Source organism: Cnephaeus nilssonii, assembly GCF_951640355.1.
Source record: "Cnephaeus nilssonii genome assembly, chromosome: 19".
Taxonomy (NCBI): Eukaryota; Metazoa; Chordata; class Mammalia; order Chiroptera; family Vespertilionidae; genus Cnephaeus; species Cnephaeus nilssonii.
In genome coordinates, this window is record NC_137090.1 from 11,954,149 (window position 1) to 12,072,388 (window position 118,240).

The following is a 118,240-nucleotide window of genomic DNA, read 5'->3' on the forward strand; positions in this document are numbered from 1 at the left end:
CCTTTCATCTGTACAGTTTTCAGAGTACTTACACAACTTCTTTTTCCTTCTTGCATTGATCCTGGGAAGTCGAAGGCGGAGGTCTTGAGGCCATTCTGTAAGGGAAGTAGATGAGATTGGGGGTGGGGGGAGTACGGTGCCTGGGTTACAAAGATAGATGGAGACTAGGGACCGGGGCTTTTAATTCAGCATCTTCCCACCTCATCCCTACCACCCCCAGTTCTCACTGGTGGAACGGGGAAATTCCTCAGGTACCCCCACAATCCAGAGGAAGCAGCTTCCAAGGTAAGCCAGCTCCCTTGGCCCTGATTCTGCCCTAGGAGGCAGCCTTCTCCTGACCAGGACAAGGAGGGAGGGACACAGGCAGAGAGCCTTCCTTTTCATGGAGAGCCTTGGCCCAGACCCCAGGACTCAGCATCTATCCATCTCGGCGTGACCTCAACAGCAGCCCAGGCAGATGGTCCCAGGGCCTGTCCTGAAACTCCTGTAACAGGAGGACACTCTGATTCTTTTTTCTTTTTCTTTTTTAAATATATTTTTATTGATTCCAGAAGGGAGAGGGAGAGAGAGTTAGAAACATCAATGATGAGAAAGAATTATTGATTGACTTCCTCCTGCACGCCCTATACTGGAGCCAGAGCCCAAAACCCAGGCATGTGCCCTGACTGGAAATCGAACTGTGACTTCCTGGTTCATAGGTCAATGCTCAACCACTGAGCCACGCTGGCTGGGCATGATTCTTAGAAAAGTCATACAGCAAACTTCCCAGGTGATTCATAGTTTTGCCCTTGGGTGCTGCACAAAAGGAGCCAGGCTCTCTCCCTGCCCCCCAGATATTGGAAGGCAGCTCCATGAGTCCATTGACACTGCCAGGCCTCTCTCCATCCCACCCATTATTAATGATCCATGTGTACCAGCCACTGTTCCAGGAACTGGGGTATGGCTGTGAGGCTGACAGGCAAGGCCCCTGCTCCCCCAGAACTTTTGCATTCGTGGGGGAAAGACCATATAGGAATCCTATCTAATAAAAGAGTAATATGCAAATTGACTGTCACTCCAACACACAAGATGGCTGCCCCCATGTGGTCAAAGATGGCTGCTCCCATGTGGACACAAAATGGCCGCCACAAGATGGCCAGCAGGGGAGGGCAGTTGGGAGGGACCAGGCCTGCAAGGGAGGGCAGTTGTGGGCGATCAGGCCAGTAGGGGAGGGCAGTTGGGAGGAAAGAGGCCTGCAAGGGAGGGCAATTGGGGGCGATCAAGCCTGCAGGAGAGGGCAGTTAGGGGTGACCAGGCCTGCACGGGAGGGCAGTTAGGGGCAATCAGGCTAGCAGGGGAGCAGTTAGGCATCAATCAGGCTGGCAGGCAGAAGCAGTTAGGGGCAATCAGGAAGGCAGGCAGGCAAGCCATTGGGAGCCAGCAGTCCTGGATTGTGAGAGGGATGTCCAACTGCCCATTTAGGCCTGATTGGGCCTAAATGGGCAGTTGGACATCCCTCGAGGGGTCCCAGATTGGAGAGGGTGCAGGCTGGGCTGAGGGACACCTCCCATCCCCCCTGCACAAATTTCATGCACCGGGCCTCTAGTATGGGATAAAGATGCTAAGCATAGCAAAGCAGGACAAAACAGATGGTAGAGGGTGATGGCAACTCTGTGAGATTTGCACGGTCCCAAGTCTAAGGACAGGGAGATGGCCTAGGGAGCAGCAATGCTGAGATGCAAACCCACATTTCGCACCAAAGCCCCCTTGCTCCTGACCCCTACCCTCTGTGGCCCCCAGGAGGGAATGAGAGCAATTTCATCCCTGAGGCTGAAATCATGTCTTCCTGGAAACAGTGTCCAGCAGTGGCCGGACTCCAGGGCCAAGAAGAATGAAGATTCCTGCTCCCTGTAAGCTGAGCAAGTGTCTGGTAAAGAGGGTAATGGTGTGATGGGTTGTTTAACAGGGATAGTGGCCCAGCAGGTATGGCTCAGTGGTTGATCCTCAACCTATGAACTAGGAGGTCGCGGTTTGATTCCCAGTCAGGGCACATGCTGGGGTTGTGGGCTCGATCCCCAGTGGGGAGCATGCAGGAGGCAGCCGATGGATGATCCTCTCTCATCCTTGATGTTTCTCTCTCCCTCTCCCTTCCTCTCTGAAATCAATAGGAATTTATATATAAAAAGGGCCTCTCTTCCATGGTAGCCCCTGGGCTGGCAACAGTCCCTCTAAACCCACGCCCACTCCCGCCTACGGTCCCCTCAAGGCGGTGCTCCAGTCCTCACTCCTGCGCACCTCGCACCTTGGCACCTACAAGCCTCCCACACACGCCCCGCCCCCCACTCCCCCACCAACTCCTTGACCCCGAGCATCTTTGTGCAGCACCGTCCTCTGGGAGGCAGCGCCCTCTTGACCCAGCCGGTGGGGGGGGTGGGAGGGCGTGGGGGTGGGGGGGCTTCAGGACACTGAAGCAAGCCTGAAGGGCTCGCACGTGGCGTAGGTTGTGTCCGGGCCTGGTCCCGGGTCCGCAGACTAGTCTCCGCGGGAGGGAAATTCACAACATATTCTTCATTTTCATCTTTTGGGTGCAAGGTCAATGGGACAGTAAAACACACGTCGTTTTGCTGCCTTACCGGTGTTGTTTGAAATCGAGAGAAGAGATTGAAATTAATGGCTGAAACGAGATAGTTTTTGTCTTCACTTCCTGGTAACATATCGCACAGAATCTAAAATGGTCAGGACTACCAAATTCAAATCCAGAGTTGTGGTTTAAGCTCCTCTGCTTTGCACATTGTGTAAAGTCAGAATGAGCTATCTAATGATCTGACACACAGTACCCACAGTGTGCTAAGTTCAAAGATTATTTTAATAAAAGGAATAAAAATAGGAAAAAAAAACACAAAAAAACAGGGATGGTGGCTGAATTGAGGGGAATGACCCGGATGTGGAGAGTGAGCCAAGTGTGTGTGGGGGGATGGGGGTGGCCAGGTGCAGGGTGTGGGATGCAGACGATAGGGGAGAGGGCCAGGTGTGCACGTGGCGGAGAGGCAGAAGTGACAGGGTGAGCTGGAGGAGGGAGACAGGTGTGAAGGGGATGAGCTGGCTGTGAGGGGTTTGAGAACAGGCCCCCGCCCCCCCCCCCCCCAGCCTGGGGCTTTAGAGGGTGTCTGTCCCTGGAGAGGGATGATGCAGGAAACACTCGGGGCTCCAAGGAGGTTGCTCCCTGTTGCCAAGCTGGGAGGAGGCGGCTAAAGCTGTGGTGGCTGAAGGATGCTTCCCCCTCCCCGGAACCTGAACTGGTGTCTTCTCCCCTCTGGGCCTTGGTTCCTGCTGCGTCCTCACCTGGAATGCCTGCCACCCTACCTGCCTGCTGAACTGTTCAGTGGCTCCCCTCAAATGCTCCTCCTCTAAGAAGGCTCCCCTATTACCCATTCTGCCTTTCCCAAGTTGTGATTAATCACGAGGCCCCGAGCACACACATTAGAGTCATCTCTGGGTTGAACTTTGGGTTGGGGTGGCAGCACGGGACAGGCTTCCCTGCTCGTACGGAGCTCACCTTCTCAGAGCAAGCGTGACCACAGGCCATCACATACACAAAGTAATTCCAGAAGGCGTTAAGGTTCCGGGGGAAAAACGAATTGGGTGCAATCATAAAGTTGAGATAACAGAGGGGCTGTTTTAAATCGGAGGTCAAGAACTGGAACCAGCAGTATGTGAAGGCCCCTACGCTGGGGGGGGGGGGGGGGGGGCGGGGGGCGGGGCGAGGGGACGCTGGCTGGTTTGGGAAGCGGTGGGAGGCCAGAGTGGCTGCAGCGAGAGCGGGCGGAGGGAGGGCACCAGGTGAAAACCCAAGGGGAGCCCTCCCTGGGTTTCGGAACCGGCGAAAGGAATGATCCGGTCCTGGTTGTGCAGGGGCAGAGCGAAGGCGGAATCGGGGCAGTTGGGGAAGGGGCTGGCAGCCACAACACCCAGATGGGCGGGGCGGGTCACGCAGCCCCTACCCGCCAGCTCCCCCAGCTCCCCCAGCTCCCCCAGCTCCCCCAGCTCCCGGGGCCTCGCCCCACTCCGCCCCACCTGGCTGGTGATGTCAGGACGCCACTTGTGACGTCACGGTCGGGCCCCGAGGGGTTCCACGCCCGGGTCCGCGCTGAGGAGGAGCGGCCTTTGGCGGCACGTGAAGCTGATCCGATGAAACCGGTAGCCTCCAAGCCGTCTCCGCCCAAGCTGTTCGGTGCGTGCGCGCCCCCGCGCGGGGCGCTGGTTGCTATGGACGCGGCGGCGGCCGCTGGGCCGGAGCGCAGGGTCGCGGGGTCGCGGGGTCGCGGGGTCGCGGGGACTGCTGCTCGGCCACCTTATCCAGGGTTCCCGCGGGGTAGGACCAAGCTCTCAGGCCGGCGGACACTATGAAGTCTCTAAAGAAGGAATCCCGCCTCAGGATCACTCCAAACAAATTCTTGGAGGCTGCAGAGAGCTTGAAAGGTTGGCGCTGGCTGCCTTGGGCGCTCAGGAGACCGCGGCAGGGGCAGGGGTGCTTGGATGGGATTGGAGGATGGGGGTGACACCAGGATGGAGGTAAAGATCTCTGGGGAATGGGGTATGGGGCAAAGGTGTACCCCGTACCTGAAGAGATGGTAAACAAGGCGGAGAACCCCTCCCGCCCCCAAGGGAGGGGGCACAGGGCACTGGGGCTTTGGGATGGGGACATAGGAAGTGGGGGGACTGGCTGAGGCCTCAGGGATCAGTTGTTGGGGAGGTGGCCCTGGGCAGGAAGGCATAGGAGACCCCTACCTGGAACCATATCTTAGGATGGGACGCAGAAGGGAGAATCTGGGTGGGGGGACGGGGGAGAGGAAAGCCAGGAAAGTTTAAGACGAGGAGAGACAGGACATTGGGGTCCTTGGGGGAAGAAATGCTGGGAGGAATGCAAGACACATGTTGAGGTGGGCAACCAACCAACCTCAGTGGGATTTTTGGGGGGTGTCACCTAAAAGTCCTGCTGGAAAACAACCAAGAAATGCTAACTTGGCTACTTCTATTTCTGGCTACCTTTTCCCACCACCTACGTGCCTTTTTCGGCTGGGTGACACCTGTCCCGCTTGTAGAACCTGGAGACAGTCACTAGACATGACAGCTTCCTGGCCTCTGCAGCTCCCCCCTGGGAGCCGGTGGGACAGCCCCAGGGTGCCTGACGGCAGGCGGATCCCCAAGGACACGTTCCCGTTTGCAACTCACCCTCCCTTCCATCTTTTTTTGTGGTTTCCATTTATTTATTTTATAATTCTCTATTGATTTCAGAGAGGAAGGGAGCAGGAGAGAGAGACAGAAACATCAATGATGAGAGAGAATCATTGATCGGCTGCCTCCTGCACGCCCCCCACTGGGGACCGAGCCCGCAACCCAGGCAGGCGCCCCTGGCAGGAATCGAACCTGGGACCCTTCAGTCCACAGGCCGATGCTCTATCCACTGAGCCAAGCCGGCCAGGGCGCGGTTTCCATTTATGGAGGGCCTGATGTGTGTGGGCACTGTGCTGGGCAACAAAGGTACTGGTATTAACGACGTGGCCCCAGCCCTCAAGAAATTAATTCCAGTGAACTCCCGGAGGAGTAACCAGACACTGTAAATGCTGCAATACAAGCACCTGTAGGCACTGAGGGGGCTCAGAGCACCTGACCCAGTCCTCGGATGGTAGACTGAGGAGGGAAGGTTTTTTGAAGAAGGTGACACATTTCTGGCCAACCAAAAACAAAATAAAAAGGAGCACTTTACTTCTCCAGGTCTAGGGAGCAGCGTGAGCTGAGGCGTGGAATTGTGAACTTGTATGACCTTGGTGGCCAGGGCAGAGGTGGCCAGTGTGGAGGAGAGGGAAGGGAGCCAGAGGGGCTTGCACAGATAGGTCAGACCATGAAAGGGTCAGACCGCGAAAGCCAGCTGTGAGGAGAGGGGTCGGCCGGCTTGGAGTCAAACTAACAGGAGCTTAGCTGATTTTCAGCATGGCTTTCTTTAATGCTGCTTTTATAGTATGAAAGCCCGATGTACACTACATTGAGATGCTGTTTCACGATACGATATTTGGCTGTTGTGTTCATCCTCACCTGAGGATATTTTTCCATTGATTTTCAAAGAGAGTGGGGAGAGACAGAGAGAGAGAAACATCGATGTGAGAGAGACACATCAATTGCTTGCCTCCTGCAGGCGGCCCTGGCAGGAGCCCCAACCAGGGCCGGGGTGGAGCCTGCAACCGAGGCACTTGCCCGCCCTTGACCGGAATCGAACCCAAGACCCTTCAGTCCGAGGGCCAACACTCTATCCACTGAGCCAAACTGGCTAAGGCATGATGCACTGTTTAACAGTTAGGAGAGGAAGAGAGAAGAATAACTGATCTCCTTTCCCAAGGGCAGTCAAGGGCTTCCCTAGCTACTACTTACCTAGTCTCTGGAGAGCTTATCAGATTTGAATAAACCAAGGCAAGATTTTTCACTGCATATTTTTAATAAGGGGAAATTGAGTTTATTAACTAGCCCTTGAGTTAATAACATGCACCAGGATGAGGAGGGGAAAAACCCCAAAGTATTCAGTTCCTCTAAATATCTCAGGGGAAGCCTCTAACTACGGCCCCCTCCCCACATTAGAATACAGCTAACTGAGTGTAATCTTGTAATCTTGTGCTAGGTTATTCCAAGGTCTCTGAATTATAAGCCAAAAGCAAGCAAATATTGTGACTGTAAACACTTTCAGGTCTTGTTGCTAAGGCACAGGGGACTCTCCCAGGTCCCCCTCTCCCATCAAGTAAAGCTCTGCTCCGGTAGGGACAGCGCCTCCCTGGGTTCCCCAGCACAACCCCGAGGTCAGAATTCCCTGAAGACTGTAATGAACACACACACAAAATAATAACATTTAGATAAAACAAGAAGCAGAAAAATTGAGACCCGGTTTCTCCTCCCTCTGCAGCTATCCTCTCTCCTGCCCACTCCTTCCCTACCCCACCTGAACACCTTGCTTCCGGCTGCCCGGTCTAGCCCCAGCAGAGGTATCACCTGACTGCCCCACTCAAGGGGCTGACGTCAGGATCAGCTGTGTGACTCAGCAGGAGCCCCACTCCGCTTGGGTTTCCAGACCAGAGAAAAGGAAACAGCTAGACCTCTAGTCTACACAGTCAGTAGTGAGACACCCTGGGACCCTGCAGCATCTCCCTGCAGGTCCTAAAGTGACCGTAGTCCCCCTGGCTTACCCTCACCGGATGAATCACTCTGAAATGTGCTTTCATTTCATTCTCCTGGACCAAACCTCCTTGCTGCTGACAGAGGATGAGCAGCTGCTTCCGCTTTGCTTTACAAAAGTCACCATGCCCTGGTGTCCCCGGTCTCACTCCCACCTCCTCCACAAGCCTCTGTGTCACCACGCCTCACAAATGCCGTACTCCGCCCCGCCTCCACCTTTGCTCTAACTCTGACCCCACCTGGAACACCTCTGTCTGCTGCTCCACCTGCAAAGCCTTCCTGCCCTTCAAGGCCGAACTTGGCCTGTGAAGCTCCCTCTGACCCCTGCAGCTGCTCTCCCGAACCTCTGGCTAGAGCCCTACACTGCATGAGCCACATCCATCTGTTCCTGCTTTGACATGGAACCAAACCTGTTATCATCTGTGCCAGTAATGTTAGGCCCTTACGCTATGATTCGTGTGGGCGCGTGTCTGGTGTCTTTTTCAGTTCCTCAGCAGAAGGAGCCATATTTTAACCTTTTTTTTTTTTTTTTACCATCTTCTCCATAATGTATAGTACCTAGAAGGTACTTGGTAAATATTTTCCAGGGTGAGTGAAAGTTTAAAATGTATGTGTGATTTGGAATATTTTGTATAACTAGAACACACCATTCCCTGGCTGTATGTTAAGAGAACCTTCTCAGATAAACCTCAGGCCAGAGTTCCACTATTTCAGAAATCTGTTTTTTTGGTTTTTTTTTAATTCTTTATTGTTAAAAGTATTACATAAGTCTCCTTTTTTCCCCCATTGACCTCTCCCCGGCTGCTCCCACCCTTCATATTTCAGAAATCTTCAACAGTGGTGAAGTTTTATACATTCGAACACGATCATCAGACACCCACCAGTAAAAAGCACAGAGCTGGAGATGTTTAATCCCCTTGGGAAGGCATAGAACCAGCCACGGTGGTGGACAGAGGAAGCAGATGTCCTGGAAAAGAGAAATAACACCATCACATTTATAAAAGCAGACCTCCCGTTGGTACCAGTTCTCTCTCGGGCTGCACCTCCACGCGTGGCAGCGGGTGGGACCAGGGCCGTGGGGTTTAGCTGACGATGCTCCCGAGTTTCCGCCGACCCCAGGGCCGAGGAGATGGACTCTGGCCCGGAGGCAGAACTTAAGAGTTATGTTTAGAATGATTCTGGTTGGGTTTTCTTGTATGTGTGCTTCTTTGTCACCAATTATGTGGGCATTTCCTAAAAAAAAGAGAGAATCTGACTTTGGTAACCAAAACACCAGCTTTGATGTGTTAGCGAGATTGCCTTTTAAAAAAAGGCGAGTGCTTTGGTTCCATGTCAAAGCAGGACACAACCCGGTTCTGTTTTCATGTCCCTGAGGTCGGGACTCGGGTTTTCTTTTGATTATATTCCGTAGGCCTTACATCAAACCATTCTAAACCAGAGGGCAGCCGACAGGAGGCTCCAGCCAGAGAAACGAGATGCATGTGAAATGTTAGCCACCCCTGTGGGAGGAAGGCAGGGAGGGCGTCCTCTTTGCAGAATGACTGGCTTCGGACATGAGTTCTCCTGCCGGGCTCCGGCCTGGCCCGTGAGAGGAAGAGGCTCAGAGCTCTCCAGCTCCACCAGCCGCTGGCGTCATCAGCCGCTTCGTGCGTGACTGCCGTAGACCCCTAAATAATCTCGTCCTCGGTTTTGCACCCCCTAGCCCATTCCTTGCTACGTCATGGCCCCCAGGGTGAAGTCCTTTGCACGGCTCACTAAGCTCTTCGTGATACGGCTCCTATGTCCCTCTCCAGGCACGCCTTCCTCCCTCCCCCCTCGCTACCCTCCAGCGATTTTAAAAACATGCTTTGCGTTCCGGGGGGCGCTCCATTCTCTCTCGCCTCCAGGCCTCTTTCTGCTCATCCCTTTAGACTGCCTGGTCCCCAAACCCTCCCCCTGGTCTATGTTCTCTTCATCCTCCATTTAAACATCACCTCATTAGGAAGCCCGCCTTGACTACCCCCAGAATTGGGCGGGGACCCCCCTGGCTGCTCCCATAGTTCAGCCTGACAGCCTTGTCTTCGTGGGTGTGTACTCTTTGAAGCCTTATGTTCCCAGAGCCTGGCACATAGAAAATACTTAAACAGTATGTATTAAATGGTCAGCCATGGGTGTTCTGTTCCCCCCCAGAGCATCGGTATTTTAACCAATGTCTTAAGAAAGCTGATGCTGCCCTTGCTGGTTTGGCTCAGTGGATAGCGTGTCGGCCTGTGGACTGAAGGGTCCTGGATTTGATTCCGGTCAAGGGCACATACCTCGGTTGCAGGCTCCTCCCGGCCCAGGTCCTGGTCGGGGCTTGTGTAGGAGGCAACTAATCGATGTGTTTCTTTTGCATCAGTATTTCTGTCTTTCCCTCTCTCTCCCGCTCTCTCTCTAAAAATCAATGGAAAAAATATCCTGGGGTGAGAATTAAAAAAAGAAAGCTGATGCCTTCACCCATGAGAATGGAGCAGTGCTAGCAATGGAGGAGCCCAGGTGTCCCAGACCACGGTGCATCCGAACCACCTGCCGAGTTTTATAGAACCAGCTCCCCGGGCCCTGGCTCCACGCAGGAGCCAGGAAGCTGTAGTTGTAAAACTCTCCTGAAGATTGAGAGGAAGACACTGGACTGATATTTGGGAACCACTGATTTAGTCCAGCTTCCTCTTTTTACAGACAGGAAGACTCGAGGCCAAGAGAGGTTAAGTGATGTACCCAAGGTTGTCTAGCTTATAAGTAGCACAGCCTGGGCGGGGGCGGGGGGGAGGGGGGTTGGCATCTTTCCATGTCAATTCCAGCTAAGAAGCCTCAGTCAGTGAGGCAGGCCAAGGGCCACGGGCAGGGGAGTCTTCAAGAAAAACTCCCGCTGCCCCAGGCAAGTGTAGCCCAGTCTCCCTGGCAGCCTCTGCTGCCTGTGGCCAGCTCTGCCTCCCCGCTCTGGGGCCTGATATATATATCTATCTAGAAGCATTTGTCACCTTCTGTTTCTCTTCAGAAAAGAAGCGGGCAAAGATCCCTGAACAGTCCACACCCCCCATTCAGGAGGAACCCGAGCCTGTGAGCAATGTCCTGCAAGGAGATGACATTCTGGCCTTGGCCATTAAGAAGGAAAACTTGAAGAAGGTAAGGGTGAAATCCAGGGACCCCTTCCTGCCGAGCTTTTCTCTCCCAGCCTGTGTGTTCTAGAACATCAACCATGCCCACCCTCTCTGCTGCCTCCTTCCTCACTGGGCGTGTCTGATTCCATGGAAAAACCCATTGGGCGCAAATTCTTTTCACTTCTGCAGCTAAAGGAATGTACTGTGTTTGTTTGAGCATTCCTGAGAGGCATATAGAACCACAGGGGAACGAGAGAACGAGGTGTCTTGCTCCCCAGGGAGCCAAGAGCCATCATCCCCATTTCACAGACGGGAAAATGAGTTTAAGAGTCAAAGTCACCAATGCCCATAAACCTGCTACTCCCTAACCCCAGGCTTTACCTGAAAGAATCAGGCACTTCTCACCTGAACTGTCTGGAGGCACAAAATGTTTTTGTTGTTTTTTTAAAATCCTAACCAGAGGATTTGTTTATTGATTTATTTTTATTTTTTTAGAGAGAGAAGAAGGGAGAGAGAGAAACATCGATTGGTTGCTTCTCCTACATGTCCCGATGGGGATCGAACCTGAAACCTGGGTATGTGCCCTGACCTGGAATCGAACCCACAACCTTTAGGTGTACGGGGACAACGCTCAACCAACTGAGCCACCCAGTCAGAGCATAAAATGGTATTTTTCCCCCTCAAAGACATTATTAAGTCTCTCGTCTGTTGCAGAGGCGTTTTCCTCGACAGAGCATATGGACAGAGCTGGAGAAACAGATTTGCCAGCCTTCAGGAATTCCACAAAGACTTCGGACAGAGGCGACGGGGGTGTGTCTCCTCCTCCAGATCTCAAGTGGAATTCTCCTCTGTTTTGTTTCTTTATAGCAACACATTCCTCGCTTTATTGAAACAGCAGATAAATCTGACATCACCCAGAAATTTCTCATCCGTAAAGTCAAACCCAAGGATCCTGGGAGGAAGGTCTGCCACTTGGTAGCACATCCTGCCACCCCAGATGCCACCATGAGGCCCCTGGACTACTCCGGTATGTCCGGCCCCGGCCCCGGCCCCGCCGGCCTCAGAATTCACGGGCCAGCCTGGAAAGAAAGCGGGGTCTCCATCAGAAAGGAGCCCCCGGGCATCATTGACATTCACCTCTTGCTGCAGCTTGTCTTCCCCACCCCTCTCCCCAGGTCCCCGTGACAGTTTCTATAGCGGTGACCAGATCCTGCCCCACCACATCTTGGGGAGTCTCCACGACTTCAGGAGAATTGCAGTTGCTCAAGGGAACATCGAGGTTCGTTTGCACAGAGCTGCCTGGACGGGGCCAGTCACCAAAGTCCTTCCAGTCTCACACCGGCAGAGCCAGGCAGGCTGGGGTTACAAAGACAGTCTAGTCTCTGGGCCCCGGAGTCTGAAGTGACACGTGACCCTCCCCCCGAAACAGTGACGCCCGCTTCAGCGAGCTTCAGCCCAAGTCAGGAAGTCACTCTAAGGACGCAGAGGTGCCTCGGGGAACGCAAAGGCAATAGCGTGTCTGGCTGGGTTAGACTGAACCCACAAAGGCATCAGGGTTCCGGGCCTGTGCCCCCCTAATCGCCTTCTGCTCCTCTGTGCACCGGCTCCGTTTTCCCTTCTCCAAAAACCGGCCTGCTCTCCTCGGTCCACAGCTCCAGGGCCACACAGAGGGCCTGCGTGTCCCCGACTTTCCCACCGTGCAGTGCTGCTCTCTGTCTCGGTTCCTTCGCTTCCCTGGCTCCAGACTAAGAATCTCACTGGTCAGGGGCTAGCCTGGGGTCATCTAAAAATGACCCCGTCACCCTGCAGGGGAAGGTGTCCGTGAACATCAGTCGGCGGACAGACACAGGGAAGGATCTGGAACACAGCCTCAGCACAGAGGTCCCCGTTCTGGGGGAGAGGAGACTGGTGGCGGTTTCCACGGCCCCCTGGTTCTGGGACCTGTTTTCGGTCAATCACAACCTCCGGGTCCTGAAGAGGAGGGATCCCCACCAGAGTGGGCGCACAGCAGGGATTTAGGCCTAGAGAAGTCTCAGCTCGGCCCCAGCTTAGCGCCTCTCACCACCCCCCACACACACCTTGTGCTTTTCAGCTGGCTGAGCTGATCCACACCCCACCCTGCCTGATGACCCTCGCCCCAGCTGCTGACGAGCCGAAGCAGGAAGCCCCCAAGGAAGAGAAGCCACCTCCCTGGGCCCCACCTCCTCAGAACAACTTTATGAAAAACTGGCAGCGCAACCTAGCCCTGTGGAAGAGGCAGCAGGAGGCCCTCAGCAGTGAGCAGAGAGGATGGGCGCCCGCCTGGCGCCCCCCACCCTGCCCCCAGCACCCGGCCCTGCTGCTGGGCGTGCTCTCTCCCTGCGCCTGTCCTGTGAGGGACTCGGGCTGAGCGCGTGGTGCCGTTCACTCGCTCCCCGGTGTTTCTCCCTCGGCGGGTCCTGAGATCAGTCCAGGGACGGGGCTGGCCGGTGCTGAGTGCTGGGCCCCCGTTGGCTCCGATTCGGTGGAGGGGCTGCATTCTCGGCTCTTCTCCCCAGAACGCCTGAAGAAACCTGTCGGCGAGCTGCTGATGCACATCGGGGAGACCTACAGACAGATCCAGGAGGAACGGGCGGTCATTGACCGAATCTTGCCCACGCAGCATGATGGGAAGGTAAGGACAGCGTTCCCACGTGCCCTGTGAGGAGGAGGTCTGGACACAGGGACGGCTGCCTGCCTCGGTGTGCACAGCGGGGGACATGACAAATCTGTCCACTGCAAAGCAGTGTTAAGCCCTCAAGGCCTTCATTAAAAGGACATTATTGGTCCTATTATTGGGCGTTCAGGGACTGGTCAGTTACGTAATTCAGCCTGTGGTGGTCAGTGGTGGTGAATGTGAGGAGAAAGACAGCCCGGGTCCTGAGTTCCTAGAACAGTCCTAGTGTTCCCTCTTAAAGGCCGAGGCCCCAGCTTTTGGGCGACCCAGGGTACCCTGTTGTGTCTGGTGTGTGAGTGCAGTGTCCGCGCCACCCACACTGTCTGGGGCCAGGGAAAGGCTATCGGAGGGCGTCCTGAGAACGAGAGCGTGCTTGCTTCTCTCCTGCGAATCCCCAGAGCGAGCGTCTGTTGTCCACGGTGCTCTTGTCTCCCAGCGCCCCAACCCCCAGCCCCTCTCCAAGGTGTCCAGGTGATCTGACTTGTCTGCCCTTCCTTGCCAGTGCTCTGAGGAGTCCAGTGGGTTCTGGAGTCGACTGGAATACTTGGGAGACGAAATGACGGGTCTGGTCATAACGAAGACAAAAAGTCAGCGTGGCCTCCTGGAGCCAGTCACTCGCATCAGGAAGCCGTACTCCATCCAGGAGGAGATGGGTGAGGAGCGGGGTCCCGGGGGGCGGGGGCCAGGCAGTGTGGCCCTGGTACGGGACCGACCGGGGATCAAGTCCCCTAACCCTCCGGAGGTCCAGTCCCCAGTTCAGTTAGACAGTGATAGATGGAAGAGGGGGCGGAAGGGCGTGAGAGGGAGGCCCTAGGGCCGTGCGGCGGCGCGGCGGCCATGAACCACTGTGGCCACGGAACACCTGGAATGTGTGGCTGGGCTGGGCTGACTGAGATGTAAGTGTAAACTATGCACTGATTCGTACGCGAAATTTCTTATTAATAATTTTTATACTGATTACATGTTGAAATGGTAATATTTTTGATGCATTGGGTTCAACTAAAACGAATTCCCCCTGTTTCCTTTTGACCTTTTCCAACCATCTGGGCAGTTTTAAATGACGTGCCTCACAGTTGTGGTTTGCGTGCTGTTTCTATTGGGTAGCGCAGCTTTCACGGCTGCCGGGCCCCTGTGGTCAGAGCAAGTTAGTTGGCCTCTCTGGCCCCCTGTGTCCACATCTGTGAACCCCGACGGGTTGTGAGAGGGTGAAAGGAAGCGTGGTGTGTATTAAAGAGGTTCTGGCCCCCTGCTAAACACCCAGGAAAGGTGGCTGCTGTTGTTTTTACGCATTATCATCCGAAGATGCGGTGGTTTGGAAGCTAATTTTGCGGGAGTCCTGTGTGGGGTGGCCAAGGCGCAGGAATGGGCAGGAGGACTGGAGCCCAGCTGCACAGGGAAGCCGTATTCCCCACCCCCCCCAACCCCCTTTCCCAGAAATGGTGCTGGCATGGGTGTGTTCAGAGCTCTTGAGAGTGAGGGGAAGGTCCAGCGGCCCGTACTGAGGGCCCTCGGACCCTGCGGTAGGATTGCTGGCCCGGAAGGATGCGCGGTACCGCTACACCTGGGACCGGAGTCTGTTTCTGATCTACCGGCGCAAGGAGCTGCAGCACATCATGGCGAAGCTGGGTTTCAGCCAGCAGGTTGGTCATGTCTCCGTGCCCCGTCCGAAGCCCCTTAGGGTGGCACCTGCCCTCAGTCGGCTCATCTTTCCTTTCTTGGTCTCTCGGAGGACATTGATGGCCTGGAGGTGGTGGGCAGAGGGCAGCCTTTCTCAACGGTTACAGTGAAAGACTTTTTAGTGTTTGAAAAGAGCCAGAAAAGTTCCTCTGGAGACATAATAGCCGTGTGAGTCGGCCTGGGCCCTAGGGAGAGAGGCTGGGGAGTGGGGCTCCCCCGCCCCCCGCCGCCCCCGATGCTGCCGCCCCCTCCTCTAGCCCATTCCAGCACCTGTGCTCGCTTCCCCATGGCCATCTGCTCCCTCCTAGCAACCAGCTCCTAACGGGGATTTCCCAGACATCCCTTCGCTGGGAAGGGGGCGCTCCAGGCAGCACTGTGTGTGTCCGAGAACCTCCCGCCTACGGGAAGGGAGCCGGACCAGGCCGAGCTCCAGGGGAGCTGACGATGCTCCGTGGGAGGGCAGAGCTGGCAGCCACTGCTGGGGGCTCCGTGTGGCCAGGCGATGGCAGCCTCCGGGGAAAGACGCCATTGGTTTCCCTTACAGCGATTTATTGACCGACTACTCTGAGGCGGCCCCCATGCCCATTCTTGGCCCTTCTCTGCTGTTCTGTGGGAAGCCGGCCTGCTGGATCCGAGGCTGTAACCCCCATGACAAGGTACGCCTGCCTTCGGCCTCACCCTCACCCATCTGCTGGGTGGGCCTCCCTTGAGTGCTGTCTCAAGGTGACTGCCCGTCACAAGGAGCCTGCCGCTCCCCGCCTGCATTTTTACCTGGCCTTGCATTCAGCATGTCTGAAAATGGTAACAGCAAGGCTAGCGCGACCCAGAATAAAGTCACAAGGCCGAAAGGGGAGAGTCACAAGCCGCCCCGTTTGTACCCAGTCCCCAAGAATGCGTGTAAGCAAACTTCTCCCACTGGGCGTGGCTCTAAGGAGGTTCTACAATATTCTTTGGATGCTAAGGAGCAAAAATGTTCATCCGGTATAAAATCTGTTTTGTTTTCTCTTCTTCCTGTGGACGGCACCTCAGGGACAGCCGCTATCGGGGTATGACACCCCTCTGTCTGAGAGCAGCCAGGCCCTGGAGGCCCCGGACCAGGGGACATTCCGTGCCAAATCCAGAAAAGTCCCTGGCAAACTGGGATGAGTTGATTCTCCCAGGCCAGGGCCTCCCTCCAAGACACGTCTCACGCCGCCTCCTCCCGCAGAAGCAGATTGGCATCGCCGTCCGCCTGACCTTTGAAACCGTAGAACGGCAGAAGACATCTTCGGAGCTGACCGTGGTCAACAACGGCACCGTGGCCATTTGGTATGACTGGCGGCGGCAGTTCCAGCCGGACGCTTTCCAAGACCTGAAGAGAAACAGGACACAGCAGTTCTACTTTAACAACCGGGAAGGTACCTAGGAGGCGCGGCCGGCCCTGCGCACCTTCATGTCCAGACGCTGACGTCGAGCGAGTGCCCAGCTCCTGAAAGTTCAGGCCCCTCTTCCCTGCCTCCTCCCCTCTATTTCCTCCGTGACGCGTGTTATCTCCTAACTGTTCATGTCTGCTGGGGGCAGGGAGGTGAGCCCCGGGGGAGCAGGAGCATTCTAGGGGTTCAGTTACATTGCACAGACCCGAGGCCGGGATGATCAGCTATGCCTGTTTCCGGGGGCTTTCCCATTTCAGCACCGACAGTCCCCCAACCCAGGAAAGCCCTCCTTCCCGGGCAAACCAGGACGCGGGTGGGGGGGGTGGGGGGGGGGTCACCCTGCCTGGGGCTCGGTTAAATGTATCCCCAGAGGCTTAGGACTCGGCTACCTGCGGACATGCAGGCGTGGGGCTCCCTCCGTGAGCTCCTTCTCGGTGCAAACCTCTGTCTCTGCCCCCTCAGGTGTGATTCTGCCTGGAGAAACGAAAACCTTCACCTTCTTCTTCAAGTCTGTGAATGCTGGGATCTTCAGGGAATTCTGGGAGTTTGGAACTCACCCCACCCTGTTAGGGGGTGCCGTCCTGCAGGTCAATCTCCACGCAGTCTCCCTGGCCCAGGACATTTACAGGGATGAGAGGAACTTACTGGAGGTAAGGAAGGGAGCCGGGGCCTCGGCCCCGTGTGGACGTCAGATAGGTGCAGTGTCCTTCCTAGCCCTGCCTGCAGGGCTCTTGTTCCTCTCGGCTAGTCTTGCTCAGCAAACCACCTCCCAGGACTTTGTGAGGTAAAAGGTGGGTGGCAGGCCAGAGCGGGGCAGTTTTGAGCCCCACCCTGCCTGGCTCCCACCGCCGGGAAGAGATGAGGCTGGGCCTCTGGGTGCAGACTGCGTGGAAGTACTTGAGCACAAACCCAAGGAACGACCCTGCACCCGGGTACTGTATCTGTTCACTGCTGTTTGGTACCCTCCAGTGGCGTTGCCTTTAACTGGCAAGACTTCAAAACCACAGAGAGCAATTTAACCAGGGGGGCCGGCACCCGGGAGCGAGTGTGAGGTGGGGACTGGGCGTCTGCTGGGCCCCCACCGCGTCCACCGCCTGGCCGCCTGGCGTTGCCCTTTGTGGGATTCCGTGGAAAGCTGTGCTTTTCTGTCCACCGTGGTCCCCAAACACGAAGCAGCTGCTGCGGCTGAGGCTCAGCCTGCGGCGATCAGAGGTGACTTTGACACGTGCAATGTCTGTTTCATTTGCTAGTCTAGGACTGGCCTTTCTCTCGGGATGACCCCGTTTCTGTGATACTGACTGTGTGGCCAAGTCACATGCTCGGCAAGGCCAGGGGCTGGGGGCTGCACTGGTTCCTCCTCGGGATCCTTCCAGCCTCTTTTAGGGAGCAAGGATGTTTGGGGAGACCCAGGGAGTTTTGAGTCTGGGAATAGTTGTGTGTGTGTGTGTGTGTGTGTGTGTGACAATGGCGGGAACTCAACCCCTCGGAAGGCACAGAGCCCTGAGGGACCTGGCTCCCTCCGGGGTGCAGCATGGGTTTCGAAGGCCTGAGCTGTCCTCTCGTGCCACCTTGCCTTCCCCAGAAGGAGCTGGCTTCCCACGAGGCGGTCACCATCGCGCAGAGCATGCTGCAGGAGCTGCTGGGCGGCATCCTGACCCCCGAGCGTGTGCCGTCGCCCGTGGACGCCTATCTCACGGAGGAGGACTTGTTCTACCACAGGAACCCCCAGGTACAGCCCAGCACTGGCCCCCTGCCCCGTGGGAGGAATAGCAAACCCTCCGATGCGCCAGGACCTCTTCTGAGCGTCTTCCATGAGTAACTCGCTTCACTTCCCAGCAGCCCTGTGAGATGGGTGGTACTACTTTTTTCTAAAAAAAAAAAAAAAGCACAACAAAAACCTTTATTATTGAGAGTATTGCATATGTCCCCCGCCCCCCCCTCACCATTGCCCCTGTCCACCCAGTTCCTGCCCCGCCCCAGGCCTTCACCACCCTATTGTCTGTGCCCCTAGGTAATGCATTTGTGCACGTGAGATCTTTAGTTCGTCTCTTCCCGCCGCCCACCCCGCTTCCCTCTGAGATTGGTCAGTCCGTTCCATGTTCCCATGGAGATGGGCACTATTTCTATCCGCACGCTACCTGGGGGAGCTGTGGCCGAGGGAGGTTAAGTAATTTGCCCAAGATCACGTGGCTCCTAAGTGGATGCTTGGTGAGAACAGTTTCACCAACTCCTTCCTTCAAACCCAGCGTTACTTGGAAACTCACATGCAAAAAAAAAAAATGCTTGAAGTTGGAGATGCTCAGGTTGAAGGGGAAGTGGGGATATCCTCTGGCCAGAGCCACTCCTGCTGGTCCCTTCCCTTCTCCTCCATCAGTGCTCTTCAGAGATGGGAAACCGGCCCAGGTCCACGGGCTCTGGGTCCGAACCCCCCCCCCCCCCCGCCGCCCCGCCTCCTCATCACGTGTCTTCCCTTGCCTCTGCTGCAGCTGCATTACCAGCACCAAGTCGTGCAGAACCTGCATAGACTGTGGTACCAGTACATGGTCCTGCCCTACAAGGCCGAGGAAGGCAGGCCGAACGAGGAGGAGCACACGGCGCCCCGGGCCTGGGCGGCCAGGAGCCAGTCAAGCTATTTGGACAAGACCACGTTGCAGGTGGACTCTTTGGCATACCCGAAGGGCTCCGCCCTGGAGCCCCAGCAGGAGAACGCGTACTTCAAGGAAACCCAAGATGCTTTCAGGCCCCAGAGGGTCCGCGTGGGGACCAAGGCTTCTCCGCGGAAGAGCATCATGGAGGAGATCCTGGTGGAGGGCAGCCGGGACTGGGACAGCACCAAGAGCCCCTGGGAGCAGGCGGGCCTTCCGCCGCCCGAGTGGGACCTCTGCCTGGAGGACTTCAGGGAGGTGGGGCCCCGACGCTGAAGGCGTGGGTGGGGAAAACCGCTCCGGCGCAGCGGGGCGAGGGAGGGCCCCAGCCGTGGGCCCGGAAAGAGCTGTCTCTGGGCTCATCTCTTTCTGTCTCGGGTGGCTAGGCCCCCGTGGTGCCGGAGGGGCTCCCTCTGTGATCCTGGCAAACCTTGCCACAGGGATTCGTGGGAACAGGTTTCTGAAGGAGGTCCCCGGCTCCCACAAAAGGCACCCCAGACAGGTTGCCCACGGCTATATCGCCCCCCCGCACACCTGTCCTCACAGCACCACGCCCATCACTAGAGGACACAGGGACCCTTGGTGTCCTGGGCACAAGGGTTGCTGCTCATGGTACCTGTGACCCTGCCAGGCGGCGATGATACTCCCTGAGGAGAGCCAGAGAGAAGATGCCCTCATCAGGCTCAACAAAGCAGCCCTGGAGCTGTGCCAGGGACAGAGGCCACTGCAGTCTGACTTCCTGTACCAGATGTGGTAGGTGCCCCTCCGGGCCGGCCAGCCTCCCCTCCTCCCCTCCGTGGCATCGGGCCAGGGAGCTAAGCAGGCAGGCCCAGCACGCAAGGGTGCGGAGCTCCCCTGAGCTCGGGTCCCCGGAAGATGCTGCCCCCGTCCATGCTCGGCACCATGCTCGGCACCCGCTGCAGCCGCCCCTGCAGCCTCCGGCTGCTCCCTGCGGGGCCGTCACAGCAGAGGCAGCACCTGGACCTTCATTTTCTTCCTCGTCCTTGGTTTCTTCTCAACGAGCAGAGGAACGAACGGAGGAGAAGCCAGAGGGCGGTGAGAGGAGGGCGTATTCCACAGAAAGCTTCACCTCTCGGTGACCGGCCTTCCTGTCGCCGGTTTGGAACTTGTGTGGAGAGGCTTGGGGCGGGGGGGGTTCGCAAGGCCCTCCGAACACGTCCCTGGGAGCCGGCGGCTGGGAATCTCGAGCGAGCTCCAGCCATGGTTTCAAACGCTTGCCCAGGTGCTGGGGAGGATGCTGGCTGGACAGGGGCATGGCATGTCCCTGGCAGCTCCTGGCACCAGTGTGTCTGCAGGTTCCAGGGCAAACGAAGGGTGATGGCTTGTCTCCAGTGTGTCTTGTCCTCTAGTTTTCAGCTGTGGCGGGACGTGATTGACAGCCTGGTGAGCTACTCCCTGTGGCTGAGGGCTCTGCTGGGCCTGCCTGAGAAGGAGACCACCTATCTGGACATGCCGGAAGAGCTAGGTCAGACTCCATGCAGCCTGCCTGCACGTAGTCTTCCCCGTCCCCTTGCCTCCGCCTTGCACACCCTCTGGGGGGACCTCTGTTGATCCATGGAGTAGGCCCCTGCTACCCTTTTATCTGTTGCCAAGGTTTGGAACGTCCCTCGTTTTGCAGATGGACTCTCAGAAGGATTAAGGGTTTCCCGTGCCATTCAGGGGGGAGTGGCGGAGCTGGGACTAGAAGCAGGCCCCTTGCCCCTGCCCCACAGAGTCCCCTTCCACAGGGCCATCCGTCCACCCCTGAACCCTGGGCTCTGCTCCTCGTCTGTGGGAATCCTCTCAAGGCTGCTGAGAGCACTCGGCTTTTCCTGACTCCCGCCTAAGGGCGCAGCGAGGCCACAGTCCACACTGTCTCCCACTCGCCTCCCTCAGATCGAAAAACGCCTTCCATCATAGAGACGAAGGTGACTCCCGGAAGAGCTGGGAAGGAGGACCGGAAAGGGATAGCCCAGGAGAGGAAGCTGGGAATCAAAGATAAAGAAGATAAAAAGGCCAAGGCGCAAGGGAAAGAGGCACGCTCTGGGGCGTGGTCTGGCCTGGGGCGGGGCTGGGATGACGCGGGACTCTCCCGGTGAGCTGTTCTCGAGAAGGCCCTGGACCGCCCTCAGGAGCTAGTGAAGGCGGTGCCTGTCTCCTCTCTCCAAGCAGGACCGTTTGAACAGCAAGAAGCAAAAGGCAAAGGACGACAAGAAACCTGCGAAGTCTTCAAGTCGGGACAGGCTTTACGTGGAAGACCCTGTCCCTGACATCACCATCACCTCTCAGGAGCCCATCGACCCCCTGGTCATGGAGAAATACACCCAGAGGATGTACACGGAGGTGAGGGCACGGCCCCGGGCCCAGCCCTCCCCTCCCTCACACCTGTGCTGCGCGCTCCCCCCACTCCCTCATCCATCCCGTTCGTTCGACAAATGGTAAGTGCCTGCTGCATCCACAGGGGACACAGCGCTGCCCTTGTGAGGGGCGTCCTCTTGTGTGAGACAGACGTCGTGACTAAGTAACACATCTGGTATGGCGATGAGCCCTCAGGAAGAGAGAAACAGACCAGAGCCAGGGGGACGACGAAGGCCCAGGGGGAGCGGGGAGGAAGGGGGGGGGGCTCGTCGAAAAGGTGACATCAAACAGACTTGAAGGGAGGTGGGGTGGCCCTGTGGACCCCTGAGGAGCAGTGCCCTAAGGAGAGGAAGCAACAAATGCCAGGGGAGGGAGGAGCCAGGAGGACAGAGGGCAGAGGGGCCACCAAGAGGGGGCAGGTCATGAGGGGCTTTGTAGGCTATGTGAGGACTCGGGGTTTTTCTGAGCGAAACGAGAAACCAAACAGGGATTGGAATAGAAGAGTGACACGGTCTGACTTTGGGAGCTAGACCCAGCGTGTCAGAGGGCATCTCGGCCGGCGTGTTCCCAGGGGGAACACCATGCTGAGTGGATTTCTAGCGAGCATAAGGGTTTTGAAACACCAGAGCGACTTCATGGCAACGCATTCTTAAGCAGTAGGTCCTGAGAAACTCATCGTGTGTTGTGTTGGGTTCGCAGTTACGGTTACTGTTTGTTTCGGGGCGGGGGGGGGGGGGGGGTGTTCCACAAAGCCACGTTCAATCTGCCCGTCTAATGGCGAGGCTTTGTCTTCCTCTGGTGTGGACAGCTGGGTGGCTGGGATTACTCTGCACTGTGGGGACACCCTGGATCTCATTTGATCAGAAGCTCCATTTGCTGCTGGTGACATCCCTGAGACTTCTGAAGGCTGATGGAGGCAAGTTATCTTAGGTCTCCGAGGACCCGTGCGGTGGACTCTCTCAGCTTTCTGAAATTAAGAGTCAACTTGCTGAGGCGTGTGTGGTCCAGCCCCACTTAGGGAACAGCTTTGGAAACATTTCAGGAAATAAAGTTGGCGCCTGTGAGGCCAGAGTAGGATTGGGCCACCCCAAGGGAGTAAATGGGCACTGCTCCCCGGACCCCAAGAATTGCCCCTTTAACCATACTGGGCCCCAATGTCCCCATACGTGCCAGGGCCCAGACTGGTTTGAAAAATGCAACTATTTTCAGAAACGAAAGTTCTACAGAAATTCTCACCACTTTGGTCGTATCCCCTCTCTAGCTGTTCTCAGTGTGGAGTGAGCATGCCCCCCCCCCCATAGCACAGTGGGTGCTCCCTCGTGGAGGTGTTTTCCACAGAGCAAGCCGCTGCCTGTGACGTTTTGTCCTGTTCTTCCAGGTCTATGGGCTACTGGACACCATGGTGACGAACCTCATGGTTCTGGCTGATGAGCTCAACCCCCAAAGGGACGTTGAGGAGCATTTGCGCCCTTGCACTTGACGCATATGCCCAAGCAGGCTTCTGGGCAACTGGTTAACAAACAAATCAATAAAGAACCTTTAAGTTCCTACCACTTCCACCAGGCTTCCTGTCTTGAATGCCGCCTCTTGATGAGATCAGCTCAGGGCCCAGGTCCTCCCAGGTCCCACCTGCCGTCAGGTCTACCCCACCCCACCCTGTCTCAGTTCCTGGAGTCATCCAACAGGCAGAGAGAGAAACGCACCTGGGGAGGTGATGTGTGGGATGCTGAGCCTCAGAGCAGGTTGGTAGCAGGACAAGGAATGAAGCGGAGGGTAGGACAGATAGCATCACCCCTCCCAGTTCCTGCTCCCGGCCTTCCTTGCCCCACACGTTTGGGGTAGTGCTTCCCGGAGCCAGGTCTTCCCCAAGTGTCATCACCAAGTATGACAACAGCTGAGACTAGGAAAACTAGACGCCCTGGGACCTGGCTCCCTGAGACCCTCCCACTTCAGCTGGGGCCAAGGGCCCTGTCCCAGTGTCTGAGGTCATGCTCACCATACTCTTCACCCCCAGAGGCTGGATCCCTCTGTCCTCGGCCAGAGGTTACTATTCCGGATTTCAGCATGTGATCCTATGGGAAGGAAAGCTGGCACCTGCTAGAGCCTCAGGCCTCCTTGAGCCACTTTTCTGCCTTAAAACCAGCCTCTGGACTCGATCTTCCGCCCCTCGCTCAGGGAAATGTGCAGTGGGCAAGAGATGGCTCTTGGGAAGAAAGGTGCTGTCAGCTCGGGCTCAGTGCCGTCCTTGTTCTCTGGCCAGACTTCCTGTGTGGAGTGGGCGCCAGGCTCCCCGAGTTTGAAAAACGACGTTGCTCATGGTGGGCTTGTTGCCTGAAGGGCCGATGGAGCAGAGGTGGGAGTGGGAGACCCAGGGGGTGGCCAGTCTCCCACCCGCTTGGTTTTGCATTTGGTGCTTCTGATAAGGAAGGACCTCGTGGGCCTCGAGCATCCTTCCGTTGAGGCAGAGGAGGAGGTTCAGGGAGAGCAGAGCACTTCCTGTTGTCGAGGCAGGGAAGGGGCTGTGCCTGGAGTCCTGATGCCCCTATCAGGATGGCCAAGAGGGCCAGCTGGGGGCCCACAGTGGGCATTAACCACAAAGATGCCAGCCCCGGGGGGGAAAGGTCCTTCTGGGGAGGGGAGGGGGGTTGGGACCCCCTGGCCGTCTCCTGTTGAGGAGGCAGGGGAAGGGTTAACTCGCCGCAGGGTGGGAGTGGGCCACCAGCACAGGCTCTCCATCCGCACCTCCTGGGCACTGGCAGCAGGCAAGCCTCCCGCCGCCTGGCCAGCAGGAAGGGGTTAACACGCCTGCGCTGCCTCCTGTGTCCTGTTACTGCTGAGGCAGACCTGCCCGGCCAGCTGAGCAACTTTCCTTCCGAGTGCTGCCTGCCTGCCGGCCGGCCGGGCATCCAGGAGACCAGCGGACAAGAGGCAGAGCTGCAGCCCATTCTGGGGACCCTGCCGCGCCCTGCCCTTCCCAGGGGTCTGCGCCTCCCGGGAGAGGGTGGGTCTCCGGGACAAGGGTCCGTGGTGGATGGCTCTGGGGACGCTCCCGAAGCGGTGCCGTCCCCCTGCCCTGCCGCTTGGAGGGTCATTGCAGAGGCTGCTTGTGGTCCCGGGGCAGGGACCCACGGAGCCTGCACCAGAGGTAAGCGGCCCCTCCCTGGCAGCGGCGGGGCCCCCGTGGGAGGTTCGGGGCTTAGCCTCCCTCCCAGGTTGCGGGGGAAGGGGTGAGGAGGGCAGGGCGGTGGAGTGGGCCTCCAGTGGCTCTCCTGCCTGCAGCCCCTCCCTCCCTGCTGCCCCCAGGAAGGAGGACGGGGGCGGGGGGGGGTTGCTCCCCATCCTGGGACTAGCATCTTTGGTGGCATTCCCCATAGATTCCTGCTCCTCTCTACCAACCCCTTCTCCTCAGCCCCGATGCACCTTTAGGCTCAGGGCATCCCCTACCCAACTCCAGTGCCCCCAGTACCTAAGCTTAGAGCCAGAGGGCACTACCCTGTCCCTCCAGCAGCAAAAGTTAGGGCACTGCCACTCCCCCCACTGCGCCTGCTGGAGCTGATGGGGGCAGGGGCCAGAGTCTGCCTTAGCAGAGGATGGGAGGGGGTGTGCACTGGTGGGGCACCCACAGACTTGGGAAAAACTCTAGACATCTGGGTTCTTTCCATCTCCCCGAACCCTCACTCTGGGGATGCCACCTGCTCCCCAGTCCTGACAGGTCCCCCAGTCCTCTGGGCCCTGGGAACAGCAGCCCCCTCCCCACTATAACATTCTCCTTGGGACCCTAATATAGGTGAGAGCTGACACCTGCCCCTTTCCCCACGCTGGTCCCACCCCCTGCTGGCCCTTGGTGCCCCCTAACCCCCCTCCCCAGTGGATTCCTCCCTCCTCCCCTGCCCTCCTGCCCCTCCTGCCCTCTCCCCCATCTCTGAATTGGCCTCTCAGGCCCTGCCTTCTCAGTGTCCTTCCCTCCACCTGACAGGGTCTGGCTCAAGGTCACTGCAGTAATTCCATACCGGGCTGCCCGGCCGCCGCTGCCGCCTTATCGGCTGCTGGGTTTCTGTTTCACTCCCTTTTATTTCTGGGCATATTGTGTTCGATAAAACCCTCTGCTTGTAACACCGCTGGCAGAGCTCCCAGCCGCTCCCTCCCGCGTTCCTTCCTCTCCTCCGCCCTCCCCTCCACGCTCCCTGGGCCTCACCCTGCCCCCTTCTTCCTCCCTACCTGGTTCCCTTCGGCCTTCAGGTGTTTCTGACCCCTCCCTTCCCCCAGCTCGGGCAGAGGTGTGCAGAGAAGGCTCCTCCGTGCCCACCTCCCCGGAGAACAGTCCAGGCAGGGCTGCAGGGCCCACCCCGAGGGCCCCTCCCACCACCCCTGGCGGCTGGAGGGCCAGGCCGAGCTCCCACTGGAGTCAGGATGCCTGACTGGTTCTGCTGGTTCCAGCGGCTCCGGGAGGGGCATGCACTCAGGGCGGGCTTTGGGGCACAATTATTTCTCATCTTGACTCTTGCCACCTGCCAGCCCACCGGTTAGAGAGGTAAAGACAGGTCTGAGTCACTAGTGAGGGGGAGGGCAGGAGTTAAACAAGTGTTGGCCAGTGGCATCCCCTCAGAAGGCCGGCGGGACAGAAAGACAGCAGACAGAAGGTAGGCAGTGCTTCCATGGAGCGCTCTCCATCCCTCCGGGTCCCCCCGTGGGACCCTGGCATTTGGGCGAAGCTCTCCCAGGCCCCTGGGCCCTGAAGAAAACTACAGAGGCCCGCGGGCCCCTTTGAAAGGAGCCCAGTGTTGGCAGGACTGGGTGGAGGGAGAACTGAATTTAGGGGTGAGGGGGGTAGAACAAACTCCTTCTGACTCCCGCTGAGTCCCAAGGCAGAGCTGAGAGGTGCAGCCTCTGTGGGTGCTGGTATTGGTGGGGGTTCATTGGTGAAGTGGAGGCTCTGCAGGTCCAGGCAGCGTGTGTGTGTGTGTGTGTGTGTGTGTGTTCCAGGCAGTGTGTGTGTGTGTGTGTGTGTGTGTGTGTGTGTGTGTTCCAGGCAGCATGTGTGTGTGTGTGTGTGTGTGTGTGTGTGTGTGTGTGTGTACCCATACAGAGTAATGGTGATGGCAGGAGGACTCTGGTTTGGGTTTCTGGTAGGGCGCTGGGAGAACATTTGTCTGACTTGGGCCTGGTCCCGTGGCTGCGGGGAGGGCATAGGGCTGGCCCTGATCCCCCTGCGGCTGGGGTATCAGAGTGCTGCCCTGGGCCCTGGGCCCTGGGCCCTGGGCCTTGGGGCTTTGGGGAGCCCAGACTGGCCTTGACCTCAGGGAGCTTACTTTCTGGCTGAGAAGGTGGGGCTGAGACAGTGGAGCAATCCTATGAATTAATTACAAAAGTGGTGACACTGACAATAAACACTGAATAGTCTACTGGAGGCCTCGGTGTTAGTGCAGCTCTGCCACCTACACGCTGTGTGGCTGTGGGCAGGCCATGTCCCCGCTCGGGCCTCAGTGCTCTTGTGTGTACAGCATGGGTGGTGGCGGCTAAACCTCTTTGAGAGGCAGCCTCTCCCAATACTCCTTCCTCCCTCACAATATTCCCTCTGAGCCGCCCCTCCCCCACTCCCACCTTGCTGGCTCATGCTTCCTCTCCCTTGGCTTCAGATTTCTGGTCTCAGCTCAAACGTCACCTCCTCTGGGGAGTCTCCCCTGATTTTCCTGTGCTCCTCTGCACTCCCACACCGGGCTGTGATTGTCTGTAGCCTCTCAATTGGGCTTAGGTGCACCAGGACTTGAGCCCTGTGTCTGGCTCAGAAGGCCCCAGGAAATAGTATTAAACGAATCAAGCTACAAAATTAACAATATGAGGAGAGAAAAGTGAGGACTGAGAAGTTGGAAAGGATAGGTCTTAAGCTAGATCCTGGCAGAAAGGGGAGAGGGACCCAAGCAGAAGCTAGGTGAGTAGGCATTCTTGGGGGGTCATTGTCATGTCCCCCAATAAGGGTAAGGACTGGGGTGTGTCTGCCGGGCTTTATCCTAACTCCCCACTTATGAGCTCTGTGATCTTGGACAGCAAGTCAATTAATCCGCTCGAAGCCTCATTTCTCCCCTCTGTGAATGGAGATAATAATAATAGCATCTTGTAGCGTGAGGGTGAAGAGAAATGCGCAGGCAACGCTAGAAGTGCCTGCTACATCATAACTAAAATAAGAAACATAACAAATGCCTGCTGAAGGCTGTTCCTGGCAGCGGGGACACCCTGCACAGGCCTTCAGGGGGTGACTGCCTGGCCAGCGGGGCGGGCCACTGCCCCTGAGTTGCAAACCCTCTCTTCCTCAGACCCATGTGGAACCCAAGGACGCAGCCGCCCTGCTGAGAGCACGGCGGCCCCTCCTCGGAAACCGTGACCTCGCGACGACGGTGGCCCTCGGCCCTCCACCCCCGGCCGGGGCGGGGGGCGCCCATCTCCCAGTCCCCAGCCATGACGACCTCAGCGCTGCGGCGCCAGGTGAAGAACATCGTGCACAACTACTCGGAGGCGGAGATCAAGGTGCGCGAGGCCACCAGCAATGACCCCTGGGGCCCGCCCAGCTCGCTCATGTCCGAGATTGCGGACCTGACCTTCAACACGGTGGCCTTCGCCGAGGTCATGGGCATGCTGTGGCGGCGGCTCAACGACAGCGGCAAGAACTGGAGGCACGTGTACAAGGCGCTGACGCTGCTGGACTACCTGCTCAAGACGGGCTCGGAGCGGGTGGCCCACCAGTGCCGGGAGAACCTCTTCACCATCCAGACGCTGAAGGACTTCCAGTACATCGACCGCGACGGCAAGGACCAGGGCGTGAACGTGCGCGAGAAGGTCAAGCAGGTGATGGCCCTGCTCAAAGACGAGGAGCGCCTCCGCCAGGAGCGGACCCACGCCCTCAAGACCAAGGAGCGCATGGCGCTGGAGGGCATGGCCATGGGCAGCGGGCAGCTGGGCTTCGGCCGCGGCCGGGGCTCTCCGTCCTCCTACAATTGTGAGTGGGCCTTGGGTGCACGGCTGGGGACAGAGAGGTGTCTGAGTTCCAGTCCTGGCCCCAGGACCTCACAGGGATGTCATGAGGATTCAGTGAGATACGGATAGTAAAGTGTAAGGCAGAATGCCCTGCAAATAGCACCTGCTCAACAAGCGAGGGCAAACAGTAACGTCGGTATGCATTTGTTATTATTGTTGTTGGCTCACTGTCTGGTAGGACGGTGTGGGGTAGAAGCACGGGCTGTGGAGTCCGGTAGCATCCCTGCCCCTGCCCCTTCCAGGCTGTGTGGTCTGGACAACCAGCTCTCTGAACCTCAGCGTCCTCGTCCATTAAATAGGGGTCATCTTAGCTACCTCAATTGTTGGATGCGAGAATGAATGAGACCAGGCCCAGGAAAGCCCTCAGCCCTTCACCCAGACACATGGCACACCGTGCTCCATCGGTGGCATTCCCCATCACCCGTCCACGTCCACCCGCAACTCAAGGGCCCTGTCCTTGAAAATGGGGGTGGCCGATGAGCAGCTCCTGACCCTCCTCTCCCTCCTGGTGGGGGCTTCCCTGGTCTGAGATTTACTCAGAATGGCCCTCCTGTCATAAAGCCCCTGGCACTGTGCTGTGGGCTCTGAGAGCTGTGACCTTGGTTGGAGCATCTCACCCTCCCACCCCACGTGACCTCAGGCTGGATGGGGTCCAACTGGAAGAGTCGGGGGACCTGGGTTCAAGTCTTGCTGCAGGACTCTGACCGCCTGGGGGGTCAGAGCTGTTGGGGGTCTGTAAAGGAGGGACTGGACTCTTTATGGGGTGGGTAGGAAACCTTACAGAAAGGGCCAAGCACATGGCCTGGCCCCCTGGGGCCCTCGGATGCCTGCTCTTCTCTTCCCCCCATTTCCCTCTCTGAGCCTCTGTCTCTGGAGGGGAAGGGGTGTGGGAGCCCATGGGCACCTGTGTGGTCACAGAAGCCATGACGGTCATTGCAGCTTCCTCCTCATCCCCCCGCTACACCTCAGACCTGGAGCAGGCCCGGCCCCAGACGTCGGGAGAAGAGGAGCTGCAGCTGCAGTTGGCTCTGGCCATGAGCCGCGAGGAGGCGGAGAAGGTGAGGCCCCTCCCTGGGCTGAGGGTGGCATGGGGAGGGAACTGGGGGAGGAAGGAGAGGTGCCTGCATCCCCACACCCTGACTCTTGGGCTACCCTACTCTGGGCCCCAAAGCCCCCGTCCTGCTCCCAAGGACAGCGCGGGGCCCGTCTGTCCCTGGGACTGTCCCCGCAGGGACCACCGTCCAGCTCCCAGGCCCCTCTGGCTGAGGCTGGGAAGGACAGTGAGCGTGTCGTGGGTTGGGAGTAGATGAGTGTGGTACAGGCCTGTGGCCGCCTCACAGAGGGGAAGGGGGGGTGTTTGCTGACACACAAATTCCCAGGAGACACAGAGACATGCTACCACCACCACTACCCCGCCATCAGCTATCCTTTGGGGGGCAGGGACACCACTACGCTACCTTCCTCTCTGCCGTCACCTCTGTGGATCCAGGTAGACCAGACGGGAGCAGGGCCCGCGGAGACTCAGGGGACCCAGGAGAAAAGGAATGAGCTTTCTCCACGTGGGGAAGGCCACACCACATGGCTGCCCGGGGTGGGCATCTCTCCATCCCCTGCCCTGTGCGGAGCTATGCTGCCTTTGGGCCCAGGAGTGGGAGGGCTGGGCCAAGCTCACCTTTTCCTTCCTCCCTGGCAGCCAGTGCCCCCAACCTCCCTCAGGGACGAGGACCTGCAGCTGCAGCTGGCTCTTCGCCTGAGCCGGCAGGAGCACCAGAAGGTAGCGGCTGAGCCTCCTGTGCTGGTGCCGGTGCTGGTGGAGGTGCTAAGGGGCACTAACAGGCTCCTCCCGCTTCACCTGGTGGCCCCGCGGTGCTAACCTCTCAGCTGCCTCCCACCCTGCACTTTTCTCCACTCAGCTCGGGGCCCCTCACGTCCAGCCTGGGCTGCCCACGCTCTCCTCACTCCTTCTGTGCCTTCTGCAGGAGGTGAGGTCCTGGCGGGGGGAGGACTCCCCCATGGCCAATGGTGCTGGGGCTGCAGCCCACCGTCGGAGGGAAAGAGAGCCCGAGAGAGAAGAGAGAAAGGAGGAGGAGAAGCTGAAAACCAGCCAGGTAGGGAGGGAGGGTGCTGGGGTGCGTGGGCTGGCAAGAGCCTGGGAGATAAACTGAGTTCATATTTGCAAAGATTACGGAACCGTGCTGGGTAGACAGCAAGCACTACCTAAGTGTTTCTTCAATGAAATGGGGGTGGAGGGGGTGCCGCAGTCCCGGGTCAGGTCCCATACTGCATAGGCTGGTGACCAAGCTGTTGGCCAAGGGGTGCAAAGAACCCTGACCAGAGACCCCGTGAGCTGGGTTCTGGATTTGTTGCCACGTTATGGCTGGGCCACGTCGTCGTCTTGGCCTCAGTTTCCTCCTCTATATAGTGGGCTTGTTGGATAGTTCCAGCTCTGACAGGCTAGGATGATGTGAGGTGTGGATCAAGAGTGGGGGTGGACTCAGACATACGAGCTCATGTGCATATTTATCAAGAGGAGGAAGTGGGTAGCTGCTGGAAACAAGGCCACCCTCGGAAGCTGTCCAGGCCACCCCTGGGGTGTCTCTGCCCCTTTTCTGCTGGCTCTGCGTGTTCACTGTGGCCAGTTCCTCTTGGACACTTAGGGAGGTAAGCTAGTCACATGACCAGTCTTACCACTGATGGGCTGAGGCGCAGAACAGGTGAGGAAGGGTCAGACGGGCCTGGGTTCTAGCCCCCAGCTCTGTCTCTCCCTGGCTGTGTGACTTCAGGCAAATTGTTCCCCCTCTCTGGGACTCAGCCAGCACATCTGTAAAATGGGCACAGCACCACCTTCCGTACCTATTGCACAAGGTTGTTAGGAAAACCAGGCGCTAAATGGATGAGGAAACAAACAGAAGCACTGCGCAGAGGCAAGGGGTCATTACTAGGTGTTTATGGAATGGCTGGAGAGGATGCGCTGGAGTCAGGATGGCAGGTCAGGGCCTGCTTTCCCGTGGGCCCGCCCTCCTCTGAGCCATGGCTGCCTCTCCTCTCCACAGTCCTCCATCCTGGACTTGGCGGACATCTTCGCACCCACCCCTGCCCCGCCTTCCACGCACTGCTCCGCCGACCCATGGGACATCCCAGGTGGGCATGCAGGCTGGCCCCAGAGAGCCCCTTCCTTCCTGGCCACTTGCTGGCACCCCCTTTCCCACAGCTGAGGGCCCCCGGGGCAAGCCACCCATGTCTCTGAGCCTCAGCTTCCTCTGTGGCGTGGCGTCACAGTGAGGAAGGGGGAGCACGTCTGAAGAGCCCAGCTCCTGGGAAATGATCCCAGAAATGTGCTCTGGTTGCCTGTCACCATGGCTTTCCTGTCCGGCCAGTCCCTGACTGGGACGTGGCCTGAGCTGCCCGTGCCCCCGAGTCCAGGCGCCTGGGATAGCTTACTGGATTTGGGCGCCAGCTTGCTGGGTGGTTCTGAGTCAGCACCCCGAATCTGTGAAATGGATCCCTTAGCCTCGAAACTTGGACCGGGTAACTGGGAAGGCCCAGGGTGAGCCTGGGATCATGTCTCTGCTGTTCCCATTCCAGGTCTCAGGTCCAACACAGAGCCCAGCGGCTCCTCCTGGGGGCCTTCTGCAGACCCCTGGTCTCCAGTCCCCTCGGGAAGCATCCTGTCCCGAAGCCAGCCGTGGGACCTGCCCCCTACGCTCTCCTCCTCTGAACCCTGGGGCCGGACCCCAGTGCTGCCTGCTGGAGCCCCCACTACAGACCCCTGGACACAGAATTCCTCCCCCAACAAACTCCCCAACACTGGGGCTGACCCCTGGGGGGCCTTGGTGGAAACGTCCAACACACCTGGTAAGTGAAGGGCCAGAGGGTCCGGGTGAGGGGCTGGAGGACTCCTGGGTCCCCTGCTCTCCAGGGCCAAGGGGCAGCAGATCCTGTCTGTCAGGAGGGGTGATTGCCTGGAAAGAGGTCCGTCTAATGCCTGTCTTTTTGCCAACCCATCTCATCTCCCTTTTCTTTCTGGGCTAGTGCTAGGTGGCACCTCGACCTTTGATCCATTTGCCAAACCTCCAGTATCCACAGAGACCAAGGAGGGGCTGGAGGGTGCCCAGGCCCTGCCCTCGGGGAAACCCAGCAGTCCCGTGGGTAAGCAGGCGGCAGGGGATGACACAGCGCTGGGGAATGAGGGGCCTGCCCAGAGCTGGCCTCTGCCCTCTTCCTCCTGCAGAGTGAGCAACCCCTCTCCCGGCCATTTGCATTCCAGAGCTGGACCTGTTTGGAGACCCCATCCCCAGTTCCAAGCAAAATGGTACCAAGGAGCCAGATGCCTTTGACCTGGGTCTAGTGGGGGAAGCCCTAGCCCAGCCCAGCAAGGAGGCCCGAGCTCGCACACCCGAGTCCTTCCTGGGCCCCTCAGCCTCCTCGTTGGTCAACCTGGACTCCTTAGTCAAGACACCCCAGGCTGCAAAGACCCGGAACCCCTTCCTGACAGGTACAACACCCCTGCCCCCTGCAAGGTTTCAACACTGCCCCTCCCCCCCCCTCCTTTCAGAGCCCAGCTCTTGCCCTAGAATCTCACTCTTCTTCCTTATTTCTAAAACCCTAGATCTTGTCCCCCTCCTATTTTAGGGCTATGCCCCAAGCCCACTCCAAACCCCCCAACCCCCTCTCGTTCTGCAGATCTCAGCGCTCCATCCCCCACCAACCCGTTTGGCGCAGGCGAGCCGGGCAGGCCAACCCTGAACCAGATGCGCACCGGGTCGCCGGCGCTGGGCCTTGCGGCCGGCAGGCCCTTGGGGGCGCCCTTGAGCTCCATGACCTACAGCACCTCCCTGCCCCTCCCCCTCAGCAGCGTGCCGGCCGGCGTGACCCTCCCCGCCTCCGTCAGCGTCTTCCCGCGGGCCGGAGCCTTCACGCCGCCGCCCGCGAGCCTGCCGCCGCCGCTGCTACCCTCGCTGGACTCCGCCGGGCCGCTCCACCCCGCCCCGCAGGCCGGCACCAACCCCTTCCTCTGAGCACCGGCCCCGCCCCCCGACCCGGACCGCGCCGACCTGCTCCCCAGATGTTGGGGCGAGGCTAGGATCTGCGGGGGAAGCCCGGGACGGCTGAGGCTCCACCCCGAGGCCAGGGCGCCCCAGGTCCTTGGGAGGTCCAGGAGCTAGAGGCTGAGGACGGCTCGGGCCGAGACCACATCCCCGCAGTCAAGACTGGAACCCAGGGTCTCGGCTCTCACCAACTGGACTCCCTGCGGGACGTGGCGGCCAGGTCTGGACCACACCGCACATCACCGGCTGCTGTGGAAATGGCCCCACAACGTGGGGCACAAACCCGCTCCCCGGCCCCGCACAGCCCCCCCAGCCTGGCACTTTCACTCCCAGATGCTCCCTAAGCGCTCCCTCACTGGATCGTTTTCATTCATTTGTCACACATAGGCGTTGGGGTGATCGAATAGCACGGAACCCATTTATTACTCACGTGCTAAGCACTTTAGACAGATTACTTCCTTGAATTCTTGCCACCGCCCTCTGAAGTAGGTAACAGGACTCCCATTCAGAACTAGCTCCGAGATTTGTGGGGCCCAGCCCCAAACGAAAACGCAGGGCCCCTTGCTCAGAATTGGGTTAAGAATGTCCAAATGAGGACAGCAGAGCATTAAACCAAGCGCAAAACCCATTTTATAGAGGAGGAGACTGAGGCTCAACGTCACAACGCTAGCACAGAGTAGGGCTGGGACCCAGCGTCCACTGGCTTTGAGGTCCCTGGCTGCACAGCGGGTTTCATTGGCAAATATTGACGGACTGTCGCGAACCAAGTGCTGGCTTGACTGTGGAGAAACCACTAAGCATCACTAAGCCCACAGCCTCCCGGAGCCCAGAACTCAGTGGGGCAGGCGAGCCAGGTACAGGAGCCCCCAGCTCCTTGGTTTTACTGAGTCGCCTTCAATCTGGCGCTCCCCTCCCCTCCTTTCCCAGGACTGGCAATAAACTCCACCTCAGCCGTGCAGAGGGAGCCTGAAGGCTTACGTGGGATCTGGGAAACCAAACCGGGGGAAGGGGGGGGGCTGTTACCTCATCCTGGGGAGCACCCTGGTCACCCTCCCTCCTTTTCTACTCAATGCTCTCCAACCACTGGACCACCAGGCCCTGATGCGTCCTTAGTGCTCAGGGTCTGGCCCTGCCCTGCTGCCAGCGCCACCCGCTTTGGGGTGCAGGGAGAAAATAGCCGTCCACAGGCCGGAAACACCAAAGCTGGGGTTTCGGGAGACACACAGTGCTGCTCCCCTTCCTAAGGCTGGGGTGGGGAAAGGAGCTGCTTTTTGTCGTGCAGGGAGTCCCACCTTGGCCGTGAAAGGCAACACGGACAAGAGCACCTCCTTAGGAGTCAGACTGACAAGAGTTCGAAACTCTGCTCCGAGATTTGCACAGAGCAATACTAATAACCATAATCACTTAGTAATAAGTGGTTATGCTCCCTGGCCTTGAGTAAAGTGCGTCACCTCTCTCTGACTCTGCCTCCGTTTCCTTGTCAAGTGGGAACAGGAGTTCCTTCCTTATGAGGTCGCTATGTGGCTCCTCCCAGGCCCACTGTCCATGTGGCCCGGGGTTCACCCTCTCCAGAGGCTAACCAGGCGGATTAACCTGCCATCCCCCTCAATCCTGGTTTGCCAGGCAGTGCGAATCCAGCCCCCATCTGTCTTCTGCCTCCCCCCCGCCCCCCACCAACACACACACACAGGTGGTCTCCATCCTTGGTCACTGACCACCCTTCACCCTTCACCCCTCCCCCACTCGGGCTCTTTTCGACTGGCTGTCGCGGGAACACGGCTTCCCGGACCCTCTCCCCCCAGGGGTGCTGTTCTGATTCCCACGAAGAAGAGCTGCTTCCAGACCATCTTCCTCCTGGAAGACCCCCCTTCCTTGAAGGTTGGGAACACTGGGCCGTCCCTGCCTCCTCCCGCCACCACCCCAAGGGCCGCGTTCCACCTCATTCCTGCCGTGCTTCAGTCTTGGCTCACAGCCTGCTACTCACCCAGGCCTTGCTAAATCCCAGGTGACTCTATTGTCCAAGAGGATGACCTTGAGTCTCCATGAGATCTCAGCAACCCTCACCAGTGGTCACACCTTGGAGGTGGATGCCACCCCGGGTTCTTGCACCTTCACGGCAGGCTCCCTGATCTCTGACCTTGCCCTCGTGTCTCCCAGGGAGCACCCAGGAGACTCTCCGGCTTCCCAACCCTGTTGTCATCCCAGAGATTCCTCTCCTCCATGTCATCAGCTGCCTTCTCTAAACCGAACCCTTCCGCTTGGTATTGGTCATAATTAGCCTCATCCATCTTGAAAGTGTCTTTCCTCTCGCATCACATGTCCACACTCTCTGTGTCCCCTTCCTTTCCCCTGCCCCCTCAACCCGCTCTCCCAGCCTCTGCTGTTAGCCTCACCTCACTGGAGCGGCGTCTGCCAGGCCCACCAATGGCCATGTTGCTAAAGCCAGCGGACCTTTTTTGTGTCCCATCCCAGTTGGCTTCTCTGGAGTCTGACCACATGGACCCCCCTCTCCTTGCAACTCTCTGTCCCATTGCCTCTGGGGTGCCACCCTGTCCTGGTTTGCCCTTGACATTGTGGCCATTTCCTCTCTTGTCTTTCATGGATGCACTCCTGAGTTCCCCAGCCAGGCCCACGCCCGCTTCCCTTCTCTCACGACAGTCTGCCTGCATGATCTCTCCTGTGCCCGCACTGTCTCCACGCCGAACACCCAGATTCCTCTCGCCCACCCACCTCTCTCCTCTGCGTTCCGGAGCCTTGTCATGTCTACCTGTACGTCTCAGAGGCTCCTCAAGCCAACATGTTCAGAATTGACCTCAGGAACCCCCACCGAAGCCTCTCCCTGGACCGCCTCATCAGCACATGGACCCAGCGCAAGCTCCGCTCTGCAAAGCACTCCTGACATCCCCTCTGTCTCCACCCCCACCGGGTGCAGCCCTCCACCCTCTCCTCGGGTCCTGCTCGGGCCTCCTAACCACTCCTGCTGCTCTTGCCCCTTTCCAGGCCATTCTTCCTTGGGAAGTCAGAGGGAGCTTTCCAAAATGCAGGGTCACTCCCCTGGCCAAAGCCCTGCAACAGCTTTCTTCTGCTCCCCTCAACAGCAAAATTCCCTCTCCCAGTTCACCAGTCCCTCCAAGACTTGGGCCCTCCCCTCCCCCGAACCTCAATCTCATCTACCGCCCCTTTTCCCTGTGCTCTGGACTGCTGCCAGGCTGGCCTCCTGCAGTTCCTCAGCCTTGACTCACACTGCCCTGCCCCAGGGCCTTTGCAGATCTCCTCCTCCTGCTTCCCCAGTACTCCCCACCTGCCCTCTCCAGATTCCACCCTCTTGGTCTTTGATGGCTGCTACACAAACACGATTTCCTCAGGGAAGTCTTCCCTCCTTGCCTCTCCCACCAGACCAGGTTCCTTGTTATACTTAGTCACAGTCCTTCTCGCGGTGGGTGGTTGTACCTTCATTGGTATGGCTTCCAGATTAGTTTCTACCTCCCTCATCAGACTGTGCGCAATGCAAGGGCAGGTGCCTGGTCTCTCTCTGCCACGGTTGTAACTAGCAGTGTGTCTGGTAGGCAGTGGGCGGCGGGGGAGGGGGGGCACTTAATAAATATTGGCAGAATGTAGCAAATGAGACAAGTGTGTAAAGAATATGATGGGACATAAAGTGGGTTCGTCATTATTGGTCAGGGAAGGCTTCTGGAGTGGGTGCGATTTGAGCTGGGCCTTGATAATGGAGAGGCGGCACAGAGGCAAAGCTCGCTGGCTGGCTGGGCCCGGACAAACCCTATCTTCTGCTCCGGCCTCCTTTCCCATTTGTAAAATGGGCAAGGGTTGACAAAATAAGCCAAGGCTCAGGCATTCCACGGCCTTGGCATCCTCGCAGTCCTCCATGTTCTCCTCAGGAGGGTGATCCTCCCTCAGACAGCTGATTGAGGTCTAGCTGAGTCCACCCAAGTTTGGGTGCAAACCCAGGTGCTCCCAATCCCAGGTCGTCCTGTATGGAATCCCGCGCTCGGCCACCAGGAGGCGCTCTGAGACCAGTCACCGGCCCGGAGTGTTGGCGGTTAGGTCGCTGCCTGGGCCCGCCCCTTGCGGCCTCCAGACCTCCCTCCCTCCCTCCCTCCCGGTCCGCAGCGCACGGGCCCAAGACCTGGAGCAGCCATGCTGGGCACGCGAACTTGGTGGTGCCGCGGCCTCCTGCTGCTGCGCGCCAGACCCTGCCTCGCCTCAAGCCGCAGGTACAGGCGGGCGAGTGGGTCGCTACTGCGTGCCCTGTGCCTGCTGGGCCCCAGTCCCAGGCATCCCGGGCGGGCGGGCGCTGGTACTCAGTGCATGCTTGGCCAGCCCCTCACGCCTGACCCCTACCCCCTCTGCACTCCCCAGCTGGCGCCCTGGCCCTGGCCCTGGCAGTAGCGTCCTCCCACCCTCTTCCCGTCCAAGCCCCTGCCCTCCAGCTGCAGGGCTAGTTCCCCTGGGACTCTGTTCTGACCCCCTCCTCCAGAAAGCCTTCCTTGAACCCCAATGCTAGGCCAGGGTCCTTGTCTAACAGCACCCTGGGCTGGCCTGTCACAGCTCTTATTGGTGCAGAGGCCTGTCATTAATAAGGTTACCCTACAGCACCGCCCTCCCAGACTGAGCCCCCTGAAATCAGGGTCAGTTTCTGATTTACCAGGGGTCCCGGCAGACCGGTACAGGACCTGGCCCCACAGAAGTGCCGAGTGAGTCGATGTTGAGTGGGGGAGTTCTCTCTGGATTTTCCTCTCATTGCCCCTAACCTGTTCCAGTCCCAGACTCAACTCTTCTCGCCCCGCCCGTCCAGCCACCGGCAACGGGCGGCCTTTCCGCCCGGATCCCACGCCAGGCATGCCGGAGAGACGCCTCCAGAACCATCCTCCTGGGGAGGGGGCCCGGCCAGGGGGAGAGAATGGAGCCTGAACAAACCATTCTGCCCATTGTGACTTGCCCTGACCTCACAGTCATCATCCTTCCCACCGCCAGGCCGCGAAGTTGGGGTTAAAGGCCGAGAAGTTGGGGGAGACTAACCTGGCAGGGAGCCCCCAATGAGCCACCTTTCTTCATCCCCCCCAAAACATAAGGGGGAGCACAAAGGCCACAGTCTCCCCCGTGGTTCAGAAAGGTGGGTTGGACTGGGAGCAGGGGGTTCCGGGAGGGGTGCCAGAGGGCAGGGTGGGGTGGCGTGGGCCTCTGGGGTGGTGGAGGGAGACCCGTGGCCTGACCCACCTGCGCGTGCAGGGGTGGCTCCTCCCGGGACAAGGACCGCAGCGTGTCGGTGAGCAGTTCAGTGTCCATGCCCGCTGGAGGCAAGGGCAGCCGCACCAACTGCGCCCAGTCCACGCCCCAGAAGGTCCCCAACCGCCTCATCAGTGAGAAGTCACCGTACCTCCTGCAACATGCCTACAACCCCGTGGACTGGTGAGTGCCTTTTTCCCCATGCCCTTCCCGGGGCAGCCGGCTCCCAGCTCCTCCCCTGCCCTGGGCTAGCGAGTGACGCCTCCCCCATGCCCGCCGGGCCTAGGTACCCGTGGGGACAGGAAGCCTTCGACAAGGCCAGGAAAGAAAACAAACCCATTTTCCTTTCAGGTAATGCAACTGCCTCCCCGGGGAGGGCAGGGAGCAGAGTGGTGGTGGATGGGGGAGGGAACCCCCCAGAAACCAGAGGCCAGGGTTTCTGCAGTCCAGTTGGGCCCCCTTGGCTGGCACCCCTCCGACCAGTCACTGGTCCCCACGGTGGCCCCGCGGCCCCATTCCAGTGGGGTACTCCACCTGCCACTGGTGCCACATGATGGAGGAGGAGTCCTTCCGGAACGAGGAGATTGGCCGCCTGCTCAACGAAGACTTTGTTAGTGTCAAGGTGGACCGGGAGGAGCGGCCAGATGTGGACAAAGTGTATATGACCTTCGTGCAGGTGGGTGGTCTTCCCACGGGGGGGGGCGGGTTGCGCATGCACGGGGGCCGTTCCCCTCACCCTTGCCCTCTCTCCACCAGGCCACCAGCAGTGGTGGGGGCTGGCCCATGAGTGTGTGGTTGACTCCCAACCTCCAGCCCTTTGTGGGGGGCACCTATTTCCCCCCCGAGGATGGCTTGACCCGAGTTGGCTTCCGTACAGTGTTGCTAAGAATACGGGATCAGGTGGGTGTGAATGGGGGTGGTGGTGGCAGGGGTCAAGGGCGAGGGAACAAGGGACCCCCCACCCCAGCTGACCTCCAGGTCTGCTCCTGCCTTGCCCAGTGGAAACAGAATAAGAATGCCCTGCTAGAGAACAGCCAGCGTGTCACCACAGCCCTGCTGGCCCGGTCGGAGATCAGCACGGGGGACCGCCAGCTGCCGCCCTCGGCCGCCACCATGAACAGCCGCTGCTTCCAGCAGCTGGATGAGGGCTATGATGAGGAGTACGGCGGCTTCGCTGAGGCCCCCAAGTTCCCCACACCAGGTCAGTGCCCCCCCCCCATGCCCGCCTCACCCCAGCCTGGCCTTCTGATGCCTGTCCTGGTCAATGGCTTGGTCATTACCCTCCCGTTCTCCATACTCCCATCCTGTCAGTGGCTCTCTAATCAAGACCTGACTGAAGACCTTAGCCGTGACCCTGACACTGACCTGAAGATAGACCTTCTGTGCTCTGGGCTGACCACTGACCCCCTGACCCCAAGCCTGTCAGAGAGACTGCCTTGTTGTGTGAAATCCTAACCCCAGCCTGGCCAGAGGCCTGCTGACCACCCAGATCTGCACCCTCTGTTCCCCCCATTCTCGCGCCCACGTGCTCCTGGTGCCCGCAGTGATCCTGAGCTTCCTGTTCTCCTACTGGCTCAGCCACCGACTCACCCAGGACGGCTCCCGGGCCCAGCAGATGGCCTTGCACACCCTGAAAATGATGGCCAATGGGGGCATCCGAGACCACATAGGGCAGGTGAGGGGGCTAGACGCTCCCTGGAGGGGGCAGCGGGAGGCCGTGGGGTGGGGGCAGAGGCTGGGCTCGGCCTCCAGACCCACGTCCCGCCTGTCCAGGGCTTTCACCGCTACTCCACGGACCGCCAGTGGCACGTCCCCCACTTTGAGAAGATGCTGTATGATCAGGGGCAGCTTGCCGTGGCCTATTCACAGGCCTTCCAGGTGACCCCTGACCCCAGCCCATCTACCTCCTCCTGGCTGCTCCTCCCAGGGTCTTTCTGGTAACTTGTGGCTCCCCCTTGACCCCACTCCTAATCCCCTTCCAGAAGGCCAGTACCCAGGTCCCCTCCTCACTCCCCTGGGAGGGTGTTGCCTGCCCCACTGTGCCTCGGCTGCCCAGGGACCTCTGTTGACAGCCTCCTTCCTCCCCTCAGATCTCTGGTGATGAGTTCTATTCCGACGTTGCCAAAGGCATCCTGCAGTACGTGGCTCGGAACCTGAGTCACCGGGTGTGTGTCCACTGAGGCAGGCGGGCCTGGCTGTGGGAGGGCTCGGGGCCTCCACTGCGCCGAAGGCTGGGGCCAGCAACTCTCCCCTCCCCACAGTCTGGAGGCTTCTACAGCGCAGAGGATGCGGATTCGCCCCCGGAGCGGGGCATGCCGCCCAAAGAGGGCGCCTTCTACGTGTGGACCATCAAAGAGGTCCAGCAGCTGCTCCCAGAGCCCGTGCTGGGTGCCACGGAGCCGCTGACCTCCGGCCAGCTCCTCATGAAGCACTATGGGCTCACGGAGGCCGGCAACATCAGCCCCAGCCAGGTGAGGGCTCCCGGGAGCCTGGGAGGGGCAGGGAGCTGGGCAGGAGGACAGGCTCGGGACTCTCTCGGACAAGAGCTATTCTCCGCAGGACCCCAAGGGGGAGCTGCAGGGCCAGAACGTGCTGACCGTCCGGTATTCCCTGGAGCTGACGGCGGCCCGCTTCGGCCTGGAGGTGGAGGTGGTGCGGACCTTGCTCAATACAGGGCTGGAGAAGCTCTTCCAGGCCCGGAAACGTCGGCCGAAGCCGCACCTGGACAGCAAGATGCTGGCCGCCTGGAACGGTGGGGCGGCCGTGTCCGAAGCCCGGCCCGTTCATAGAATTACCCTTCCCTGTGTCCGACACCTGCTGTCTGTTCATTTTTCCCTAATCAGGTTTATTATCTCTGGGCTAAGTAACTCAGCCAAGGTCACAAACAGGGGCTAGGAGCCCAGCCCCGCCTGGTGCTGGAGCCCAAGTCCCACCCCCTCACTGAGTGGCTCCAGAGCGGCATCAGGGCTCAGGGGGAGGGAGGATAAAGGGAGGGGACACACCTGGAGGGCCCCGGCCAGCTTCTCACGACCACTGGTGTCACCCCCCTCTAGGACTGATGGTATCTGGTTACGCTGTGACCGGAGCTGTCCTGGGCATGGAGAGGCTGGTCAACTACGCCACCAATGGTGCCAAGTTCCTGAAGCGACACATGTTTGACGTGGCCAGCAGCCGTCTGATGCGGACCTGCTACGCAGGATCTGGGGGGACCGTGGAGCACAGGTGGGGGTGGGCAAGCAGCTGAGGAAGGCCTGTCTCCCTGGGCACCCAGGCCTAGCTCTGCTCCGATCCTCCCCTCTGGGTAGACTCCAGGCCTGGCTCTGCCATCTGCCGGCTGTGAGCTTTTGGCCATCCTGGGCCTACTTGCTCACCCGGGAAATGGGCTAATGGTACCCACCGGAGAGGTAGATTTTTTTGTGTTCAGTGAAAGAATGCACAAAAAGGGCCGCTTCTGTGAAAGCCTCTCCCCCCTCCCCGTGCCTGTCTTCTTAGCAACCCGCCCTGCTGGGGCTTCCTGGAGGACTACGCCTTCGTGGTGCGGGGCCTGCTGGACCTGTACGAGGCCTCGCTGGAGAGCGCGTGGCTCGAGTGGGCTCTGAGGCTGCAGGATACGCAAGACAGGCTCTTCTGGGACTCCCGTGGTGGCGGCTACTTCTGCAGTGAGGCTGAGCTGGGGGCTGGCTTGCCCCTGCGTCTGAAGGATGGTCAGTGAGGGGTTGCAGAGCTGGCCTGGTTTCCTGGACCCAACGGGGGCTTGGTTTACCCTGTAGGCGGCATAAGCTGGGTGGGTGGTGAAGAGCCAGCGAGGGCAGGGGCCAGGCCCTCCTGGGTACACATCTCTATCACTTACTCACCGAGTGGCTTTGGCCTGGTCTCATTCTATTTCAGTCTCATTTTCTTAATATGCAAAGTGGAGTTAACACTGGTGCTACCTTACAGGGTTGACGTAAAGATGAACTGTTCCGTGAATGTGTTTAGCACAGTAACTGGCATGCCTGGATTCATATACCGGACAAGGCCGACTTGTTTCCTCCCCTCACGAAGCTTACAGTGTAGTAGGGGAGACACCTTAAGACTTAATGCAAAAATGCACGCACAAATGCACAGTTAAAATTGTGAGTGCCATGAGGAAGTATGAGGCCTTCATTCTGCATCCTGTCCCCTAACTTTCCTCAGTAGCGCTTACCATCACTTGATGTGTCTGGTCTGTTAATGGTCCGCCCCTGCCCCTCCCCTGGTCTCGAAAGCAGGACTTTGTCACTGCTGCATCCCCAGGGTCTAGCACAGGCCTGGCACATAGTAGGTGCTCAAGAAACATTAGTTGAATGAATAAAAGGCACTGAGAGAGAACAACAGTGGAGCAGAACTCAGCTGGAGGGAGGTCAGATTAAACCAGTGACAAGTTCAGTTAAGCAAGGGTCAGAGGACAAGATGGGGCTCAGTGGTCATGGAGGAGTTGGAGGGGGGGAGGGATTTCAGGCAGAGGGAACAGCCTCTGAGAGGCCTGGAAAGGGCAGCCTGCACCATGGAGGATGGAGGCAGAGATCAGCTTGTGTGAGAGAGCGCCCAGGTGAGGAGGGGGCTGGCTCCCTGCAGGTCTTGTAGGCGTGACAAGGAGTCCAAGGCTCTGAGGGGTTTTAAGTGGACTGTGACCTATTCTGATTAGATCTAAGAATGTCACTCTGACTGATGGTGGAGAAGGGATGGGGGCAGGGGAAGCAGGGAGATAGGTTAGGAGGCTGTTTGTTAATGGCATTCAGTTCAGGCGAGCGCTGGCAAAGGCCTGGACCAGGGAGAAGTGTGAGATGGGAGAAGTAGAGGCTTTGGGTCTATTCTGGCTGCAGACCCAGCCGTCTCGTGGAGAAATTAGAAGTGGGAGGTGAGAGAAAGGGAGGGATAAGGAGAATGCCACCCTGGCTGGCAGCTGGGTGGTTGAATGGAGGTGTCATCAGTGGGATGGGGGAACCGGGGAACCAACAGTTCATCTAGGACCATGGTCGGCAAACCGTGGCTCTTTGGCCCCTTGAGTGTGGCTCTTCCACAAAATACCACAGCCTGGGCGAGTCTATTTTGAAGAAGTGGCGTTAGAAGAAGTTTAAGTTTAAAAAATTTGACTCTCCAAAGAAATTTCAATCATTGTACTGTTGATATTTGGCTCTGTTGACTAATGAGTTTGCCGACCACTAATCTAGGGCAAGGGAGTTGAGTATGCATGTGGGAGAGCAACAGCTCCATCACTGCTGTGCTGGCATTCCACTCAGACCTGGGCCAGGGTGGTGGGCAGGGCTCCTCCCCTTCCATCCCTCTAGCCGCCCCGGCCACAGTCCTGGGGTCCAGGGACCCCCCTTCATGGCTCCGCTCCCATGCACCCTGCAGACCAGGATGGTGCAGAGCCCAGCGCCAACTCCGTGTCGGCCCACAACCTGCTCCGGCTGCACGGCTTCACAGGCCACAAGGACTGGATAGACAAATGTGTGTGCCTGCTGACGGCCTTCTCCGAGCGCATGCGCCGTGTCCCCGTTGCATTGCCCGAGATGGTCCGGGCCCTTTCGGCCCACCAGCAGACTCTCAAGCAGGTGGGGTGCTGAGGACACTTGGGCTGGGAGCCTGGGTGGGAGGGAAGCTAGTGCCCCCGTGGGGGATGGGGACGTAGGACCGCCCCCCAGAGCTCAGGCCCATGAGTGTGTGGCCACCTAGGAGTGTCTGTGCGCAGGTGTCTCGGCGGGAACAGCCGTAAGGGCCGCTCTGTGCAGGTGGAGGCGTCTGTGTGAGTGTGCGTCTGAGACAGGCCTCTGGCACCGGCAGGTGCCTCTGTGAGTGGCTGTGACTGGGCTCTCAGAGCCGGGCCAGGAGGCAGGGGCCCTATGGGTGGTGAGCACTGGGGCCGATGAAGTGTTTCTCTGTATGTCTCCGTGTACCGTGTAGTTGGGTCTGCTGGTGTGTGTGCAGGTATATGCCGTACGTTTGCATGTTTACCTGTATATCTCTCCATGTGTGTGTGTGTGTGTGTGTGTGGTTGCTTGTATATGTGGTACCTACCTCTATGTGGGCATATGTGATGACTCTGTCTCTCCATGTATGGGTCTCTGTGTGTTTGTACCGTGTGAGTGTGTGTGTGTGCATGTGCAGGTGTCTCTGCCCATGTGTGTGTCTCCCCATGTTTGTATCACTACCACTAGGCGTGACACCTTGCGAATTTGCATGCACGTGCATGTATGTGTGTGTGGGGTGGGGGGAGTGAGTGTGTGTCCTTACTTGCCCATCAGTGAATCTGAGGCGGCCTCCTGGTGGCTGGTCTGGGGAATGCTGAGCAGAGTCCCATTCTTCTTAAGGATACGTGGGGGTGAAGGGACGATGGGGAAGCCCTGGTAGGTCTGGGTCCAGCCCCCCTGCACCTGACACTGGAGGGTGCCCGAGTGAGGGGGGCGGGGCCCCTATGGTTGATGGGTCCCTGAGTTCCCTTCCTCTTGTGCCCAGATCGTCATCTGTGGAGACCCCCAGGCCAAGGACACCAAGGCTCTGGTGCAGTGTGTCCACTCCATCTACATCCCTAACAAGGTGTGCGGCCGTGAACCTGGCCCTACCCTCTCCTCCTCAGCTCCCCAGCATCTCCTCGTCTGCGGGCCTGGGGAGAGGAAACCCTCCAGCGGGCCCTGCAGTGTCCCAGCAGCCCCAGGTGACCCCCTCTCTCCTGCCACCACCCAGGTGCTGATTCTGGCCGATGGGGACCCCTCTAGCTTCCTGTCCCGCCAGCTGCCCTTTCTGAGTACCCTGCGGCGGCTAGAAGACCGGGCCACCGCCTACGTGTGTGAGAACCAAGCCTGCTCCATGCCTATCACGGAGCCCAGTGAACTGCGAAAATTGCTGCATCATTGACTGCCTGGCCCCCCTGGGCTGGGACTGGAGCAGGAGGCGGAGCTCCCCGACCCACCAGAGAATGAGCCCTGTAGGGCCCCGCAGAGCCTGCGGCCAACCCTGGGCACCCTGTCACCAGGTGACCTGGCCATCCACACTGACCGCATGGGCACCCACTCACCTTGAAATAAACCTAACAGCGTCCCGCGGTAACCCGGGGCCTTGTCCTTGCTTGTGAGAGAGGGGCCTCAGACTCCAGCCCAGGCCTAGCTAGCAGCCAGGCCCCCCTCCTTCTGGGAGCCCCTAACTGACCCCTCTGCCTTCTCAAATTCCTCCTTCACCTTCAGAGGTCACCCTGCCCCTGGCCACGGTCATTGTGGTCCGGATAAAATTGAGGTCAGGGGACCAGTCCTGACCAGTGGGTGTGGGGTGGAGTGTGGACTTGCCCTTAGGTGGGGTTGAGCAAGGAGCCTGCCCTCCGCTTCCCATCATCCCCTCCTGTTTTAAGCTGGCGAAGGCGCAGGAAGATGCTTTATACTAACTTTTATTTTCCATGAAATGACAACATTTGCATATGGCACATTGTGGGAGCTGCCGTTAGCAGGACCAAGGATATTTCTTTTGGGGTGTCCGTCCAGCCCTCAGCCTCACCAGGATGGAGCCAAGCCTGCCTGCGGGACGTCATATGGTCCATCCCCCTGCTTCCACCCCTCCAGGCCGGGGACAGAGCTCCTCTCACTTGGAGCATCTATTGAGTTGGAAGTCCTTCTCCAAATCGGAGTCCTTCCTGCTGCAGGGAAAGCTGGTGCCTTCCCATGACCACCTCCTGTCCCCTCAATGTTGGCAGATCCTCACAAGCCTCCTTCTTGGCCCCCACCCCTTCACAGGCCCCAGAAACCCCATCTAGCTCCCACCATGTGGAGGGCACTAGGAATTGTGCTTTGGGAAGGGCAGGTGTAGGGTGAAGGGGCTGACAGGTGGGCAGGAGGGGACGGAGCTGTCCCCTACCCTGACCTTCAGGAGTCTGCTGAGCCTGGTAGCCTTAGAGCCAACAGCACAGATAGCCAGGCGGAGCTGCTGGACACCAGACCCGAGTGTGGCCACTGCTTGTGGGGATGCCAGCAGTGGGAGGAGTGGGACATGAAGGAGCTGGAGACTGGACTGAGTCACTCCAAGGTCTGCTGAGGACCATGGCCACCCCCTGGGCACGGTCACACACAGTCACACATGGTCACTAGGAAACAGGGTTTATCCGGGCAGCTGGGCCCTCTGTGCAAGCCACCGGCCCATCTGGAGGGGATTAGGGCTCCGGCCAACAAGGTCAGCTGTCCCCTTTCCGGCTGGAGCCTGCCCAGCCTTGCCAGGAAATCTGAGGGCTGGGCAGAGAGAGCCTGGTCTGGGGGCAGCGAGGAAGGAGGCGGAGCATCGTGAAGCACAGGTGGCCTTTTTGGCATCCCCAGCCTTGGCTTTGGAAAGGTCTAGGCAGTTTGCAAAGTCCTCTTGTCTCAGTCATCCCACTGACCCTCATGAATGAGGTGAGGAGGTGAGTACTTTTGGCCTACGATAAAGATATTCAAGGCCCAGAGAGGCTGAGAGATTGGCCTGAGATGGCTCAACAACGTCTGGTTCTTTCTGGGGCCTTCGGGATACAATAAAGACCACTCAGACCCAGCCGTGAGGGAGGGCGCATTTGGTGTCTCCTGTCCCCCACTTCCGGTCTCCCTTCTGCTCTGTGTGTCTGCTTTTCCTTCCTCCGGCACCAGGCAGGCACCTGGATTCTGTAAATGGGTTCAGAGGAAGGCGCTGGGGCCTTAAAGGGCTAGTTCTCTGGGAGTGCTTGCATTTTCTAAAGAGGGCAAGGCTGAACATACGTCTTGCTCAGACCTGGGATTTTAAGTCTGCACCCCCTCTCCCTCATGCTGGTCCCTCTTGGCTCTGCTCCTTGCTCTGTGGGCAGGACTGTCCTGGAGGGGCTGTGGGCCCGGGCCACTGGAGACGGGGCCTCGTGGTTTGGGCGGTCGCTTAAGTTAATTTCATCTCTCTGCGCCTCGGTTTCTTTACGTAAAAAATGGGACAACCACCACCCAACTCCCAAGGCTGCGAGGTGACTAAATGGGACAGTGTATCATTGCTGCGCAGAGAGCATCACAGATGGGGAGATTATCTGGGGTTCCTGAGGAAGCGGCCAGGCTGTGAGGGAGGCGGAAAGGGGAGGGGCTGGAGGGGCCACTGGCAGAGCAGGGCCTGTAGGGGGGTACCCCCTCAAACTCAGAAGAAAGCTTAGGTAACACTTAGGCCTAACTTCTTTGTTGGGAAACTGAAGCCCCCCCCCCCCCTAAAAAGGAATGTCCTGTCCCTCTCATTCCCTCTCACTGCCTGAGAGTCACTGTTCATCTAACATAATAGATACTAAGTACCTGTTTATCTGCTGAACGTAAAATGGACATGGCCCCTGCCCTCAGGGAACACAGAGGCTAGAGGGAGAGACAATCATTTCATTACCACAAACATAGCCATGTAACTCCAGCCTGGACGGAGTGCCGCGGGTTCCAGACTCCGTCCAGCTCGGCGCCGTGTCCTCTGCACCTTGGCACTGCACAGCTGCTGAAGGAAGGCCACTCTGAGGAGGTGATGTCAGAGATGAGGCGTGGAGCGTGGCAGTTCAAGATGGTTTCAAGGTTTCCTTTGCTTCCCTATGGGTTCTGCCTCTCCTCTCCCCTCCCTCACTCAGGCCAACAGGGAGCAACCCTGGGGGGGGGGGGGTGTCAGAGCGCCCTGGTGCCATGAACAGACCAGGATGCCTTCGGTGGCCGGTCACCCCAGGCCCCTAGCCCAGGGAAGTAAATGTGGGTCTCGCTTTGTTCAGATGGTGCCTGTGTCTACCCTCTTTCTGCTCTGCATATGTTCTAGAACAGAGTTCAGCCCAGAGACAGGGAGTGGCCTGGATGGTGGATGAAGGTGTTGAGCTTGCTGGCCACCAGGAAACACGACCAAACCTCTCTGGCCTCATGTTCCCGTTTGCAAAGAGGGGCTGATTAGAGTCACTACCTTCCGTAGGCCTCTTGACCCAGTCGGTCCGGCGCAAAGGGCAGGCAGACCCGGCAGACTGCGGACCGGCGGGAGGGAAGAAGGTGTCAGACACGTGGAGCCGACCATAAATAGGCGCCTCTCCCAGAAGACCGCTGCGAGTTCAAGACTCTGGCTCGGCACACGCAGAATGAGAGCAGAGACTCCCGCCAGGAGGGAGAGGCGCTTAAGGGATCTGCTCATTAGCATGAAATGCAAATGAGCCCGGCCTCATTTGCACAACTCGGTGCGGGGATTCGGAGAAAGGGCAAACGGGGTGGCGAAGGCGCAGCCGCCGCTTGCCCTCCCCCCCCCCCCCCCCCCCCGCACCGCACTCAGCGCAACCCGCCCGGGACGGAGCTGAGACTCCCACCCGACGCGGCGGGAGGCGCGCGGGGGCTGCGCAGACCGCCGGGGAGTGGGGGAGGGGAGAGGCGGGAGCGGGAGGTCCTCTGGTCCATTCCTCTGCCTCTCCGCAGTGGCGTACGCATCCCGAAGGCTTGGGAGACTCTGACCTGCTCTGTTCCTCCCCGTCTACCTTTAGCACAAGTGGGGAAGCGCTTCCCGACCGCTAATCCTCGGTGCTCTCCCCGCCCCACCCCACCCAGCACCCAGCACCCAGCACTCCCGCGGCGCTCTGCTCACGGGTACCCACAGACTTTTAGTTGGCGGCGAGCAGGCTAGGGCTGCCAGAGCTCGGGCAGGTGAATCGGGAAGGTGAGGCCAGGTGGGGGCTGGGGGCTGCACGTGAGTGGACCCGCTCCTGGTAGGTTGGAGATGTGCGAGGAGAGCAGCCCCACGAAGCTCTTGCCCTGCGTGCAGTCTCCCCATAAACCATATTGGAACTTGAGAGGGAGAAACTGAGGCACGGAGTGGCGGGTTGGTGAAACTTTGCAGTTCAAGAGTCAGCAAAGCCCAGCTCTGGGCTTCCACACTTGAGCCTCCCCCACCCCCTCCCCCGACCCCAGGTCCCTTCGCAGGAGCCTATCTCTGCTTCGCAGCTGCTTTGGGGGATAGGCTCTGGGTCCAGCATGACCTGCCTGGGGCCACGTGTTCCAGTGCAAAGCTCCCGCGTGGAATGCACACCCTCCACAGGATCCCTGGGGGGCAGAGGGAATGAAGCTCAAGAGTGTCAATGTGAGGTCAGGGTCAGCGGGTGAAGGTCAGGAGATCAGGGTCGAAGCAGTGGGAGTGGACTGGGACTAGATCAAGTCCAAGAGGTTGGTAGAGGCCACGCCCAGACTTTGCCCACCCCAGCCTTTCCTTGGGATCCGCCGGTTTTCCCAAGACTGGCTCCCTCCAGCCTGAAGCCCTACGCCCGGGACAACCTGTTCCGCTCGTCTCCTTCCTCCGTCCCGCTCAGGCTCTACTCCAGGGTGGGCGATTAATCGGGGGGGGGGGGGGGATACCTCGATTTCGGTCTGGGATCCTGGTCACGCCCCACAGCCCCGGGTCGCCTGCCTCCCTTTTCCTCCAGGCCCGCCCAGAGCTGAGCCCCGCCCTCCGGCTATAGTCCAATTAAAGGGTCTCGGACAAAGAATGCGGTGGGGGCGGGCGGCGCCATCCCAGGACCCCGCGCCGAAGACTCCGATTTCCCGGGGCTTCCTCCAGGGGAGTCCCAGAGACCCCAGCGGCCAATAGGAAAGTGGGTTCGGTCTAGGTAGCCGTCTCATTGGCTCCGGCCTTCGGGAACGGACCCCGGGCCGAGAGGAGGAGAGAGGGGCGGTCCTGGGCTTTGGGGTGGGAACCGGATTCCAGCTGTGGTTCTCTCCCGGGGCGCCCCCGCCCGCACTGCCACGGCGGCCGGCCAATGGGCAGGCGGCTCGGTGCCGACGGCGCGCGGCGATTGGCTGCGAGGCTGGCTGGGGAGAGGCGGGGCCGAGGCTTGAAGTTGGAGTGAGGGATCCAGCTGTGGTGTGCGCCGCGCTCCTCGCCGCCGCTTTCGCTCGCTCGCTCGCTCCGCGTCTCGGCCGGAGGAGGCGGCTGTGGCGCCGGCGAAAGCTACGGCAGCGGCAGCCACCGCGGCGGTTGCGGCGGCGGCGGCATCTCCGCCTCCACCCCCGCCAGGGACTGCCCCCCGCGGTCTCCCCGCCTCTCCCGGACCGTGAGCCCGCCGCGGGGTGGAGGAAGAAGCCGGCCCCCACCCCCTCCAAACCCACCCCCAAAGAGATCCCTCCTCCCCTCCCCCCGCCGTCTCTGGCGCGGAGCCGGGACGATGCTGACCCCTTAGATCCTGCTCCAGCCGCGGCGCGGGAAGAGGGGGCGCCCCTCACCGGACCCCCCGCCCTCCGCCCCCCCTTCTCGCTTCCTCTATCGGGGCCGCTTCGCCGAAGGTAGAGCCAAATCGGGCGACTGGAGCCTAGGCGCGAAGCGAAGAAGCCGGAACAAAGTGAGGGGGAGCCGGCCGGCTGGCCCGGGGCGGGGGGGCCCTAGGGGCCCTGGGGTAGCGGAACTCGCGCCGGGCGGGGCTTCCCAGCGCCCCGGCGCCCCGCGGGCAGCATGCCCCTGCGGGCAGGGGGAGCTGGGCTGAACTGGCCCTCCCGGGGGCTCAGCCTGCGCCCTAGAGCCCCCCAGATGCGCCCCCTCCGGGGCCCCCCGGTTGCGTGAGGACACCTCCTCCGAGGGGCGCCGCTCGCCCCTCTCGAGACCGCCCGGGGCCCCGGTTGGCCAGAGGATGGACGAGGAGGAGGATGGAGCGGGCGCCGAGGAGTCAGGACAGCCCCGAAGCTTCCTGCGGCTCAACGACCTGTCGGGGGCCGGGGGCCGGCCGGGGCCGGGGTCGGCGGAGAAGGACCCGGGCAGCGCGGACTCCGAGGCGGAGGGGCTGCCGTACCCCGCGCTGGCCCCGGTGGTCTTCTTCTACTTGAGCCAGGACAGCCGTCCGCGGAGCTGGTGTCTCCGCACGGTCTGTAACCCATATCCTCCGGCCGCGACGGCCAGGCTGGGGGGTCCGCAGGGGGGCGGGCCGCGCCGCTGGAGGGGACCCAAGGCCAGGTGAGTCGGAAGGATGAGCCTGGGAGGTGGTCAGATGAAAGGGGGGGGGGGGCTGCTGAGAAGGGGAGGGGGCGGCAGAGGGGAGCGGAGGCTCGAGCGGGTTTGGCAGACACCCTGGTGAGCCCCACCTCGGTACCCACACCTCAGACCTCCTTGGGGGGGGCTGGGATTCAGGCCAGGAAAAGAGAGGGGACGTGCCCCGTGGGGTTGCGGCTGGATGCTCTCCAGATGTGGGCAGGGGAGGGTCGTCGTCCTCCAGATGTGGGAATCTTCGGGAGCCTGGGCGCTCTGCTCCGCCCGCCGCCGGTTAGCGAGCTGGGTTCGGTTTCCGAGTTTGGGGGGTGGGGTGGGGAGGAAGCTGCGGGGACGGGGGAGGGGGGACCGCAATCTCCTGGGTTTCCCTTCTGAACCCCCCGCTCCAAAGTTTGCAGTGCATTCTAGGGTCTGAACCCCCCCCCCCACCACCAACCTGGTCGTTGAGGCTGAGGTTTTTACTGACCCAGAGGGAAATGTTGGGGGGGGGGGGGGCGGGGACCAGGTCCTAACCCCCCCACCCCCACCCCGCGGGTTGGAGGCACAACAAGGAGATTCCGGCGGCGGCTGATGTCAGGGGCGCAGAATGAGAACAAGATGTGGTGGAGGGGGAGCTGTCTGCACCCAGAGCCGGAGCCGGGACCCTTCCGCGGGAGCCGGTGCCCCGGGCCGCCCTGCCCCACAGCCCTTACTCAGTGCGGGGTGCTTAAGGCTGGTTGGGTTGGGAGTTTTGTGCTAGATTTTTTTTCTTGTGGAGGGAAAGACTGTGGCAAGAGCTTTGGCAAGCGGGGGATGGGATGAAGCCGGTTTAAGTTATCCATCCCCTTTCGCTAATAAAGAGTGCTCCCGCTGGATCGCAGAGCAGGCGCGGGAGACCACAGCCCTTCCAGAAAGTGCTGGGGTGCGGGTGGAGGGCGGAGACGGTAGGCCAGGTCACTCGGAGGCTCCGGTCCACCACCCCAGCGTCTACTCCTTGGATGGGTTTGTGGAACGCAAGCCCCGCATTCCAGGGGGGACAGTTTAGCACTGCCCCCCTCCCTATCCTCTTCCCAGTCTGAAGTGGTAGGGGAGACCCCAGCCCCCCCTCACCCCCACGGCCTCTCTCCCTGAGCCCCTGGCACCAAGTGCCGCTTGACTAATGCCAGGCTCCCGGCTCCCGGGTGGGTCCCGCCGCTGCCGGAAGGAGAGGGGAGAGAGTGCGCTGCCATCCCAGGTCCTGACGGCTTCTCCCTGCTCCTCCCTCCCAGCTCAGGGGCTCTTTTGGACCCAGGGCGGGGGACTGCGGGTCTCCCCACAACCCCTGAGAGCCCAGCCAGGACTCCGCTCTGGGGAAGTCAGGGGTGGGAGGCGGAGGGGAAGCTCGGTGCCGCCCTCGCTCTCTGCAGCCTCTGCTGCCTCTAGTGCGCAAAGCGGGGATGTGAGCTTGGGTCTCCCCCAACCCCCAGCCTGTACACCCCAGGGGGTTTTAGGAAGCTCCCCTGATCACACCCCATTTCCATTCCCTGCCTCTTCTACCTTTCTCTCTGAGCTGCAGGAAGAGAGAGGTGGGGCCTCAGAGGTCTGCGAACCTGCTGAGTAGGCGCGTCTTGGGCTCTGGACTCGCCCCCGCCCCCACCCCCTGTCCCCAGGCCCCTTTCTCGGCGCAGAGACCCGCAGTTTAGAAGGATGGGCTCTGGGCAACCTTCTTCTCCACCCTTAACTACCCACACTCCTCAGGAACGAGAGGAAGCACCAGCCCCAGCCCCCGCTTCTCAGGGGCCCAGGGGAGGTAGATCTTTCCCCTTGCCCCCCCCCCCCTCCACAAACACCAAACCTCTTGGCTAGCATCTCCCCACCTGCCCTATCTCCAGGTGCTAGTGGATGCGGGGGGGGGGGGGGCAGATTTCTTCCTTCAGGGGTTCTGGGAGGGGGCAAGTGGGGAGGACTGGAATGAGAAGAGAGGTAGGAGCCCAGTGCTTGTCTTGGGGGTTGGGGGAGCAAGCTTTCCTCTGGGGTGGGGGGAGTCCAGGGGGTACGGCTTGGCATCACTCGGTCTGGACAAGCCGCTTTGGCTAGACTGGCTGAGGATGGGTCGAGGACAGTTTCTTGGCAAGTGGGCTGCCTAAGTGTGCCCCCACCACTCCCGTGGCACCCAAGCGCCAAGCGAAGCCCGTGTGGTTGCTACCAGAGGCGCTCTGGACCGGCTCCGGGCCTCAGCGGTTCCCTTTCTGTCTCTCTGGTTTCTGTGAAGCTTCCCTGGACGCCACAAGGTTTCTCTCTGCACCTCTGAACCCGAGGGACCCCGGGGACACCTTCCCCCCAAGTAACCGAAGCTAGTGAGACTCTTCCGGGCGTCCTTCTCAGTGCCCTGCTCTCCTGGCCTCTGTCAGAGACCAGGTTTCCTAGAGGGAGATCTAGACCCAGGTAGAAGGAAGGGTGTGTGTGTGTGTGTGTGTGTGTGTGTGTGTGTGTGTGTGTGTGTGTGTTGGGGAGGGGGGGAGGGCAGCAGAAGGAAGAGAGGCTGGGAAGTTCACGTTTTGGTATTGGGGAGGCCAGGGGAGCTTCCAGCAGTCCATGCAGCGTCAGAGAGGCCCCCCTCCTCCCAGGTTACAGGGGAGTGTGGTGGACTTCCCAGTATGTGTTTCTTCAAGTGTGAGGGAGCGCGCCTCCCCGCCCGCCCGGGAAGGAGATCCTGAGCGTCCCTCCCCGGCTGTTGTGTCACATCTGGAAGTTTGTGTAGGAGTTTCTCCAAGCTCAGAGCCCAGCACAGCTTTTTCTCATTTGGAAATCACAGGCTGGCATTTGGGATGCTGAGAGGGGGAGGGGGGCCCGCGGGGGAGAGGGGAGCCTGCCAGGAGTGGGGGGAGGAGAAGGGGGAGGCCTGGACGGGCAGGAACCCTAATGGCTTCCAGAAGCGAGTGTGAGTGTGCGACTGCGTCACTGTGTGTGTCTGAGCGTGTGCGTCTGGAGGGGAGGGGGCGCCCGGGATTTCTGGAGCTTTCCTTGCCACTGTCCCCGTGCCCCACGTTTGCCTGTTTCTCCTACCTGGGGAGAAATCTCCATTTTGGTCCTCAGAGCAAATGGGAGCGGGGCGTTCTTTCTGTCTCTTCACGGATGCCGTCCTCCCATTTTCAAACCCAAGGTTCTCCAGAGGGGTTCTGGGGAGAAGGGCTGGGGTTAAGGAATTGAATAGGACGGGGTGGGGGGGACAGGGGGGGAAGAGCCTCTTTTTGTCCCAGGCACACCTTCCTTCTGGGTCACACACCCACTCTGCTCCACAGAACTGTTGGGGGACTCCCCATCACCCACAGTGCCAGTTGGAGCCATTCCTGGGATTACCCCCACCACACAGCCCCCCTTACCCCTCGCCTGCTCTCACCCCACCCTGCCTGCCTCAGCCAGGATGGCGACAGACACAACTGCTCATACACACACACACACACACACACATGCACACGCAAACACGCACACACGCACAGTCACAGACATTTGAATCGGATTTCTGGCCTATTTCCTCTCCAAAGATTCCAGCAGGCCGGCTCTCTGTGTCTCTGCCTCACGTCTCTGTCTCTGGGTGGGGCCGGCTGCCTTTCTTCAGGCTTCAGTTTTCAGTTCAGCTGGAAGCCTCTCTCCCCGCACACCCACATGCTGGAGCCGGTGGCGGGGGGACCACTGGGAAGCAGGCGTGTGGGAGTGGGGGCTCGGCGGGGGAATCCCCCTGTCTGCCTTCCTAGCAGGAGCCTTGCTGCTGAGCCCCTTTTGAGCTGAAACTCCCACCCCAACCCGGGGAACGCTGAATCCCATAGACACCAGCCTCTCCATGGAGTGGCTGAGAACAGCACCCCACCTTCCTACCAACTTCTAGGAGGCCAGGATTCCTGGGTCCAGGCCGGCTCCTCAATGCTCCTCCGTTTCAGATTTCCGGGTTCCTAGTGGGGAATGGGCCGCTGAGGGCCTGCTCCCCTTCTCAGGCATGCCCCGTTTAGACCCCCCGGGCCTCTGGAGGTGCCCCAGCCCCCTCCCTCCTCTCCCACCTCCCTCTCCCTTACAGCTGCCAGGCGACAAGGGCTCTAGACAAAGCCCCACAGAGAGGACTCGGTTGTGCAGATAACATGCTCCAGTTCTCTCTCCTGGAGGGAGAGGAGGAGGAGCCATGGAAGTGGGGTCCCTCGCCCTGCCATTTCCTTTTTCTCTGCTTTTGATGGTGGGTTGTGAGGAGAAGAAAGATCCTCCCCTCTCCTACCCACTTCTCCCTTTGGGATCCACTCCAGCCCGGACAGTCACCATAGCAACAGTAGACATGTGACTGCACAGGTCTCTCATAGTCACTATAGCAACCAGTGTCCCCCGTTCTCTTGGTTGCTATGGAGATTTGTCACATGGTTTCCCCCCAAGTTGATAACCTGTGGGTCTCCCTGCTTCTCCTTCCCTGCTCGAGGACTAGACAGCAGCCTAGGTAAGGGGAGTTCATGTGTGAGGGGGGTCCTTTTAATTACCATGGCAACAAATCCACACCACCTGGTGACACATCCTCCTGTTGTTATGGCAACAGAGGAACATCACACAGTGACATACGGCTATATTCCCAAGGAAACAAGCCCTACTTTGAGAAAGGTGAAAGACACCCCCCACCCCCATTAATTATTCCTTAATTCAGATTGTCCCACATTTTTCTGTGCCCTGGTGTCTTCCCTGTCCCTGTATGTTTATCTGTAGGGAGAGGAGAGAAGTAGAGAGAGAGCAGGATGTACCTGGGCATAAGCTGAATTGCTAAGGGGGCCCTAGAGAAGGGGCTTGTGTGGTTACGAGCTGGAGATGGGATTATTTGGAGGCAGACTCTGGCTACAAGAGGCCCCCGTGTGAGCATGTGTAAAGCAGAGACAGGAGGGACGGCTCCCCGATGGTACCTCTGCCCTCTCCACCCCACCTACCGCCTTGGTTATCAAGGCAAGTAAGGCAGGAAAACATGAATGGCGAAATACATCTAGCTTCTAGGCAGGGGCATTGACTGACCAGTTGATTGACTCATTCATTCATTGATCCATTCATTTCTTCTTTCCAGGTATTGATCACCTGCTATATGACAGGCACTACGCTCAGCTTTGTAGGGTATATAAAGATGTATCAGAGCGCCCCTGCCTTGGCAAGGGAGATGAGATAGGTGAAGAGAATGACAGGGTGGAGCCACCGCCATTAGAGCGGTTCACACAGGTGTCCCAGCAGCCACTCTTCCCAGAACTACCTACCTTCCCCCATGCAGAGATATCTGCTCACATGGGTCCCTTCCCTGCAGAGGGGCGGAGAGGGGGCGAGCTTGGCGAAAGCAGACCAATTCTTGAGAGTAATTGTGTCTTTGCTTTTCGGGATGATAGCCCCAGGGGAGCTCCCTCCCTGTCCCCCTTTTTCCAGGGTGACCCCTGGCTGACCCCTATTCTGGAGAGAGACACACTGGGCTCCAGCTCCACTCAGGAAAACAGCTCCATGGAAACAACACTTTTCATTTCCCACTTCCATCTACTTACCCCAGAAACCTAGAACTTGCTTTTTTTCTAACTTTTATTCTTGTGAGGAGGTGGAGGGTAGGGAAATGGCCGTGTCTGGGGACAGTTGGGTATCTGATGGAGGGAAGTGATGTCTGAGAGAAGAGGGCCTGGCTGACAGAGGAGGGGAGGAGGGCTATGGAGGGATCGAGGGAGTCATGGGCTCCTGGCGAGGGGGCATGGTCAGGTTCAGGACAGAGATGGGGTGTGGCTAGGATTGGCTGGGAAGAGTCATTGGGTCTTGGTCAGAGGCTTCTCACTCTAGAAGTGGAGTGACAACAGGAAGGTCCTGTCTCTTCTGGGCCCTCTCTACCCCACTGCTTCTGGCTTGGCGGGTCATGCTGGGAGCAGACCCTTCCTCCCTCCATCCCTTGGACCCCAACCTCTGCTTGCTTTCAACCTCTTTGCTCTTGCCCACTCCTCTCATATTTTCCTGGGGAAAAATAGGCTGCTTGTCCAGAACCTTCTGGTGTCTAGAACCTTCTAAGGTCCAGAGACCATTTCATGCATCTCTTGCTGATGGGCTGGAGGTGAGCCCCTCAATGAAATACACGATGTGGAAAGAAGCAGGTTTTAGAAAGACTCCTCTCTCCCCATTCCTGCAAAACAGGGTCTGTTGTAGTTGGTCCGGGCTAGGGCTTTGCTGGAAATCACAAGGAGGTGTGATGGCGGCCTGGTCTGTGTGTGCAGGGTACTGTCCACTCTGCACAGGCTGGGGGTTGTGTCCAGCACAGGGCACGGTGTGTCGTGGGGGCTCATGATTTAACGCGTGACTGTGCTAGAGGCCATCAGGTCTTTGAGAGGCCGGGGGGCTGGTGGTGGAAGAGGCGGCCGTGGGCTCTGGTGCTGTGGCGAAGCTGTGGACCCTCCTGGCTGCCTCTGCCTGTCTGTCTGGGCCAGTGTGGCTATGACAGCCCTCGCCCTGCATGCTTGAACCGGTCTCATGCTGGCTTTCCTTGTGACCTTGAGCACAGGACTTTGGCTCTCCGAGCCTCAGTTTCCTTGGGTTCTGGGGAAGAAAACGATTTACCCCAGGCACCTCCCGGGGAGCTGTGAGCACAACGTGTGGCATGGTGTGAGAGTGCTTGGTAAACTGTAAGGCAGACCGAATCTGACTTTAGGTTTGTGTCACACATTCACATACATTATCTCATTTGCTTCTCACATCTTCCCTGGGAGGTAGGGAGAAAAGGATTCAGATTCAGCAGCAAACTCTTGGTGTCTGGCATTTCCATAAGTGTGATCGATTTTATTCCCCAAATGGCTTGTGTAAATAGTCAGGGTATTTATGGCTTTTCTGACTTTGCAGATGAGGAAGGCTGGGTCCAGAGGGGTGAGATGACCAAGGTGGGACGGGGCCAGGGCCTTCCCATTGCTCCTGTCAGATGGGGTTGGAAGGTCAAGAAGCAGGAGGCACTGGGGTGGGGGTGGGGCATGGGCTCCGTTCCAGCCCTAGCCTGCTGTTTCCTTGACCACCTGTTTACCTGGTTTGAGCGTATCAGCATGTTGGTCATCCTTCTCAACTGTGTGACTCTGGGCATGTTCCGGCCGTGTGAGGACATGGCCTGTGACTCCCAGCGCTGCCGGATCCTGCAGGTGAGTGTGTGTGCGGTGTGTGTGTGTGTGTGTGTGTGGGGGGGGTGCTCCTAATAACCCTGACCCCTTCTCTGCAAGAGGCTCTGACCCCGCTGATGGGGTGGGGGTGGGGCATATTCCCCCACCCCCTTCTCAGTTACAGCAGCCTCTCATCCCCACACCAGGCCTTCGATGACTTCATCTTTGCCTTCTTCGCCGTGGAGATGGTGGTGAAGATGGTGGCCTTGGGCATCTTTGGGAAAAAGTGTTACCTGGGAGACACTTGGAACCGGCTGGACTTTTTCATCGTTATCGCAGGGTGAGATCCGGGGCTGGGTGTGGGCAAGAAATGGATTAGATCAGTCCCATCCCTCGGGCCAGCGTCCTAGGCCTGGCCCCCCCGCCCCAGCCTACAGTGCTGCTCTCCCCCCCCGCCTCCCCCCCCCCCCCCGCCCCGTTCACTAAGGGTCCGAGGCTGTCCAGCTGTACTTCTCTGAATCCGTGGCCTCTGCAGGGTCCCTGGGTGGAGGAGGGGAGGGGTCGGAGTGTGTGCTGCACCTCTGCAGCAGGATTCCTCATTGACCTCTTTTGACCCCCATGGCGGCCTCAGACTCAAAGGGCCTCCCTTTGGGCCCCTCCCTGCAGGATGCTGGAGTATTCGCTGGACCTGCAGAACGTCAGCTTCTCAGCTGTCAGGACAGTCCGTGTGCTGCGACCGCTCAGGGCCATTAACCGGGTGCCCAGTGAGTGACCCCTCGGCCCTCAGCCCCTGGACCGAGAGCCCCAAGAGGAAATAGGGACTCTCAGACCCCACCCCTACCTCCTGACCACTCACAGGCCACATCAGGGACGGGCTTAGTGCGGAGCTGGGGTCACTGAGGCCAAAAGGAGCCCCTCCCCCTGGCTGTGGCTCTGTAAGAATGACCTGGAAAGACCCTCCCCCCTCATTTGAGCCTGATTTTGGGTCAGAGTCTCAGAAGTGTCTCCGATGACTCCTTCCCTGGGATAGGGGTGGTGAGAATGAGGTAGAGAGGATGCAAGGCACCTCGGCCTTTTCTAGCCAGAAGTCTCTCATGCGATGGGGGTCTCATTGGTGAGACCACAATGGTCACGCTGAGCCTGACCTCTCTCAAGACAAGGCCGCTCCGTGCCTCACCCTCCCACCTGTATCCCCCTCTTCATTCTCACCCCCTTCCAACTCGTCATAGCAACTGACTGCCGGGACCATTATCTAAATTAAACCGCATTGGCTCCCCGAGCCAACGAAGCTTTGGCAGTTCTAGCTCCCCATACATCCTGCCCCCCACCCTTGCTCAGGCCCCCTTCGCAACTCCCTAACCTACACCAGCTGCAGATGGTCTTTGCTGAAATCCCTGGAGTGGGGTGGGTTGGGGGAGCCGGTTTCTGGGAGTCATGTGGCGGCAGCCCCCTTTGCTGTGTGTGTGTGTGCGTGTGCGTGTGCGTGCGTGTGCATGCATCCTGTGTGTGTGATGAGCTGCCTCTGGGTGGGCAGAGCTGCTCAGTGTGTCCTCCAGGTGCTGTGCTGTGCTGGTTAACAGGAGCTCCAGGCGAGGCCTGCCTTCGCCGCCTCTCCCGCCCAGGTGATGGCTGGCAGATTTATAGGCTGCTGTCTAACCACCGGTGTAATTCCTTTAATGCAAACCCCGAGGAATTGATCTCAGCTGGAGCACCGAGGAGCTGAAGGGGGATGGGGCTGAGGAGAGGGAGAGGCACGAAGTGAGAACACGGGGCTGCTAGGGGCAGGGACAGGGCAGCTGCAGTCACCAAGCCTGTTAATTAGCTGCCGCTTAGAAGCTTTTCCCCTGGAGGGAGCAGGGGGCTGGAAGCAGCACTTTGGGAGTCAAAACCAGCCATGAAAGGTCTGTGAGTCTGACAGGGGCTTGGAGGCTGGAGGCTGGTCCAGACCTTGTGGGTAGATGGGTCCTAGACCTGCCGCGGTAAGGGAGCGTGGGGTAGTGGTGGCTCCTCCCTGGGAGGATGTTGCTGATGGATGGCCACCTGAGAAGATAGCCTTGTGTGCCCGTCAGGTCCTGGGGTGGCGATCTGGACCACACAGAGAGTAGACTGGGGGCAGGGGGCTGGGAACCGCTGTGGAGCACAGGACAACTCATCCCCGACAGAGGGCCTGGATCTCAAAGTGAGAGTCCTGCCTGCTAACTTCCCTCCTGGAGTTCTCTGCCTCAGTTTCCCCAGTGACTGTGGTGGCAGTAACAGAAAAAGGTCAGCTGACTGTGGTGAGAGCAAGACTAGGAGGGGAGCGTGTGTGTGTGTATATGTGTGTGTGTGTGTGTGTGTAATGGAATTCGGAAGCGGGGCCTGGTTGAAGTCCTGGCACCTGCAATTACCAGCCCTGGACCAGTCATGCCAGTTTTCTGGAACTCGACCCTCCTCTGCAAACTGGGCCTGATATTCACGCCACAATGATGCTAGGTGGGATGCGGCGCAGGAGGGTGCTTTGAGAGGGCCGTTACTCTGGCTCACCCTGGGTGGTCCCGCACACTGACTAATGTGGGGGGCCACGAGGGGTTGCTGGTAGAGTTAGCAGCTGCAAAGGGCTGCCTGCGGAGTTCGGGGTGTCTGTCGGTCGGTCGGTCGGTCTCAGCCTCAGAGGCCCCGGTGGGCCCCCTCTGGGAGTGCTGCCAGGCCCGTGGCAGCCAGCCTGGCGCCCCCAGCGTGGCTTCTGCCCCCCACAGGCATGCGCATCCTTGTCACCCTGCTGCTGGACACGCTGCCCATGCTGGGCAACGTCCTGCTGCTCTGCTTCTTCGTCTTCTTCATCTTCGGCATCGTGGGCGTCCAGCTGTGGGCAGGGCTGCTCCGGAACCGCTGCTTCCTGCCCGAGAACTTCAGCCTGTGAGTGTCACAGGGGCTGGGGGTCACCTGCGAGTGGTGTGGAGGGCTGGGACCGCCTCCGTCCCCGTTGCTGTTGACATGTCTGCTCTCCTACCCGTGACATGTCTGCTTCTCAAACTCCCACATTAGAGTCACTTGGGGAGCTGACGAAATTCTTGAGGCCTGGGTCCCACCCCCACAGAGTCTGATTTCATTGGTCTGGGGGTCAGCCTGGGCCTGGGGAGTTCTATAAGCTCCTCGGTGAGCCTGAGATGCCGCCTCATGGGACCAACCTCCCAAGATCCGACTCTGGAGTTTCCGGCTCATCCTCACGCCCCCTATCCACACTCACCAGTCCCCGCGCCGGCCCGGAGCTTGCCCCGGCTCTGGTCCTTGCCCTGCTCACCCCGCATGCCTCGGTGCACACCTGCAGTTCTCCCCTCTGGGGCCTTCCCCCCGGGGAACCCGCCCCCAGCCTCACCCCTTCCCCCTCCACAGCCCCCTGAGCGTGGACCTGGAGCCCTATTACCAGACGGAGAACGAGGACGAGAACCCCTTCATCTGCTCGCAGCCCCGGGAGAACGGCATGCGGTCCTGCCGCAGCGTGCCCACCCTGCGCGGGGAGGGCGGGGGCGGCTCCCCCTGCGGCCTGGACTACGAGGCCTACAACAGCTCCAGCAACACCACCTGCGTCAACTGGAACCAGTACTACACCAACTGCTCCGCCGGGGAGCACAACCCCTTCAAGGGCGCCATCAACTTCGACAACATCGGCTACGCCTGGATCGCCATCTTCCAGGTGGGGCAGCCTGGGGCTGGGGCGGTCCTGCTCCGCGTGGGGGGTGGGGTCAGGGCCTCTGGAGGAGACTGCAGGGGGCTTTAGGGGGCCTGGAGTCAGCCTGCCCCTCTGCCCACCTCCCCAGGTCATCACGCTGGAGGGCTGGGTCGACATCATGTACTTTGTGATGGATGCTCATTCCTTCTACAACTTCATCTACTTCATCCTCCTCATCATCGTGAGTGATTCCTCAGGCCCCCGAGGGGATGGGGGATCCTAGGGAAACGGGTCGGGGGAGTCCAGAGAGGGGAAAGCTTGCTCGGTCTCAAGTTCTAGCTCTCAGGACAAGTCCCACTGGGACGCAGACAGAGAGGGCACCTGTCGGGAGCACTCGGGAGGAAATGCAAGGTCAAGGCCGGACTCTGTCACTTACCACCACTTACAACTTAGGGCGAGTCATTCCCGCCAGGCCCCCAGCCCCACCCCGGACCTCTGTTTGTGTAAAATGGGCGGGTCTCAGCCCAGGGTGATACCACCTCCGGAAGTGGCAAAGGGTGGTCCTGGTTTTGCACCAGGACTGGCAGAGCACTATTGGCACGTTGTTGGGGAGCGGGCAGGAGGTGGTAAACATTCGGCGAAATGGTTTGTTCGACCCCAAATTCCCATCGCTTGCTATGAAGAAACACTGCACGATCTCCTGTTCCTTCCAGCTCAGAAGTTCCAAGACTTAATGAGGGCAGAAGACAGAGGCAAAAGTAGCAGTATTTAAAATTTAAGTCACTGCCATCCCATCGTTTAACAATTTAATTGCTACTACTTATAGCTAATATTTACTGAGCACTTACAAGGGGCACCGGTTCGTAAGGCGGATTTTTGCATTCTTAACCGGTACGCCCTGCACAAAATCCGCCTTATGAACCGGTACACCTGGTACTCTGCTCCAGGCCCTGCTCCGAGCACTTGTTATGTGCTGGTGCATGTAATTCTCACCAGGACCCTGTTATCACTTCCACTTAACAGATGAGGAGACCAACGTGTCCTCCTTGGTCGGACCTCAGCGTGGGCTTGGCATGTGCTGTGGATTAATCTTGCTGGGTGGGGCGTTGATGCTGTTGTGCACTGAAACAGCTGCTGCCTGCTGAGTCTCCATAGTCCCTAGGGAAAGGGGTTCAGAGGATGGGGCCCCAGCTCCTACATGAGAACTCTGAGCTTCAGAGGGCTTGGTCACCAGGCTGAGTGGCTGGAGCCGAGAAATCCACCCCAGGCCACTGTCTCCACGTCCAGCCCTTTTCCCAGGTCACCAAGAGGCCAATGACAGAGCCAACAGAGGGACAAATATGAGAGGAAAGAGATTAAAATCTACACAGGATTTAGGGCAAGCTTCAGAGAGAGGTGGAGACAGAATACGGCAGTGAGAGACGGTGGATAGGCCCTGAGAAAGAACGAGTCCTCCAGGCCACCCCCTCCGGCCCCTGCAACGGTCCCTGGTGCGAAAGGGTGGCCAGGCTGGGGGCCTGTTCCCATCCGCCGTCAGGACCTGGGGTGGCGTCCCCCACCAGTGCCTGTTCTTCTCACTCTGCTGTTCTCTCTGGGCTTGGGTGAGGGGGAAGGACGTAGACAGGGAGGCGAGGGGCCCAGTTTCCACCCTCCCACACACCCCCTGAGAAATCTTTCCAAACAGCTCTCTGGACTCACACTAGTGAAGCTAATTATCATAATTACCAGGACACAATTCAGAAAAACAAAACTGCTTTGTCACCATAAATATTCATTTCCTTCCTTCTGGGTTCTTGCCCAAGCAGTGGCCATCCCAGAACTCTAGGGAAACTGAGGCACGGGGATGGGGACAGGGACGTGTGGACAAGTCAGAGTGACAGCTTGGCTAGTCCGCAGGGTTCAGGGTTCAGCCCATCACCTGTCTGGGCGAGGGGGTAGGCATGGGGAAAAAGGATACAAGCAAAGCCAATGGTCATGAGCATGCTGAGGACCCAAGGTTATAAGACTCTCCCACTCAAGGTCACACAGCTAGAATTGGGACTGGAAGCAGGCGTCTTGTGAACAAGGTTTTTGCCAACATCTCAAAGGCTCGATCGAGTGTGAAAACCCCGTGTCCCCAAGACTGGCTTCATTTCCCCAGCCTTCTCTCCTCCTGACGGGAACTGGGGAGGGGTGTCCGGAATCCGTGCACAGGCACGTTTAGGGGCCGGGAGTTCGGGAGACATCCTTGCAGGGCCGCACCGGGACCCACAGCGATGCCTTAGAATCCCGGCGAGCTGGGTTCCGTCCTTAGCTGTGCCAGACATGAGCTGAAGGATCTTGGGCAGATTCCTCAGACCCTCCGAGCCTCAGTTTCCTCACCGTCCAATGAAGATAACAGAAGTATCACCTCTTGAGACAGTCAAGAGCAGGGGTCCTCAAACTTTTTAAACAGAGGGCCAGTTCACTGTCCCTCGGACCGTTGGAGGGCCGGACTATAGTTTAAAAAAAAACTATGAACAAATTCCTATGCACACTGCACATAGCTTATTTTGAAGGAAAAAAACAAAACGGCAAAAACACCCGCATGTGGCCCGCGGGCCGTAGTTTGAGGACGCCTGGTCCAGAGGATACAATGAGACAGCGCTGCGACAGTGGCCGAGCCCCGTGCCCGGCCACAGGAAGTGCCCCATACTCGGTGGCCGGCATTGTGATTCCCTCTTCTTCTTCTTTTTTTTTTTTTTTTAAATATTTTATTGATTATTTACAGAGAGGAAGGAAGAGGGATAGAGAGTTAGAAACATCGATGAGAGAGAAACATCATCCAGCTGCCTCCTGCACACCCCCCACTGGGGATGTGCTCGCAACCAAGGCACATGCCCCTGACCGGAATCAAACCCGGGACCCTTCAGTCCACAGGCCGATGCTCTATCCACTGAGCCAAACCGGTTTCGGCTGTGATTCCCTCTTCTTCAGGACATCTCCTCTTGCTGTCCCCACCCCCACAGGTGGGCTCCTTCTTCATGATCAACCTGTGCCTGGTGGTGATTGCCACGCAGTTCTCAGAGACCAAGCAGCGGGAGAGCCAGCTGATGCGGGAGCAGCGCGTGCGGTTCCTGTCCAACGCCAGCACCCTGGCCAGCTTCTCGGAGCCGGGCAGCTGCTACGAAGAGCTGCTCAAGTACCTGGTGTACATCCTCCGGAAAGCCGCCCGCAGGCTGGCCCAGGTGTCCCGGGCAGTGGGCGTGCGGGCCGGGCTGCTCAGCCCGGCGGCCCTCGGGGTCCAGGAGCCCCAGCCCAGTGGCAGCTGCTCACGCTCCCATCGCCGCCCGTCCGTCCATCACCTGGTGCACCACCACCACCACCACCACCACCATCACTACCACCTGGGCAACGGGACGCTGCGGGGCCCCCGGGCCAGCCCAGAGATCCAGGATAGGGAGGCCAATGGGTCCCGCCGGCTCATGCTGCCACCGCCCTCGACGCCTGCCCTCTCGGGGGGCCCTGCTCGGGGCGCAGAGGCTGTGCACAGCTTCTACCATGCCGACTGCCACTTGGAGCCAGTCCGCTGCCAGGCACCCGCCCCCCGGTCGCCATCCGAGGCATCAGGCAGGACTGTGAGCAGCGGGAAGGTGTACCCCACTGTGCACGCCAGCCCTCCGCCAGAGATGCTGAAGGAGAAGGCACTTGTGGAGGTGGCCCCCACTTCCGGACCCCCCACCCTCACCAGCCTCAACATCCCACCTGAGCGCTACAGCTCCATGCACAAGCTGCTAGAGACGCAGAGCACGGGTGAGAACTCAGGAGGGGGCGTGTTGCTGCCTCTCATCCCGGGTCCAGGTGGTGGCCCAGAGGGGTCTGGGGGTCTGGAGTCAGAAGGACTGGGCTCGGATCCCCATTCTGCCACTCACAGCCTTGGGACCTTCAACCAGTCACGTGACTTCTTTGAGCCCTACTTTTCTCACCTGTTAAAATGGGAATTATAGTTCCCACGTTGTAATAGTAACAATAACCATCATGTTATAAGCACCTGCTTGCTACATGCTCTGCGCCGTTTGCTATAATACCTGCGGTTGTTGGCCAATTGCTCCGTGCCTGTCACATGCCTTGCAGGCAAAATCCTGTTGGCTCCTCCGGTTTAGACGATAAGCTTTCTTTTTGACCCCATTTTGCTGACGAGAAAAAGGAGGCTCGCAGAGGTGGCAGGTCGTGGTCCAAGGTTGTGCCATTAGTGAGGGGTGGACTTAGGACCCTCTGACGCTGAGGCCCATGCTCTATGCTGAGACCCCCTCGTTGCCAGGCGTGGAGGAGAAATGGTGTATGACTGTGGCCAGCACCATGCTCTCGTGGGCACGAGTTTTATTCCCTCCCCACGGGGAGACAGGGCGCCTGGAGCAGCAAGCCCTCGGGGGGCTGTTATTCTGATGAGAGGAGCACCCCCCCCTGTCAGGAGGAGGGAGATGCTCGCTGCCTGTGGGTGTCCCCCAGTCAGGCAGGCAGGGGCGGCGGGCCCTCTTCCACAGACAGACTCCCTGGCAGCAACAGCCAGGGCCTGTATTTCAGGGAGGACTTGGCACGTGGGAGAAGTGGTGTATTTGTGGGAATGTGGGCTGGGATAGGAAGGTGTGATCACAGGACGCAGTGCGAAGGGTTCTGGTGCCAACTCTTCCACTACCCGCCACGTGACGCGAGCAGTTGCACGCACACGCGCTGGCACATTTCAGTTCCCTGCTCTATAGAGGCAGGCGGGACCAGCATGGTCGGTGGATGCCTAGGGACACCCTCCCGTGTGCAGGGGGAAGGGGAACAGTGTTGGGTGCCTACTAGGGGCTGGGCTCTTAGCCTGGTGCCTGCGTACCTGCTTTCCCTGGGCCAGTGGTCGGCAAACTCATTAGTCAACAGAGCCAAATGTCAACAGTACAACGATTGAAATTTCTTTTGAGAGCCAAATTTTTTAAACTTAAACGTCTTCTAACGCCACTTCTTCAAAATAGACTCGCCCAGGCCGTGGTATTTTGTGGAAGAGCCACACTCAAGGGGCCAAAGAGCCGCATGTGGCTCGCGAGCCACAGTTTGCCGAGCACGGCCCTGGGTGGTTCCTCACGTTCCTTTCAGCTCCCATATGTTATGGTCAAAGCTGGGTTTAAACGGACATTTATGTCTTAGGAATAGGTCACCGTGTGTGCGCGCATGCACGGTCTGGTGTGTGTGTGTGTGTGTGTATGTGTGTGTATGCATGAAGGCATCCTGTGTATGTGTGTCTGTATGTGTGCATGTGTCTGGTGTTCGTGTGTGTATGTGTGCATACGTATCTGATGGTGTAGGTGCATGTGTGCGCACACAGGAGTAATGCTCCTGTCTGGTGTGTATGCATGCCCATGTGTGCACGTGCCTGTTACATGTGCATTGTGTGATTTGCATGTGTCTGTGTGCACGTGTGTTTGGCTGTGCAGGTGTGGTACGCAAATAGTATGTGTGTACACAGTACATGTGTTTATGCACATGAAGTGTCTATCGTGCACATGTGCATGTGTCTGGTGCGTGCATGAGCACACATGTGAGGGCGTGTGATTTAAGAGTCCTTTGGAAAATACTGCTCAGAGCAGTGTTGGTGTGGGGCTGGCGTCCCTGGGATGTAGAGATGACCTAAGCTCCGTGCTGAAGGCTCCTAGGACCTCACATAAGAGCTTCCCAGGACCTCAGAGGACATCAAGGCCACCTGCCTGACCCTGGGACACTGCAGTGACTGTCAGAGGATGCTATTGGCATTTGGGAGCATTCTGTTGCTCAGAACTGCTCACATTGTAGGGCATTCAGCATCCCTGGTCCACTGAGTGCCCAGCACCCCATCATTGTAACAACCCCATGCTCCCCACTCATTTCATCCACCCTCTGAGGGAAGGGCCACCCCAGCTAAGAAACCCCGGAGCCTCTAACCTCTGCCCTCCTGTCTCAGGCACCTGCCAAAGCTCTTGCAAGATCTCCAGCCCTTGCTTGAAGGCAGACCGAGGAGCCTGTGGCCCCGACAGCTGCCCCTACTGTGCCCGGGCTGGGGCAGGGGAGGTGGAGCCCGCCGGCCACGAGATGCCTGACTCAGACAGCGAGGCGGTTTATGAGTTCACACAGGACGCCCCGCACGGCGAACTCCGGGACCCCCCGAGTCGGCGGCGACGAAGCCTGGGGCTGGACGTGGAGCCCAGCTCCGTGCTGGCCTTCTGGAGGCTGATCTGTGACACCTTCCGGAAGATTGTGGACAGCAAGTACTTTGGTCGGGGCATCATGATTGCCATCCTGGTCAACACGCTCAGCATGGGCATCGAGTACCACGAGCAGGTAGGGCCAGGGCCCGAGGGTCCCTGGGGCTGGGGACCCTCTGCCTCCCTCCCCTCCCACCTGCTGTGTTCAGCCGCCTCTCCGCGCTGCTAGCCTGCGTGGCAGGAAGGACGGGGGAGACGCAGCAGCGCGTGGGGACGCGTTGGAGGGTGAAAACCAGTGAATGTCACGCAGTGTCTGAGTCTGGGAGTTGCCGGGGCAGGGGCAGGGTCTGAGCCGGGTGTGTGCTTCCTGGGACGGCTTCCCAGGGGAGTCAGGCTTTGAAGGATGTGAGTGTGTGACGAGCACCAGCTGTGGGCAAGGCCTCTTTGGAGCGACAAGTCCCTGGAAGAGATTTGGGTCTTTGGAGAAGATATGGGGGGAGGGGAGGGGTTGGGGGATCCCCCTAGCGTTCACCTGACTCATAATTAGGATCACGATGGACTAGAAGCAGGTAGGGGTGTAGGTAGGGGTGAGGGGTGGAGGGCTGGTGGCTGCGCCTGGATGGAGCCAAGGCCACCCGGGCCTGGCCTCTGTTCTGGGAGCCTTGCTGTGAGCGGGGTGCTGTGTGGATGAGAGGACCTTAACGTGGTGAGGGGACTTGAAACCGTCGCGTTTGAGGAATCATTCTAAGAACCGGGATGTGGAAGTCGGGAGAAAAGGAGGCTCAGCAGGGGCAGGCGAGCTGTCTCAGATGTCTGAAGGGCCATGGTGTGGAAGAGGGAGCAGGCTTGTTTTGTGGGCGACGGCTGCAAGCAGAGGAATCTGGGCTGAGGGGAGGAGGCTGCCCTCGCGCTCAGAGCTGTGCAAGGACAGAAAGAGTGGCCTGGGGGACCCCCGGACCCCCACCTCTCACCCTTCCTGGGGGTGGGAGTAGGCACCAGGGGGCCTCACAACCAGGTCTGGCTGCCTCCCCTACAAGGTTCCTTCCAGAAAGCCGTCCTTCCCCCCAGGTGGCCTTCCAGGTCACCCCCTGGCTGGTTCTTCTAAAAGGAGGAGGCAGCCAGCAGGTGCTGCCGTCCACAGGCCCGGCTGCGCTCTTCTCTCCTGGGTGTTTCTTGCCTTCCTGGGGCTCAGGGCGGGAACTGGGTCACCAGGACCTGGCTGTCCCTGGTGTGGCACCAAGGCCATGCGCTTGCCCAGCCCCCCTAGTTGTGGGTAGGGGCATGTAGGGGCCAGAGGTGTGGACAGGGCATACGTGGGAAGGGGTAGGGCAGCTCTGAGCCGGGGTCTGGGTCTGGCTTGCCAGCGTCCACAGAGGAGGGAGGAAGGAGGGGTCTCGGGTATGGCTGGGGAGCGTAGGTCCAAGCTGGGGCTGGGAAAACATGAGGTGTTCATTTTTCAGGAGACTGGAAGCCACCTCCCTCACCCCGCTGACCTCTGAGTGTTGTGAGCACTCAGCTCTTACCCCAGTCACCCTGTCCAGCCAGGTGTGCCCAACCCCCAACCTCCCCCCCATCACCATCACACACCTGGGCATCCCTTCTGCTTGCCTCAGCGCCCCCCACCCCAGCCGGCTCTGCTGGAGCTCTTCCCTGCGGAGGAGAGAGGCAGAGGGGGCAGGAAGGACGCCGGCTGCGGTGCCAGCAGGAGGGGAGTGTGGCACCCACCGTGGTGGGCGTGTAGCGTCTGGGCGCACGGGGCATGCGGTGTGGGCACTTGCCCGCTCCGCCAGCCTCCCGAGGAGAGCTGCGCTGCTATTCCAGGCTGGTGGGGGCAGCACCTTCTGCTGCTGGGCCCCAGGTGGTGGCAGCTCCTGACCTCCCTTTATCCCAGCTCCCGGAGCTTGAACCTCAACCTCCTCTCCCTCCACCCCCAGGGGTCACCTCCTCCGTGCCTTCCTTAGGGGCAATGTGCCCAGCAGTCTCTGCCCAGCCGGATGCTGCTGGTGGAGGCTTTGCACTAGGAAGAAGCTGAGTCACAGAGACGGAGGGCAGATGAAGGCGCAGCAAGAGGGCTTTCGGTTATACGTCAAGAAGGACACCCACTTGGGGAGAAAGGAGCAGCGATCGGTCAGGGGTGTCTCAGCATCGCCTTGCCCAAGTTCCTGAGGAAAGCAGGGGATGGCCCCCCAAGCCCTCGCTGGCAGGGAGTCCCCACTCGGTGGTGGCACGGTGTCTGCTCCAGGGAGGAGTTTGTTCCGGTACCTGGCTGCTGAGAGCCCCATAGGGGTGAGTGGGAGTCCCCAGCAGGCTGGCCAGATGACTGACTGCCGGGCAGGCCTAGGGACCGGGGGTGGCGAGAAGTCCCAGACGCAGCCATGGCCCTGTGCTTGCAGGCACTGCGGCGTGAACATCCCGCCATCTGGGCCCCGGAGCCTGAGCAGGCTGGTGGGGGGTAGGTGGGCAGGGAGGGAAGTGAGGAGACGTGGGGGCCGAGAGACAGAGACACAGGGGGTGGGGGACGGAGACACGCAGAGAGACAGAGATCTAGATGGAAACACAGCGGAAGAGACACTGAGAGAGAAAGGGGGAGACTGAGGTGGAGAGACGGGGCACAGAGGACAAGAGGAAGCCCGGGGAGAGAGGCGAATACAAGATAGGAAGACAGAGACCAGAGGGACAGAGTTGTAAGGGGGGATAGAGACTCAGGGGGGAGGAGACAGGAGCAGATGGAGTCACAGAGACATGTGACAGAGACAGAGAGATATGGAGAGGGAGCCAAAGACAGAGACCAAGACCCAGAAACAGATGACAGACCAGGGCAGACAGGGCAGGGATGGGAGACGGGCTCGGATGGAGCCTTGCAGAGGAAGGAGAGAGGCTGAGCGCGACAGCAGGGAGAGCGGCAGCAGATGCTGACACAGGCTCCTGGTTCCCCTGCAGAGCGCGTAATGAGGTGATCGTGTCCATCAGTCCTGGTATTGATCAGGCTGGGGGGCGCTGCAGAGGGTGTTGCTGTGCTTCCCTGGGGGAGGAGCCAGCCCTCTCCCCTGCCAGGTGCCGCTGCCCTCCCAGGCCTGTCCTCTCCACTGGCACCTACTTGCCCATCGTCCAGCGTTCCTGCTGGGGATGGCGAGGCCTCTTCTGCCTCTCTCTCTCCCAACATCTTGACTGAGGAAGAACCCAGGTTGTCTTACCCCACCCTACCCAAGGGAGGCCCCATGCTGTCCACACTGCCCTCCTTCCCCAACCCCTTAACCCACCAGCTGGTGGAGGACTGACAGGACTGGTCTGTCCAAAGGGGACTGGTGAGGATGATAAGGACCGGACACTGAGGAGATGGGGAGTGAGCATCTGGGTGCCCCATCCACTAGGGGGCAGTACGTGGAGCAAGGAACTTACTGTGAATTTCCCATGCGTCCGTCCATTGCACACACATTTTTTTGTGTGTCAAAGTTGGGCCTAAGCAGTGGCCTACTGATAAATGTTTAACAGTCAGCCCTTACAAAGAGAAAGAAAAAGAAGTTCTGATTTGTAGTGTTGTAGCATGTGCCAATTACCATGGTGTAAATGCTCCCACCGAGGCCAATTTGAAGCTGCCATCATGAAGTCACTGAGTGCGGAGCTGGGAAGAGCTGTGCACAACTGGTTCTCCTGAGCTGGTGGGAGGTGGCTCCAGCACACCCCTGGGCCTGCGGCACTTCATCCTTCCTCGCAAAGAGGTCACCAACGAGTAAATAGTCACATTTGCTTGATTAGTACGAGCTCGGTGAGGGAGGCACAGAGGCACAACCCGTGACCCAGACTGGGAAAAGAATTCCGGGAGGGCTCCATGTAGGACATGACCTTGGAGCTGAGTTTGAAGAAAGACTGGGATGTAGTGGTGAAGGGGGAGGGGTGGGCACAGTGTGGGCAAGGGCCAGAGATACCAGGCACCAAAATGGAGTGGTTTATGAGGAGTTCAAGGCACTGGGTAGGGGCTGAGATGGGCAAATGATAAGAGATGGGTTTGGGAAAAATTGAAGGCCAGGTCCTGAGAGGCAGAGATGGAGTTTGGATTTTATTCTGAAGGTGATAGGTTTCCAACAAAGGTTTGAGGCAGGTCAATAATATGAGCAGGTTTGTGTTCATGGAAGCCTTGTGGGGAAGGGAGGGAGCGGGGACAGGAGGCAGGGAGGCTGACAAGAGGGCTGCTGCCATGGTCCGGGCGGTTCATACATCTCTGTCCCTGGAGATGGGAGGAGAGGGCTAGGAGAGCTGGCGGGTGGCTGCACCTGCAGGACTCAACACCGGTCGGATATTTGGGAGAGGAGGCAGCATGGACAGCATCCGGATTCCTGCTTGGGGTGGTGCACTGGGGCTTGAGCAGATTTGGGCTGGAGGACGATGCATAGGAGGTGCCCATAGGACACCCCGGTATCTATCCAGCAGGTGGCTGGAGCTCAGAAGAGAGGTTGTCTCCCAGGACCTGTCTCTGCCTGGGTCTGCACTGGGGCAAGGCCGCTCCAGGAGGCGGGCGCGGAGGGAGGTGCCAGGCCGAGGTCTCGGGGACACAGGAGCTTCCTCATCATTCCCTTCTGGGCTGTGGGTTGCTCTGGGCCGGGGCTCGCCTCATATTCCAGAAAAGAGGCAACAGTGTGTGGGAATCGGGGAAGGGCGTGCGGCCCAGTGGTCTCCTGGGCAACAGAGGGGAGCGAGGGAGGGTCCAGAGATGGTGGCCTTTGAGGCCAGGGGAGGACAGGGCAGGAGATGACTCTGCTCGTGGCTCCGACTGTCATGGGCCCGTCCTGTCACTCTAGATACATGTCCAGAGAGGGTTTCTATTTATAAGTGAGTGAGATCGGCTGTTCAAGGTGAAGGGAGCGGGGGTGGCGGGGAGTCCAGATGTGGACTTTTGAGAAGATTCACAGACACTTTTCGGATTCTGCTGAAAGCCGGGGACCCTCTCCCCAGAAGTCACATACATGCCTAGGCACCCCAGCTGGGGCCTCAGAGAACAAGGGTTTTTGTGGACACCTTCCATTCCAAGCCTGCTCCTTGGAGCTCCCAGGCAGAGGAGCCCTGGCTGAGGAGCTGGGGCTGGGGTGCAAGCAGGACTTTGCTGCCCAGGCCCCAGACTTTCAAAGGCTCTCCCTACGTGGGAGGGAGAAGGGTGCTGTAAGGAAATGGCCAACTAAAGCGGCGCCCACGTGCTTTTCAGCGTCCTCTGGCTCTGGGCTCCCCCGGTTCAGCCAATGCGGGGGCACTTCCTGCGCACAGCACACCGGGATAGAATAATAGAACGGCAGGGGCGGGGCAGAGCCAGAAGCACCCCCGAGACTTAAGTTCTGGCGGAAAAGTCATTCTGCTTCACGGGCGATGAGGCCAAACGCTGTAAGGAGGCTTCTGGGGACAGAGAGAGATGCTTATACCCAGGTGGGGGGGTTTGGAAGGGCTTCATGAAGGAGGTGGCTTTTGAACTCTAAGGGGGATAGGAGCTGAGAGGTCCAGGGGGGAGGCGGAGGGTGAGTTCTGGCAGCCTGGCCGGGAAGTGCGCAGGGTGGCCTCGGGCACTCTGAAGGACAGACGTATTGCCTCCCACCCCCACCCCGAGGTGTCTGAGCAGCAGTGATGCGAGCCCAGCAGAGTTGAAGGAAGCCTGAGATTCCAGGAGGTGTGGGCTGGGCTGGGGGAGCGGCCGGAGGCTATTTCTGTCGTTCAGATCAGAGACCATGAGGGCCCCACGTCTGGTGGTGGAAAGGAGAGCGAGGGGTCGGGGAACAGCCATCCCACGGGCAGGGTCTGCAGCTGGCCCCTGCTGCTGGAGGGAGGGAGGGCAGGCCTGAATCCTAGATAACTCCCAGGTTCCAAGACACAATCCTGGACAGTGAGGGAGCCGGGAATGCAGGGAAGGACAGGTTTGGGAGAGGAGGTGAGAGGGTTTGTTTTGGACGTGCTGCCTTTGAGCTGGCCGAGGGCCACCCCGGGAAGGCTCTCAGACAGGCTGGCTCTCGGGGTGAGGAGCCAAGCTCTTGGGGGGAGATTGTTTAGTGTCCTCTACACCCAGTGACAGCTGGAGAGGTGGGAGTCGGGGAGATGGGGGGGAGGGGGAAGGAGGAGACAAGGGGAGGGAGTGGGCTTAGACTCCACTCAAGAATGTTGGCCTGAGAGGAGACAGGCAGCCCTGGAGGGCAGGAGGTGGCCAGCAGCACGGGGTCAGGGAAGTCCGGGCAGGCTGGGCAGCAGGCAGGAGGGGTGGCCACTGGCTCAGACGCTGCTCAGGCAGGGCCTCCGCTAAGAGGAGGGCTGGGAGAGGGGCCTTGGAGAGCGCTGGCGAGGTAGGCCCCGTGGTCTAGGCGTGGATGGGCCCGGATTCACAGGAAGGCTCTGCTTTTAGGCAGGGGAAAGGCGATTGGAGGCATCAGGAACCAGGGATAAACGATGGACTGGAATGGGACCCAGGGGAGCCTGAGGGATGGGAGTGAGGTGGAAATGCAGGTGGAGGAGCAGCTGGCGCCCTGCCAGGAGGGGCAGAGAGAGGAGGAGGCTGTGGACCAGCGCTGTGTGGGGGAGGGAAGGAAGAGGAGCCAGGTCGGGAGTGGGGATGGGGGCTGAGGGGAGGGAGAGGTTTGGGGCAGCTTCTTGGAGGAGAGGGATGGACAGTCAGCGATAGAAGGCGGCGAATAAAGGTGCGCAGCAGCCTTGGGGCCCCCAGCAGGGCATCGCCGTCCAGTCAGCAGAGGTTGGTGACTCTAGCAACGCTCAGCAATTAGACAGCCGCAGCGGAGAGGCGGCGGGAGTGGGGCCTTGCCCGGGCTGGGCTGGGCAGGACCGCACCCCTCTAAGGCCTGCAGCATGAGGGCAGCTTTAAACGGTCCGCTGGGCTCTGGGCTGCGAGGTTGTGCTGGCAGGTGAGGGGCGGGGGCCACAGCGCCAGCGTTTTAAGTCGAAGGGGCTTTGGGTTGGCTGTCTCCCAGATGAGTGAGCCCTGGAGGTGCCTGAGCCCCCTTCGCGTGTGTATTGACTTGGGGTGGCTTCAAGGAGCTCGTGGGCGACGTGGGGAAGGGCTAACGCCTCCCCACCCCCTCGGAGGAGGCACAGGGGCACAGTGACATTCCAGCTGGCACGGTTCCCAGCTGGAGAGCTTCCAGGGGGATGGCGGACAGCAAGGCCACATCTCCACGCTGAAGCCCGTGGCGTTTCCTGGAAACCTCCCGCCACACAGGTGTCTCCTGACTTCCCACACCTCCTTGAAGGAGGAGGAAGAGGAGGGAGGGGGTCCCACCGACCCAGTGACCCTTACCCCCTCCCTGTGGGCCCCTGGCAACACCTCTCCTGGGTGTGTGGGGGCAGCAGGCCGGGCTGTCAAAAGCAGAGGTGAGGTGAGCTGGAGAGTCAGAACTGGGGAGCAGAGATTTCCGGGTCAGTGGAGCAGGGAGCTGGGGAGCTAGGGGAGGGAGTGGCACTTTGGCAGTGCTGGGGTGACTCACGCAGGCCCCCACTAGGCTCTCGCCTGGCTTGTCCACCCTCTGGAACCTTCTCTGTAGTAGGCATGTCACTCTCTGCCGAGCCTGCTCTCAGGCCTCCTGCCTGGACCTCTGCAGTCTCCCCTAATTGGTCTCTGTCTCTCCAGCTCTCCGCGCCATCCGCACGCTGCCACCACTGCAGCCAGATTAATCTTCTTAATACACCGCTTTGCACATCTCCTCCCTCCCCCACCCCCACCCCCGGCAGCCTCAATGGCAGCATGTGCCCAGAGGCAAGTCCAGCCTGTGGCGTGGAGCGGAGTCATAGGGCCTGGCCCTGCTGACCCTGCAGCCTTGTCCGCCATGGGCCCCTCCCCGCTCCGACCCAGGCAGACCACTTAACTCTTGGTCCCCGGTATGCCCGGCCCTTCTCTCCTCTGCACCTTGGCTCACACTGCTCCCAGCTGGGCATGTCCTCCATGGCCGCTCTCCTGCCGCCTGCTCCTCCCCGCTGGCCCACTGCCCTCGGCGGGGTTGGAGCTCTGGGTGCTCCTGGTGCTTAGTTACAGCCCCGCAGGCACTCTGTCCTGCCACGTGTGAGGCCCACTTCCACGGTCGGTGCCCACGGGGCCACTTGAGCGTGGCTCTCGGCTGGATGTGTTCACCGGCTTGATCTGTGTTCTGCAAGGCAGCCTCGCCATGAGGCGGTGTTACCCTGTTTAACAGAAGAGGCCGCTAGGGATCAGAGAGGTTAAGGGACTTGCCCCAGGTCACACAGGTAGACAGTCCCAGAGTCGGCAGGCCTCCTGTGCTCGGGTCCAATCCCACCTTGCATCACCAGTGTTGTGCACACTGTGGGCACGTTAAGGGTTCCTTGATGGAGCTGCTGTGGGGTGTCAGGGGAGACCTGGTGCTGGGAAGTATGTACGGCTTACCTGGGGCCACAGCTGCTCTCAGGTGACAGGCTGAGGGAGGGAAGGTGTTGGGACATGGGAGATGGGGGACGTACAGTTAGCGTCAGCCCAGAGAAGACCTGGGACCTCTGGGTGGGAGAAGCTCGGGCTGCCTGGCCTCAACTCACCAAAGCGCTTCCTGGGCCTTGACCTCTGTGCATTGGCGGGGAGGATGCAGTCTAGACCTGAGAAAGGACTTCCTGGCCACGGGGAGAGCTGACGGGCTTGCGTGCATCTGCCCCAGGGATAACATCAGGGCATGGGCTCTATGGGGGGCTGGGCAGCGTGGAAAGATGCAGAGAAAAGCATGGCCGGACCTAGCCCTGCACCTAAGCGAGCTCCTTTCAATGACCACACCTTTCGGAGCCGGCCGTGAGGAGGCCGGGAGGAAGTGACCTCTGGGAGGAAGGTAGTAGCCCTGCGGGCCTGGGGAGGGGAGGGTGCTAGCAGAAGTTGGCTACCTCCCCACCGCTCCGCCGCTGCGGCGGCCCAGGATCAGGGCTCTGGTCCCTGGGGCCACTCTGTTGCTAAGATTGTGTCTCTGCGCCCTCGTCCTGCATTTGCAGACGGTTCCCAGCCTCCGATTTAGTAACTTGGACAGACCAGGATGTCTGGGGGAGGAGGGCTTTTTTCCCATGGATCATGGGGGATCCCAGGGTCCTGGGATAGGATAGGCATTGCCCCTACGTGTGCCCAGTGAGTGTGTGGAGGGGAGAGAGGACGGGCTGAGGGAGAGTGCCCGGCCCTCCTCCCCACCTGCTTCTCCAGTCCCTGAGCTGCCTGGAGGGATGAGGTGGAGGCTTTAGGCTTTTCTGCCCCCACCCCCCACCCCGACAAGGATTCATCATGTAGGCCTTGGGGGAGCCCTGCACCATCCTTCTGATGAGGCTCTGAGTTGGTTTGTGAGCGTGTGTGTGTATGTGTGTGTGTGTCTGTGTGTGTCAATGAACACCGGGTACAGACTGTCTCTACCCCAGGGATAATGTTAGGACATGATGAAAACATCCCCCCTCCACACGCCTGGTAGTAGTTGTACTTTTAGGGCTCACTGACTGAGTAAATACATGATAACGAAGACGACAGGGTGTTCAGCTATTTAAAAAAGCTGTGTTCATTTTTATTGTTGAGGTATAACGTATTTGCTCTATGTACATAGTGTACTTCAGTTACGTTTTTCAAATCAACTTGTTCTTTTTTTAAAATATATTTCTATTGATTTCAGAGAGGAAAGGAGAGGGAGAGAGAGGGAGAGAAACATCAATGATGAGAGAGAATCATTGCTCGGCTGCCTCCTGCACGCTCCACTCTGGGACCGAGCCCGCATGTGCCCTGATGGGGAATCAAACCGTGACCTCCTGGTTCATAGGTTGACGTTCAACCACTGAGCCACCCTGCCTGGGCTCAACTTGTTCTTTATTCATACATCTGTGTCCATGTGAAATATAACTTTATGTACATTAGAAGATACATAATATATTCAGTCCATCTGTGTATCTGATTCACAGGCCTGTCACTGTCACCACATTGGGTTTGGGTCCTGCTTGGTATTTATTGGAGTCAGAGTGAGGTGGGTTGGGCACCCTCCCTGGTTCTCCCCGCCCTGTGACTTTGAACCTGTCATTCGCCATCTTCTTGACTTCTTTTGTTCATCTGCAAACCCCTGGTGTGACCGCTGTTAGGACATGATGTGTGGACGGCATGAGGTGAGACACACGAGCCTGGGGACCCGCAAAATATTGCCCCTGCGTGGTCTATGCTCCTCATCTCTATCCATTCCAAGGGCGAACAACTGGGCAGGTGGCAGACTGACAGGGAGGCAGGCTCGCCGATCACAGCTTCCTGGGAGACTGGACTTGGGAGCACAGAGTCGGGGATCCACTCTCTCAGGAGGGCTCTGCGCCCTGGGCTTTATCTGTCCTGACATAAGCCCCTCCCCACCACCTGCTCCGCGCTCACAGGCAGTGACCAAAGGTCCTGTCTCTCTGTGACCCCGTTCACGAGGTCAGGTGGTGGTGCCCTCTCCTGCCCCCACTTGCAGTCTGGGGAGGAAAGACTCGATTCAGATCTACAGGAGCCACGGGCTCCGTGCCACACCGGCCCCTGTGACAGCCACTCACTCTCTGGGCAGCTGGCTCTCGGCCCTGCCTGCTGACCCTGGCTCTGCCCCCCAGGCCTGCCTTTGGAGAGAGCGCATGCCCAGTTGAGAGCTTCTCTCTTCCTGAGCAGCCACGGACCCTCAAACGTGCCGCGCCTGGCAGTAAGAGGCCTTTCCTCCCAATTCTCCGCTCTCCCCCCCCCCCACCCCCGCTTCCTCCCAGGCTGGTCACACGGATTGGGGCCAGTAGGACCCATTTGGTGGCGTCCAGGGCCTGGCTCCATGCTTGGGTGACCTACCTGGACAGCCGGCCAGATGAAGCAGCCAGGTAAACAGGGTGAGGTGTCTGATGGACGAGGGGCTTCATCGGCTTATTTATTTATTATTCTCAAGTGGCTGCCATGGAGCTTGGGCTTTTGAATGGTCAAACACCCCACCCGATGGGCAGTGGGCTCTGCTGAACCAATCACCTCCACCCGGACCTCCAGCTCAGCCACACCCCTCCCTTTCTCTCTCTCTCTCTCTTTAAAAAATACTTTTTTATTGATTTCAGAGAGGAAGGGAGAAGGAGAGAAAGATAGAAACATCAATGATGAGAGAGAATCATTGATCGACTGCCTCCTACACTCCCCCCATGGGGGATCGAGCCCACAACCTGGGCATGTGCCCTGACTGGGAATTGAACCGTGACCTCCTGGTTCATAGATTGATGCTCAACCACGGAGCCACACCGGCCGGGCAAAGGGCTGGTTTCTTGTGCTGGACCTGGGATGCCTTCCCTCCCCTCTGCTTGGAGAGACCCCACTCACCCTTCAGAGTTCATGTCAAATGCTGGCTGCCGACGAAGGCTTTCCCAGCGTGTTCTTCCCGCACCTTCTGCCCCCGAACTCCTGGATTTACTGTCTGGGTCATTTAGTTTGCCACTGAAGCATCTCCGGCCTCTGGCGGTCACTCAGCTGTGTTGTGTGTGTACAACTTGCTTCCGGCTAGCTGCTGAGCTCCCGGGAGGCCGAGGGCATAGCTGGCATGTTTGTGCAGCCCCTTCTGTACCTGGTGCCATTCTAGGCATGCAGTAAGCCCTTAATATTGAAAAGAGGAGGAACGGGGGGTGGTGACTAGTGAGCTGGGAAAGCAGATGAGATGGTTTGTCGTTAGTTCTGGTGACATCTTTGGGATGAGTCCTTGGTCCTCATTCCTGAAGGTCACACAGTGAGTGGACAGAATTAGCCGAGGTGTCCTAGTCTCAGGTAGCAGCTTCAGAAACCTCCTTATCTGTGACAACCCTTCTTGGTATCAGCATGTTTGTGTGCATGTGTGTGTTTGCGTGTGACGTTTGTTGGTGCGTTGTCTGGAAGGAAGCAGGGTAGCCAGTAGTTGTCCAGGAGAAGGCTGCCAAGCCCACAGAGGAACTGTGGAGCACGTGTGCCTGAGCCTGTGGCTGTGTGACTGGTATGCGTGTGAGGCCTTGGCAGTCATCGTGTGGCCCGGGCCAGCATCCTTGCGCCGCTGGCCTGGGCTCGCTGGACTGACCTGGCAGCACAGGACCGATGGCTCTGAGAGCTGCCAGCAGGAGGTGGGCAGAGCCCACAGGGCAGGCCCCAGGATCTGAGACCCAGAGCTGGGAATGGTGGGGGTTGGGGGGGCCGAGGGTTGCATGTGACGGCTGCCCCTCAGTGCATTTCCTCACGGACCCTTTTGGGGGAGGGTGTTCCCCATAAGCCTGAACATCCAGAACCGCCCTGGCCCCCTCCCCCGGCTTTCCGTTCCTGCTCCTATGGTCCCGTGTTCGGGGGGACTGGGGTGAGGGGCTCAGGGACAAGCCACGGGTGCTTCATGCCCGCCCTGCCCTGCAGCCCGAGGAACTCACCAACGCCCTGGAGATCAGCAACATCGTCTTCACCAGCCTCTTTGCCCTGGAGATGCTGCTGAAGCTGCTCGTGTACGGTCCCTTTGGCTACATCAAGAACCCCTACAACATCTTCGATGGCGTCATTGTTGTCATCAGGTATGACCGCCCCCGCACTGCCTCTTGCCTGAAGAGCGTCCATGGGGCGGCTTGGGGCGAGGAGCCACGCAGCCTGTTCCAGGGGTCCCACTGACCCACAGGCCCTGCCGCTCCCCCAGGTGGGGACTCTCTGTCCCCCCATGCTCCACTCCACCCTGTCCCTCGGTCCTACCCTGCTCAGGAGGGTCTTGGCCTCACCTCTCTTGGGGCCAAGCCCCTCTGCAGTCTCCTCTCCCCACTTCTACTTCCTGTCCTCACCCCCACGCAGGCCCGGGTGGGTGAGGACTGGGGCGTTGGCCTTGGAGAGGAGTTGGAGGAGGTCAGAGGCCCAGCCAGCCATCCCTGCTTGCAAAGTGCTTGGGAAACCATCTCAGACGCCGACAGCTTGCTTTAGGGTTTCCAAGACCTCGGGAAAGCGCTCCATCCCCTCAAGCCAGGAGCCAGGAGGACTGCTTTATTGCTTTTTGGAATTGGCGTTAGATTTCATTAGAAGAGAACAAAGCGAATATTCCATAACTTGATGCTGTTGCATTGGCCGATTGAGGGAGAGGGCGGTCCACGGCCAGGCTGTGTGACCTCTGGCCTGGCAGGGAGGGTGGGGAGGGCTGTGCCAGCCGGTCCAGGCCCCCGGGTGCTGCTGGCCCCTCGTAAAGGGCGGGGCAGGCGGAGGGTGGGTGTGCCGCCGGCTCAGGCTCCCCGCCCCCCTTGCAGTGTGTGGGAGATCGTGGGCCAGCAGGGGGGCGGCCTGTCGGTGCTGCGGACCTTCCGCCTGATGCGGGTGCTGAAGCTGGTGCGCTTCCTGCCGGCGCTGCAGCGGCAGCTCGTGGTGCTCATGAAGACCATGGACAACGTGGCCACCTTCTGCATGCTGCTCATGCTCTTCATCTTCATCTTCAGGTGAGGGTGGGCGCCCGCGGGGAAGGGCCTCGGGGGCGGGGCTGCTGGGGCTGAGCCCGTCTCGTGGCTCCTGTGTCTTCAGCATCCTGGGCATGCATCTCTTCGGCTGCAAATTTGCATCCGAGCGGGACGGGGACACGCTACCGGACCGGAAGAATTTTGACTCCCTGCTCTGGGCCATCGTCACCGTCTTTCAGGTGCGAGGGAAACATGGCAGGGTGGGCAGGGGTGGTGGGGGGACCCTGGTCAGCGCCCTGACTCCCGCCCTCTGCCCCCAGATCCTGACCCAGGAGGACTGGAACAAGGTGCTCTACAACGGCATGGCCTCCACGTCGTCCTGGGCTGCCCTCTACTTCATCGCCCTCATGACCTTCGGCAACTACGTGCTCTTTAACCTGCTCGTCGCCATCCTGGTGGAGGGCTTCCAGGCGGAGGTAACCCCCTGCCCACAGCGGTCCATTTCTAGGAGGAATCGGCTGCCCAGCTTGAGCTTTGGGGGCCTGGCAGGTCCTGCAGGAAGCGCCCTTCAGATTAGGTGGGGGTGACTAAGTGGGGGGGAGGCACCGGGTCTCAGGAAGCCCCTGGGCACTCAGGAAACGGGGTACTTATGTGGGGGGGGGGGGGTGTCTTTGGGTCCCCAGGTTAGCTGCCCAGTGGGCTTCCCCTTCCGAGTCGGCTAGACCCTTCCTCAGAAAGCTAGACAAGGGTCAGCACACAGGGCGTCTGGATCGCGGAGTACAGGTGCTCTCGGGGACATCTGGGGGGACCCATCTGAGCTGAGGGGTGGGGGGAGCTTGCGTGCAAGTCATCTGAGCTCTGGCTGAGATGATGAAGATGCCACCAGGTCCCGGGCAGGGCCGAGCTGCCCAGGGTGAGAAATGAGCCCAATTAGCTGTGGGGATGGCAGAGATGAGCGTCCTATTTCCAGCCCCGGCTCCATCACCTTCGTCACGGGCAGCGTCATCAATTAATATCGACTTACATTGATCCCCTCGCGGGGCCAGGGCACAGCCTCTGCCCAAAAGGCTGCACCCTCCTCCTCTCCCTCAGCCCTGCCCCTCTGCCCACCCCAGGCCCAGCCCGGTGCCGTGCCCCGGGGAGGTTGACCCAACCTAGAAACGCTCCAGGTTGGGGCTGGAGAAGCTCTCGGTCCAGTTCTGTTTGGGTGACCCGGATGGAAACTCCCGCTGCGGCCTGGTCTATAAATACCCGGCACACGGTGGAAAAACAAAATCTATTTTCCGCCTTTTCCCCAGCCTTGCGAGGGAGGGCTGCTCCCCGAGGGCCAGGCTGGTGGGGTGCGGGGGCATCTGTCCCTCCCTGGCCTTCCCCGGCGTCCCCTGTAATTCTGTAGCTCCCCATTATCGCGTTTCCTCCTGCTGGGTGAGTGAGGGCCGCGGGTGGAGCCCTGCCTTGGTGATGGCCGGGCCTCTTGCAGGAGGGAGGGACACTGGTGCTCTCCCTGCAGCAGGACACTTGCTGGGTGGTTCCCTGGGGCATGAAGGGTTAAGGGGTGCCACCATGCTCCCACAAAAGCCAGGGTCTCTATGGAGACCCACCGTTCTCAGCCACAGCTCTTGGCCTGTGGGAGGAGGAGCAGAGTGGGGACGCGGTCCTTCGGCCCCTTCCAGACCACAGCTCCTGACAGCCAAGATTCCCCTAGAATAATTGCTGTGGAACGATGTGGAGGGAAATGGAAAGCACCCCAAGCCTGTTCTGCTTCCCTCAACGGGCCCGTAGCCACCGGGGCAGTCCTGGCGGTGCCCGGCGCCGACAGCCCCCTCCCACCGCTGCCTTTTTCAGCGAACACCTTGTTAAATCGAGTGCCGCTGAGCCGGCCCGGTTGCTAGGCAGCAGCTACGTCGGTGTGTGGGAAGAGAGCAGCCTGGCCCTAGGGCCCGGCCTGGTCACTCTGGCACTGCTCGTGGCCTGTGGCGGCCTCAGCCCAGGGGGCCAGCCAGGACCTGGGCCCACATCCTCCTCAACCTGCAGAGGACAAGTGACTACCGGGAGGGTCTCAGGCAGAAAGACCCCTGCTGCTTTGGGTCTGGGCGGGATGGAGAAAGGATTTCAGCATCACCCCCCCCCCCCTCCATGGGGTGAGCCAGCACCTGGGTGCAGGGTGGGCGCTCGGTGCCGGTGACCTGCACACCTCCAGAGACACCTGCCTTCTCCTGCAGCGCGTTTCGGGGGGGCTGCCCCGGTGGCTCTGGGGGCCCCACAATCTGCCAGGGGAGTCTGGTTCCTGCCGCTCTGATGGCATGAGACCGCCCACCTCGTGGGGGAAGTGGCTGCCTTCATTTCTGTGGATGTCATTAGCAGGAGCCTCGAGAGTGGCCCCCTGCTGGCCTTACCACGCCACCAGGGGCCGGAGCCGGCTGGCTGTAGATTTCCTGACTTGTAGGGGGCAGAGCCCTGAGTCCCTGTATATTTATCATCCACACACTTAATTAAATGAACAGGCCGCAGGCCCTGTGTGAGGCCATTAATTGATATTAAACAACATCATAGCTGTCATCCGGTGTTCCTTGTCACATCCCATCCCAGTTGGAGCGGCAGGACCCGTTCGGATGGGGAGGGACGAAGGCAGGACGGATGGGAGTTTAGAGGCCTCTTCTCAGTCCTGACCTGGTCTCTTCCCCAGCCTCTGACTTCCACCCGCTCCTCCTCCCCCCGCTCCTGTCCATTCCCCAAGCCTGCTGCCTCCCAGCCAGGAAGGGGGAGCTGGAGTCTTTCTTAGGTTCGAGGCCCCGAGGCGCCTCTGACTCTCTGGATGACTTGCACAGTCTTCCGAACGTTTCCAGACCTCGGGCACCTCCTCTAAGATGGCTCGGGCAACACCTGCTTCCCACCCGGCGAGGAAGCACGCTAGTGTTCACGAAGCCGTTCCGTGATGCCTGGCGCACCCGGCGAATGGTGGCTGTCATTAGAACCACCCGGGGGGGGGGCCTTGACCGCCTTTCCTGCCCTTGTCCCCATCTTCGTGGCCTCCCTCCTCACCCTTCAGATTCATTCTGGCCCTGGCGCCTGTGGCTGAATTCTGGAAGGCCGTTCTCCACCCCCCTTCCTCCTCCCACCCCCGTGTCTCCTGTCCCCTGCTGTCGGGTTCGCATCGCTCCTTCTCTCCATCCTCTTTGGACGCTGCTGATGTTTGAAAGCCTGGGCGCCTGTGACCAGCCCCGGCCCCTGCCTCCCCCTCTCCCTGTAGGAAATCAGCAAACGGGAAGATGCGAGTGGACAGTTAAGCTGTATTCAGCTGCCTGTCGACTCCCAGGGGGTAGGTACGCGATCCGAGTCGGCATGCCCCCGCCCCGTGCCCCATGCCCCCTCCACTCCGCCTCCATGTCTCTGTGCTCGTGTTCACGCTCAGCTCCTGTGCAGCCTGTGGTCGCCGTGGTGGTCAGTGGTGTCGTGAGCCTGGCTTCGATTTTAAGTCCCTTCCCCCTTTGAGGGCATCGAGGAGAGGAGGCTCCTTGCCTCTGCCCCCATCCACCCGCACAGGGCATGTCCCGTCCCCAACAGACGGGTGGATGGAGGGAGAAGGAAGGGACTTAGAATCCGCTGTGTGCACGTGTGTGGCGCACCGCGTGTGCGTGCCGACGCAGAAGGGCCCCCGGGAGTCCTAGTCGCGGGGCCTCAGTGGAGTCCGATCCGTGGCCCAGACCGTGCTCCCCCATCTCTCTCCCTCCCCCCTTGCCCTGAGCCCCTGTTGGAGACCCCACTAGCTGCCTCAGCTCGGGACATGTCTTTGGAGGATGCGGGGGACAGGGATGGCTCTTGCCAGAATGCGCCAGAGTTTTAAATCCACTTCCCAGGCTCTGGCCCCTCACCCACCCAGGAGGTCCAGCAGGTGTTTGGGGGACACGCTCCTCCTCTGGCCCCAGCGCCGAGCCTGTGCCCTGCTGTTTCCTGCACCGGCACCCGGATTCAGGGCACAGTCAGGGTTCCCGCAGGACCCACAGAGCTGCACATCCCGAGCAGCCCCCTGGAGACCCCACTGGATAATTAAAAGCTTCGTTAGGGACGTAAGCGGAGTTAATGAAAATGATCCCCTGAGATGCCAATTACGCAATATTTATGTCCTTATCAAAAGTAGCAATCAAGTATTTTTTAATAACTTCTTAAGGAGAAGTGTGTAATTACTGGGGAACCTACTGACCTGCTAAGAAGGAAGAAAAAAACTGTCCCAGAGACAGAGAGAGAGAGGTAAAAAATGGGGGCAGGGGGAGGGGTGGGAGCTTGGGTAGGGTGCAGGGAGAAGCAGAGGGACCGAAGTGGCGTCCTTGGGCTGAGCCGCTCTGTCTGGGGTCTTTCAATTTCCTTCTGGGGTCCTCGGGGCTGAGGCTCGGGGAGGGCAGCCACGGAGGGAAGGCAGGGGGTGCAGGTGGCCTTCGGAACTGGGGCTCTAGTGACCACTCAGGTCCCCAGCTCCCCCTGGCCCGTGCCACCACCCACCCAGCCATCCTCGCTCCCCTCAGCCATTCTGGGAGCCAGTCCCAGCCAAACTGGTTGTGCTGTGGGCTCCGGGGTTCACAGTGGCCTCTGAGGTGTGACTGGAGGGAGACACAGGTGTTAGGGACCCTGGGGAGCCCCGGGCCCCAAGCCTGGGTGGTCTGGTTGATGCTAGTGCATGCCTCGTGCCATGGTTGCTGGTCCCCGTGGCCTCTATGTGTAGTGTGTGCGTGTGAAGACAGGGAGACCTCCGTCCAGCCCGCTGACCCCTGCTGGGCCAGGTCCCTCATGGCCCGCTGCTCCCCTCCCCTAGGGAGATGCCACCAAGTCCGAGTCGGAGCCCGATTTCTTCTCCCCCAGCCTGGATGGCGACGGGGACAGGAAGAAGCGGTTGGCCTGTGAGTATCTGTCCTGGGGGTGGTGGGGTGCAGCCCCTGGCCCTGGGCCAGCTTTGAGTGGACGCAGGGTCTCCCCATCTCTCCCCTGCAGTGGTGTCCCTGGGAGAGCACCCGGAGCTTCGGAGGAGCCTGCTGCCCCCTCTCATCATCCACACGGCCGCCACGCCCATGTCGCTGCCCAAGAGCTCCAGCACGGGCCTGGCGGAGGCGCTGGGCCCTGCCTCCCGCCGCACCAGCAGCAGCGGGTCGGCGGAGCCCGGGGCAGCCCACGAGATGAAGTCACCGGTAGGGGCGCCTGTGGATGCCCGAGGGTGGGAGATGTGAGGACATCAGGAAGGGAGAGAGGATGGAGGAGGGCAGGCCTGAGAAGATACCCGCTGAGCCACGGGTGGACAGGCCCCGGGAGGTTGGTCGGGGCTGGTAACGCAGCCATGTGCAGGAGCCGTGGCCTTGGGCTCTAATCCTGCTTCTTCTGTTCCCGAACTGAGTGGGGCTCAACCTCCGAGCCTCCTTGTAAAGTGTGTGTGTGTGGTGGTGGCGGTACCTCCTTAGTTCCTTATGATCGTAGCAAACCCCACCTGGTCACTGATTCCAGACGCTGCTCCGAGGGTTCTAGACACATTGAACCCTCATAGCACCCTTATGAGGTAGGTACTGTTACCGTCCCTATTTGGGGACCTGCATCTCCGGTTGCCCAAGTGATTTGTGGGAAGCTCCGAAGCAAGTAGGTGATGGAACCAGCATTTTCGTCCAGGAGGCTGGGGTCAGGGCCGACGCTCTGACCAGTACGTTATACTGCCACCAGCTGGTAGAAGACTCCTCTCACCAACTAAGTGTGGAATAGGTGCTAGTGTCCTATCTAGTGTACAGATGAGGAGCTGAGGTACAGAGAGGTTTAGTAGCTTGGCCGAGGTCACACAGCTGGTTGGAATACGCCTGGACCTGAATCCAGGCCTCCGACACCAGGCTCCTGCCCATCGTGCCTCCGCACCTGGTGCGATGCCAGGAGGCTCACAGGAGGTGGGGTGCAGGTGGGAGATGCAGGGCCACGGGGCCCTGGCTGAGACCACCCTCTCCTCTGCTCATCCCCAGCCGAGTGCCCGGAGCTCTCCGCACAGCCCCTGGAGCGCAGCGAGCAGCTGGGCCAGCAGGCGCTCCAGCCGCAACAGCCTGGGCCGGGCCCCCAGCCTGAAGCGGAGGAGCCCGAGTGGGGAGCGGAGGTCCCTGTTGTCGGGTGAGGGCCAGGAGAGCCAGGACGAAGAGGAGAGCTCAGAGGAGGAGCGGGCCAGCCCAGCAGGCAGCGACCGTCGCCACAGGGGCTCCCTGGAGCCGGAGGCTAAGAGCTCCTTTGACCTGCCAGACACACTGCAGGTGCCCGGGCTGCACCGCACAGCCAGCGGCCGCAGCTCCGCCTCCGAGCACCAGGGCTGCAATGGCAAGTCGGCCTCGGGGCGCCTGGCCCGGGCCCTGCACCCCGACGACCCCCCACTGGATGGAGATGATGGCGATGATGAGGGCAACCTGGTGAGGCCTCTATGGGCACAGTGATCCCCCCGCCCCATCCCCCGACCTTGAGTGAGAGGAGCTATGCCTGGCCTGGGGCAAGGGTGGACAGCCCCTCCCAGCTCTATGGCATTCAGGAAGTTTACCATCACACCCAAGGGATATGAGGGTGCCGGCCCTGGAGGCCGAGCTTCAAACACCCCCTTTATTCCCTCTCCTGGCCTCGCTGAGCCCCAGATCCTCATCTTCCCCCGGGCTGTGTCTCTGCGGCCCTTGGTGGATATGAATGGTTTTGGACAGATGTGTATGAATCTTTCATGGTCCTCCCCCTGTGACTCAGAAAGACCCATCACTCATCTCTCCAAACTGATGCCCTCTCCTGTCCCCCTGTCTCATCTGGACGTCATCACAGCCTCGACTTCACACCCATCCTTACCCATCACCTCTCCCCCCCGCCCCCGCCCCCACAGTCCCCAGCCACCACCTTTAACCCTGGGATGGGGCACAGGGATCAGGACCTCCCAGTTAGCACGTGAGGAGAAGGGGTCAGGGTCCCCTCATCCCAGGTGTGTCTTTGAACAGACAGCTGTGATGGGTCCAATGTTTGATAATTGATGCACTTCCAAGCCCAGCAGGGAGGGAAGGAGGAATGGCAGGCGAGGGCTGAGCTGGAGGCAGAGATGGGAAAAGGTGGAGAGCTTGGGCAAGGGGGAGGGGGAGATGAAGGACGTGAAGGATGCTCAGGGGACAGAGGGGCCTCAGAGGGCGGTGGGAAGGTGGTTTTAGGAATACAGGAAGAAACACGGCTGGGGGAAGGTAGACAAGGAGTGGGGGCCGTGGAGCTGCTATAAAAGAACGAGGGGCTGGGGCCTTGGGGGCCTGGCCCTGCTCACACCCCTGTGATCCTCCTACAGAGCAAAGGGGAGCGGATGAGAGCGTGGATCCGAGCCCGGCTCCCTGCCTGCTGCCGAGAGCGAGACACTTGGTCTGCCTACATCTTCCCTCCTCAGTCAAGGTAAGCAGGGGGGCCCCTGACCTGTGCCCCAACCTCTCCTCACAGGAGATTATCCTGTGACGTCATCCCAGAGATGTTACAAGTGTCCCCAGACGTGGGAGTGTGTGAGAGCGGGGCCTCGGGCTGGGAGGGCCCAGGAGGGGGAGGGGCCTCGGGCGACGCCTCTCCCTGCTGCCCTGCCCTGCCTCCCGCTCAGCCTTGGCCTCTGTCCTGGAGCAGGTTCCGCCTCCTGTGTCACCGGATCATCACGCACAAGATGTTCGACCACGTGGTCCTCGTCATCATCTTCCTCAACTGCATCACCATTGCCATGGAGCGCCCCAAGATCGACCCGCACAGCGCTGTGAGTCCCCAGCACGACGCGTGGCGGCTGTGGAGTGCCTGCTAGGTGTCAGGCCCCTCCCGGGTTAGCCAGCAGGGCGGGCACGGAGACCCAGAACCACACAGAGGGAGGGAGCCAGGACTCCCCCGTCGGCCCCCCTGACTTCCACCCTTGCGCCTGGCGCCTGTGTCCCTCTCCTGCCTCCGTCTCCCTTCTCTGACACACCAGCCCAGCTGGGGGAGGGGGCTCTGCTCCTTTCCTGGGTGAAAAGTGAGCTCCGTCGCACCCGGCTATTTGCAGACGGCGTGTTCTCGTGAGCCAGAGCCTTGTGAGGCCCCTGTGTGAGTCGGTGAGTGTTGGGATGATGCAAACAGCGAGACTGGTCCTGGCTGGGCAGAGCTGTCTTGCTTTCCCTGCTCCTGGCAAAGGGTCTCAGTTTCACCTATGACCCATGACCCATGACCCATGCATTGATGGGGGATGCAGAACAAGAGAGGGAAGCTGCCTTGGCTCCCATGGTCCTGCCAGGTCACAACAAATAGGTTTTCAGGGGCACGGGGCGGGGGGGGACACTGGTCACTTCTGCTTGGCCGTGAACCTGTCAGTCCTTCTCAGAAGGAGAGGCCAGAGGCCTGAGTTTCAGGACATACTCCCCGGGGCCCAGCCTCTTCGGGGAGGGCCCAGCTGTTCTGGGAGCTCTCTCTCCCGAGCCTGGCATCACAGCCCCACCCCCCACATGAATCTGGTCCAAGAGGGGTGGGTGGGGGTGGCTCTGTTGCCTCTCATGGCATCTTGCACCACTTGCTTGGAGGTGGCGCCCCGTCCCCCCTCACTGCCTCCACACCATTGTTCAGATGTCAGTGCTGCGGTGGCTTCTGGCTTCCATTAGGGTGGGCTCCAGCCAGGCGGGGCGGGGGCGGGGGGGTAGAGCCCTGAGGGATGGAGGGGCCAGCCCAGGAAGAGGTGGCTGAGTGAGCACAGCACTGGGACTCCCACCCCTGGGAGTGTATGAATCCAGGGACTGTGTGGGGTGGGGCACGGGCCTCGGGTTACACCGGCCCTGCTGCAGAGCTCTGCCGAGGCCCCTACGTCTCTCCCCGACCTCTCCATTCGGCTCCTCCATCGCCAGCTGTCGCATGCATGCTTCTCTCTCCCCTTTCTCCGTTTCTCTCTCTGACACTCACGCTCTGCCGGCTGCCTCTGCAGTCCTCTACACTCCTCTCTGGCCACCCAGCAGTGGAATCCGCCCACAGTGATCAGGGGGCTGGGCCGCCTTCTTTCCCCTCCTGCCCCAGCCTGTGCCCAGCACAAGCCCTGCACCTGGGCATGCACAGCCTGCACTCAGGCCCCCGGCTCGCCCTGTGGCTCCGTTTCTGGGGCACACAGCAGGAAAGGGAGTCCGTGGAGCAGGAGGAGAGTAGAAGCGGGGAGGGGGGTCAGAGATCAAGTTAAATCCTGCCCCAGTTTTAAGAAAGAAATCGGGATAGGGCCTGAGATATGGGGCTCAGCTAACAGCACTGTGGTGGGATCATCCCCCCTCCAGGCCACTCTGGGGAGGGGAGCAGTTCTGTTCAGGGCAGGGGAGCAAGTGAGCCAGGAGCCTAGCACTGTGTGTGTGTGCACGTGTGCATGTGTGTGCGTGCATTTGTGTGTGTGTGTTTGTGTGGGTGTGCATGTGTGTGTATATGTGTGTATGCGTGTGTGTATGCACGTGTATGCGTGTGTACGTGTGTATGTGTGTGTGTGCGTGTGTGTGTGTGCGTGTGTGTGTGTGCGTGTATGCGTGTGTGTGTGCGTGTGTATGCGTGTGTGTGTGTGTGTGTGTGAGGGGGGAGGCAGAGGAGCTTATCTGCCTTGTTGGGGAGGGCAGGGGCCGTTTTCGAGTCGGATGCTGGAACGGTCCTGGTTTCTGTATGCAGCGCCGACTTGGCCCACGGAGGGGCCCCGGTGGGCAACACCCGCCTGCTCTCTCTTGCAGGAGCGCATCTTCCTGACCCTCTCCAATTACGTCTTCACCGCGGTCTTCCTGGCGGAGATGACCGTGAAGGTGAGGGGTCGCGGTGGTTCCCGGGGGTGTGGGGGGGTGGAGGGCAGGGCTGAGACCCGGGGGTGGGGGCGGTGGTGACAGTGGTGTGGCGGGCACCCCCAGGTGGTGGCGCTGGGCTGGTGCTTCGGGGAGCAGGCGTACCTGCGCAGCAGCTGGAACGTGCTGGACGGGCTGCTGGTGCTCATCTCCATCATCGACATCCTGGTGTCCATGGTCTCGGACAGCGGCACCAAGATCCTGGGCATGCTGCGGGTGCTGCGGCTGCTGCGGACCCTGCGCCCGCTCAGGTGAGCCCCCGCCAGGGGCCTCCTGCTTGTGACCCCCACAGAGAACCCCGCCGTCATACGGGCTGAGGAGTTCCTGTCCTTGGGCACCTCCCTCAGGGACACCCCCTACAGGACATAGTGCTCAGAGCGGCTGTGCCCCTGGCCTTGTGCAGGGCACAGTACCAAGGGCCCTGGTGGTACCTTCGAGGGTGGCACTGCCCTCCCTGGTGAAGCCACACACTCCTTTCCTCGCTTTCTTCACCTTCACCTCTCAGGGGCCACCCTCCAGATGCAGCAGGGGCCCCACCCCCTCAGGAAGCTCTCCCCAGGGAGGCGGTCACCTCCCATCCCCAGGCCAGAGGCGGAACTGTCCGTGGCTGGGGACACGGATGGGGACTGTACTGACTGACTACTGATGCTCCCCAAGCTGTGACAAGCCACGCCCCCTTTCCTCCCTGCTTGCCCCCTGCATGCTCCGCCCAAGTGTCTGTCCCTGTCCTCGCAACACCCTGCATCCCCGGGGAACACCTTTCTTGAACACCTACCCAGCTCCACCAGGTCCTCGTTGACATCCTGGGAGAGGAAGTGAGAGTGGGGGTGTCTGCTTCCTGTTTTGAGAGATGGTGGGTGGAAATCCCGGTGGCAGGGGTCCCAGGAAGACCACTCTGCCCAGCCAGCCCAGAAAGCCAGCCTCTTCCCTCAACCTGAGTCCAGGGGACCAAGGAACCAAGATTGGGGGGCGGGGCAGCAGGGCAAGAGGCAGGGGCATGTCCGAGCTGGGGGAACCCCTCTTATCCCCTTCCCTCCCCAGGGTAATCAGCCGGGCACAGGGCCTGAAGCTGGTGGTCGAAACGCTGATGTCCTCGCTGAAGCCCATCGGCAACATTGTGGTCATCTGTTGTGCCTTCTTCATCATTTTTGGCATCCTGGGGGTGCAGGTTTGTGGAGGTCGGGGGCCAGCTGCCAGCCGCAGCCAGCGGAGTGGCCTTCCTCTTGGTCCTCGGATGGCGAGGCCCAAGCTGGTGCCACCTTTGTTCCAGAGAGCAATAAGCCGGCTGCTTTCCCCCGGGCCTCGGGCCTCGGGCCTCTTTGCCGCCTGGGCACTTTGCAGGAAGCTGGAAGCTTGGAAGAGGGCCCCGGAGGGGGCGCGGGCCTCAGAGAGGCTGCTGACCTGTGACAGCTGCAGGCTGCCGTCCCGCCCGCTTCGCGCGCTGCACTTGGAGCGCAGATGCTGGCACAGGCCCACCGTCTGCTCCGGGATCCCCTCCCTGCCTTCCCTGCTGGAGTGGGGTGGGCTGCAGGCCAGGCCTGGGGATCCAGGACCCAGACAGCTGGGCCAGGTTAGCGGCGTGCTGGCAGGCAGGCGGGTGCAGACCCCAGACGAGGCAGGAAGTGGGGGCTGCCGGGGAAACTTGGCCTCTGGCCCAGGGAGGGAACTTGGCTTTGGAGGAAACAGAGCGGGAGCTGCCTGCAGGATTCCGCAGGCGCCTCTGGGAGCCCCTCCACCCTGCCTTCCCGAGGCCCTGGCTCCAGCTGTTTCAGCTGCAGGGGAGACAGCTGGCTGTGGGGGCAGCAGGGGGGCTCCTGGGTGGCTACCCCTGTCCCCCTCCTTTCCTTTGACTTTCTGGATGTCTCCTCTGCCCTGGGGAGGGGATGGGGCTGCTCCAGGCTTCCTGGAATTCTCTAGCCCCGGGGACCCGGCTCAGGTCCCGTTGCCAAGGCTGTGTGGTGCTTCCCTGCACGACCAGTGCCCCTTCCCTTCCCTCTCTTCCCCGCCTGCTTGGATGAGGAGAGGGAACCATTGCTGAGCCCTGTCTGGGGCTCTTCCAGGGGTTTTAGGTCTGTCCTGAGCAGCTGCCCAGGCCCCCTGGTCCTCGTTCCTCAAGTCCCTTCCTCACCCACAGTCGTAGCCTGGTCTGTTCTGGAATGAGGGTGAGCTGTTCCGTCACACAGGCCTGAGCTTGAGCCCCCTTTCCGGTCGTATAAGGTTATACAACCTTAGTGAGAGTGAATTTACTTTTCTGAGCCTCAGTTTTCCTCATCTGTAAAGTGGGCTCAGTAATACCTAGCCCACCCCCACCATTAAGCCGGATCACTTGGCCCCTCTCCCAGACCGTCGGATGCAGTGGGTCCGGGCGGACCTGAGAATTGGTAATGATAGCACTTTCCCAGATGATGCTGATGCTGGTCCAGGGACCCCACTTGGAGAACCAGCCCCCCAGCCCTTTGTAGAAAAGGAATGGCTGTTCCCGTCCTTTCACCCATTTTTCAGTAGCCACCCTTCCCTCCCCTCTCTAGGGCTCTGCTCCGAGGAGCTCAGAGGAAGGGGCGCGTTTAGGGGAGGCCCCCTGACTCCGCTGATCCCAGGGCTGGGCCCCCTACCCTCACCCAGGATGGGCGCAGAGCTGTTAGGCCCCAGGGCTGCTGGGAGAGGTGGGGCTGGGAGTTCTGGGCGTCCGGTGGTCACAGCTCACTTCTCCCTGTCTCCGGGTACCCGTGTGCCCAGCTCTTCAAAGGGAAGTTCTTCGTGTGCCAGGGTGAGGACACCAGGAACATCACCAACAAGTCTGACTGTGCCGAAGCCAGCTACCGGTGGGTCCGGCACAAGTACAACTTTGACAACCTCGGCCAGGTGAGCCCCAGGCCGTGCGGTGGAGGTGGGAGTGGTGGCAGGAGGCCCCAGAGGACACAAGTCCGGCTTCATGATGCCCGCAGGGCAATGGACTCGCCAGAGCCTGTCTGCTCGGCGGGGCAATGGGTCCCAGTGGTGTCGCCCGTGGAGGCCCACAGGAAGGGTACAGTGAGACGAGGTGTGTGTTTTCGTGTCCTGGTACAGGCACGGGGTCAAGACGATCCCTTTTCTCACTCCACACTCACAGGAACAGAGAGATGTACAAAAGGAAGTACTTCCCTCCGTTTGGCGGCTGTGTCCCTGGCCCCCCCTGGTTTTGGTTTCTGAAGTTCAGGGGGTCTGATCACGTCCCACGTGGTTCTGGTTTCATACCAGCTCTGGAGCCCTCCAGGGGCCTGGAGTGTGACCCCAGCCTGACCTCAGGGACTGGGGTCCCCCAAGCTGCTGCCAGGAGGTGCTTTGAGGACAGGGAGTGGGTGGTTTGGCCACACATCCTAGATTTCCGATGGTCTCCTCTCCTTCTCCCTCCTCCCCTCTCCCCCCCCCCCCCCCCAGGCCCTGATGTCCCTGTTCGTGCTGGCCTCCAAGGACGGCTGGGTGGACATCATGTACGACGGGCTGGATGCCGTGGGTGTGGACCAGCAGGTAGGGCCGAGGTGGGCAGGACCCATGTGTGGGCTGAGGGCACTCAGCATGGGCCGACGCCAGGCATGACAAGTGCAGACACTAGAGAGAAAGAGGCCAAGGCAGGCTGGGAAAAGGCCATCGAAGAGGCATTGCCTCTCACGGCCGAGGCTGTAACTGGCAGCCTGAGGGCCCAACCCAGGCATGTCTTATTGGCTCTGCAACATGTTTAAATATTTTGAATTAGTGGTGAGCATTTAAAAGCTGGCGAATTGCACATGAAAATCCAGACTTGGGCCTGCTCAGGAGAAATCCAAAGACCTGGGAACACTGGACTTGCATTCCCCCGAGGCTGGAATCAGCAGGAGCAAAGACGCAGCTTCCCCTTTCGATAGAGCCACTCTCCACTTGGCCACAGTCCCCACCCCTCCCTACTGCCCAACACTGAACCCACACGGTCTGTTTCTGTCCCCTGCGGGGTCCCTGTAGCTCACTGAGTTCGGGGGCCCTGTCTTGAAGGGCTCAGGTGATGGGGCAGCACCTGAGACAGTCCCCCGGGGCTGATGGCTCCTCCTGTCCTTCCTGCTCCCTGCCAGCCCATCATGAACCACAACCCCTGGATGCTCCTGTACTTCATCTCGTTCCTGCTCATTGTGGCCTTCTTTGTCCTGAACATGTTTGTGGGCGTGGTGGTGGAGAACTTCCACAAGTGTCGGCAGCACCAGGAGGAGGAGGAGGCCCGGCGGCGGGAGGAGAAGCGGCTGCGGCGGCTGGAGAAAAAGAGAAGGAGTAAGGAGAAGCAGATGGCTGGTCGGTAGTCTTTCCACATCTCTCTGAGTCGTGCTTGACCTTGGCCTTGCGACTGTCGGGGGCCAGGGGCTGAGGCTGGGGCTGGGGGCAGGGAGACGCTGCTCCCACCCCACCCCCCGTCTTCACCTCCTCCCCCACAAGAGCATGTCAGCCTTTAGAGCCAGCATGAAGCAGACCAGTTCAGCCCCCTGGGGGAGGGGAGCCACCCCCACCCTGCAGGGCTCCCCAGGTCTCCGCGTCATACCCCGGAGATGATTCCAGGGGAGTTGTGCACAACCTCTCCCAGCTCGACTCTCCGAGGAGCCTCATGGGATGAGAATCATGCTCCATGGTCCGGGGCCAGTGTCCAGAGACCCAGGGGTTGGCCCAGGTGCCAGCCTTGCCCGGCCCAGGGCTGGCACGCAAGCGTCTTGAACCTGTGCCTGCCTAGTGTCTAGCTGCTGAGCAAGGTCTCAACAGAGGTTGCCAATGGACAGCAGCGAGAGGGGACCCCAGACCCCCTCTCCCTCCCTATCTCCAGCAAAACTCCCTGCCTTCCCGACGGTCAGTTTTTAGCCAAGCTGTAAAAAAAATAAAAATAAAAAAGTCTCCTCCTGGCTCAGGGAAGGTCTGAGGTCACAGGAACTCTAAGCACATGACTCTCTAGCCTTAGAGCCTTCAGCCCCCTCACCTGTGATCTCCAATATTTCTCGGCATTGGCTGGGTGAGACCCCTCCCCACCTCTCCCCACCCCTCCCCATGCTCTTCTGCCATGAGACTAAGGGAACAGACGCACAGCTTACAGGAAGGACGGACGAGACGTGACAGGTGTAGGAGCCCCTTTGTTCCTCGGAGCCTCCAGGTGCGCCTGCACCTGTCTTCGGGGCTCCTGCCTGCCTGCCTGTCTGGTACCCAGTCATCTCCCCGATTCTCTCTTCCTGTCACTGCCCACGTTTCCCTGCGTGTCTCTGCGTGTGGGTTTCTCTGAGCCTCTGTGTGTCTGTCCCTGTTGGGTCTGCGGGCTTCCCTTTCTCTCCCCACCTTTTCACAAACCGTCTTCCTTCCGCCGGTAAGCTGGGTGCAGTGAGTTTGCTCTTGGGTGTGTTGACATGTGAGTACCACCAAACGGGTGAGGGTGGGGCAGAGCCCGGGTGCCCTGGGAGAGGCGGGGCCGCTCAGGCAGGCGTTGAGGGGACGCTGGCCTCTGGGCAGCCGCAGGTGGTACAGTTGCCCCCGTCCCACAGCCTCCATCCCTGTGTCCCAGGCGAACCGCTCAGCTCTGGGGCAGGGGTCCCCTCCTGGCTCGCTCCGTGAGTGTCTGAAGCTGAGCAGGCGCCTCGCCCCCAGCAGCCATGCTCCCTCCCCTCCTTGCAGTCTGCCTTCTCGGCAGGGCATCTGCAGACGGAATTCTTTTTGGCAGGCGGCACTTGTGGCCCTGCCTGACCAGCTGGCTCCCCTTCTGGGGTCTGGAGCCGCCTCAGGTGCTGCTGAGGCGGGGGGCACAGGTAGGCGTGGACATCTGTGCTAATGACAGGCTGCCTGCCCCTCCCTGTGCCCGATTCCCTGTCCCTGTGACCCTGTTGAATTGGCTGAATAGCTCCTTTTCCTCAAGTGCTCTGTGCCCCGAGCTTGGGGCTGGACACTGGGGACCAGCCACCCACACCCCATTCATAGGCGGAGTGAGGGTCAGAGCCGAGGGGGAGCGAGCTGCTGAGGGGGCCCTGCCCAGCCCACCAGGTCCGGCCAGTGACCCATGTCGTGTTTCGTTCTTTTAGATCTAATGCTGGACGATGTAATTGCTTCCGGCAGCTCCGCCAGCGCGGCGCCAGGTACTGCGTCTGGGGTTGCGGGTTCCAGGGCGTGGCCCGGGGGTGGTCAGGCCCTGCCTGCCCCCAGGCCCGCCTCATGGGTTTGGGGACCTCCTCTTTGCTGCCTCTCCAGGGCTCATTGGTTCTATCCTCTCGGGGCGAAGGGGTGAGGGTCCCCGGGGTGCTGGGCTCTGGGGCCTCCCATAGACCTGTGCTGCGCTCGCTGGATGGGAGGCAAGGGTCTCAGCACCCCCTTCCTCAGACACCTCTTGAAGGACCCACCTTCTCTTCCAAGGCTCCCCACGCCCGAGCTCCCCAGCCCCCTGCTGCCTCTTCCTAGTCCTGCTCCTTCTCCCAGGTCACACACACCGTTCGATGATTAGAGCTGCAAATCTCTCCCGGCTCCTTTTGTCTGAAGGGGAGACTTTGATCAAGTGATCAGGATGAGAGAAGCAGAGAGGGGAAGGATTTGTTTTAAAAATGTAACGATGAATAATTGAACAGACTCATTAATCGTCCAGTAATCGCGGTGGCCACGTCACCCCTACAAACAGCAGGACTTGGGAACCCAAGGCCTAAGCTAGCCATCAGCTTCTCCCCGAAACCCACGATTTGGGAGTGAGTTGGGTCCTTCTCTTCGAGAGCCGGTCTCTGGGGAGCCTTCCCGGTCCTGCCCTCCCTGGGTCCTTGGCGCCTGCTCTGCCCACACGTCCCCCCCCCCCCCCCCCCGACGGCGGTTCTGAGGTCATGAGAATCTGGGTCAGGGCAGTGGGACCTCAGTTACACCCTCTGATGTCTCCACGCAGTGGTTCCCAACCTGTTTATCCCCAAGGGCCTCCCCCCCACCCTTATCATCGCCAACAAACCCCACATGATACAAGTCTGTTTTTGAAGTTAAGAGCACTTCAATAATGACTTTGTTTCGGTTTTTGCTAATCAAAGGCACATGAAATTGCTAATCAGAGAGCTTCTAAGCCACAGAAGGTTTCACACTGAATGATGGCAAAAAAAAGCAAAACAAAACAGAAAACATTTCCATTCAGTTCATCTGTGGGCTCTTAACACAGGCGTATGCGTGACTTCTTCTAAGCTTTTAGAAATATTGAAAGGAACCTAAGAACCCCCATGTGGCTGCCTTCTCAGGCTGCTGAGGGCGTGGGGCTTCCGGCTGGGGACCACTGGGCTGAGCTTTTCTCCCCTATTCCGCACGCCCCCCCCGCCCCGCCCGAAACAAGACTCCGGCAGACACTGCCCTATGGGTGTTGGGCTACCTGAGCTACGGGGGCTCAGGGACCTCCCCTCCCCCCGTGTGGGAGGTCATCCCTGAGCCCTAGGTGGGTGGCTGTCTGCTGGCCCCATGGTGCGAGCTCTGGCGTCTCTCGGGGGCGCAGGCGTCTCCAGTTGGCCTGTCTGGATTGCCTGGGTCCACTCCCTGCGTCAGCCTGTACTGCAAGCTCCAGACGTGTTAGAGGGTGAGGAGGAAGTGGGAGGCCGTAGCCTTCAGTTTTTCCCTTGTGGGTTCACCTGGTCTGTAGACTGAAGTGTCCACATGTACACGCTCACCCCAAAACACCACCGTAGCGTCGGGCTGGGCCTCAGGAGCTCCTCCACCACGAACCAGCACAGGCAGACTCTCACAGCCTCTGAGAACTCCTGACACGCCGGCTCGATGCTAAACACCTCGTTACTCTCACGCCGTACCCCCCCTCTGGGGATATTCTGTGTGCTCCTGTTGGCACATAAGAGTATGTACACGGATTACAATAGTGTGTGTTACCTTTCCAGCCGGTAATGGATGCTCAGAGACCCCGAAGAGGGCCTCAGATCGTCCCATATCCCTCTTTCCCAGATCTGGGGTCCTGGGTGGTCCATACCAGAGCTTTTCAAATCTCTGTGTGCCAAAGAATTGCCCAGAGAACATATTAAAACACAGATTCCTGAGCCCCACCTAGAAGTGCTCACAGTGTGGACTGGGGCAGGAGGTGAGCATCTGTATTTCCAGTCGGTTCCCAGGGGCCGTAGATGGTGCTGCATAGCCTATCCCACAGTGTCCCCGGGATGACGTCACACCCCCCTAGCCTGGGGCTGCAGGAATCCAACACCTCCCTGCTAATACCAGTGCTGTGCCCAGCGGGAGGGGTTCAGCCAGACCCCAGGGAGAGGCCAGCAGGGAAAAGGCTTTGGTTACCAGGGCAATGGGCCTGACTGGCCACCTGGGTCCAGCCTGAGCAGTCAGGTTAGCCCCAAGGGACCGCGTGGCCTTCGGCACCAGCTCCACTCCCACCGCACCTGTGTGGGACGCCTGCCTGCACTGCCCTCTCCTTTCCCACTGAACCCAGCGAGCAGGCTTGGCTGCGGCAGCTGCTGGTGTGGCCTCTGCAGTGGGGGCCTGTGTCTCCACCTTCCGCCTACTCCCTGCCACTCTCCTTGGCAAATCCTCCGGCTCCCAGTGACCCCTACTAACTCACTGTGCCTGCTGCCCTCACTCACAGCCTCACACCCTCCCTGCACCTCTCCTGGGTTCCTGCCCCTGACTGGGGGCGGGGCAGTCCCGGGGTGCCCTTCTCCCCACTGTCTGACTCTGGTGTTTTCTCTGCCTTAAACAGCTCATACTGTTGGGAGGCAGGGAGGTGGGGCCAGGGCTGCCAACATGCCAGGGACCACCGGTTTGGGCCCCGCCTGGGCAATGACCCGAGCTCTCGGAGCAGCAGATCCACACAAGGCTCCTCCCTCCTCCAGGGGGTGGGGAGGGGGGCGTCTCTGGTTCTGCTGGGAGCCCAGGTGCTGCCTATAAAACCACGGGCTGGGGAGCAGAAAGGGGGCGTCATCATTCAGAGCCCAACAGCGAGGGCCTTGGGCGAACTCTCCGAGGGCACCCTCTGGGCCAAAGCCCCGAGCTGTGGGTCTGAGCCCACCTGGCAGCTGCTGGGGGCCTCAAGCTGGGAGTTCAGGTCCGGGCTCTGTCACTGCCTCCCAGTGTGTGGACGACTCGCTTTCTGCTGGCCTTGTTCTCTTCCTCGGTGAAACCAAGGGGTTGGCCCTGATGCACTTTGACCTGTGCTCTAACAGCAGCCTCTGCCCTGCTGGTCTAGGATGGGGGTGGGGGGGGAGGGCATTTGAACAGACCTCAGGGGCCTGGGACCGACTGGCCCGTCGGTCGCTATGAGCAGATGCCCTGCCTCAGTCGTCCTGCCCCCACTTCCTCTCTGGGCCACTTGGAGGAGGGGTCCCTGGCCAGATGGCAGAGGTGGAGGCGGAGGTTTACTTGGCCCTGGGGCCGCCCATACAGTCAGACTGGGGTGAGAGGGGAGAGGGGGCACCCTCCCAACCTCTCCTCTGCATTGTCTCAGCTAATAACGGGGCTAATAAGGAGCCACTTTTTCTAACCTAACTGTATTCAAACATTTTAGTTAATTCTCCATTCATATTTTAGCATAATGGAATCGGTGCTCTCGGCACTTACGGAGATTAATGCAGAGAAAGAGTTCCAGCTGCTAAGGCAACACGGGCGACTAGCGCCCTCTGGTTCTGTGGGTACTGACGGAAGGAAGGAAGGAAGAGGCCCCCTCGCCTGGTCCGCCCCCCACCATCGCCCTGTGGATGACCCGCGGCCTCCCGCTGCCCCCTGTGCCAGGCCTCTTCACCGCCACCCCCCTGGGGGTCAGGAGGGCCGCCTGAGCACACAAAGCCACCGTTGGCTGGCCCGTGTCTGAAAGGCAAAGCCGTGACCTAGCACACCCTGTGATGCGCCCAAATATTCTAGACCTGCTGCCTCTTGGTTATCCACACCCCAGGGCTGTTGCTGGACCGTGGCATCGGGCGAGGCTGAACGTGCAGCTCTTGGGCACTCTTCTTCCTTCGGCCTTTGGTGGGGGCCCACCCTAGGCCACTCCCTGCCTCGGTTTACCTCTCTGTCCAACAGTCCTCTGCATGGGAAAGGACAATTATAGATGAGCTGGCCTGGGCCCAAAGCTTCCTGCCGCCCCTGAGCCAGCCACCCCTGGCACAGGCCTCAGAGGCTGCAGCCTTCGCTAGCTGGCTTCCGCCCTAGACTTCCTGAGGGGGAAGGGCTGTCTGGGACCTGAGGCTGCCCCGGCCTCCCGTGGGAAGCCTCTTTTTCCTTGTGGCTGCCTGGGAGACCATTCTGTCAACCACCCCTGGATGGCATGTATCCCCAACCTGGCCTGGCCTTTCCCCAGCACCTGGAGGAGGCCCCCCCGACCCCCTGCAATCTCTTGCCTTCAGATGCATTCTGCCTGCATAACAGGCCAACTTTCTGGCACCATGATTTTTATAACTAAGTGATTCCCTAATTACAAGAGAACGAGTATGCCTCTGACAGATCTCAGACAGTGCTTTCAGCCCAGCCTGCATCTAATGCTGCCCTGGCCCCCCGGAGCAGGCTGGGCTGCCTCATTAGAAACTGGGTGAGTCCTGCAAGTGGGGTCCTCCCAGATGAGCCTGGGACAGAGCAGGGCCCTGTGGCCTCCGCTCTGCCCTCCTGCACATGAGGGTGCAGGAGGCCCAGGCCCTGCCTCCCCGGAGGCCCTCTGGGGGGTGGTCAGTGCAGCCTGCCAAGAAGATGTCCAATTTCCAATCTCCGGTTTTATCTCCAAATCCCAGCTCTATGTAATCTCCTCCGCTGCCCTCAAGGGCTGCTTGGTGAAGGAGCAAGAGCTTTTGCCTCTCTGTTGATGGAGTTTCCTCCGAGCCTGATAAGACCGGTTGTTTTTCATCTTATTGATCTGGCCTGGTTGCGCAACACCGAGTCGAGGGAGTTATGAGGGGCTGGTGGATTTTGGAGGCTGCCTCGGGGCGGGGGCTCACCTAGTGTCTAATGTGGGTGGGGAGCTCTGCATGTCCTGACCCCTTCTGCACCCACCTGTAGCCAGTAGCACAGACGCTTGGAGGGGCGATGCCGAGAGAGCTCCCCCCACCCCCCGAAAAGGAAGTAAAGGGAGGGTGAGGGTGCTGATGATCCTGGAATGTTTCAGCTCGGGCATTAGAAGCTGGTGGCTATGAGGGACTGTGGGCGGAGGGGGCGCAGGGATTAGGGCCCCACGGCTGCTCTGCTCTCCTCCTGGCCCCACCAGAAGCCCAGTGCAAACCCTACTACTCGGACTACTCCCGCTTCCGGCTCCTCGTCCACAACTTCTGCACCAGCCACTACCTGGACCTCTTCATCACGGGTGTCATTGGGCTGAACGTGGTCACCATGGCCATGGAGCACTACCAGCAGCCCCAGGTAGGAGTGAGTGGCCAGCCATGTGGGCCCTGCCTCCTGCTGTGGGACCACGGGGTGAGACCCGCCACGCCTGAGCTGGCGCTCTGCATGGGTTCCTCTTGCACCCCTCTCTCCACCCTGGGAGGTGGGTCTCATCTTGGTTTAACAGATGAGAAAACTGAGCCTCAGAGAGGTTAATTGACTTGACCAAGGCCACAAAGCTTGAAAGTAGAGGACCTGACTTCTTCACCTAGCACATAGGGACTGAGTGCCTACCCTGTGCTGAGCTCTGGACCTGTGAGGGTAAAGAAGGCAGACTGGCCCTAGCCGGTGTTGCTACGTGGTTAGAGCATTGGCCCAGGCACAGAAGGTTCTCGGGTTCGATCCCCAGTCCCAATTGGGGCATGTGTGAGAAGCCACTAATTGATGTGTCTCTCTCACATTGATGTTTCTCTGTTTCTCACTCTCTCTTCCACTCCCTCCCTCCCTCCCTTCCACTCTCTCTAAAAAAAATCAATGGAAAAAATATCCTTGGGTGAGGATTAACAAAAATAAAATAAATTTAAAAGGAAGGCAGACTAGTGCCAGCCCCTCTGGAGCGTAGGTTCTAGTGAATGTCCAGCCCCCAAACTCACCAACAATCTTGCCACTCCTCGCGTCAGCTTTCATCGGCTGCCCTCCTGGCCTCAGTTTCCCCATCTGTAAAATAGGAACATTGAACTGGTAATGCACAAGGCCCCTTCCAGTTGTTGCATTCTCTGCCTTCCAGCACATTTGTCCTGGGGGCTCCTCACCATCCCTCAAGGAGAGAGATCCTTTAGCACAGAGTTAGGGTTATGCACGAGAATGAGGACCCTACTCTGTCCGAGAGTAGTAAGCAGTGGTCAGCCAACATGGCGGGAACAGAGAAGACAGGTCCTCTCAGACTCACCCTGTCTCCCAGATCTGGGAGGTACGATGGGCGGGGGGGGCAGCAGGTATCGTCCTTGGCCTTATCCATCATGCCCCATCCCTGCCAGATCCTGGACGAGGCTCTGAAGATCTGCAACTACATCTTCACCATCATCTTCGTCTTGGAGTCAGTCTTCAAACTCGTGGCCTTTGGCTTCCGTCGGTTCTTCCAGGACAGGTGACAGAGGGGAAGGGGACAGGTGACAGGAGGGTTTGGGAGTGGGCGAGGACCTAGAGCCTGAAGACCTTTCTGGACTCCTGAGATTCAGCGCAGGACCTACCAAGGGCTGAGGGTGTGGTGGGCTGTGTGGTATCCAGGGCCTGGGAGATGGGAGAGAAGGAAGGGAACTTGACGCGACAGGGCCTGGGGGCCAGGGGCAGTTGGAGATCAATGTGGCCTAGACTGGGGCTTAAGAGCGGAGAGCGTGGAGCCAGACCGCCTGGACCAGATTTGAATCCTGGCTCTACCACTTAGGAACTGGTGACCTTGGGTAAGTTACTTAAAATCTCTGTGCCTCCATTTCCTCATCTGTAAAATGGGCGATAATATATCCATATCACAGAGTTGTAAAGAGTTCCTATTTATAAAGCCCATAAAACAGCAAATGAATAACAATGAAGAGCAGAGGCCCTCAAGCTGAAGTCATAGCCCTGCCTATGCCACCAACTGGACTGGCTACGTGACCATAGACAAGTGACCTCCACTCTCCTTTCTGTAGCCCAAACTGCCTCCTCCTCCTCAGAGCCCCCACCACCACCCCCCACACACACCCACTCAGGGATCTGTGTCCTGCATTCCAGGTGGAACCAGCTGGACCTGGCCATTGTGCTGCTGTCCATCATGGGCATCACGCTGGAGGAGATCGAGGTCAATGCCTCCCTGCCCATCAACCCCACCATCATCCGCATCATGAGGGTGCTGCGCATCGCCCGAGGTCAGTGGCCAGCTGCCTGCCCACCACACTCGCCCTCCCTGGGTGACCGGCCCCGGGGGGGATTGCAGGGGTCGGCTCGGGCGCTGGCCAGGGCCTGGGTAGGTGTGGGTTCCTGTGGGTATCTCTCCGCCAAAGGGGACGATGGGGCTGGGCTGAGGGTGGCAGTGGATCCATGGCAGCCTGGCTCGCCGGGGCCAGGCACCCTACCCGCCCCGGCCCTGGCCGTGGCCCCACCAGCTACGTGACCTGGGCCTCAGAGGGACCAGCTCACGACTTTGTCCTTTCTGCAGTGCTAAAGCTGCTGAAGATGGCTGTGGGCATGCGGGCGCTGCTGGACACAGTGATGCAGGCCCTGCCCCAGGTAGCTGGGAGGCGGGGCAGGTGGGAGGGGTCCTCTCAGGGCGGGAGGCGCTCTCCGAAGGGGTGGGGGGCTCAGGGGAGCTGGCTGGGAGATCCAGCGGCACCTTTTCCATTGCTTTTCCTCTTTTCCAGGTGGGGAACCTGGGACTTCTCTTCATGTTGTTGTTTTTCATCTTTGCAGCTCTGGGCGTGGAGCTCTTTGGAGACCTGGGTGAGTTGGGGTGGGGAGGGTGGAGGAGCCAGGCCGGGGGGACCCCGGGCCTCCTGGACTAACTCGGGCCTCTCTCCCCTTCCCGCCTCCAGAGTGTGACGAGACGCACCCCTGCGAGGGCCTGGGCCGGCATGCCACCTTCCGGAACTTCGGCATGGCCTTTCTGACCCTCTTCCGGGTCTCCACGGGTGACAACTGGAATGGCATTATGAAGGTGAGAGCCGCCTGCAGTGGGGTGCCCCCAGCATCGTGAGCCAAGATTCCTTGGCGAGATGTGACTGAAAGCACATGCCCTCCCAGCCCCCATGCCGGGACACCGCACCTCCCTCGCCCCCAGTCATGTTCTGACTCACGCTTCCCAGGCCGGTGTCTAATGCTCTCCTCCCCCCGCCCCCATCCCTCCCCACCCCCCCACACAGTGGGTCCCTCCTCCTGCCCTTCCGTCTCCTCCTTCATGCTCTGTGACACCGGTGACCCGATTTCCCATGACAGCTCCCTCCGCTGTCCGCCCAGCCTCACCCCTCTACCCGCCTCCCCCAGGACACCCTCCGGGACTGCGACCAGGAGTCCACCTGCTACAACACGGTCATCTCCCCCATCTACTTCGTGTCCTTCGTGCTGACGGCCCAGTTTGTGCTGGTCAACGTGGTGATTGCCGTGCTGATGAAACACCTGGAGGAGAGCAACAAGGAGGCCAAGGAGGAGGCCGAGCTGGAGGCCGAGCTGGAGCTGGAGATGAAGCCGCTCAGCCCGCAGCCCCACTCGCCGCTGGGCAGCCCCTTCCTCTGGCCCGGGGTCGAGGGCCCCGACAGCCCCAAGCCTGGGGCCCCGCATGCCGTGACCCACGCTGGAGCAGCCTCCTCTCGCTACTCCCTGGAGCACCCCACGGTGAGCACACGTCCCCACCTGCTAGAGGGGGTGTGGGGACGGGGACAGGGGGGTGGGTGGCCAGTGCCTCAATGGGTGGAACACAGGGACTGGGCAGCACAGCTGACCCAAGGGCTCCCCCTGGCCCTCCTGCTGCTCCTGCCTGGATGTGGAGGGACCAGCAGTCCCCTGCCCATCCCCAGCGATGGCACCCACACTCACTGCCCAGGGCCACGTATGTGCTGGCTCACTCATCCCCTGAGCCTCCACCGGCCTGGCCTCCCCTTCCTGGCTCTTAGGTTCAAGGCTAAGTTTTCTGTTTCCTTCCTGTTTCTTTCTTACCCTTGCCCGATTACCAAACCTCTTTCCTTCCCACTCTCAACCTGCCTGATTCCATCTCTCAATCCTTCTCCCCAATCTTCTCTTTCCTTCTCCCTCTCCCTGTGGGCTCTTATCTTCCATCTCCCATCTCTCCTTCCTCTTCCCACCCCTCTCTCTTCCCCACCATCCCCTTCCCTCCTCTTCCTCCGGCTCTTTGTTGCTGTGTGTGTGCACACACACACGCGTGTGTGTGTGTGTGTGTGTGTGTGTGTGTGTGGCCTCCTCTTTCTCCATCTGTGTCTCTGGTCAATCCCCTGCCACAACACTTCCCCTCACTGCCCCTCTGACCCCGTTCCCTGACTCTCCGGCTCCCCCTATGGGCTGGTCCTTCCCAGGACAGACAGATGTTTGACACCATATCCCTGCTGATCCAGGGCTCCCTGGAGGGGGAGCTGAAGCTGATGGACGAGCTGGCAGGCCCAGAGGGCCAGCCCTCTGCCTTCCCTCCAGCCAGCAGCCCGGGTGGCTCCGACCCACAGGTTACTGTGCCCGTGCTGTGCCTCCTTCCCTGACCCTGCGAGCTGTGCCGTGCTGTGCCTGCTTCGGGGGAGGTGGGGCGTTCCCTGCGCACTGGGGACCTGGAGGAAGAGCAGCCTGAGGGCCTCAGCTGAGCTTTGGGCTTGGCAGGAGGCACCGAGGTGTCCCTCCGCCTGAGATGAAGCTCTGGGTCACCTAGCTGGAAGGGAGGGGTGCTGAGATTGGGCTTCTGAGGGAGAGGATGGATGGAGACGGGGTCTGGAGAGTGGAGGAGGTGAGGTGCCAGGCCCCAGGGAGAAAGGCCTCTGGGAGCAAAGCAGGTGGCAAGGGGACCCACTGAGGGACAGGCTTAGGCCACAGTCTTCCTTCTCTGAACCCACCAGCCACCCCCCAGTCCTCTGTTTTGAGGCTTTTTAAGCCATGGGACGCCCTGGGCATGACGGGTGCGGTCAGGAGCCCGCGGATGCTGACCTGGTCCTGAGAAAGGACGGGAGGCTCCAGCTGGGAGTGGATTCTGGGACGTGGGTGCGACGTACGGCTCGGCTTCCTCCTCAAGCCCAGCCCCTCCCCACGGTGCCACAGGTTTTTCGCCCCCAGGCCCGTCTAGACGTGGATCTTCTGCTTCCTGGGGTCCTCTTCTTCTCCCCCCGTGACCTCTCTGGCTGCCCTTGACCCCTCCACGTGGCAGAGCACCCCCCCACACCCCTCTCCTAGGCTAGGGGCTACGGTAGACCTGGAGAGGAGGCAAGGAAACAGGTGTCAGCTGGAGACTGAAAAGCCTCGAGTCCCACCGGCCCTGTGGGGTGAAGGGGTGGACAGGCAGGTTCCAGGGTCTGGGACACCTGCATCCGGATCCAAAGAAATGTACAGTGGTCCTCCCAGGGGGCGGGGCCTGGCCGCCAGGGTCTCAGAGAGGCTCTAGGGACCTGAACCTGGCCAAGACCCAGAGTGAGCAGAGGGAGAGCGAGTCCTTCCTGAGGCCTCCCTCCTGAAGGAGGCCCGTGGGGGAAGGTGCTGAGAGAGAAGAGGATGCGATGAGAAGGGGTCAGGGCAGCCAGCTCATCGGGGCCGGATGGCCCCCCTGCCCCCCAGGGTCCTGCAGGCACTGACGTTCCCCCCAGCAGGTTCCAGGTGAGACAGCCCGCGGTGTGGCCGCCCAGCCAGGTGTGTCCAGTGCCGGCTGGCAAGAGGGGAGCATCTCCCAGAGCCCAAGCTGGAGAGGGCGGCTGCCATGCCAGCAGGCGGAGGAGGCCCCGGGAGGGGAGAGGCCAGAATCCGGGGGCAGGCCAAGTCCTGCCAGGCCTTTGGAAGCGGAGAGAATAGGCAGAAAGCAGTCGTCAGATTGGCGGCTTTGTCCCCAGCACCCCCCACACCGCCGCTGTCTGTGCTGAGAGCAGAGAGGCGCGTTGCTGGCCTTTCTGCATTTCCCCCCCTGGAATCCTCATGAGAGTAAAGCCCTCCCCATCCCGCTCCCTGGGGGCGGGGGGGGGGCGCTGTTAGCTTCCTGGGGGATCTTTAGAATACGTTCCTGTGTCTCCTGCTTTTGTCAGTGTTTGCCCTGGCTCTTTGGTGCCTGCTGCAGCCTCTCTGATCAGAGTGGGGGTTGAGGTTGGGGGTGGGGGGCTGTCAGTTGACTCGGGAAGCCGGTAGGGAGAGAGAAGGGAGGCCTCTTTTCCCTACGCTTTGTGGAAAGGGGGACAGAGGGGCTCTGTGTATGTGCGTGTGCGTTGCATGTGTGTGCGTGAGTGCTCTCCGTCCTGGTTTCTTATGCCTGATCATCTCTCTCCCTGTCTAGATCCCTCTAGCTGAGATGGAGGCTCTGTCTCTGACGTCAGAGATTGTGTCTGAACCGTCCTGCTCTCTAGCTCTGACGGATGACTCTTTGCCTGATGACACTCACACACTCTTACTTAGTGCCCCGGAGAGCAATGTACATGCACAGCCCCTCACTGCTCCCCCAGCCTCCCCGGGGGCTGGGCTGGCTGCCGGGCTCCAGGTCCCCCCCTTCCCCTTGTCACGGCCCCACAACCGCAGGCACTTAGTGCCCCAGGCTCTGTTAGGTGTCTCTCGGGTCCCCCCACTGTGGACAAAGAAATTAGATAATATGAAATCGGGGTCTCCCCCAGAAGGGCCCAGGGGCTACAGCTGTGAAAGGGTTAATCCAGACCCCCAGGAGTGACATAGCCCAAAGCAGAGGTGGCATCAGGATGCAGAATCAGCCTCCGAGTTTGGAGCCCTGTGCCAGCCAGCCCTCCCCCTCCCTGCACCCCTCTTTCCCACCTGCCCTCCGCCTTTCCCCTCCCCCCGCCATCTGCCACCACGTAGTGGGTAAGAGCCACATTTCTGCTGCCACCATCTTGCCCTTTTCCACCGGGGCTGGGGGCGGGGGGGGGGGGGTGTCCTGTCTTCTCTGTCACTGTCCCTGTGTGTCCCTGTGTCCCGGGGACTTCTTTGTGTTTTGACAGCTTCTCCACCCTTGCCCGACCCCTGGTTCCTTCTGACTATGAGCAGCCCCCTCCTCCCTCCCTTCTCCTTTCTCTTGGGTCTTAAGGGGGACTGGGACCCCCTTCTTCACGGCAGGGCTCTGTGCTGGCCACAGGCTGGGGGTCCCTAGGGGTCTTGGGGTGGGTGCAGAAGTGGAACCTGAGCTGAGAGGGGGAAGCAAAGGAACCAGACTCTCTTCAGCACAGCCATTCCCAGGCCTGGTGGGTGGCTCAGCCGGCTGGGCCCGCGTGGGACCCTGCAGCCTCTCTGAGAACGGGGAACAGACCGGGGGATGGAGACGTCTCTTGGGAGCAAACCGTGTCTCCCTCTGGCTGGGGTCAAAGGCTGGTTCCTGCCTTTCTTTGAAATAGATTCCAAACACCCACCTTAACACCCAGTCTCTCCACTGAGGAGGACCTGAGTGCCCAGCCCACCCCACTGTGTGATTAAAAGGGGAGAGGGAGACAGCGGGTGAGCCAGCTGTGACATCCCCTAGTGTTCATCCGTCATTCAGCCTGTTAACTCAGCCCATGCCCAGTAGTGGGTGCTGAGGCTGCCTTAAAAATCAGATGGGGACATAGAAGGCAGTCCCAGCTGCCAAGTCTCCTGCTCACTGGGAGGGTCCTCCCCCATTCCCAGTCCCCGCCCCCCACAGCCCCAGCAAGGAGGACTGCGGGATGCTGTTAGCTTTTCACCCTCCCTTGTGGTCCTTCGGCCCCTCTCAGTGGGGCCTTGAGAATGAGCTCTTAAACCAGGCTGGGGGCTGGGGGCTGCTCTCCCTCCTTTGGACACCTCCTCACCCTCCACCATCCCACCCCCGGGAGGCTCCAGGGGTTACAATGTGGATGGTGTTGTGGGGCCAGGGCCTCCTCCCACCCCCTTCCTCCCTGTGTGTGGAGGGCTCCTCCATGTGTCTGCCCTTCTGCCTGACCACACTCATCCCATCACCACCTTGTCCGGAAGGGGATGGGGGCCAGGGCCTTGGGCGGTGGCGAGGGGTGGGGAGCTTTTGGCTTCTGTTGTCCACCTCTGCCTCAGTTACCCAATCTAGATGGCCCATCTTCTGCCCACCTCCCTCCCCTGTTTCTTTTGCAGAGGGGGCCCCACCCGGGGGAGGTGCCAGACCTGCTGACCGTGCGCAAGTCCGGGGTCAGCCGCACGCACTCTCTGCCCAATGACAGCTACATGTGCCGGGATGGAAGCACTGCCGAGGGGTCCCTAGGACACAGGAGCTGGGGGCTCCCCAAAGCTCAGTCAGGTACCAGGGCCCGGGGCAAGCCAGCATGGCTCACACTGGGGACCTCATCCTTGACTAGGCTCAGTCCTAACCTGGGGGGAAACTGAGGCAGCCAAAGAGGGCTCTCCTATTTCTGAGGAGCCCCCAGCCCCTGCCTGAGGGAGGTGGCTTTCGAACAGGGTGAGGGTTCTGTGGTAAGGGTGGAGGCCCTGATGGGGGACGGAGAGAGGAAGGGAGGGGACCCAGGTGGGAGCCAGACTGGTGGGCCCTCCAGCTCTTCTCTTTCCTCCCTCCCCTGTCCCCCTCCCCCCGCAGGCTCTGTCTTGTCCGTTCACTCCCAGCCAGCAGACACCAGCTACATCCTGCAGCTTCCCAAAGATGCACCCCATCTGCTCCAGCCCCACGGCGCTCCCACGTGGGGCGCCATCCCCAAACTGCCCCCGCCGGGCCGCTCCCCTCTGGCTCAGAGGCCCCTGAGGCGCCAGGTAAGCAGACGCGGAGCGGTGGGCGTGGGCCTGAGGGCCAACCTCTCTGCCGGGACTCCTCAGCTGTTGGCGATGACCAGGGCGGCCTCTTCCATTCTCCCAGCAAACCCTGACTGGGAGCCGGTGACAGGCCAGCCCAGGCACCAGCACGCAATGCCAGACAAAGCAGAGGCGGTCTGTGCCCTCCAGGAGTTGCCCCCCCCCCGCCCCCCTGTTTCACTGAGGAAGCCTGGAGGCCAGAGGAGGCCCAGGCTGCCCAGGGACACATGACAAATTGGAGAGGAGCCAGGCTTCTGACTCCCTTTTCCCGACCCAGAGCTGCCTCCCTGTCTCTGTATTTCTAATCCTAGCTAAGGGGCACGAGGCACATTTTTAAAAATATATATTTTTATTGATTTCAGAGAGGAAGGGAGAAGGAGAGAAAGATAGAAACATCAATCAATGATGAGAGAGAATCATTGATCGGCTGCCTCCTGCACGCCCCCTACTGGGGATGGAGCCTGCAACCCAGGGCATGAGCCCTGACTGGGAATCGAACTGTGACCTCCTGGTTCATAGGTCGACACTCAACCACTGAGCCACACCAGCTGGGCTCGAGGCACACTTTAGGTGTCCCCATCTTTGGCCAAGCCTGGGGCCCACCTTGTGGAGGCCACACTCCGGGGGCCCAGAGCAGAGGCTCGTGTAGCCAGGTGAGGCTTGTGTGTTGCCCAGCAACAAGCCCACAGCCCATGCGGTGTGTGTCCTTAGGTCTGAGCATGGCCACGTGAGAATCTGCTCAATCCCACCCATTGGGGGAACAGGCACAGTCCCCATCCATCCTGTAAATAGTCACTGAGCCGTCCCTGTGTGCCAGGCCCCGGGGAGACAGACAAATGTGACAGCCCCTGCCCTCCGGAGCGCAGGGTGCGAGAGTAGACTATACCCCATCAGATCTCTGCAGGGACGGGGCACGGCGCTGAGATGCTCGGGGGCCTGGTGCAGCAGGGAGCAAAGACGAGGAAGGGGTCTGCTTTATTGGAGGGTGGAGATGGTCGGGCTGGACATCACAGAGGACCGGAGCCCATAGAGTTGAGGGTGCTTCAGGCCAGAGAGGCAGGGAGGCATGTGGGAGCTGGCTGGAGAGCAGAGCTGGCCCAGTGCCTCCTTGGGTTCCAGGGGCTGGGAATTGCAGGCCTGGGGGAGACCCTGAGGGGGGCAGTGGCTAGAGGGCCCGATGCACATGGCCCGTAGCTCTCAACAAGAGCGAATACTGGGCCCTCTGCTTAGGGTGGTCCTGCAGCTCCCTGGACGGGGAGGAGGGGGCTCCCTGGCTTGCCTGGAGGAACAGCTGATGGGGAAGAGGAAGCCCCAGGCTGAGCCCTCCCCCCACCCCACACAGGCAGCAATAAGGACCGATTCCCTGGACGTTCAGGGCCTCGGCAGCAGGGAGGACCTGCTGTCAGAGGTGAGTGGGCCCTCCCCGCCTCTGGCCCGGACCTCCTCCTTCTGGGGCCGGTTGAGCACCCCGGCGCAGCATTCCTGCAGCCAGAGCAAGATCTTGAAGCACACGCACTCGCCAGCCCCCTGCCCGGGCCCAGAACCCACCTGGGGCCAAAGCCCACTGGAGACCAGACGCAGCTTAGAGCTGGACACGGAGCTGAGCTGGGTTTCAGGAGACCTCCTGCCGGCGGGCGGCCAGGAGGCGCCCCCTTCCCCACGGGACCTGAAGAAGTGCTACAGCGTGGAGGCGCAGAGCTGCGGGCGCCGGCCCGCGTCCTGGCTGGAGGAGCAGAGGAGGCACTCCATTGCTGTCAGCTGCCTGGACAGCGGTTCCCAACCCCACCTGGACCCCGGCCCCTCTGGCCTCGGGGGTCAACCTCTGGGGGGGCCTGGGAGCCGGCCCAAGAAAAAACTCAGTCCGCCCAGTATCTCTATAGACCCCCCCCAGGGCCAGGGCGCTCGGCCCCCGCCCAGCCCTGGCATCTGCCTCCGGAGGAGGGCTCCGTCCAGCGACTCCAAGGATCTCTCGGGCTCCGGCCCCCCTGACAGCATGGCTGCCTCGCCCTCCCCAAAGAAAGACACACTGGGTGTCTCCGGTTCCTCCGCTGACCCAGCAGACCGGGACCCCTGAGTCCTGCCCCGCTCTCCCACTCACCTTTCTCCACTGGGTGCCAAATCCTAGCTCCTCCTCTTGGGCTCTATTCCTGACCAAGGTTCCACGTGGACACCCGGGAGGCGCCCCTCCCACCCTGGCTCCGGGCAGGAGGAGAAGCCCAGTGCAGCTGAGGACCCCGACACCAGGAGCTGTTGGGAGAAAGCAATACGTTTGTGCAGAATCTCTGTGTATATTCTATTTTATTAAATTAATTGAATCTAGTATATGCGGGATGTACGGCCTTTTGTGACTGAAGAGACTTGTTTCCTTCTACTTCTATGTGTCTCAGAATATTTCTGAGGCGAAGGCGTCTGTCCCGGCTATTTTAACCTAAAATAACCAGTCTAGTTATAGCCCCTCTTCTTGCAAAGCACAAGCTGGGACGGCGAGTGCATCACAGCCCTGACGGTGACCCATCTTCAGCGGAGAGCGGGGACCATTTTGGAAACTGTAATGTAACTTATTTTCTCCTTGAACCTCGTCATCATTTTCTGTAGGAAAAAAAAAAGAAAAAGAAAAAGAGAGAAAAAGAAAAAAATACGATTTTACAAATGAAATGAAACCTTTTTATATATATACGTACATACATATCTATATCTATATATCTATATCTATATAATAAAGTAATTTTCCAAAATAAAGTTAATCACGGTCCAGAGTAAAAGCACAAGGCACAGTTAGGCATTTCCAGAGGCATTGGAGAGGGATTCGGGGAGGTGGGGAGTGGGCGGTGGGAGGGAAGGGATCAAAGCTGCCTGCGCGTGTGTGTGTGTGCGTGTGCGTGTGTGTGTGTGCGTGCACGCGCACACGCGTGTGTGCATATGATTATGTATGAGTGTGTGAGGGTGTGTGTATGTATAAGTGGTATGAGTGTATTGTGAGTGTGTATGTATGAGTGTGGATGAGTGGATGTGGATGAGTGTGTGTGAGTGTGTGTATGTGTGTGTGTATATATGAGTGATGTGTAAGAGTGTCTATATATGAGTGAAGGTCTATGAGTGTATGTGTGTGTATATATGAGTATATATGTATTTGTTCATGCCTGAGGCAAAGAGAACCCAAATGCCTCTCCCTGGAGGCTGCACCCTCCCAGCCTGACCTCGCAGGGGAAGGGAGGAGGGGAGAAGCCGCCCCTCTGCGTGGTGGGAGGCTGGGCAGGCAGGACCCACTCTGGCTTCTATCAGAGCTTTATCGCTGCTGCCTCTGAGCCAGGCCGCTCTGCGAATGTAATTCCAGATTAACTCCTATTTCTGCTGACAGCGACCAGCTTCGCACCGAAAGCTGGGAATGGGCATAATGAAGCTGTTCTGGTTAATGGGGCCGTTTGAGGCGGGGAGAGGCAGCTTCAGCTGTGAGATCCCATCCCTGGGTTGGTGGGGGAGGGGCGGTGCTTCTGGGTTTTCCCTTCCCAGGCTTCCGCAGGGCAACCTCAGCAGTCTGGCCCGCGCTGCGGGGACCAGCCCATCAGGACAGGCGACGGGATTGAGCTATATAAACAGAGGGCTGCTGTCTCCCAAGGGCGAGGGGACCAGGGCCAGGTGTCCGGTGGAATTGGTAGGTCGGGAAGCCAGGCTGAGTGGGGAGCTGGCCCCCGGGGCTGATGAGTGAGTGCCCACAAGGTGTTCATACTGCCTGCTGCTGCCTGCCCAGTGGGAGCAAGCAGAGGAGGGAGGGAGGGGAAGGAAGGACAGGAAGAAGGGGAGAGGAGGAGGGGCTATGGACAAGGCCCAGAACCTCCTTTCTGGTGCTACCTCGGGCAACAGTCTCTGATCTGAAACCCTGGTGCCCAGAGGCGGTGCCACAGGCCCCAGGACAGGCTCAACCAGCCTGTTGCCTGCTAGCCACCCAACCCCACTCCCTTGAACAGGCCCAGCACCTTCCAACTCCAGGATTCTTGAAACTTCAACAGCAGCTGGCAGCTCTCACTCACAGCTCCTCCCCACCTGAACCTGGGACCAGGGGGGCCGCGGGTGCGTGCCAGACTGCTGGGCGATGAACCAGGATGCTTTTTCCAACCTGGTGTTTCCTAACCTGGACAGAAATGATACCACTCCTTAAAGCAAACACCTGGTTTGATTCTCTTGGAGTTTGACCCAAAAACCTGCAATAATGTCAGATTCTATTTTCTCTGTCCTCCTCGGGTGGGGGAGGAGGGAGGGTGCTCATAGAAGCTGCCTTCTTCTTTTCTTTTTAGCCAAATTGTACAAAATTCCTGGAGTTTTGTGACCTAGGCTTGCAGGTTAAGCTTTTATATTTTTGTAGAATCCCGTAGCTGTCTATTCCTTAGTAAGGCTGGGGGATTTGGGAAGGGGGTTCTGGGGCCTCTGTTCCTCTAATAGTTGGAGGATTCTGGGTCACGATTAAGCCAGAGAGCTGAGCTGCCACCATGTCCCCTCCATCCCAGCCCAGGACCCCTCAGAGTCAACGTGGGTATCTGGGGGAGGGAATCAATCGTGGCATCTCCCCTATCCATGTAAAGTCTTTATCAATGATGGAAACTGTTGTGTCCCATTAAAAGAGTTTGAAATGGAAATGATGGCACTACTGAATCTTATTAACAGTAGTAATAATAACAATGATGCTCACCTCATGATGCTTGTGTGGATGGTTTTTTATTCTGCTCCAGGATACCGGGCGGGGGTGGGGGGGTGGGTGCTGAGGAGGCTGGGGGTGGGGAGGGGCTGGTGGGGAGGCAGCAGGTCTTGAATTAGTGCCTCCAGGGGCAAAGTTAGAACTGACTAGGAACTTCAGGGATGTGGGGGCTTCGGGAGGTACATGTGCTCTGAGCCTCCTCCTTGGGGGTTCAGAAGAAATCATGTCAGCAGCTGCAAGGCCCCCCCCCCCCCACTCAGGCTTGGCCGCTTCTGCTTCCTCTACCCCCAGACTTCAGGAAAAGGTCTGTCTGGGGGTAGGGAACTGGGACGAGGAGTGAGCTGAGCTGGTGCTAAAAACAAATCTGAGACTCACCGCAGTCTCTCACTTACTCCTCACAACACCCTAGAGAGGGATGTACCGTTGCTCTCATTTCCCCACGAGGCTATGGATTCAGAGAGGTTCCATGATTTGCCCACGGTCACACAGCCAGGAAATGGCAGACGTTATGCTAGTCTGGCCAACCTACAGTCCATTGGCTTCTCCTGTGGAGGGCATGGGGGATGGTGCAAAGTGCCTCGCCAGGGTGGCCTTTTCCAAAGCGATACCACTTGTGTTCACAGAAAGGTACATGTGAACGCCCCGCTAGGCACACCTGGAGGCTTAGAGCAGCCCCAGCCCTCCACCTTGCATGGGGAGAGAGGTTCCACCGCAACAAAAGGTGTCCCTAAGCTCCAGGGGCTTGTGCAAGGGCTGGCCAAGGCTGGCTCTGCAACCCCCCAGTTTCCCAGAAACCACCTTTCCCTGACATAACGCTGCCCTCCCACCCCCGAGCACCCCCTCCTTCTCCCAGCCCCTTGTCTCTTTTGTCCTCGCCCCCTGCCCCACTCAGACCTCCATCATCACCCGTAGTCCCCACCCACCACAGCCTGGTGCCGCATGGCCTCCTGTCTGCTCTCCTGGGCTGAGCGGCCTGACCTATCGGGCTGGTGACAGCGGTGTAGTGAGGGCATCAGACACCAGATGCAGCACCAGCCACCTACACCCGGTGCCATCCCACCCAGCGCCCCCTCTCAGAGGTACCAAGCCAGGGAGAGGACACCAACACGTGGACACGCTCTATGGACAGGTGCTCTGCATACCCCACCCCCAAAGGAGGCAACAGCCTCACGGGGCCCAGCGAAGGGCCTTGTCTGTGGTTGGGGAAGCCCCGTCATCAGAGTGCTTAGCCATGGTGCCCAGGGATCCCTGCCTAAGGCCAGTGACCAGGGCTAATCCAAACAGCGGTTTCTAGGAGGGGGGTTAACGCTCCAAAGTGAGTTTAGTTGTTGGCTGGTGTCCCGCTCTGAGGGCCCAGCAAAGTAGACGAAAGCGGTGGCAGCTCCGGCGAATGCCCAGGTGGGGATTCTGCAAGGGGACATTGAAACTGTCTTAGCCCCGGCCCAGGTGTGGGAAATGCTGACTGAGGCCCACGGAGCTAATTAATTCTTCTTGTCTTGGAAATTCCTGAATCGGGCACAGCAGCCGGTGCTTACGCGCATGCCAAATCAGATCAAGTGCAGGCTGGGGGCAGAGAGCCAGTCTTGCTGAGATCAGTGTGGCCTCCACCAGGCTGGGGTCTGGAGGAAGCCGCAGAGAAGGGGGAGGTTGGAGTCTGGGAACTGGAGGCTGGTGGGGGTGCTCCAGACCTTCAAGGAGACGCGAGGGGCTAAAAGGAATCAGGCAGCGATCGGAGCGGAGAGCTAGAAGCCTGCCTTTGCCCCTCCACACCCTCCTCCTTGTCTTGTCAGTTCCCATCTCACTCTCCTCTGCAGCGTTTCCTGTCCTTGGGCCTCCCTGTCCCCACCTTGCTCTGCTTTCTTCTTCTCTCTGTTGTCATTCCTGCTCAGAGCTGTACCTTGAAATCGTCTTATCTTTTCATCTCCCTGCCAGGAAATCCCGGATGCTGGCTTCCCCTGGGATGCTCACTGGCAGGGGAGGCTCGCAGCACAGGCTCTGTCCATCCTGCCTGGAGCTGCAGTCAGCTGGGGAGGGAGGCTGGGGCGGGGCACTCAAGCTGAAGGAGGTTCAGTCCCTCTCTTTGCTGCAGCCCAACCCACAGGTCATTATTGCTCCTCTTAGGAGCCTCCAGCTGGAAAATCTTGGTTCTGAACGCTCAAAGCAGAGTGGACAGTGCCCATAGTGTGTGTGCTAATGCCACGGTGGCCTTGCTACCTACGACCTCCTTTTAGGACATGAGATACTTGTGTTAAAGGTGAATGGCACCAGCCGAAACCGGTTTGGCTCAGTGGATAGAGCGTCGGCCTGCGGACTGAAGGGTCCCAGGTTCGATTCCGGTCAAGGGCATGTACCTTGGTTGTGGGCACATCCCCAGTAGGGGTTGT

General features: G+C 59.8%; 4 protein-coding genes and 2 long non-coding RNA genes across 26 annotated transcripts; 4 read left to right on the top strand and 2 right to left on the bottom strand.

The window, feature by feature from the left end:
* Positions 1–4,216: 4,216 nt before the first annotated feature.
* MYCBPAP (MYCBP associated protein) lies at positions 4,217–22,599 on the top strand. Its single transcript, XM_079798398.1, has 19 exons — positions 4,217–4,458; positions 10,211–10,338; positions 11,181–11,340; positions 11,489–11,592; positions 12,406–12,589; positions 12,851–12,966; positions 13,511–13,661; positions 14,533–14,648; positions 14,738–14,853; positions 15,230–15,341; positions 15,893–16,082; positions 16,560–16,747; positions 17,680–17,826; positions 18,584–19,000; positions 19,374–19,495; positions 20,113–20,228; positions 20,639–20,778; positions 20,915–21,085; positions 22,479–22,599. The coding sequence occupies exons 1-19, from the start codon at positions 4,383–4,385 to the stop codon at positions 22,578–22,580; spliced, it is 2,856 nt and encodes a 951-aa protein (XP_079654524.1). The 5' UTR covers positions 4,217–4,382; the 3' UTR covers positions 22,581–22,599.
* Positions 14,624–16,793, bottom strand: LOC307115254. Of its 3 annotated transcripts, none has more exons than XR_013815095.1 (4): positions 16,655–16,793; positions 16,487–16,571; positions 15,922–16,036; positions 14,624–14,749 (listed from the first exon to the last, which is right to left on the bottom strand). It is a non-coding gene; the product is annotated as an uncharacterized lncRNA (long non-coding RNA). The 3 variants fall into 3 exon arrangements; XR_013815096.1 differs by having other exon boundaries at positions 16,487–16,567; positions 16,655–16,789; XR_013815097.1 differs by lacking the exon at positions 16,655–16,793 and having other exon boundaries at positions 16,487–16,619.
* Positions 17,830–23,235, bottom strand: LOC307115255. 2 transcript variants are annotated; one of them, XR_013815098.1, is made up of 4 exons: positions 23,097–23,235; positions 22,337–22,609; positions 18,236–18,356; positions 17,830–17,965 (listed from the first exon to the last, which is right to left on the bottom strand). It is a non-coding gene; the product is annotated as an uncharacterized lncRNA (long non-coding RNA). The 2 variants fall into 2 exon arrangements; XR_013815099.1 differs by lacking the exon at positions 18,236–18,356 and adding an exon at positions 19,833–20,186 and having other exon boundaries at positions 17,851–17,965.
* A 637-nt stretch (positions 23,236–23,872) lies between these two features.
* On the top strand, positions 23,873–34,923 carry EPN3 (epsin 3). Of its 6 annotated transcripts, none has more exons than XM_079798395.1 (10): positions 23,873–24,245; positions 27,412–28,091; positions 29,099–29,187; positions 29,823–29,903; positions 30,109–30,237; positions 31,183–31,270; positions 31,715–31,984; positions 32,162–32,278; positions 32,397–32,624; positions 32,813–34,923. In XM_079798395.1, the coding sequence occupies exons 2-10, from the start codon at positions 27,554–27,556 to the stop codon at positions 33,145–33,147; spliced, it is 1,875 nt and encodes a 624-aa protein (XP_079654521.1). In that variant the 5' UTR covers positions 23,873–24,245; positions 27,412–27,553; the 3' UTR covers positions 33,148–34,923. The 6 variants fall into 6 exon arrangements, with proteins under 6 accessions (XP_079654521.1, XP_079654518.1, XP_079654522.1 ...); XM_079798392.1 differs by having other exon boundaries at positions 29,069–29,187; positions 32,813–34,922; XM_079798393.1 differs by lacking the exon at positions 23,873–24,245 and adding an exon at positions 24,978–25,740 and having other exon boundaries at positions 29,069–29,187; positions 32,813–34,922.
* Positions 34,924–37,249: 2,326 nt separating this feature from the next.
* SPATA20 (spermatogenesis associated 20) lies at positions 37,250–45,479 on the top strand. Of its 3 annotated transcripts, none has more exons than XM_079798479.1 (17): positions 37,304–37,409; positions 38,170–38,308; positions 38,425–38,604; positions 38,708–38,772; positions 38,943–39,097; positions 39,178–39,321; positions 39,421–39,622; positions 39,966–40,096; positions 40,195–40,299; positions 40,512–40,586; positions 40,683–40,892; positions 40,981–41,173; positions 41,475–41,643; positions 41,914–42,125; positions 43,798–43,997; positions 44,899–44,979; positions 45,127–45,479. In XM_079798479.1, exons 2-17 carry the CDS (start codon positions 38,232–38,234, stop codon positions 45,295–45,297), a joined length of 2,370 nt encoding a protein of 789 aa, XP_079654605.1. In that variant the 5' UTR covers positions 37,304–37,409; positions 38,170–38,231; the 3' UTR covers positions 45,298–45,479. The 3 variants fall into 3 exon arrangements, with proteins under 3 accessions (XP_079654606.1, XP_079654605.1, XP_079654604.1); XM_079798478.1 differs by having other exon boundaries at positions 37,324–37,409; positions 38,268–38,308; XM_079798480.1 differs by lacking the exon at positions 38,170–38,308 and having other exon boundaries at positions 37,250–37,409.
* Positions 45,480–50,270: 4,791 nt separating this feature from the next.
* CACNA1G (calcium voltage-gated channel subunit alpha1 G) lies at positions 50,271–113,673 on the top strand. Of its 11 annotated transcripts, XM_079797821.1 has the most exons (38): positions 50,271–51,257; positions 58,372–58,484; positions 58,649–58,782; positions 59,109–59,206; positions 61,178–61,337; positions 61,815–62,115; positions 62,240–62,332; positions 65,079–65,862; positions 68,027–68,403; positions 80,611–80,762; positions 81,474–81,659; positions 81,742–81,856; positions 81,938–82,093; positions 84,868–84,936; positions 86,425–86,509; positions 86,601–86,794; positions 87,602–88,033; positions 88,927–89,027; positions 89,247–89,370; positions 91,328–91,396; positions 91,499–91,683; positions 92,474–92,600; positions 94,169–94,294; positions 94,850–94,939; positions 95,515–95,728; positions 97,483–97,536; positions 102,609–102,760; positions 103,759–103,868; positions 104,492–104,625; positions 104,916–104,986; positions 105,118–105,196; positions 105,289–105,410; positions 105,737–106,084; positions 106,780–106,923; positions 108,717–108,851; positions 110,501–110,663; positions 110,958–111,127; positions 112,509–113,673. In XM_079797821.1, exons 1-38 carry the CDS (start codon positions 51,017–51,019, stop codon positions 113,238–113,240), a joined length of 7,140 nt encoding a protein of 2,379 aa, XP_079653947.1. In that variant the 5' UTR covers positions 50,271–51,016; the 3' UTR covers positions 113,241–113,673. The 11 variants fall into 11 exon arrangements, with proteins under 11 accessions (XP_079653947.1, XP_079653945.1, XP_079653948.1 ...); XM_079797819.1 differs by lacking the exon at positions 84,868–84,936 and having other exon boundaries at positions 86,577–86,794; XM_079797822.1 differs by lacking the exon at positions 84,868–84,936 and having other exon boundaries at positions 86,577–86,794; positions 95,515–95,707.
* The last annotated feature ends 4,567 nt before the right edge of the window (positions 113,674–118,240 follow it).

What these genes read in the sequence shown, in the direction of transcription:
- MYCBPAP (XM_079798398.1), top strand. Translation starts at nt 4,383, where the DNA reads ATGAAGTCTCTAAAGAAGGAATCCCGCCTCAGGATCACTCCAAACAAA. An exon ending in TTGCTCAAGGGAACATCGAG is followed by an intron (nt 11,593 to 12,405) that starts GTTCGTTTGCAC and finishes TGTGCTTTTCAG; the next exon opens with CTGGCTGAGCTGATCCACAC. An exon ending in GACTTCCTGTACCAGATGTG is followed by an intron (nt 19,496 to 20,112) that starts GTAGGTGCCCCT and finishes CTTGTCCTCTAG; the next exon opens with TTTTCAGCTGTGGCGGGACG.
- SPATA20 (XM_079798480.1), top strand. Translation starts at nt 37,333, where the DNA reads ATGCTGGGCACGCGAACTTGGTGGTGCCGCGGCCTCCTGCTGCTGCGC. An exon ending in TGCTAAGAATACGGGATCAG is followed by an intron (nt 39,322 to 39,420) that starts GTGGGTGTGAAT and finishes TGCCTTGCCCAG; the next exon opens with TGGAAACAGAATAAGAATGC. An exon ending in CCCCAAGTTCCCCACACCAG is followed by an intron (nt 39,623 to 39,965) that starts GTCAGTGCCCCC and finishes TGGTGCCCGCAG; the next exon opens with TGATCCTGAGCTTCCTGTTC.
- CACNA1G (XM_079797821.1), top strand. Translation starts at nt 51,017, where the DNA reads ATGGACGAGGAGGAGGATGGAGCGGGCGCCGAGGAGTCAGGACAGCCC. An exon ending in CTGCCCGAGAACTTCAGCCT is followed by an intron (nt 61,338 to 61,814) that starts GTGAGTGTCACA and finishes CCCCCTCCACAG; the next exon opens with CCCCCTGAGCGTGGACCTGG. An exon ending in GGCGTCATTGTTGTCATCAG is followed by an intron (nt 80,763 to 81,473) that starts GTATGACCGCCC and finishes CCCCCCTTGCAG; the next exon opens with TGTGTGGGAGATCGTGGGCC.
- EPN3 (XM_079798392.1), top strand. Translation starts at nt 27,554, where the DNA reads ATGACGACCTCAGCGCTGCGGCGCCAGGTGAAGAACATCGTGCACAAC. An exon ending in CTCTCCGTCCTCCTACAATT is followed by an intron (nt 28,092 to 29,068) that starts GTGAGTGGGCCT and finishes CGGTCATTGCAG; the next exon opens with CTTCCTCCTCATCCCCCCGC. An exon ending in GGAAACGTCCAACACACCTG is followed by an intron (nt 31,985 to 32,161) that starts GTAAGTGAAGGG and finishes TTTCTGGGCTAG; the next exon opens with TGCTAGGTGGCACCTCGACC.